This window comes from Patagioenas fasciata, chromosome 7, assembly GCF_037038585.1.
Source record: "Patagioenas fasciata isolate bPatFas1 chromosome 7, bPatFas1.hap1, whole genome shotgun sequence".
Taxonomy (NCBI): Eukaryota; Metazoa; Chordata; class Aves; order Columbiformes; family Columbidae; genus Patagioenas; species Patagioenas fasciata.
The window spans coordinates 5,132,278-5,276,456 of NC_092526.1; the positions used below are offsets into that span (position 1 = coordinate 5,132,278).

Genomic DNA, 144,179 nt, shown 5'->3' on the forward strand with positions numbered 1-144,179 from the left:
AGCAACTTTTTGAACACACACTTTAAATTCACAATTCGTTTCTTATTTTTTAAGCTGTTTTTTATCATTTGATTAATTGCTTAAAACTGTACATAAAGATAAAGGGAACTTTGAAATTCATACCTTGGAGTATTAACATGTACTCAGGACTAGATGTAAATGTCAGAGAGAAAAAAGATCTAATGAACTCTTTATTGGTGAAATACAGTATTGCAGCTGCCTAGAATTTTAAGCGGTTTTGTAGCCAGCTCCAAAGCAAAATAGCTACAGAAGTTTACTTACAGCATGGGCTCTCATTCAGCATCTCTAATGTCTTCTTCCATGGTAGATGGAAGCCATTTGTTTTGGTAGAAGTTGCACCTACTTCATTTCGTTGAAGTTTAGTGGATCCTTTTAACATCAGTAAAATGTCGGGCCGCGGAGTGGGGGGGAGTGTAACCGCAGTATTTTTCTGTCTAGAAAATTACATGACCATAAGTTTTCCTTTTCCCTGATGTCTTCTCTGCCATAATAATGGCTTCAGGATTTAAATCCTTTGCTGCTATTGTGACTTCAAAGCCTTTAAACTGCAATTGAACGAAGTAGTTCATCTGTCATTATTCAAATATGAAGCAATTATGATGAAATACAGATAGAATTCCATTGAGAAATACCCCAATCAATTCTCACTTATATTTAACTAAAAAACTAAAATGATGCTTAGAAGAGTAAGTTTAGGTAATAAAAACTTGGAATATAAAAAGTATGAATTACTGATCTGTAACTTATTCATTTCTGAATAAGCCTTCTAAATATATTTCATAAATATTGACAAAAGTTTAAGCTTACAATGCAAAACTATCTCCCAGCCAGTCATAAAGAGTGACTTGCATTTCAGAAACGTATTTTCATCAGTTTGGGTGCCCAGAGGTACAGATGGGAACCTGCTGAGATTTTTAAGGGTCTCTGAGCAGTTCAGCTCCCTTGGAAATATCTTAGATCATGACGTGTTCATCTCATCTGGGATTTAGAAGTGAGTATATGAAATAACACACCTACCTCGGCCACATCTTCATTAGATTGCTGCCAATGCTTCGATGTCTACACATCCTGTAAGGTCCCTCTGGGGATTTAGCCCTAGATGCTTATTTCCGAACACAGCCAAGGCCCATCCTTACACCAGGGTTAGAATTCCACCTGGAATTCCCACCTGTACCCACTTTATTTGGGAACCTGACCACAACATAGTGTGACATTGCTTAAAAAGTTTATTATTTTTTTTCTTATCTTCCATGCTCTTTTTTTCCAGAACCGAACGTGCTACAGGGCCAGAGTAGGTTGTAACGTTTTCTCCCTTTCTTTCTCTTTTCATCTTTTTTTTCTTAATCTAATAATGTATAATACTCTGCTGATAAAACAAGAGCAAGGTGGATCCTGCAATAGTCAGACCAAGGGCTCCCAAAGTTTTGTATCTTGAGTTATTCAAATGGGTCACGTCCTTCCCGTTCGCAATCAGACAATCAGCAAAGATGAGAAAATAACTGTAAGTCATACCTTTCTTTTTGTTTTTCCACTCAGAGTGTACTATTCTTTTGGAAAAGATAAGCATCCTTTTATGCTTATGGAAGAAGACTTCATCTTCTCTCTAGACTTTCCATGGCAAAACAGAATAAAAAAATGCACCAATAGATCCTATAGTGTTTTTCCCTCATGTTTCCAACAGTTGCAGTGAGGTTTAAGGGACCTGTACAGTATTAAATTGTCTTGTGCTGAGCAAGATCACATACAATCAAGGATCTACATATTCATATTTATAGCCCTTCATTTTATAGGCATTTTATTACTCCACCTGGGTATCAATTTTCTGTCATCTACAGACACTCATGTCTTGCAATTTAATTTGAAAAATGTAATTTCTTCAGACAATACAAGAACTAAATGTTATCACAATTAGAAAGCAGTAGTACTTAATACAGAATTTTAAATCAGAGATGTAACTAGCAAGAAGCATTCGGGGTATATACAATTAATTATTTCACACATAATTATTCCTGATATTACTCTAACTGTGATAACTTAGAGCATTTGAAAAAGCAGACTGTAATACTATCTTTTATTTTTTTCACAGAAGCTCTTTCACTTGATATTCTCTCCCTAAATAATATGTAAAATACTGACACCTAATGTTAACTTTCAGTATTATTCATTTTGCAAAACTTACTACAAATAGGGAAAGAGCACAAAAAACTGGTGCTTATGCTGCATTTTTTTCAGTAAAATACAGCAGAGACTTCCCTCACTTTTTAGAAATAGTTTTCTGACTTTATATATATTTCTATTAAAGCAAGGAGCTTTCATGTTTATCTTCACCCCTTGCAGGTAAAAGGTAGAGAGTAATACAGAAAAGTTGAAATAAGTGAAGTCTGACACACTGAATTTAATCAAATCCATCAAATGGAACACAAATGCTTATTTATAAAGTCAATACTTGTACCTGTAGCCTGAAGTGTTGCTGAACAACAAAATACTATTAAAGCTTTATTAATAATCTATTATCTTTTGAAACCTGGGCTGTATAGATTCAGTATCTACTTTACCTCCCCTATTTGGCTCACTTTCCCCAATCAGAGACACAAGGAATTGTTTTCACAATTTGTGAATTTAATGCAAATGTCAAACTGCGACCCCAAAATTCACTATTTACCTCCCTGTAACTTCCAAGACAGCTAATTCAAACCTGGTGTCCAGGAGCTATTTAATGAGAGATTTTGAGGTTTTTACTATTCCTGGGTTTGTCACATAACCAAGGTTCAGCTGATATCAAAATAAGGTATATTATAATATAAATCCAGATACGACACTAGGTTTTAATAAGCTTGCCTAACTTTATAGGCAAGACATAAGTGACTGTTAGTCAGAGCTGTACAGCAGCACAAGTGCTTCAAAGGCACTGACAGTGAATTAAAATCCTTTCCAGTTTTATATTCAGTGCCTTTTTCATCAACAGTCACTTTATAGAGAACGGTTCTTTTCTAAGACGGTGTCACTCGACAGATGAAAGTAGCTGCGCTGCAGACACAAGTATGAAAACAAAACCACAGCCACTGAAATACAGATACCTGGTCTGCAATACAATGATACAGACTCAGTTGAATTAAAGAGCGATGATACCAACATAATCGAAACCTCTCGAGCAAGCCAGAGCTTTCCAGCTGCTTAAGACTCCTGTGCTACTCTTTATGACAATATTCTAGTTTGAGAAGCTGTTCTTACTCTTTGCAGTTGTTAAAAATACCAACAAATGCTTTATTCGTGGTTCTTCCAGCTTTCCCTTATACATTACAACCAAAGAAATAGGTATTTCTGCAGAAGGCATTTTCAAACCACCCATTTGGGGAGAATTTTAGGGCACAACTAAAAACTACAAAGGCCCTTGGGGTTCCCTGTGCAGCGGGAGATGCTCAGAGAGTGTGAAAACTTCAACCAGCAAAAAATGCCCTTGAGCCAAAATGGAGTAGTCCTCACTTCTTCCCCCAAATCCTTTCTGACCCTTGAAGTGGAATAAAAAGAAGTACTACCAGAAGTAATTTTGTAAGTGTTTCACACACAAAAAAATCAGACACACTGAGTATTATCAGAGATAAAGTTTCAGCTGGTTCTTGAAAAAAGGTGCCACTGAATAGCTACAGCCTTCAGATCTTAGTTGTCATTTATGCCAAAGTGTTATTTATGTCTTAGAAGAACTCCAAGTAAAGTACTGGTTAAATGTAAGCAGTTTTTCTTCATTGATCTTAGCTGTCCAGGGCAAATCTCTGTAAAAATTTGGACCACACTAAGTTAACAATGAGATATTTTGCTGCTGCTTAAACAGTTCAGAGTTCATTTTGCCTAATCCAAAGCAAGTCTTGTTAAAACTACAGTAAGTGCTCATACAGCCCTTCGCATTGGCTTACACAAAATTAAAATTGTTCTCCGCTTTCTCAAGCGTATCGTCTTCAAGATGACTACCTAGAAATATAAAAAGTATATGTTTTGGTTTAGCCAATTCTATCACACCAAGGAAGGTAACTGCAATGTAAATTTATTCTTCAATTAAATCATTAATTAAAGCAGAATTTCAGAATGTTGGGCCCTTTGAAGAAATCAGTATGCAGCAGATAACAGTTTTTAAAGAATTGTTCAACTTCTACTTTTCAAGTATACCGTGTACTTTAAATAGAATTGATAAATTAAAAATGTAAATTCAACTGTATCTTTTAACTGTTGGTGACTTGTCTATTTTCCAATTTTCATTATGCATCGTTTTTATAATAAAGAAGGGTTTTTTTTTTTTTCATTCCTGTTCTGGTTGACAGCAATTCTTCCATGCTTCTGAAAGCTAATGCAATAAAACTACATAAAATGTTTAAGAAAAGCCCCATTAAAATATACAAAGCATACTAATTCGTGAAGTCAAAGTCAAAGCAGAGTGGAAATACGAGTTTTAATAAAACTATGTCTGTTGTAAATAACTATTCAAGCACAGTCATTTTTTTGCAAATTGCATGGGATATAGCTCAGTCTACTTGAAGCAAAGAATCGTTCGGCAGGATAAATGTATCTTAGTCAGGAATAGATTAAAAGATACAGCTGAGCCATCAATAAGAAGCAGATAGCGCAGTATTGTTTGCTGTTTGTTTTGAAGATGTAATTGCGGATCCCAGGATTTCAATAAATCTGTGCACATCACGGAAAGAATTGTAGAGAGGAACTGGGGCAACACGAAGAGCATTTGGTTCTCGCATGTCACACTGCAAAACAGAAAAAGGAACGCTTAGTAAATTCAGGTCACTTCATATTTATCTGTCAGGCTATATTTTTAACTTAATGTCATCCTTGTCTTCAAGGAAGAATGACCAGACCAACAAGGAGACATATGTAAAAACTTTGAGAGCCCCAATAAACTAATGTGAGGAGCATAGCAAGAAGAGTAGCATGTTGCCTAAAAAAGGATGCAAGCCTTGGGATGATCAGGACTCTAGCAATGCCACTGAGGGCCTCCAAACCAGCTACACATCCCCATAATTTACCTCAGTGCCTCTAGCAACCTATAGTTGAAAAGACATATAGGCGACCAAAAAAACACACCACAAAACAGAATCATGGCAGTATGAAAGAGTCTCTTGTACTACAGGTACAGGTAACATCATAAGGTTTGCAGTACTTTTCTTCCTCCACCTTGTGAATTTGAACTTTTTGCTGAGTAGAATAATCTCTCATATTTGAAGCATATTACTGCATCGGGAAGACAAGCCAACAGTGTGAGGCCCCGTGCCCTCTTAAAAGTAGCAGTTCCTGGAATTCCCTGGCAGCACCAAAACAGCAGCATATTTAGCCTAGAAGGGTTGCCCTTTGGGGACACAAACCAGCAGCAGAAATAAAACTCGTCTATCATTTATACGGCATTACGCTATCAGCCTCACCTCCCAGAACTTCTAAATCACCTAATGTACAGCCTTAATTTCAGCTTTTATTCTTTTTGAGACATATTCACTGGTAACCACGTCATTACATGGCACTGCCATTCAGTGCTTTTTGTGAGGGCTAAAACATATCTCTAAGGAAATGACAGCATTTAATTCCTCACAAAGAGCAAGGGTTTGGTCATTTGTAGGTCAAGAAAGGGACTGATGGAGGTTCAGGTTTCCTATTGTTCCTGTTCAGACCATCAGCTTAAAAACCCTAATGTCTCCCACCATAACGCAGCTCTAATCTCAGTGGGGACTCCTGGGTGCTACTCTCAGAACTACTGGAAATAAATCGATCAGAAAGACCAATATGCAGACTCACAATTAATTTATAAAATAACCCTACTTATTTAGTTATTTGCACAAGACTGGAGATGCTATGTAGACAATTTTCACCATTCTCAGTCTTTTTTGGCCCTATACTTGAATAAATGCAGAATTATTACTTTGTTATGGTATAGGTTAGCTAAACAGTGCATAAGATGATGAAGTTTGATTCACTCACAGCTACTCCTCTCTTCTCCAGCTCTTCAAACACAGATTTGATTGGAAGGGAAAAAGACAGCGTGAGTTGGCATCCTCTCTCCTCAACTCGAGATGGCGTGATTATTTTTACAAAGGGCTTCTCTGGATTTGTTTTATCCTCACTGAAGTAATGTTTTATCAGGTATTCCAAGTAACCAGTGAGCAGAACAGATTTCCTCCTCAATGCTTTCATTGTTGTTTGGCCAAAAACCTATAATGATTTTAAATCATTAGAAGGACAATGCATTACTATAGAAAATTAAAAGGAAGTAAAGAGAACTAAAAGGGTAGCGGATTACTCCACACATTATCAGTAGAATCAAGTAGTAATATCAGACAGACATTGAAAACACAGGTTAATGTTATTACTTCAGATAATGGAAGACATTTCTGTCTACTCTTAGGAAGTTTTACACACATCCATGTCTGCATAAATGAACTTGTGCACAAAAACAGTTTGCTAAGAGAGCATTAATTTGCATATCTGAAAAAGGATCCATAAATACTCCATATAGGCAACAGGGCTACATGAAACTCAAAATCCCATACATTTTTTTTCCTGGTATGTATATCACGTAAGAAAAAACAAAGGTCAAGACTGAAACATCATGCCCGATCTACAAATTCCTGTATTTGAAAACACAGAATTTATACTAGCATATTGACTTTACTGCTTCAAGTCCTGTACAGGCTCTGTCCCTGCATGAAGAAAACATATTCCCTTGATTCTGATTTAATAGATCTATGCTCTTACACAGCTACCAGGATTAATAAGCTGCAGAAACTCAAAACACGAGATGTGCAGAAGTGATTGTTTAAAAATGGCAGTGCTACTTTGCTGCACAAACAAGAACAAATAACATGGCAGAATAGTTTGGGAGCAGGGAGACACAACAGCTTCTGCTTGTGCTCCGGAAAGGCTCAGTTACAAGGAATCACGGAAAATGTGACCCTAGAAACAACTTACCCCTGCCTTCCTCAAACCCTCCCTTTTCTTCTTCTCATGTAAGTAGCTCCAGGGAAAAATGACAAGATATAGACATGCAAGTACCCAATATAGTCACTTCAAATCACATTCTGGCACATAAATGCAATATTGCTGCTCATGGACGATTATGCCTTCACCGACTGCAACTGCAAAATCAGAGGCAAGGTGGAGGTTCTGTATGAAAACCCATGATCTTTGCTCTCTAGAAATCACTGCTCCACACTGAAGGAATAACACCTCTATGATACTTATAACCTGGAAGAGTGTATAAAGAAGAAACAGAAATCCTACTCAAAATACAACAGTCTGGTTTCCAGCAGCACCTGGAAATCACTAATTTGTAGAATATCCCAAGTATTGCTCCGTGATGATATCACAACCACGAGATGCTGCACAAACCCGAAAGCCTCTACGTTGTTTTTTTCCTATGAAACAAAACACGGCTGCTGTAAGCACACCTTGCACAGAGACAGCGCAGTCACAGAAATGGATGTGACAGGGGCCACAGCTACCAGCACTCAGTACTTGCACAGGTCAACAAAAATCTGGAGGGGCTTCCCTCACCACACAAGCGGGCAGAGCATGCACACGACTATTTAGAACATGACTGGAGGTGAAATGGAGACCCACCTCCTGTTCCTCTGGGCTTTGCGGTAGCGTGAGGGATGGATCTCCTCAGGCTGCATGCAAAAATCTGTCTGCTCAGGCTTTACGCAAGGAATATTTGGCCTCCTGGGTGAAATTTTTGGAAAAGATCTTTTAAATGTGGCTATAGAGCGCTCTCCTTTTTTCCATAAAAGGGAGCAGCTACTGCCCTAACAGCCACTTTAAGCATTATTGAGGAATAACGTGCATTAACACTTGCAGTTTTCATTGTTTCCATTGGAAACACTGCCTTCTGCTTAATGTGTCCCAGTGAAGGTGGCATGCAATTTCACTAGCCATCTCTTGCCAGACATGAAAACTATTCCGTTTCCCACTGTATTAGAGCAATTAGCACTGGGAAATCCTGGCTGTGCCAAAAGGTAATGCAGGCGCAGAAAGGGGAGGCGATGGAAACTGCTCAGCCCTCATTGTTCGAGGCTCCCTGCAGCGGACTAAATGACATCAACCCACACAAACCGAAGCACTGACAATCTGGGTCATAGCAGAATAGCTTTCAGTTTATCTCGAAGGTCACATAAAGTTTAAAAAAATATATTGGATGTTTAAGGGCTAACAAAATAAATTGTCAGGCGGAACAAGAAGCATCGCTGTGCCCTTTGCAGTCCTCCAGTGTTACATGTAAGCTGGAGAGAGCACAAATGGCAATTTTCTGACTTTGTTTGCTTAACATACTGTTTTCTCAGTAAATAAAGAGGGACTTAGTGTATGGACATCGCTCTTTGTTCCGGCATCAGCTTTGCCATTACACTAACATTAACAGAATACTAGCAGAAATATATTTTTCCCATTTATGCTAATGGCAAAACCTTGCTAACCACGACTGGCTCGAAAATCAGCTTAGGAAAAGAAAGTAATATAGTAGCACATGTAGCACAAAGTAGGGAAATGTAAAATGACCCTTTTCAGCTGCAAAGGCCTAGAGTCTTGCGTTTGAGGAATGAACCATCTGCAAGAGAAATGGAGCTGAGTCTTTATATGAAAAGCAGTGTGATAAAAGGTGTTTGGAGAACAGCTGCACTCCTTCAGACAGGGTTGAACTCCTTCAGACAACACTGAACTGTGCTCTCCAAGGCTGACCAGAGGTCTTTCAGCACATGGGTCACACCTTCCTAGCCAGGAAGGGATGAGCTGTGTGTGGCAGGATGGCCCTTTCCACAGCAGTTCCTATAGAGATGGGGCTCTGCTCCTTTGCCCACCAGAAAACTGATGAAGAGATGAAACAAAACCCATTCCAGAGCCATACCACACTCACAAATTCCCTTATAAGAAAGGGACAAATACAACATTAGCAGTCAGGCTTGGAGGTGCAAACCTCATGGATATCGAGTCCAACGGCAAAGTTTGTGAGAATGGTGAAGGGAGGAGTGTATTTATTAAAAGCTTTGGTCTCTCAGGGCTGTAAGATTATTTTAGTTTTCATTCTTCCTCCCCTCCTTCACTTTTTAACTATTCCGTAATTTTTTTTAAGGGAGACAGCAATAATACACATAACATTCATTTAACATTTTTATACTCTTAAATTCAGGCTCAAAGTAAAGCAATTACTTACCTCTAAACCAGCTTGCAGAGCACAGACCAGTAAAATTGGAGGATTTGATAACCGAAATCCATTAATTCCTTTACTTAGTTGTAATTCTGGAAAATGAATGTTATATTAGTGTTTTTGATTTCTTCCTTTTAATGGATCAGACCTTATCTTGAAGTCCATCCTCACGCAATAAAATATTTCACTAATGTGGCCTGTAGGAATCAGTCATTAAAAAGCAATAGTAATCTACTCACAGCTAATACTTTTAACTTCGAGAGAAGCCCAATTTTATCCGGCAGAAGACCTCATTAGCAGCTTCATGGGAACTAGAGAACTGCAATTAATTTGTTTAAATGGCGTGTGTTAAAACCACCTTTACACTTGAATCCCTTTTAACACTGGCACAAACCAGAAGAAATTCCAAGTCAGCAGAGGAACCGTCGTGCGGAGCCGCGACGCTGCCATGAGCAGGGAATCATGTTCCTTAACTTTATTAAACTGACGAGACACGTGGGAGGCTGCATATGCAGCTAAGTGTAGCTTCAGGCCACGCAGAGAAGTTGCATAGACTTTAGGCTGTGAAATTTCGCAAAAATCTATCTAATAAATCTATAAAGCCTCGCTGTACGTTCTGTGTCACCATTTATATTTCATGCTCCAGCACCAGAACAAGAGGATGCTGTGGAGGAAAATGCTTTTCACGCACAGACTGGCTAATTTCGTAATGATTGTTGCCCAACTTCTCCCTTATCAACTGCTCATGGAAATGAATAAACCACGCTTTTCTTCTCCTAGCAGTATTTCAAGGCAATTTGTGTCTGCTTCTGGTTTGCCATAGTGCCATTCTTACATTTGATCGGAAAACAAAGAGCAGACCGAGGTTATTAGCGAGGCATCCTCCAGCCAAAGTCACATCGGTAGGGCTGCCACAGAGAATTAAAAATATATTAAAAACAAAACAAAAAGCTTCTTTCACCTCCTGATCCCTCAAAATACTCTCTCTGCCATACTTTAAAATGGAGCTGAACAGTTTAGCTGTCAGCTTTGGGAATGAGACCTCATTTAATATTGGGACAACGAATATTTAGTTATTTCAGAGCAGATTTGGTTTTGTCTTATAACCCGTCCTTCACTAGTACAAGGGATTTGGAAAGGCTGAAACATTAGTGGTATTTCACGACTTATGTCAGGTTGCTGTACCTTCATTTATATAATTTTTCATTAATTCCAAGGAAACTAATCCTAAAGTAAGATTTCACCCAAATGAATGATAACAGATCCTCAGAGACTTATGAGCTTAATTCACTGAGATACTTTGAAAGTTTCATCCATATTCTACATCGGCACTTTGAAGGTATTTCAGCAAAGCAGAGTCAGACTCATATACCCAGAGACCGAATTTATTCACGCATTTATTTTGTTAACTCTACTACCTTATATATTTGGGCTGAGTTTAGCTTAATACCTTTAACATAAGTAAGGAAATGCAAAGTTCTATCTTTTGTACTCAAACTACTGTAAAAGTGAAAGTGGTTATATATAAATACATCAAATAGGGTAACATTGAAAGTGTAAAAGTACGTACTGTTTTCCATGAGGAATCGTGTTTTGAATTCATGACCCCACCAGCCAATTAGCCTAAGATTTTGTAAAGAAAGTAAATTAACAGTAATCTTGGAATAATATCTTTTAATTTAGATTTGAGAGCTAAGAAATATATAAGATTAAGAAGTATATACATTTCTAATAACACTGTATTTCTTATAACGACATAAAAATGCAATAAATTCTATAAATAGCTAGCACTAAAAACTTATTATTAGAGAATTTCTTTTTAACTACTAATGATAAAATGTACCACATTTTTCCATCAACTAATGATTTCTAACAATACCTATACTGTCTGAATTCATTTCATAAAACGAAAAATAGAATAGAAATATTTCCTGTTTTTCTCCAAGGCATTAAATTCTACCCCCCCTAAACTTAGTTTAATGAATGTTGAAAGCTAAAAGATGTTATAAAATCTGACTTGGTTCCACCAAGCAAAGGAGTGGTGAAGGAAGGATTGCCTTTTCCTTACTGTGAGACAGCAATGTGAATATGGAGTAACTTTTCTTCTCCTGAATTGAGATTATTAAAATAAACTTCCTTTAAAAATAAAAACTAACCAGTTTAATGCAAAAATCCAGCTCTTTTAGATCTAAACTTATCTAAGGCTTTAAATTAAGATTATATTATTAACATTTTCATATTTGCTGAAAAAAATATGGTCAAAGACATAGCTATAAAGAGTTTTCCACAGGAGCTGGATGCACTGGGTCACCTATCGCCCAAAGCACTGCAAATAATGTCAATATTAAGAAATCAAGGACTCTCTCCCCATCTCCTTTGGGTTCTGTGCTTCTTAACTCAGTACATGGTAGTATCAGTGACTGACAACATCAGTACTACTTTAAATTTCACCTGTATCAATGCTATTACGATAGAATCATAGAATCATTTTGGTTGGAAGAGAACATTAAGATCAAGTCCAACCATAACCTAAATCTGGCACTAAACCATGTTCCTAAGAGCCTCATCTATACATCTTCTAGTAGGAACTCACCACCTTAGAAGGTCAAGAAGGAGCCTGTGGTTTCCAGGACTAGACATATTGAACACCATTTCTGCCAAGGCTTTGCTCAGCTTTCTCTATGCCAGGTAGCAGAGTTGTTAGGAGCGAATCCTAGCAAATATTTCAAGTTTGTAATAGCGAAAAAAAAAAACTATAAGTAAACCTCATAGTGAACCAGCCTTCCTGGAAGTAAACAAGGAAAAAGAAAGGCATTGCCCCTCTCTAAAGCAGGAGCACTACTTTGCAGTACACTTAAAATAGCTTAGCTCTGCAGAATTAAGACCATATTTGAGTTAAAGTCTTGTTATATTGATACTATTACACCATGGTGTAAAATACAGTACTTCATATTCTTGTATAACAACATTGGTTTTATGTTTACTTCTGTGAAAGGCTCTGAGCTGCATCCAAATAGAGTGTATACGGAAAAAGCATGTTTTTTTCTTTATTGCCGCATGATGTTTTTATTATTCTAAGACCTATGAAAATCAATAGTGCAATATATATGCATTTCAAATGAGATATTACATTGCTAAAATGAATATACCTCAAAGTATAATGCATCTTCTGGCCAAGTGACTCAGTTACTGATGCTTTGAACCATAAAAAAAAATTCCAGCTATTTAATATCCACTATATAATATATATAGAATGTTTTACTATAAACCCTGAATATTGTATGTTACTACTACAAAATACTAATATCAGTGGCGCACACAATCCATTAATTCCAAAAGTTTTAAATAGAAAAAGATTCCACAGGAAACATAACATTTGTATGATTATAGCAAGGAAAAAATACTATGTTTTATTTAGACCACAACTTAAAGGCAAAATAAACAACAACCAGAATATTACCCAGAAAGAGCCTGATGAAAGTTGCTCTGGTTGTATTTTGGATACTCAAAACTTGCTAATTCTGAAGCTGGCTGAAAACCAGGCCTCTGCTGCTGCGCCATGTTTGCAACTTGGAAACTGAAATTTCGGAACTTTTCCAAAATGACAGAATGGTGGATTTTTTTTTTTAAAGACACTTTCAGCTATCTTTCCCTTTCCTACTATAATTTTGACAATTTGCTTTTTCCTTTTTTTATTTTTTGGCTGTTCTAGAACTTCAGAGGTGTCACTACAGGATGTGCACTTTGAGGCAGCTCTGGTCTTACACTCTCATTGATCTAATGGTCCATATGGATGTCATATTATTTGACATTTAAGTTGACAGGCTTCAAAGTGTGGAAATTCAAAAAAAAAAAAAAAACAATCTTTACAAATTAGCAATTTGCTGTTTACAATTTTCTGTGAAAATTTTGAAGTGAGGGTTGCCACTGCTGTGCCAAATTTCAACCTGTTATGATGGGAAATAGCTACGGTGTTAAACCTCAAACATAAGGCTTTATAAATGCTCACTAAAAATAATAGGCAATAAAATTGCACATTAAGATATCACAGTAAAATTTCTTATTAAAGAGTTGTTACTCTGCATGCAAAATGAGTATTTTGAAATGCAGTCACCATTTTGACTGTTCCTGCTTCAAAAACTAAGGCACCAAGATCTAAATTGATTTTGAATTCCAAACCATAATCTTTGCAAAATGCAGAACAGGGAAGGCTCTGGAAAGCCTTATATGATGTGCTTGTGTTTAAAAGCACCTCAAACTTGTTAGTAACTGGACCCTGGATTTACATCCTTCTCAGTGCAAACAAAACCCATTTTGTGAAGCGTGTTAAAAAAAATCTGTCTTGGGAGAAAAGGGTCTAATTTCTCAAGTCCCACCGTAAATCTCTAAGAAGAATGTTTTACTGGTTGCTGTCCTTTACACAGCAATGTATCCAACCTGAGCACTCCCCTCGTTTCCACACAGCACTAATCGAGCTGGTTACCCTAGGGATGGCCAGCTCGCAATGTGTGCCCAGATGGCATCATAGAATCATTTTGGTTGGAAGAGACTCTCTTGATTATCAAGTCCAACTGTTAACCCAACACTAGCACTAGACCATGTCCCTAAGAACTTCATCTCCATGTGTGTTAAACCCCTCCAGGGATGGTGACTCCACCACTGCCCTGGGCAGCCTGTTCCAAAGCCCAGCAGCCCTTTCCAGGAAGAAATTGTTCCCAAGATCCAATCTGAACCTTCCCTGGTGCAACTTGAGGCCATTTCTTCTCATTCTATCACTTATTTCTTGGGAGAAGACACCAACCCCCTCCATGTTCCAACCTCCTTTCAGGCAGTTGCAGAGACTGATAAGGTCTCCCCTCAGCTCCCGTTCTCCAGGCTGAACCCCCCAGTTCCCTCAGCCGTTCCCATCACACTTGTGCTCCAGCCCCTTCACCAGCTCCATTCCCTCCTCTGAACTCACTCCAGCACCTCAAGGTCTTTCTTGTCATGAGGGGCCCAAAACTGACCCCAGGATTCAAGGTGTTGCCGGTCCCAGGGACCAGCAGCCTCCCAGGGCTGCTCAGCAGAGATGTTCTTGGACCATCTCTATAGCCAACATCTCCCCATCCAGCAGCAAAAACAAACACAAAACTCATTGCCATGATGCCAAAAAGGGAAAGTAAATTAGTGCCAAATCAGCTATGTTTTTTTTAATGTGAGATGTGCACGTTCTTACAAACCCACTTCTTATAGAATTTTTAAAATAGATAATGCATTGTTCTACTTCATACATCAAATAAAACACGTGTCCTCGTGGTTTGATAACACCAAGACTTTCCCAGGGAATTCTGCAACTTTACAGTCTATGCATAGACGTAATTTTTAAACATGTCCCGCAAAATTTAAAGCAAATTGTTACCAGCTCAGTTTCATGAAAAAAGTAGGCATATAATCAAATATTCCTGAAAAGTTTCCAAATTCCTTATTTTTACACCAAAATGTTCTCTTATTTTCTAAATCAATACACAAAGATTCACTGGGTTGGGAAGTGGTTTCGTAAAGACAGTCTCCTCTCATTTAGTCATACTCTCTTTAAGTGCATTTACACCAGGGAACAATCCCTTCAATAAGTATTTTTACTTAGCTCATTTTCCACCTTCATATCTGCCTGCACGAGACTGAAGCACCCATTGTTCATAACCTGAGTCATCTCGTTTGTAGTTACATTAACAATGCAAGAGTGTGGGATATAATGATCATGATGTATGTGCAGTGTAAACATCAAAGAAGATTCAGTAAAAGAACAGAGGAAAAAATAAAATAGAAAAAATATAAATCCTTTGACCTTTGCTTCGAAGTTACAGATGATCATGCTACTCGTTTATAATTTGCAGCCTGAAGCAACATGAGTCTCATTTCCCTTTTTGGCAAGAAAATAAAAATTAAAAATAAAAAATAACTCTTGAACAGTGACACAGAAAACGGGGAAATACTATTAATGTGGCCCAACTTTTACAATCCAAGGCAATGCCCTGGAAATATCCTGTCATCATATTGTGTGAGAAATCATTTTACGTCTGTGAGAAAGCGTGCTGAAAAGCTACAAGAAGAATGCAGTATGAAATCGGTAATATTTTCTATTACACTTGCCAGCTTCACTGGGCATGGAGCGGTTTGTCTTCTCTCGGTTATCAGGTCACAATGCTATCTAGAAATTCCATATTAATTGCTTAGATTATACCTATGTTAGGAGCATACACCAGCAACGTATGCTATGTTTACAAAACCATAGATAAAGCTAAATCATAAACAGGCAGTTTTGGGTCAGACTGTGCCTGCAAAGCAGCTGATATAGCTGCTGGGTGGCAGCTAAGATCTTAATTCACTCTTCACTTTATTTTTGCAAAAACTCCCAGATGTTGGCAAGGATTTGTTTGAGTTTTCATGCTATTGTTCTACCTATGAGGAAGAATCAGCTCTGAGGAATTAATGAGACTTCTCCCTGCTCCCAAAGTTTATTACACAGAACTGAGACAGATATCACACCATTTCTGCAAAGGCAGCCTGGCACAGGAAAAGGAATGAAAGCGCCAACAATAATCATTAGGTTCAGTTTCTTGCAGTTGCATACCTCCATGGCATGACTGGTTGCTTGAAGAACACGTCCATAGCACATCCATTCCCTGTGTTTATGTCTCACAAGAACTTTAAGACCTTCAACAGCCAACCAAAAAGCACAATACGATGTGACACAAGCCTAGAGATCAGAGTTCAACTGTGTCTGTAATATCACTCCATTAGCATGAAATGTGTTAAATGGACACACAAAGTTTTAGGAATTAGACTGCAAAAGAATACAGAAAGCCTGGAGGTTAGAGCCAGCCTGAAATTAGGGACAAACTACACCTGACCTTAGTGACGGTGATTTGATCATGTTTGATCATCATCCTGCTGCCTAGGAGAGCGTGGTGGTACCACATCACTGGTGCCACATCCAGAGTCCAGCTCCGCTCAGTTTTCAGGTTTCAAAGGGCAACTTAAAAAGATAATGACACAGCCAGGTCCCAAAGACCAAAACTATTCCTTAACATACCTTACATCCATCTCTGAATCTCCAGCTCAACTGAGAGTTCAGTTCCAAACCTGGAAATACACTTCTCAAGTGCCCTGAGCTCTACAAAGCACAACAGAGATAGAAACAGTGGCCAGGACTCAGGTCCTGAACAAGAATATCTCCGAATGCTGCACTCAAAGGTCATTCACAGAAATCAAACTCATGTGAACAGTTGTATCACCCCCTCAAAGCCACCTTATCCTGACCCACACTTGCTAACAGCTCCCCACAAACTGAGCAAGGGCTGCACAGCTGGGGCACAGTCTTTGCATTCTACTCCGCATTAATTTTATTGCAGTTTTCTAATCGCAATTTTTTTGTATGTTTTAATTTCATTTTTATTGCAAGCACATAAGCTGCTTTGGATTCCAAAATTCAGAATAAATATTAAAAATTGCAACATCCTCCACAGCAAGGAAACAGAAAAAAATTATTCATTGCTTTACATAGCATATTTTTGTCTCACTGACTAGAGTCCAAGAAGGAGTTTCAATTTTCTTTGCTATCAGAAACTTGTCTGATCATGGATGAATCATTTAGTCTTTCCATGCCTCAAGCCCTCATGTCTAGAAGTGCTGCTCAGTGCTGCCCTAACTCTCTGGTGAGTGGTGAGAATACATTTGTTAAAATATTTTCAGATACTTAGTAATGAGGACCATGTTAGAATGGAGAAAAAGATTTCCTTGGAGTATCTTATACTGGATTTTTTTGAAATACGGGAAGGGAAAGGGGATTTGAAGGTAAAGGCTGATGCCACTTGCTCCTCTGAGCCTTTCCCCAAATCATCCTGTCAGGCTTAAAAGTCATTTCCAGTGTCAAGTTTCTGTTGAGATCAGAATTTGATATTTTCTTGATCCATGTCACCTAACCAGCTCTTAAGTCAAGAAAAGAAAATTAAAAAAAAAAAAAAAGTATATATATATTCTTTAATTCCACACTGTGTTTATAGCTGTGCTGAAAGAAAACTGAAGCCCAAGTGGGTGGACAATGTTATTCCACTGCAACTCCATCCTCTCCATACTGGGCGCCACATCAAGGTCCTGCCTGACCCAGGGCTCCCCTGCTGACAGCTCACTGCAAGGGAGATTAAAACATGTATTTCAAACCATAGTCAGTGTGGTGATGAGGGGTCTGTCTAATCAAAACAAAGAATAATTGAAAAGTGACTCCCAGTTTCATCACTGAACTGCAGAATTCAAAGATTTCAACCCTCCTGTGTAGGTGAAATTCTTCATATACAATGAAGCTGTCAGTTATGAAGTGTACTTCATAGTGTATATATATACGGGCTAAGATTTACATGGGGGATTAAGGGTCTCAGCAGCCAGCTCCTGTTAGACTCTAGCAATATTTGAAAACCTAACTCTCAGTCTCCTTCAGAAAACCTTTCTAAGATTGTCAGAAGCTATATTTAAAGACATTTTTCCCCCCCTCCCTTATATCTTATTTAGATATCCTTTATCCCAAATGGTAAGACTGGGCTTCTTTCATTATTCTCTTCTGTGCAATGTCTGTTATTAACTTTAAGTAGGATCTGTTGTTAGAATTTGAAAAGCTTTTGAAGCCCAGGTAATTATTAGCCTCAGACTTCTGTAGTTTTGGACTCTCCTTACCCTTTTCAGCTCGTTACAAATGCTTCCTAATTATTAAGCATATGTGACTTGTGAGCGATGCCATACATTATTAATGGACCAGTCTCTTAGAACTCAGTGGAAAAAAATCAAAACTCCTTATGAAAAGTTGTTACTGTGAAAGTAGAAACTTTTCATATTTAATATCAATGAGGCTTTACTTTGTCAAAAGACCAAAGTAATATGATTGTATTAGAGACTAATAGCATGACATTTTTCTTCTGTTAAGTAGCTTGCATTTTCAGTGCCATCTAAAGGGAGACATTTTTCCTCCTCTATTTTGAGGAGAAAGAAATATCATTCACTTTCTGCCTAGCAGCAAATTTTAGATGCAAAGACCAACATTCTGAAAAACAGTTTCCTAGTCTAAACAATGACACGTACTGAACTATGTGGTGGGAGAAATTAAGAAATCTCTGTATTTGAGTCATCATCCTTTTTCCAAAGGTGGCCAGGCAACTCTCAGCTCCCTGAGCTTCACCGTTCTTCAAGGTGGGAAATTTAACGTAACTGTCGCCACAATTAGAGAGACTGTTGGGTGAAAAACTGAGGTTATTCGATCAATCAAGCACAAGGTGATTTACAGCTGGTAGGTATCTGAAGATGGAAGGGTAGACACGCTTTTCTCGAATTGATTTTTTCCTTGTTACTCTTTTAGACTCGACGCAAGTGGGAATACACCAATTTCAACATGTCCCTCCATATTACCCCTCCAGGTCAAAACAAAAGGAGATTGAGTTCACTTCTGTAGCAGGAAACAAGTCGCTGTGATCGGGGCTTGAGGAAGAGAAATGGCTGCGATGCTGTGAATCCAATCAGGGCCCCTTGGAGCCACGCAGAGCTCTCCAACAAAACTCTAAGGCGCTTGCAATGAGGAATGATAACTTTATTCGCCACGATCAGGCAAAAGCAAGGTATGATCAAGCGGCAGACAAAATTGGAGGCTAAATTAAATCCCGGGAAAAGATCTCGCAAAACAGCAATGCCTCTAAGGCTAATGAAGTTGAATTAAAAACTGTTAAATCAGCTTACAAACAGCTATTATCACAAAATGCTCATACATCACTTCCACTAGCCAAATATCAGCTATATGAAAAGGGGGAATATGGCCAACAGTATGTTAGCACATTTAGTAAAGGGAAATCAAATATGCTGCCTAGCACCAGAAATTAAAAATCAAGCAGGGAGCATATTTACTGAGAGATATTAATAAATTTCTCAGTGATTTTTATGAAGTATTGAATAGTTCCCAAGCATATTACATTCTTGAAGAATTCAGTATTTTTTCCTAGCCTCTTTCAAACAGATTAAATTAAACAAGAAGCAAAAGCAACAGTCCCTCCTAGAGTTACTTTTAAATGTGAATTCTGACTTAAAGGAGACTTGGATGGTTTTGATTATTATGATGCATTTACTGAACTGTACTGTCTCCTCAATGCCTTGAATTAAACTTTGAGGGGATGATATCTGGATAGATTTGTAAATAATACAATGAATGACTGAAATATAATATAAAAAATTTAAGATCTGGGAAGTTGTGCTTCCCCAGGTCTTTGTTGTTTTTGAATACAGAAATCATAATAGTAATGCAAGATCTTTATCATACTGGAATCCTCATTTAGCTAAAATGTAAGAGTTATCACCTCTGCTCTTTACCTGAAATAAGGAGTAAGCCACATAAGATGATTTTCTTTTTTAATGTCAGTGGCTGGAACTAATTGAATTAAAAGTTGTGTCAGCAGAGTTGCCACAGAACCTGGTAGCTGTGTTACAAAACATCTACTGAAATTAAGTGATACTCAACTGAGTTTGAGCTGAAGTCTAAGACATGAAATCATTAAGGGAGAGCACCAAATGGGTATCTTTAGAGTTATCTTAAAGCATCTCTCCTCAAAAAGCTGAAATTTCATGCATGACCAGAAAACATGAGGGAAATTTGACTTGGGGAACCTCTCTTTAAAGGGCTGTAGATGCCCTAATTTTCAGCTGCATATGAACTACCAGTATTTGGGGCCCTGAAATATGTTTGACACAAGGTCAAAATGTTTGACAAGAGGTCAAATGTAATTATGTCAAATGTTTGACACAAGGTCCCACACTCATTTTGGGAGGCCCCAAGCTCCTCTCACTGCAGAAGTAGCTGAGAAGCCATCAGGTAATGATGCTAATATGGGCAAGAAGAAATGTTATATGCCATGAAGGTCTCTTAAGAAGTTCCTGACTCAGAGATGTGTGGCGATGGGCAAGAAGGACAGCAGGTTGTGGACTTACTTAATTGGACTTGCCAAGAAAGGAGCTGGCATGGAGGCAAAATAAGTTATCTAGCTTGCCCACAAAATTGGTGAAGATAATGGAGCCCAAGGAAAAAGACAAATGTGAAGATGTATTCCCTGGTGAGACCATCTTTTCATGGCTGAACACTGGAGACATGAAGGTTCAGCCAGGAGAAAGAGGGACGATAAGGACCAGAAACCCCATGAAAAAGAGGAAACAAATAAGCATAAGTGGTATACCAAGCAAAAAGAAAAAAAAAAACATCAAATCCTCTCGGTGTACACACACAGAATACCAGCTTTGCAAGAAATGAAGAGGCTGAATTATTTCCTTAACCTGGGCAACGACCTTCCAATTACCTTTGAAAATGCTTATGGTTTGAATCAGGTGCCAGTTGTGATATGAATCATAATACGAGCTGTACGCGTCATCCCAGAGCTGTGGCTAAAGCCAGAGAGCTATTCAGCCAGGACAGGGACAGGAATAGCTCTGGGAGACATGCAGTGCAGGAGACCCCATCTGAACCAGTAACTGACAGTTACAGGAATACACTCCAGAGAACACCAATGGGAAAGAAAACAAAACAAAAGAAAAGGTAACTGTATTCATGGCTCAAAAGCATAATGGCTATTGCTGGTACTTTCAGCTTAGAGCAATTTCGAGGTATACCATGTTCTCGAAGTACATTCAGTAAAGAAGAATTAGAAAAAGTTCCCCACTGTGGGCTAATGAACTAATACAAAAAAGCATGAGCAACTCTCATTTTTAAAGGACGTGTAGACTACAGCTTGAAATGAGAATCTTCAGAGGAAAAGGTCATAGAAAGTAACAAAAGTGGGAATCTGAAAAGGGAAAAGTGAAAAACGATCAAATACCTAAAAGTGAGTCAACACCTCGTAGAAAATCCCAAATGCAAAATTGCATTAGTTCCAGCACATTTGTGCACAGATGTAGGAGAACCCTAGTGGAAACAGCAGATTCACTCGACGCTTTTTGTTGCAAATAGTTTTTCCTCCCTAAGAGAGAAAGATTCTGTGAGGTGGAAATGGAAATACACAAATTGAGGTAAGCATAAGAGGGGAGACAACCTCTCTGTGACTTATTAAAAAGGCAGGCAAAGAAGTTTTCCTTTCCATTTGGCTAGAGGTGTGTGACACCAGCTCAAATATCGCATCTCTGGAAGCTCGTTCAGCAGAAAAGAAACTAACTCACTGTGTTTTCTTATTGGGGAAAAAAACCAAGGCGCAACAGGAAAGTGCTTTCAGAACTACTTGTCTCAAAGTGGAGAACCGAGGCACAAAGAGCAGGCAGCTAACAACACACGTCCTTTGAAGTAGGGGGTAAAAAAAGAAATCACAGTAACCATACAGACTCAGAGAAGAGCCCCAGGTTCTCTTCCTTGCTAGTTAATAGGGATGCAAGAGTTGCCCCCAGGCTACGTTCACCTTTCCATCAGGCTAAGCCTGTTGGGTTCCTTTCATGTGTTCAAACACTTGTGTCTTACACCATCTGAAGAGAAAAGCTAGAGGCAGCAGATGGGAAACTGCATTCACGAGGAACACATCCACCTCCCTCTGCTTCCCAGTGTTGGGAGCAGGAAAGGGCTGCGGCCGAGCAGACTCACTGGTCTATGTCCCAACAGCATCGTCCGGAAGGTGAGATACATGAGAAATCGGAATCTACTCACATCTAACATGTAAACTCACTATTTTAGTGACTGATTCCTGAAGAACAAATACAATTTAAGACCTGTTGTATTAAAATAAAAATATTCTTTTAAAAAACAAGGCTGTGGCAAGCATCATGCTTTAAGTGACATTCCTTCATATTGATGATAGAGTTCTGGACAAAAGAAAGAGCAAGTTGTTAGGCAGAGATTGAAATGTACATAAAATCCCCAAATCTGCCCCCAAGATATCTGCAGCCAAACACATCTATGCTATAAATACTATTTTGGAAAATAAATGATTCATAGAAGTCAAGTGCTGTTGTTTATTTTTTTATCTCCACTTATCCCAGTATTTTGATGCCTTGATATCAAACACAAAAACTAGGAATCAGTCCAGCATGATGCTTTTTAAAAACACTACTTTATATATTTGAGACGCTTTATAGGGACCATGCATCTGATTTTCCACATGCTCCATTTTAAGGTTTGAGTTTTCAAAACTGAAAGTAGGTGCCTAGGTAGCATGGGAGTACACAAAGGGAATGAAAACAGCACATTACTTTCACACTCACTCCAACTATCCTATAAGGAATGCAGACTTGATATACAGCACATTTATTCATACATAGTCCCCTGAGTTTACAAGGAGGCATACAGCTCCTCTCCCAAACACCTTAAAATCTAGCAAGGGCAAAGACAACAAAACATAGGGGAGGACCTTCAGGGAGGAAAGAATGAGAAGATTATTTATAATGAGAAAAGAAGCAAGATTGCTTGAAGACATGGCTTAATTACAAGGGAGGATTTGAAGGAAGACAGAGTGAAAATGCTTGACAGAGAACAAGGAAACAATCATGGGAGCCACATAAAAGGACGTACAGACCTGAAGAAATGAGAATGGGAATAGATGATGTGAATGCATGTTAACCTCTCTCTTTTCTCTTTTTTCCTCTTTTTTTTTTTTTTTTTTTCTCCCAGAGACTCACTCCAAAGTTAAAAAATGCTCTTGGATATTTGCCATTTAGTTGGTGGACTGGAGAACACACCCCTGCAGGCCTATCATGGATCTAGATTGGCCTAATAAATCACTTGTCCCCAGACAACGCAATTAAGCCTAATTAGCCAACGCCTTTATTCCTAAACAGTCTCTTCCCAGGAGAGGTTTTAACTTTTGGTTTCTAAATTAGCCTAAGGAGCTAAATTGCTCTCATCTCCTTGGCAAAAATACAGTTCATCACCACCTTAGTATGAGATACTTCATGCACTTGGGGGAGCACATGTTGCACTCCATTAATAGTTTATCCATACATTAAGTCCACAATTTGAGTCCACTAGGACCAGTGACAAACCCTTCTGCACAGGGCAGTGTGCACACTTCCATCTGTGACCACGGACATCCCACCTTGGAAAGCTGGAAATATCCTCCTGGAAATGTCTATATTGCTTCTCATTTTTTGGCCCAGCCAGGCTGCTCTCTGCTGCTTAAACTTTCAGTAGTGCTTTGATGCTCAGAGCTGGTAGATTCCAAAGGTCAGTGAGAATCAGATCATCCTAGTCTATTATTCTTAGAAGCATTTTAAGCAAGAGCAGCTTTAGGTCTTTCCAATGCAGAAGACACAATACAGACTTCCCAACCTTTCTGCGACTCTCCTTTTCGCCCAACTCACATTGCTCCAAAGGTAGGTTATTTTTCAGCATTTTCACTGAAACTTCAGCTTCAGTTAGGGGTTATGTGGCTGTGATTCAAAAAGGAATAATGTGGTATCTCCCCACGTGTCAAGAAAATAACTAGAGAAAAACTCAGCTGGAGCTACCAACCCTGGAAGAGGCTGAGCAACCTCTTGCAAAACAGTTACTGTGCAGAGAGCATCTGCGCTGGAGCAGGATGGGGACACAGACCACCCAGGAAAAATGGGAAGGAGAAGGTATATGGAGCTGGAATAGCATATTTTTATTTATCTTGTGCCAGGGTAAAAGTTCACATACTAAATATCTGTGCAGGTCACCATAAAGAAGTAGTGAGAAGCCATTTATGCTCTCATATTTTAGTTGGAATCGAGACACCCAAAAGGAAAACAATCTAAGAGAAAAGGTTGATATCTCACCTCTGCATATGAAGAAGTTGTCTGAAGATACCTTGTGTTTCTCAAAGCTGCTATGAAATAGTTACTTTTTTGTTTCTTGTTCTTTGATACTTTTTTATCCTATGGTAACAGCTGACATGCTCTTTGGACATGGGCTGGTTCCTGCACATACAGCGTTTCTTCACATCACACAAACTTTTTATTTTGAAACTGTACCTGCTGTTAGTCTGTGCTAAAGCTAAGTCTTGATAAATCCTTTCATTTTAAACACCAGACTGTGTACAATTTTCATTTAATCCTCTGCCAAGGCTTATCTATTATTCTCCTTGCTGCTTTACATATATTTATTTCCCTTTCATCTTTTTAAATTGTGCCTTACTTTTTCTTACAGGGATTTGACTAGAACTTTTTTTTCTTCTCCTATCTTAGGACTCTGAATTTGTCTTCTCCTGTCCCTTATGTCAACTGACAACAGAGCTGAACTCACTGCACAATTACAGTTGCAAACACTCTGCTGTGAACATCTCACTTCTCCTGTACCCTCTACCCCAGGTGCTCACAAACATTCACATTTCCACATAGCTAACTTGCTTGGTAGATTTTAGTCATACTTCTTTAACTAAACAAAGAAATTTATGGGGAAAAAAAATTCTGAAGCCCAAAAAGCTAGTCAAGTAAAATCTCAGCATTAGTGGGTCACTCTGTATCTTGGAAACCTCCCCTCTGCAACGTAACTGCATTCATGTGGAAACCTGGTGGCACAGGATTACCTACACCAACCAAACATTTTTGGTAGCATTTCATAGCTCTACTCTGTCCAGGTCTTTGCTTTATTTGAAACCTTCCCATAGAGAAACCACTCTAGCACAATCGGCCAAGTGTATATTGCACTGTGATATATAGAGCAGGTATTAAAAAAGCTATTTAAGTATTAAGAGAGACTTCAAAGGAGGTGAGATAATGAAAGAAGAGAGATATATTGGACACATATATGTCAGACTGGTTCAGTTTTACTGCTCTGGGAAGAAAGGGGGCTAGCAAAGGACTACCCAACACACTTGGGTACAGGTGTTAATTAGGATGGTTACAATATGTAACTTTTTAGACCCATGGCCCTTGCAGTGAATTAGAGAATTATGCCTAGCTAAGCCAATGAATGCAGGACTGTGTTTTCGGTGACACAAAACAAGAAGGGGACATACAAGTCCATGCTGTCCATAGCCTCCACCTGCCAGTCATCAGACCTAAGGACCAAACCTTCCTCTTGGGCATAAACCCTTTGCCAAGCTAGTGAATTGCCAACCTTTAAAACTCTTGCATAAACATAAAGGAGTGGGATTGACGTTGCCTTTGTCTGCCAGGATATGATGCAGCATTACTGAGTATCCCCAGTTTGGGGTTATGTAGGTTTGTGGTTGGGCTGCCACAACTGGGTCTGCAGACTCCAAGCAGAAAGCAGCTTTGGCATGGCCCCAGCTACTGGTGGTAAGGCTGTTAAATAAATTAATAGCTCCTTCTCAAGTTGTATTTTAAAAGAAAGCAGCGGCAAATCAGTGTTTTGTTGTCCAGAGGGCAGGCTCTGAATGGGGCAGCACCCATGGGAAGCAGCTGGAGGGGAACCCAGATTCTGTAACTATACATTGCTACAACGCAAGCACCTATTTGCTTGTGCTGCTCTTATTAACAAGACTCCAGGCATGGGTAAATGCACAGTCATGAAACTAAGGGAAGTTAAAACAAAATACCTAAATGCCTTAAATGATGGGAAATACCTGGTCTTGGGGGTTTAAAATTAAAATTTTGGACTGAGCTGTTTCAATAAGTACCCAAAGTCCTTTTTGCCCCAGCCTCAGTCAGGTAAGAGCACTTGGTAAATGTTCTGGGTATGCCTCTCTGAATTACAGTCAGAACGTACTCTTTATATTAAAATACAATGCATGATTTCAATATAAAAATAACTACCCGGTCAATAGCTTGCAGAAAATATGAAGGATGTTAATTTAAGAAATCTATATAGGTGGTTAAAGTGACTTGCATAGTATTGACCAAGAGTGAAAAACAATATTTCAGGCAGTTTAAATGACAAAAGGATATCAGCTGGATTGGAATTTAATTACCCGCTTCTATGTGGGCTGAGGTGCCAAGTAACAAAAGTGTGTGGTGCTTCTGTTTTTGAAACAAGTTCTCTGGCCACTGGGTGTCATCCTTGATTCAGATGACAGCCAAAGACTTTTTGAATAGAACATAAAACCTGCAACTTCCAGAGCAGTTAAATTCCACTCTATTTGATTGTACAACATACAGCAAATTGCTCTGCATTTAAATCAGCTATAAAATTGAATACTTTGACATAGACAAATTCTCTTTTGTCTCACTGCCTTATTTAGAGACCAGAAATGGCTGGTTGATGTGGAAAAGAAAGAAAAGTAACGCAACCAGGGCATATTAACTACAAACAATTTGATGAGTGATTATCAAATCTCAGGAAATAAGAAATAACTATGATTGAATAATGCAAAGGGCCTATGCAGGAAGTTCGGAATTATATCCTTAATTGGGCCCCAGGCTGAAAAAGCCAATTTCATACAGGCAATTGTATTTAAGACATTCAGCATCCAGATTCAGTACACAAGTTAATGACTATGTATGAAGAAGCTGGTTCAGGAAAAACTAATTTAAGCTCTTACCTACAATATCAAGCTAGCACCCTCACAGAAGTTTCAAAATTTCATCAAGGAGGAAAAAAACCTCAAAGTCCTTGAGATTTTATTCATTCCTCCTGTTGCTATTCTGTGATGTTTAGCTGGCACACATTTTTTCACTGCTCAGCATCTTCCCAGCTCCCCATAACCAGGCTTGAGAGGTTTGGCCATGAGAGCACCTGGTAAACAGGGCAGTGGAAAAAAGAGCTTTCCGGAAGAAACACCCAGATATTTGGAATATTTTTGCCAATGTTCACATGTGAGGATCAAATCAGCTCACAACAGGTCATACGTCATCCTAATGAGTTTTCTGTTATGGGTGACTGAGAAGAACTTATCAGCATTATTTTGTTATCTCCTGAGAGTCTAGACAGTCTGAAACCAGCACATCGTGCAGTGAAGCTGCTTATTATAATATTATTTCTCTCCGAAACCTGATTTAGTTTGCCTTCTTCAAGCTGAAATAAAAATGCCGAAAATTTTTCCAAGCGTTATAGCCAGAAAGAAATGTTTACATTTGTCAGTGCATTGAAAGTATTAATCCTATTGTTCTTAGTATACATACACAGAGCACAGTCATATAACATTTTAAATAACAGGTATTTTTTTTTTTAATGCAGCTAACTTCAGTTGATAGCAGAGCTTTTCGTGGATTATACAGTCTTTGAGAACACAGATCTCCATGTAATGCTTCCTAGCTTTACCAGTGGATATAATTTTAATGAAAACATGCCAGCATTAAAGAGCTATTAGAAACAGAGTTGAAATTGCCTTTGATTTTGTTCACCAACCAAAGACTTCAATGATTTCAAGTCTCCATTTTAAAAGGAGTAAGTTAAATATTCTCTTTACATTAAAGAGTCTCATAGGCATGATTTACGTTACTTGTTTTTAATATCATAATCATTCTCTTTTAAGATAATACTTAGTTTAGAACTGAGAGCAGACTTCAAGGAGGAGATAAATATAAGATGCGCGTGTGTACATAAACAATTTCAAAATTTACTAAAATTAACATAAAACAACCCATCTGAGGTAAAAGACTCAGATAATCAAATTACATAAAGTTGTGCTACAACTTTGAACAATGCAATAAGTTAGTAACAAATATTAACCCGATGAGGTTTTTTTGAAGCAGGGAATCTCTTCTGCACCTATACAAATTTACACATGTCCATAGTCTACGACTAGAAATCTATACACTTTCTTTCAGATCTCAACTCAAAGGGAAGACATTTTCCCATTTAACCTTCACAGCATCTTTAACTTGGGTATAAAAATATACTTACGCTGGTTTAATACTCTGGGAATGCTTCTCATGAATGTAGGCAGCAGCGAGGCCTCCTGCTCCAGAATTTAAATACTGCAAAGGATAAATCAACATATACATGCCATGCTCATTATCTGTATAGCTTTTCTCCCCTCCTCACTCTGTCAAACAGACCAATTTTAGTATTTCTGGAAGTTTCTAATTGGGGATCTTAACATTTGTCTCAAAGTCCTGATGTAGGTAAAAGCAAATGTATTTTTTTCAGATTAGTTCTAAAAATGTATTTCTTGGCTCACATATGATATTTTAAGTCTAACAGACAAAAGGCTAGAAAATTGAAACACAGCTGAAACAGTCCCATGTCAAAATACATATGGCAAAGTCGTCAAACAATTTATCTGGCTGTGTCTGTCGATTCTTAATCTGAAGAGAAGTCAGAGAAACTAAAGATACCTTGTTCTATGATCTGAAATTACTTAAGTTAAGGCAAGAATATTCTCTTATTTAGGGACCACTTAATAAAATCCTATAACCGCATGACTTTCTTGGTGTGGGAAATATAAAAAACCCCATCACTAGGATCCACCTCACATCCACAAGACCTTGCAGGTTGTTGCCATTATGATATTTTGGAACCTCACATAACAAAGCCACCAAAGTCAGTGTCCATCTCCCTGTTGTGGCTGGTTCAAAGATAGGCCAAGTCTTGATCAACAGTTCAGGTGCAGTTCTTATTCATCTGACCTGTTTGCTGACCCATCATGTAAGTGGCATTATGGAAAATAGTCTCAACTAATGAATGTATTTTACCTTGTAGGAGCACCAGCAGGCAAAATCTACTCCCCAGTCATGCAAATGAAGCTCTATATTCCCAACAGCATGAGCCAAGTCAAATCCAACAAAGCAACCCTGCAAGAAAGAGATAATTAGTATACTACTCATCAAGATAATCATCTCTACAAAATTATTTTGAAAAAAACATCTTTAGAGCTTTATTTGCTCTCTGTATAGGAATGTTATCAAGTCCCATCTGTTTTGAGTTACAACTAGGAACAAGTTTTCTATACAATAGATACAAGTAGAAATCATTAATTGTTTCATGGGCTTGTCTTCAAGGACACTTGGATATGGTTCAGATTAAGTTTTTCTCATGTGGTAAAGTGGAATCACTTGAAATAAGTATTCAGAACAAATGCATCATTTCAAACTGTTGTATGGCATGACAAGCTCTAGGCATAGACAAAATAGCAATGCATATAATAATGTAACTCTCAAACAATTACATTCCAGTATATACTTAAGGTGTCCCTGATATTTAAACTCCGAGAATCTTGATCTTTGGGAATCCAAATGGGTGAGATAGCAGCCTATTCAACACATTGGCCTTTAAGAACTTTTATACTTGTCTTCAAAACTCACAAAAGCCCTCTGTCATTTCTCTGTGAAGCCCGATGTACTTGTCGTAACCACAATTTGCATAGGGCACTCAGGAAAAAGTAAAAGGCAGAAAGCAGCTTATAAAGGACCACAGATGTATAGATTGAAAAGGTAGCAGCTCTACACAAAATAACCACTGGATGGCAGCATTTTTAAACTAAAAAGTTCCACCAAGTTTTGCTATTTATTTAACCGCAAAGAAATAAAACTGCTTTTTGTGCCTAGACTACAAATTGAATGGTGTTTTGCATTTTGCTTTTAAAACACTAGCAGCCTGCTTGCAAGCAGCATGGTAGGAATGAGAGCGAGAGCACACGCTTCAGAAAAATCAACGTCCAATAATAAAACAAAGGATTTTTTTAGGAATCTCTTGCTGTTTCTTGCACGAAGGGAGCCTCAGTTAAATTATTTAAACAGTACTTTGGTATATTTAATCTTCTGTATAAACTAGCTAACAGTTTAAATGAAGCAGCATTTTAAGGAGACGTGGCACACTAATTCTAATGGAGGCACCAGTGAAGTTATCAGCTCGAGAAGTCGCTCCATAATGATGGGAAGGAAACTTACGGCTGTAGCATTTGCTCTTGAAGAGAAACAGAGTTCCAATAGATAGCTTAGCTTTCACACCCTTGGTGGTTTCTCTTCACAGGGACACTCAGAAGGGAGTTAAGACAAATAAGCTGAAATGGTGAAGGGAATGCAGAGGAGCTGCAGCGCTCGGAATGCCCATGGGAACGCGCTCACAAATAAAATGGCCTTGGTTCAGTGAAATAACCTACAGCAAACTAAAGCAAATCTGCTCTTGAATGAAAAGGGTTTTATAGGGGTTTAAAGGCATGGACTTCAAAACTTCAGCTGACTGGGTTTAAGCATTTACAGGTATCCCTTCGTACATACGTCCCACACAAACTTGTTTGAAGAACTGCTATGGGAGATTCATCAGTTGCAGTGGAAACCAGGAATAACGTGATACGCCGAGAGTCTTGCAGGATGTATGTGCCCAGTAGTAAATTAACAAAATTAAAACAAATGAAAGAATAGTAGTTTCTCATTTAAAAAGCCTGTAAAAAATTTAATTATATGGTAAGTCTTGTGTTAAACTCAGTTGTCTTTTCCCTATCAATAAGCAATAAAATCAATAAAAAAAATAGATATTCAAATGCGAGATGACAAATTATGAAGAGACAGTAGATGAGAGGTAGAACAAGACTCCTTAGGACACCATCAGATGGATGCCATCGCAGTCACAGTAGCATAACAAGGTTCCGTGGCCTTTCGGTACTTAAAACGAGCCTATAAGATGGATGGGATAGACTTTTTAGAAGGGCATGTTATTACAGGATATGGGGCAATGATTTTAAACTAGAAGATTGGAGATTCAGGTTCGACATGACAAAGAATTGTTTACAATGAGTGTGGTGAGAGCCTGGCCCCGGTTGGCCAGAGAGGTGGTGGATGAACCATCCCTGGAGACATCCCAGGCCAGGCTGGATGGGGCTCTGAGCAACCTGAGCTGGTGAAGATGTCCCTGCTCATGGCAGGGGTGGCACTGGATGAACATGGAAGGTCCCTTCAACCCAAACTATTCTATCAACATGCACAAACTTCCTTGGGCACTGACACTGAATAGAACAGGTCAGGTTGCACCCACGCCATGTGCTCATAGCCCTCAAACAGGACGGCCACTGACATGCCAACCATGGGCCATCTTAATGAACTGCTTTAATTGCTCCCCAATGCTTTGAAATTGGTTGATAAATCCTACCGTGCACTATTTAACTTTCTAATGAGTCACAGCCTGAAAATCTGGGTTTGATGCTGGCAGGTTTCTTGCATCATCTCGGAAACACCTACTCGTACCATTTTGTTCAAGTCGTCATCTGCGAGATGGGTGGTGCTGGTTTGCTTTCCCAGGGAGGTGTCTGGCACTCGAATCACACAAACAGCAAATGTTTAGCCACACAGATTTGCATAGGAAAAAAAATATAAAAGTAAAACAAACTGAAGCAGCTCTCCTTGCACAAGCCACACAGAATGAGGACTGCGTGGGAACGTCGCTTCCCCATGCTGGGGGGAAAACAGAGCTCTCCATCTGCTCTGGGAGACGAAGAGGACATGTGCTCTCCCCTGCCTCTTCCGCTTTATTCCGACATCTAAAAGTCATTTCTGCAAAGTGTCTGGGTAGCTGCTGATAACCAGCAGGTAACAACTCAGCATGGACAATGACATTTGGAGAGAGGGAGAGAAATGACAGCTTCACACCAGCAAAGCTGGGACATTTAGAAAGAGAGGCAGGAAAAGAAATTAAGATGAAGGATCTTAAAGCTCTTCCTACTGGGACTCAAGAGATTAAAAGACTTTACATATGGTACAGAGTCAGTGGAAAGTATGGTATAACTTATGAAATTAAAATTGTATTTGAAAGCTAGAGTCTCCTAAAGTCAGCCATTTCCTCACTTGTACAAGAATAAAACAACTCAACCTCCTCCATCCTCCAGAGCAAGCACAAAGTATGAAACAAGAAAAACTGTTACATCCTCTCCAGCCTGCTGATGAGTCTCTTGCACAATATGTAGTAATTTTGATTTATCTGAGAGACCTAAGATGGAAAAATAGCCTGAGGTAATTTTTCAAGCTTAATTTAGTTCATTTAATATTTAATGACTTAATGAAGCTGTCTATGTGCGGAGCTTTCACTCTGGGAGGAATCTTAACATACGTAGAGATCTTAGGAAATTGGCTTAAAAAATGTAGAAGGAAATCAGTAACTTAATTCATAAATGATTGACCTCAAGGATCCTAGGACGCTTTCCAGACCTCATGAGCTTGCAGCTCAAATCTCCAGCCAAGCCCTGATAAGCTACAACACTGCAGGATTTTATTTAAATTGTACATTAAAAGAATTATAAAGACCATTCGCGTAGGACTTTTCTCTCTGCTACGCTGGCTGACAAGTGATATTTTTTCCTCCTCTTCTGAAATGACACTTCCACCTTGCATTTTCCCTTTCTGGCTTTCTTGCTTGTCAGCTCTCCCCAACATATTTTCTATTCAAGAGCATGGGGTCATTCACCACCCTTCATCACCAGGACAAGAAGACTTAGATTTTTGCTATGAACATATCTCCTCATCCTTATCCTCTTTTAATGCACATTTTAAAGGACTTCCAACCTTTCTGTGATATAATAATATGTTATATATAAAACCAATCACTCTAACCACTGCTGGTTTCATCAGGTCCAGAAGCTCTTGAAGGAAATATGGCCTTTTAAGTCCACACACTGACTGTCCTGAAAGCTTCTCAGCCTGGGGACAGTGACTGGTCAGATGTCACTAAGCAGAAATTAAGCCTATACCCATCACATAGATGCTAATGACTGGTTCAGTAGTTGTGAGTTTTGTTTTTGGTGTTGGTTCTATTTTCCCCCCTCCTAGCCCAAGAGCAGTTCCTGACATCAGTTCTGACCTGGGAACAGAAGAGCGGAGCCAATCGCCCTTGAAGATCCAAAATTTGGGACCTTTTGGTAAGCAGACACCCTAAGACCAAGAGAAGCAGCAGGATGCAGGACTACCTCTTACCAATATTAAGACAGCAAACTCTTCACAAATTCGCTGATTTTGTAGCTGTTCAAGGAAATATTTGCCATATGCGGCTGTGTAAGTGTGGTATAACAGCACGTTACATCATGTTTTTGTATAAACAGATACATATCACTTCGCCCAGGGGGTGGAATCCATAAGGACATTGAGCTGAGTGTATCTGACAGCAGGGAAACAAAAAACAGGTCTGGCTCTTGCTCTTCAAAGCATTATGAGTACTCTAGCCCTTCTTCAGGCTGAATTACTTTTTCTTTTTGAATACTCTAACAACATTTTTGATCATGAATTTACCTGGATCCCAATCCTATGTGCTCTAACCACAAAGAGGCTGATTTTTTATTTATCTTTTTCTCTTTTTGAAAGTTTTCTGGAAGAAGATATTCCCTTCTGTGTTGTGGCATTTCTAACAAGCGCGCAGGTAGAAATGGGCCTTTGACATCTCTCTGTGCCTGCTGAAGGACTGAACTGCTGTCAGAAATTGCTCTCCTCTTCAGTGACAGGATACAGTCTCCGTGAAAGTGTGCAGTGGTTTTGTGTATATCCACCATATGGAAGCATACACACCCAAGATAATATTATTATTTGCACTGCTTTATAGAAATTTTAAGCTCTCTCCGCCAAGTCCTGATTTTCTCCTCATATAATACAAACATCAAATCCATTTTCACTCCGTATTATGAACTAGCAGTGAGTGCTTTTCCCCAGAACACACACAGGTTCTCAGCCACTTTGGGGTAGTTTACAGCTTTTCAGTGAAACTCCATCACTTCTACCCATCCCAGCACATGTCCCACAGATCAGAGAGCATCTTTAGAGAGGCAGTAAAGGGGTGAGTTTTTCCCAGGTTGTTCGTATTTACAGGAGAGAAGAAAGATTTCTCTCTCAGGCACCTTTCAAGCACACCACAAAGGAGCTTATGGGGAAGCAGCACTGTAGGCTTACGGGCATTGGCAGCTGAACAAAAGTTGTGCTGCCACCAAGAGTGAGAACAAACAGAGTAGTGGGTGGCATTGTCCTGTTAATAACCCTCTCAAACATTTCAACAGAGCCTTTTGATTATTTGTGGCCAGCAAAGTCCTGGAAGACCCTCAAGGAAGGCACCGTGAAGGTGTTGCTTTTAGAGCTGCATGGAGCCGATACACAGACCCATTTCCCTCCCGCAGCGGACTCTCCCCATTTCTATTTTTCCTTGTTTTTACACCTCCACGTGAGAAGTCAGTCTTGTTTTGTACTGTGTTCAGGACCAATTTTGTCGCCAGGTGCTGCTGTGTGAGAACATTCCCTTTTAATATCCCACGGGCCCTGCATGAGCTCTCACACCTGCTGTGCTCTCCCAGGGGAGACTTTACCATCACTTTCCAGCAACATAACTTACTCCCTGACCTCCCAAAAAAATTCCACTGCCAAACCTACAGCAACAGAAGATGTAGAGCCTGTTGTGAGCCAGGAACCTCTCCAGAGAGTAAAAACATCAAATACAAACAGTTAGCTGGTTTGCCAAAACCCAGTGATACGAAATGAGTTTATCCTTGAGTGGTTTAATCTTAAATGAGATAAGGTACATCCAGTAAAAAACTACCCCTACGGAAAAGTCTGGTGGCCTCCTGTTGATAAGAAGACTTAATTAAAAACTATTTTCTCCTGGATTCCTAAGGCAATTGAGATGGTTAAGGAAGTTTTGCAGCGATGTCCACACAGCACGCTGCCTGCAAGCTCTGAAAGGCTGACTCATCCCTAAAATACAGTCGTCTTGTGATCTTGATGTGCTCCATGTTGTGCCTGTCTCTGGAAAACTGATCAGCCGAGTCCGAATGCTGCTGGTTCCATGGGGAGCTCACCTCACTGGGGGTAAAATCTGCCACAGCGTGGCTGCGGGAAAGGAGGGAAATAATGAAAGTCTGCCCAAAAAACCCAGAAATCTAATGCAAACTGACTTTTAAAGAGAGATTAAAGCTGTGATTACCTCCTCCTCTTTCTCCACTGAACCTCTTGAAATTCTATCCTTCAAGACAAGCCCTGTAGAAGTTAATAGTTATGAATTATCTCACCATATAGTTTAAGTCACACCTGCAAGATTGCTCTCACAGGGCTATTTCTTCATGCAACACAAACCCCCAGAGGATATGGGCACAGAGCGCTTTCACTTTTTATCAGAGCCCCACACGTGCTCTGTTTTGTTCCACAAAAAGTAGAAATTAATAACATTCCACAAGGAAAGTTGATCTAAAATTGGTGTAAAAAAGATGAGTCTGCAGCAATCATACCTTTTCTTGGCCAGCCTTTGTTATTCTAGGGATGTCAAACAACTGTCCCGTGTAGTACTGCACCCCACTGAACAGAATGACAGCGATAGAGTCTCCTTCCTTCTCAATTACAGCAAGGATATCTTCAATCCTCAAGGTCTCCTCCCCCTAAAACAAAGTTAAAGCACACATTTTGTATCAACTCTGGCAGTAATGAAACTGTCATTTCTTATTTCATAATCTATACTTTACCATGAGCCGTGCTGCTTGCATAAGGAGATCAAAAGTAAATCCTTAGCACGGTAATGATATACAAAGGTAGTTCTATGAAGTAGCCTATAAGTAAGTTACTTCAAAAAAAAAGATCTGATCTTGAAGGTGCCAGTTACAAAAAGTCTATTCACTTCATATCCTAACATGCTTCATGCTCTTCAATATTTCAGACAGTTTTAATTTACAGCAAAAAAAGTCCTGGTGCAAACAGCATATTTTTTATTTTTATGCGGCATCTGAAATTTGTGACACCCACAAGACCTGAAAGTTGTCGATCAGTTGTGCTTTGTACTTTTCTAATAAACTCCATATCCCGCAGGAAGCTATTATAAACCTGCCATATTTATGTTTCAAAAACAATGAGTCTCACATCATCAAAAGTACAAAAATCCCCAAACCTGGGGTCATTAAATATAGACAAATTTCAACCACAAAGAAGGAAAAAAAAAACCACAACTCTTCTTGATTTTTTTATGGGAAAATTGCTGCCCCATCCTCCTCCCATCTTCCTAGCGAGGGATCATGTAAAACATACCACCACCTAGGGATCAATTAAGCAGTGAAAACCTAGAATTAAATTAGACTCGTTACTGAAAAGAGCTTGGGCAAGATTGTTGAATTGCAAGTAACTGTTATTATCTCCGCAATCTTTGCGAATCTATCAAGCGTTCAGAGGTGGGCTCTTCGCTCACAAGATGACTCAGATTTCAGAAGCAAAAGGTCACCATCAGTTTATAGTTAGGAGGCAAAGTCCTTAATACCACAAAAGTGAAGCAAGGCAGTCTTTCAAATTAATTTGAATTGTATATTACTGAAAGCAGACCTTTCCCTTGGTCTGTGCTGATACAGACACAGTGTTGTTTGTGTTATGGCGATCTTTTACCTTAGGACATTAGAAGGACATTGGGGTTTATCAATGAGTTACTATATTTTGCAGTTGTCTGAGGGTGCTCTCAGTTTTTTGCAAATAGGGAAAATAACATCACTCTGCTCTTCAAGGAAAATCAAATAATTGAATCAGACAATTATAAAATGGGTTCTAACACCAAAAAATATACACAGAAGCAGAACACATGATTAAAAATTTTTACCTAGAAGTGTTAGTAGGAACAGATCATAACTTCTGCAGGCAGACGCTACAATATTTGAGAATATATGACTGCTCTCATATGAAATATGCTTCTGCCCTTAGCGAAGGCAAGCAGAACTAATATATTTCTCACCAACCTCCCGTGGCTGTATCATGAGCATGGATTTCTCCACGTCTAGTCCGTGAAGTCGAAGTTGGGACTCAACTGCATACTGGAAGAGATTTCCATGCAGAACATATTAGTGCACTTGCACAATAAAAGAACTAAAAGAAAAACGGTCAAACACACCAGAACTCCAGAAAAGACATTCAGGTGCCTTGCCTTTCGCTAAAATTAACACTTGAAAGCCTAATCTAACTCCACTGAAAACTTCAGAGAATTCCTTTGATTTGAAAAAGATCGGAACTTAATTCACATCGTCAGACAGCAAGGACAAAGTCAAAGGCTAAATCCTACAGGATCAGTTCATGGAGCAGAATGAGGGTGAAAATGTGGTAGAGGATGGGTTTTAATAGATGTCAGCAAGCAAAACCTGCATGGATAGCAGCCAAGGAGAAGACTGGACATTGCCTCTCCAGGGGCCCTGGATACTTGATTTGCTTTATAGAACATGCTATTAATAAATCCCTGGCTATCTCATATGCACTGCTATCAATGCAAATGAGGTTTGGCCAGCACATACGTGATGTCACGTGTTATTCTCACATCTTTGATTTGGTGCAGAACTAGGAGAGTTTAGAGCTCTCATTTCCTCAGGATATTTTGAAACTCCCACCCATTAATTTTATCAATAATTGGTCCGGAGATAGCATAAAAATAATCAAATAATAGCACAAAATTGTTTAAAGTTGTACGACAGGAACTAAAGTGATGGCAGTTGCACAGATTATTACTCAAGGGCCATAGAAATTTAAGAAGATGGAGTCCAAATGCACCTGGAGCAAACATGGGATTAATATGAACATTAATTAGAATAAAGACAATTTGAGGTTTATACATCTGTGCCACCATCTTCATTACAAATAAACCTGTCAGCAGCTTGAGTCATTTTTATCACACCTTAGAGATCAAATTTGTTATCAATTTCCACAAGTTTGCAGCACTGATGATAAAGTAGCAGTGGGCCACAAACCCAAAGATTAATATGGTCTAAGCTGTGATGCATGGGCTATTGTCTCCTATTTTATAGCAGACAAATTATGTTTGAACTAGTAATCTAAAGCACTAAGAACAAACATTTCCATCTCTGTCTGGGGATATATAAGTGTTAATGTTGTGAGTTTGTATTGATTTGGTTTCATAAAGTAAAACAGCAACAAGAATTAATAAAACATTTACAGCTTCAGTTGATTTAGGCCAGTAGTTTGCTCAATGTCTTTAAAAAGACTAATAAATCAATGTACCCATTCAATCTTTTCCTCTTGTAACATTTTCTATTCGAACAAAAGGAATAAAGCTACGATCTGTAAAATATGCTGAGCTCAAAAGCTTCTGACAGATTTTTTTATTGTAACGTTACTTGGACAAGATGAGCTAATAAATATTCAAATCAGGCTAGTGATACTCTTTGGAAAAATATGATTAATAATACAAATACAGTGAAATATTAATTTCTTACATGGTCAGAGGGAAAGGCTCTGGCTTCTAGAAGAATTTTATAGCGTCTTGGAGTAGGCTTAAAGAAAGATAACTGTTAAGAACAAAATAAAAAAAAGTTGAAATGTAGCTAAGCAGAGATGAGAGAGATGCTCCCAGCATATAACTTAGTAAAGACTGTTTTACTTTCATGCAGACTACAGAGAATTCCCCAGAAATTACAAATATTTCTTTGTCCATATAACACTTATCAAAGTAAGAAAGCGTTACCACACTGTGTTTCATATATCCATAACAAAGGTCACAAAAATCCAGCAGTGAAAACTTGCAATTACAAGAATCAATGGCAAAGCTCTGACTGCAGCCAGGGGAGCCAGGATTTCACCCGGCTCCATCCCGCAAGCAAAAGCAGTGGTTGAAGAGCAAATAGCAAACAGTGCCAATCAACTGCATTTCCATTCCTGCCCTCAAACATTGATTATTAAGTCATCCCCACCTCTGAAACAAGCCTGACCAAAGGACTAAGCCTTCTGAAAAGACATCATCTCAGCACCTTTAGGTGAATGACCTCAGCTCCTTGGTTGGAGGCAAGTTGGGCTTTTCACCATGCTGAGAGGATTAGGAGAAAACTTACAAGTCCTCTTGTTCATGTTGCCCCCAACTGGCTTGTATTCAACCCCATCCTTCCCTGCCATAGGTTTCTTAATTTAACCAAGGTCAGAGACATGTTACAAAGGAGCGGATCCAAGTGATGAATCTTTTTGTGGGAACTACACAAAAGGAAGCTTTGCATCTTCATTCAGTTAAACCGAATCTTCAGAAATACTAGAGGACCAGAGGCAGGCTGTATGGAACCACAGAGAGACCTGTGCATGAGGAAACCACATTGATGGCCACTATGTCATAAGAATCAAATTTGGACACTTTTATTACATTTAAGGCCTATATAAAACAGCATAACTCAAAATGCTATCTCTTGTATGCAACTGCATTTTAACCTTGACTGAAATTACACCTTTGACTTCCTCGCAGTTTCTTAAACTTTGACATTTGCTGTGAAATTCAAATTTGAGAACTCATTTGTAAACATTTCTTAAATAATAATATCTCCTCTCTGAGGACAGACATGCAGCACGTGCAAGAACAGCTCAAGCTTCCCCTACGGAGTCCTTGAAAATATTTATCTGTCTGGATTTTCTGCTTAATAGTAAGTGGAGCCAGGCCTTGCACAAACCAAAGTACCATTCAAGATACAACTCCCAATGCCATCTTTGTGAGGTCCTCAGAAAGCACTTGCTTACATTTACAAAGAAAGGAAAACAAACATCATAAAGACCTACCATCTGGAGGTGCAAGTTAACAGTTAGCCCATTCATTAAGGCTACTTCATGCCTTTGAGCCCCTGGAATAATAAAGAAATAAAAATAAGTATTTTTAAAAAAAACCTGGTTAGCGGTTTTCTTTATAATTCCAGAGAAATCTAGTACAGTGTTAAGAAGCAAAAGCAGGCTTTCTGTCAAAATCTCTCTAAAGACTGGAAAGCAAACAAACATTTGAGGTGTCATCACAGTGAAGTAAAAAGATTTCTTGTCTGACTCACTACACCACAGTGGCAGGAAAATATTTATTTTTTCAGGTCAGCCACAGAAAACATCAACAATGAAGTATTTCTGTTTCCCGGCAAACCACCAGTGGATTTATTATCATTAATACCTCAGACAAAAATCAGGTCAGAAGACTGTATGTAAAGCAAGACTCATAGGCTTATTTTTGTCATAAGTTTCTAAGTAAAGACAGGCAGAAAACATACTGAGACAATCATCTATTTTAAGTGGTTACTGTAATGTCAAGCTAAATCTCATCCCTTTAAAAAAACCTAGCAAAAATGGACTATTGAATATAGTAGATTATTGTTAATGTAGCAATTTAGCAAGAAGCAGCTATACCAACATTGGTCCAAGGAGGCTTATAACAGATGCCTTTTGGCTACAGCTAATCACAGACCGAGCTAATGAGTAAGAACTATTTGTTCTTACAAAGTATTTAGTAAGAAATTCTCGAGTCCTTATCGACCACTGGTGAAAGGTTCTAGGCAGAATGAGAGGCTATGTATTGGGCAGGGTGCTACTGAGATATGGAAAATACCAATTCCTGTTTCTTTCCATTTTGCCTGATGTCTGCTGTCGAAAAGCAGTAATTCACCCTTGACACAAATCAGTGCTTTGAGTGTCTTCTTCAGTTAGAAGATGCACTCGTGCACCTTGCCCTGGGCATCATCTCAGCAGTGGAGTTCTCCAAAGGTGGAAAGAAGTTGAAGACAGGGAAGGATAAAGACAATTGTAAGCAGACATGGAGAGTAATGGCCACCCTTGAGATCAATCAAGAGGAAAGGAAAACAGGATGTTGGGGTAAAAAATATGAGCCACAAGAAACGAGAGAGGAGAATCCTGGGCTTCTCCTGTCCCTGTGTTGGAGGGAACACAAGGTCCCAACCAACACAGGGGAAAGGTAGCAAGAGTACTTTTAATAAGAGGGGTTTATTCACATATCCTGGCCAAGCAAGCCTCAGCTTCTGCCACCAAAGGAAAAGCCAAGAACCATTCTGACGGAGGCATCCAAGGGTCTTTCTTTGTGTTGCTGAAATCTCCCTGTATCGGACAGAAAGATCTGTCAGTAACTGTCAGTGACTCAGGAGGACCTGTCCCAGGGGGTGAGCTAGGAGGAAAAAGAGATGTCATGAATAAGTTCCATCCGTCAGACACCAGGAACATCATCAAGTTTGTGGGAAGAAATATAAACAGATCTAATTCTTCATAGTGGAAAATAAGCTCTTTTCCTCACTTAACACCCCTCCTTTGCTCCCTTTTCTTCCCTCTGATAGCATTGCATCTGCAGGCTCCATGCTGCTGTAAGGGGTCACCTTGTGGCTGTTCTATTGCAGATACAGAAGACAGCTAGAGAGAGTGATCGCGGCTCAAAACAACATTATTTGCAGTCTTAATATTTCTATGGAACTCTTGAGGCTGAAAAAAGGGATAACATCAAGAAATGGTACTGTTCTTATTTCTCCCTCCGCTCCTTCCGTGAAATCTGTGGCTTTCACAGTAAATTCTGCAGGAGCAATCCTCTGCCTGCTGTACCGATTCCGTATAGAACAAATGGTTAACCTGTAGATCACTTTAAGCTGCATGCTAGCATCCCAAATTAAATATGACACTACATTTGTCATGTAAGTCTTGGTCTTCCGTAAATTATATATTTATTAAAAGCATTCCATTATTGAATTTCATGCCCACAAAACAAACCTCATCCGTGTCATTGGAAAACTGTTATCCTTTATAACCTGCACTGCGTTTCAGAAAACAACCTTTCTGTGATCCAATTAACCTATTACAATATTCAAAGACCCGGCACACAGGAGACAAAATTATGTTTGCTTTCTTTATTTCCTAACTTTATACCATATCTCCAAGACAGGCTAAAACCTGTATGTTCTGCTTGATAAATCTCCTCTTTAATAAAAGGAAGCAGCATTTGCAAAGTAGAACTTCAGAGACAATTATGATTGCGTTAGGCAGACACTGCCATCCTTCTCCTCTCTGACTGCAATGGGAGCCTGATCCTCACCAGGGTAAGCAAAAAGCATTTTGTAAAATGATAGAAAAAAGGCTGAGGGCCTCGATTCTGAAAACAATTTCGTTATTTCAAATAATCCTTATCACTCAACGTCACTACAAATCTGCTCAGCGTTCGGTCTTCCCTCAACAGACACCTGCCTGAGCACATTGTACAGCAGCAGCCATATAGTTAATCTTGTTCCATCAGAAGGTGATCCTGCCAAGGTTGTAATGTTTTAATAAAGTCTGGTAGGAGAAGCCGAGGTTACCATCACCACATTATGCCCCTCAGTGTGAGCACAGTAAAAAAGGCTTTGGTCTTCACTGACCTTGACTTTGCATTTCACAATGTATTTACTACTGTAACTTTCATTGAACAAGAAAATGTGACAGCGTTTAATAAGTGAGGTGTTATAGCACTATAAACCATTAAACAGACAAAGATATTTTACAGTCTTTAGCCCACTCCTGAATAAATCTCACTAAATAACTTTAACTTGCTACTACTAATTAGAATGAGAAATGACAACTCTTCCTCCTTTTCCACAACATATTAAATATTGAATAAAAAACAGAGTAAAATTCTGTTGTGTTCTTACGTCAAAGTAACTAAAAAAAGGAAATTCAGAATGCACTCAACTCATGCATACTCAATATTACACCTTGCTGGAAAACAGTGCTTAATGATAAATACCACGCTGCAAGAGAGCATTTTAACATAACGTTTTCTCTGCCTTTATTTTCTCAGCATTTTCACTATTACCTACAATTTTAAAAATCAGAATTATGATACAGCCATTATTTTGGAAATATTAATTAATTTGCATTCCAAGAATCCCACACTTAGGGCTTGAAAAAAGCTATGAGGATACTATATAAATAAAACTCTGCTGGCATGCAAACCTGAGGGCCAGATTTGAGCCATTTTACAGTTCAATTAAATGAAGTCCAAAAAAATCTGGAGAACAAAACCCAAACTGATGATGTTGACATGCCCTTTACTGTTGAAGAAAACAGGGCTAAGAAACCCTTCCCAAAAAATCTTAAAACCATAAGTAAGTTAATGGTAGGGTGACCTCAGTCATCGTAATTTTTTTATAAAAAAGTTTAAAATATATGTTTAAAATTAACAAAGCAGTAAGTTCAGTGTAGTCTAGCCATTGTGATTAAGAAAGCACCAGAGTCATACAGAGATTGGAGAAGAAAAATAGAGAGACTAACAAGCAATTAGACGAAGTTTAAGCAAAGTTCTCATTTCCCTCTCCTTACAGCCAGAACACATCTTTTAGTTAAACAAATATTGTGATACACACGGAGCTGGCAGCCTCTACAAGACAGATGGTTAAGGGAAAAAAAGTCCCAGTCTGAGTCCTTGCTTTCTGCAATGAGTCTTAACGTAAGCCGAGACTAAACTAATCCTGACACTGGCAGGAGGTCAGTGCTCAGCTCGCCCCATCACCCTGAGGAGTGTTCATGGAGGCCCACGATTTGCAAACGTTCACGGAAGATGATGCAGAGAAGGATAATAATTCAGGTGCTTCAACCTATTCTTGCTTCTCTTTTATGATTATATGAAGAGCAATGGTCTTACCTTGTTACTCAATTTATGCGCCTTGAAGTCTGTAGTGTGACTACTCTCTCATTCCCATAAGGCAGAGGAGAAATTCTCCACCCTCCAGTTGATTAAATTCAAAGCTTCCAATTGAAAAGCCTTACTGGCCCACAGCTTCCCAGTTATACCCTCCAAGAACAAGAACAACCACTTGCCAGGAAAGATTGGCCAACCCCCAGTTCGGCTGCATTCAGCATTTCAACACCCTCCACCTCTTCATATTCTCAAATTTTTATATTACATGATAGTTAATGGATGGATGTACTGAACTTGCCCTTGGAGGTAATGAAAGCAAGAAAAGTAATTTCTTAACCTCCTGAGCAATACTGGGTACTACAGTATCAACTCTGAAAATCAGAACAACCAATCAGCATTTTGGTTTTTGTTTCATTCCGCAGATGGGATCGCTCCATCCAGCAATTCCCAGTGTACCCACACTCCTGTTAACCTAGTGCTTACATCATGGATAGACCAACTATAACAATATTTTCTTGTATTTGTTCTATGCTATTTGGAAACTTCGTGAAGAAATCAGGAAGTAACTTTATTTATAAATATATAGATTAGCATTCCTTAATGTCTGTTTCCAGTTGTTTGGTCTCCACTTGCTTCTCTTGAAGGAGAGAAAAAACAACTTTCTCACCGAACATTTGTCTATAGTTGGAGGAGAAATTACAAGACAATATCTAGCATACAGTAGGTCAACTTATCTGTAGCGTTTTTCCTTAGTGAAGGTACAAATGAATACGTGATAATTCAGTTCAGACAGGCAGTATCGACAGCTGCCTTCAACAGCTAATTTGAAATACTGGCCAAATCCCACTAGAATCTACAAACCTAGCCTTGACAACAGCTGTAGGGTAGAAAAGGGGTCTGTGAGAAACCCTGCCAAGATCATTTCTCTTCCCCCTTCTTGCAGCAAGAACTCTGAAGGAAATCCCAGTGAAAGATTATTTCAGCAACTACACACAGGTTAGAGTAAGAGGCAATAGAGGACATTTGCATTCAGACTCAGACAACTACTTTCATGGCTGGCAAACTCACCAGAAATCTCCAGGGCCCCTTTTTAATCTCCAGAATAACCAGATGCATTTAGTGCTGAGGTCCCACAGCACCGCAGGCTCCTCAAGGGGCACGGTAGGGTAATGGGAGCCTACAAATAGCAGGTCCTGCCCCAATTATCTGCTTCATTGACATAAGCAGTTCTCAAATATGAGGCTGGATTTAGCGGCAGGGAAAGGAGGAAAAGCAGAAAATGTCTTGGTAGAAATAGTTTTTCAAAGGGGAAAGTTCATTGGTTCGTTTCTAGGAGAGAGACTGAAAATCTGTAACGCCAAGTGCCCTTTAAAAGGGCTTCATGTGTTGGACCAAGTGGTTTATGATGCTTCAAGAAACCTTTGCTGCAATCAGTTTCATGATATGCGTATGCTTATACATTATTACATACATTCATATCTTAAATCACTTGCAGTCTTAAAATAAAGTATTAGTCCACGCACAGGGCATCCAGAAATCTACTATTGAAACAAAAGAATTCAAGAAACTAAATACCAGTTACAGAGTTGCGGGACTTTCAGTCTTTAAAGAAACCAAATTTGCTTTCATTTCTGGAGAAAGATTTTTTTCCTTGCAGCTCACACCTACCAACCAGCTCAGCCATCAGGTCCACGAGGCACTCGTCTGCCAAAGCCCATGGGCGCTGACCATTGAAATGGCCATGGACACCTCTGAAAAAAGAAGTACACAATTAAAACATACGCTGTTCTCTTTGGATCAGTCCTAGGAAACACGTGATTCGGAGATCCCACATCTGGAGGAGGAGAAGGAGAAAGGCACACCAGGAAAGGGCTCAATGGTGGTGTTTTGCTAACTCCAGTTCACAATAACTACACAGAAAGAAGAGGTCACCCTGTAGAGCTACTCTATTCCTAGCTGACCATCATACAGTGCAGAGGATGGTAGACTTGAATACTGCCTTGCTCCCTGAAAGAAATATTTATTGTCAGAAACAATTTCTATACTCCTGAATCTCCTGTCTGAACTCACCCTTCTGCATATACCAGCAGGTACTTAATGTATATGCAGGGAAGCACCTGCTCAAACATTGCTGCTTGCTAATTTTTATAGCTGCTCTTCTTCCTGCCAAATAGTTCTAGATCTGAGTGTTCATAAAGCTTTTTAGTTTGACTGAGGACATTTAAAAACTTTATTTTGCAAAACTGTTCCTGTCTGTGGTGGATCATAAAGGCACCTTAAACCTGAATGTGTTGCTACCCTGGAGTGACAGGTATGTACATTCAGTTCTGGATTAAGTGCTCTGAACTAATTTTTGCTTCAAATGTGGTATAGAAGCAGATTTCTGAAGTAGCCACTGTGCATACATAAAGTCGCAAAATTTCTCAAACATGCAAGATATAACATACAGATTTAAATGCAAATTAAAGCAGATTGAGCAAAGTCATAATGGTGCTAATCCAGGGATACATTGCCCTGGGCTTCCATCTCACACTGGATGATTTTCATATTTGCTGAGCACCACAGGGTACTTGTAGAGTCAGAAATGCCAGGCTGCATGTGGCTGAGGCAAATCAAGTATAAAACGGCTTCAAAACAGGGATAAAAACAATAGAATACTGGGTAGAGAAAAAAAAAAAAAAAATTAAAAAAGCCCTAAAGGCTGTGATGAGAGAAAAAAAAAAGAAAAAAAGAGGAAGTAATAAATCTTTCAAAGAAGAACAGGCACACAATGTCTACTCAAAATCATGAGAAGCCCTGTGGCAGATTAAGACATCAGAAAGGAGGGTGCATGAGACACTACCAGCTAGACCCCCATGCTTAAGGCCATTTAAAAGATTGGTTTTCCCTGTCCACCTCCTACCTTCTCAAGTAGAATTTTGTTCTGTCTCCCACACAAATTACCTGGATGTTTTACACTCAGATCCTTTCTGATCGACGTGGGTCTAATCCACGCCCCCTAGGAATATTTCCAAAAGAACTGTGGTCCTAAAGAAAAGAACTGATGCATAAAGCACAATTTGTATTAACTGTTTCAAGCCTCTTATCTCTACGAAATGCCATTTGCTTTTGAACTGGTTTAGGTCAACAGCTGAAAGAGGTCACGCTGGACTTCTCAAATAAAAATATCCTCCCTACGTTCAACAGGTCCAGCCCCACACAGACAACAAGAAGGACCCCAATCTTTAGTTTGCTTTAAGGTCATGGTAGCCTATCTGACCACTTTTCTCCTCTTTAGAACTGCTCTCTGATGAGACCTTGATAGCAGAAAAGCGGGCAGTGTGAAATAGCACTCATTTGCAGGAACATTTAATAGATGAGGAATAAAGGCAGTAGGTGGGTAGGGGAGAAGACGCAATAAGGGGCAGGATTAGTGCTAAAAGTTCCTTCCATCAGACCATAATGCAGCTGCTTTCCCTGAAGACAATGGTATGTGTTTCACAAACAGCAAGACATTTATTTCTAATTTCCCTTCTTATTCTTAACTGTAATATAGTCATCAAGAGACTTCTGGATAATACAGACTATTAAAATAAATTAAAGAAAAAAACCAAAGATTTTCAGTGGCTCCCAGCCTGAGGGGATCTGTATTTCTGAAAGAGGATAGTGAACGTAATAAGATGGGAAAAAGAAACCCTAACTACCTATGGGATTCTCTTTCATTAGCTTTTTCTGATTTTATAGCCATTAGTGTCCTTTCTAATGGGAATTTACTGATGAAAGCTCTCTCTACCAGCACACAGGACTAACAAAATTTCAGAATAAATTTCCAAGTTGTCATGAAAACAGATATGAGATTTTTGGGCATGAGAATATTTTATTTTCAAAAGAAAACAGAGAAATTTAAGCATATTGAAAGAGGAGAGAGACAGTATTAATTATTATTCATATTATTATTATTATGGCACAGCTTACAGCTTGCCTCCCTCTTGATGGCCAATATAAATGCCAAGCGACAAAAATTATTGCTGCTAAAATGGTAGTTAAAGGCATATTCTTGGACCCTTTTTTTTTTTAATTTTAATCACATGAAACTCTGTAGCCTTTGCTGATGGCACAATACATCCTATTACACTTAGGTTGTAAAATTCTATGCTCTGCCTCAGAGAATTTATGTCTCTGTATATTATGCCACCCCACTCTCAGCTCTGGTAGGCACTGGGGGTAATAATCTTTAAGGACACAACTGCAGTGCTTCTGGCATTCCCCTCAGACACAGAGAACCTACGTCTCATTTTGTTTCCACTGCACCCTAGGTAGCAAGAGAGACTTAAATCAAGGCACCCAAATTAATGAATACAAAACATAGCCCATCAAATCATAAAGCATCATACAAACAGAACTATTTCTTAAACTACTGTGAGGCTTTCCCATCACACCAGCTAATTTCTTAGCCGGTTACCATTTTATTTTCAATTTGGCAAGAAATCACAATGCCACATTTTATTCACTGAGGTCTGGTTGATTTAAAGCTCACTAGGGGAGCTAGAAACACATTTTCCAATGTGATCCCAGGGTTTCAAAGGCGGTAACAAAAGGGATTTAAATTAATTGCCAGTTTCAGGAATCTTCTGTGCTCATCCAAATCTTCTTCAAGTAGAAATTTCCTTCTTGTTTCTTTGCCAAAAATGACGCAAGTTACTTAATGAGCCAATACAGACTCTTCAGTTTGATGATGGTTTCGAGCACAGAAATAGCCAAAAGAAAGGGAGACATATCCAAAGAAAAAGAACTGTATGGAGTGGTAGATTGAAGGCAAAACTAAAAAACCCAGAGCATTAAACCAGACATTTACAGCTCTAACATACAACCTGCTGAAAGGCACAAATACTGAGATGACACCCGCCGAACGGCAGGAGAAGCGGGTCTGTCAAACAGAATATGACCCAGCCTGCCAAGCTGCACTCCTGCTTGCAGGACTGTTATGTCTTGCAGGATTAATTCAGCACATAGAACCAAAAGATACCTTTGGAATCTCTGAAAACAGTCCTTTGCTGCTGCAGGTGCCATATTGTAAAGCCTGCCACACAGACTTGGAATTTTTTATCTACCACATTCATGTCAGAAGCTTTTTGTCACACTGCTTCAATGCTTAGAAGTTTATATTTAGTTTCTAGGCTCAGTTTATTCACTCCTTGTTTATATTTGCTGTGCCAGCATGTTATTTCACGTAAGTGGCTCTTTTTTTTCTCCCCTTTATTTACCCCTTGATACACTCACAGAGAACAACCATTTTTCCTTTTTCTGTCTTCATTTTCCTCTACTCAACAACTCTCATCCTCAAAACTTCCATCCAGCAGGTTCTCCACTCCCCAGTCACCCCACCAGCCTTTCAGCATAACTGGCTACATTAGACTCTCTTATGTTTAAATAGTTCCATTTTAATGAGTTACTTGGATGTGAGAGACACCCCCCGCTGCAGCGAGTATGTTCACATGCAATAATGATTCTATAAAACACATTAATTGCTTAAATAGTTGAGAAAGGGAAAACAAGACACCGCAAAGCACCTATTGGCCTTTACCCAACCAAAAAAGTCACTTCAACCTTGGTCTTCTAGATTCAAAATAATGGATTATTGATTACTCTAGGCTAAGCATGGAAGATGCCACTCTTCATTCCTTTTGCCCCTTGTTCAATAAATCTTGGATTTAGCTGAAAACAGAAAGATGAAGTCTGAAAGGCTCTTTTTTAATCCATGCAAAGAATGCCAGTGGCTTGAATTTGTAATTTTTATACATCAGCACTAAAAAGAGGAACACGGAAAGAAAGAACACAAAGACAGAACAGGTATGTGGGAGGCAGATGTAAGAGCAGAAAACTGTAACCCACCATTTAAGTGCAGGAGGAGTAAAAAGGGACAGTGACACTGTAAGAAGGAACACAACAAGAAAGAAATGCATGAAAAGACTTCGTTCTCTCCAGGCCTTATAATGAGTTCCTGTCACCACACAGAGCTAAAGCTATGAGCTTCCCTGCCCTTGACAACAGACACTGTGTAATCGTCCTTTTCACTCTTGCCATCAGCTATATGCACTGAAAAACGTTTAAATAGACAAGTATAGCAGCTATTTGAGATGAGTCCCCAGACAGAGCAAAACAGAAAATGCGATAAACCAATTTATAAGAGAGTCAGAATCTATATCATTGCTGACTTGAAGGATGTACCTAGTTTGCATGCCATTTGTTAGATTCTCACTATTTATTTATCTAAGGCTTAGACACTGAATTCCAGATTGCCAACACACGACCCATTGAACAGGCTTTGGCTGGTCACAACTACTATCTTAGACAGGATTTTACTGAGCTGCCCTTGTTGACTGAAATAAAAGCACCTATTTGTGCATCTCCAACCATCTATTCCTTTGCAGCCACCAGCACCTTATCCATCAGCATCTTCAAACATGCATTGCTCTGTTGAAAATTAACCTGACCTTATCCTGACTCTCTCAGTTGCCTGAGGCACATCTGCAGCTAGCAGGATTTTGCAGTGAGTTTTCGTTTGGTTTAGTTTGGGGCTTGGGTTGTTTTGTTTTCAAACATTCTGATTTATTCTGGGTAAGGTGTATGGGCCTGTGCTGTATTTTTAACAAACAGCCTTTCTAGATTTGCTACCTGTCTCCTAATGTCTTAAAATCATGTTCAGCCATATTTCCCCCTTAGATACAGCTACTGAAGGCCTACTCTTTTCTTTTGGGTTTTTTATTATCATTGAGGAAAACAAACAAACAAAACAAACAAACAAACATCCTTCACTGTAGCAAAGACAAACATAAGAACGGAAGTGAACCAATGCAAAGGTACAGCGAAGGAGCTGAGATATGTTTGCACTCCCAGTGCATCACTCTAACAGATAAGAGCGCTATCTGACTTTTACCTTCTGAAAGAGCTCAGCTGTTTCCCTGATAAAGTACGATAATCAAACAGAAATGGACGGGGTTGCAATTTTTTCAAATGACTGGAGAAGCTGTAGTGCTGTGCTGAATGAATAACCGGGGGAACGAGTGCTTCCCAAAGTTCAGATTCATTCCCATTCATTCTCAACCTTCTCACTTTTAAGAATACAAGTAATAAATAGGAAACACTAAGCCACTTCTATTAACCCACAGCATCCATATATTAATAAGGGAATCAGCAGCTACAGAGTTTTCACATTTACATTGTGAAGCCTCCATCTAGACTGTTTCTACTGAAACAAGGCTGCCTGGTTAGCAGAATCAGTTTTGCCTCTTCTGCCTCCCTATATTTCCTCACAGCACAGATTATCACAGCTGGAAGTTTTCTGTTTGCTTTACTGCTCATACCTTTAAAGGAGATATAAATAGCAGTAGTGAAATACTGAACAGGTTTTACTCTGGGGTTGTGATGGTTTTAACACTCTATTCTTCTATTCCAGCATTTCCAAGACAGATCCCAAAATAAAATCAAAGCACAGGTTAACATCCTGCGTACCCTGCAGTGTACTCACGTTCGAGCCCATTTGTCCAGTTCTTCATCCAAGTAAGTTTTAACTTTTCTTGGCTGGAGCCCAAGAGAATTTCCAATGAAGTATATGCAGCTCTCCTCTCCATTTACCAGGCTCAGATCAGCTGTGGAGGGAATCAGGGAATCATTTTGGTTGGAAAAGGCCCTCAAGATAATTGAGACCAGTCATCAACCTAACACTGGCACTAACCCATGTCCTCAAAAAGGCATCTACGCATCTTTTGAATACCTCCAGGGATGGTGACTCCACTGCTGCCCTGGGCAGCCTGTTCCAATGCCCAACAGCCCTTCCTGGGAAGAAATTGTTCCCAAGATCCAACCTCAACCTCCCCTGATGCAACTTGAGGCCTCCTGTTCTCCAGGCTGAACCCCCCAGTTGCCTCAGTCTCTCCCCATCACACTTGTGCTCCAGCCCCTTCAGCAGCTCCGTTCCTTTCTCTGAACTCGCTCCAGTACATCAAGGTCTTTCTTGTGATGAGAGGTCCAAAACAGAACCCAGGATTTGAGGTGCAACCTCCCCAATGCCCAGTACAGCCTAAGGAGGAAGACAAGCAATTTGCAAGCAGGTATTTTCCCCTTGTCCTCCTGCACTTTTTGGCTTAGCTCATCGATACCTGTTCTGGAGCTAATGTGAGTTCAGGCAGCATTAAATCTCCAGGTCTCTGGGGCTGTGTGTGAAGTAGCAGCTGGCACTGATTTTTGTCAGGTTTGTAACCAACAGTGAGTGAAGAGGAAGCATTTTCCTGACCAGGCTATCCGCTTTTCTTCCATCATTAATACATTCCTACTCTGAGTCGTGAAACTATTTGCATCGCGCATTTAATAAAAGCTAAGAATAAGTAAATCTGTGTCTTTCATGTAAGGTCTTCCTGCATGGTTAAACCGCTATTTAGAAAAAAACGTAGTCATTGCAGTGAATATTTTAAAGCAGCCTCAAAAGTTCCTGTCTTGTCAGCATATATTGTGGGCTGCACTTCATGTCATCATCTGAGGAGGGGTAAATCTATGTTGACAAATCCTTTCAATGATTAGGAGAAAAGCAAGGCAGTAGAAATTTATAAATAATAGCTCTAGTGAGGTTCTGAACAACCTAATTACCCCATGTCATCATCTATCAATCCAAATATTGCCTTTTTCTATTATTCCTCATGTTAGAGATTCTTGGAGGGACAAGTGATGGTGACCTTCTAGAAGTAGTAAGTAATTTAAAGTCATCTGTACACATACTTACAATGCCCCAAAAGCTAACGCTACATATATTTTACTTAAATATAGACAATATACCTCAGAAGACAGATCAAATTAATGAATATGTTAAGATACATCCTAGAAATGAATTATTAGATTGCATTGCCATCTGTGAAAATTTTCTCTTAGGGCTGTAGAAAAACAGATTAGATGCCTGAAAAAGGTCTCTTACTACCTTTTGCACTAACAGTTGCCAACTTCATTAAACTTCACCAGAAACACATTTTTCAGACGTATAGACAACGTGGGTAATTTCTTAATTAAAGTTTTAGAAGCTTTTAAAAAGCATAAGTCAGAGAGCAATTTGAGCCTAATCTGTTTTACAGATACTATATCTGGTTTTCATCTCTATTCTAATATGAATGAAAACAGAGAGGCATAAATATTATCCATGCTCCTAAATTGGTTCTATTAACAGTTCTTTTCCTATCAAGAAACACAATAATACTGTCTCATTGGGAATAGAGAGTAGGACCTTTGCGCACAAATTTGAAAGCTCTAAATCTCGCTAATACTCTTTATGTTCCAATCAAGCATTCGTACAGGTAAGGAATTACAAGTTAGCTTTTCTTGCACCACAATCCTCTCTAAATAAAAATGCCTCTTGGGTCACTCTTGGAGAGAGTCACATTACCTATTCAATATTTTTTTTACCTTTACACCTGGTTTTTTGGATATTTTTTCTTTTTATTTTTGGCATGTTACCAACTCTGTATTGGACTGTACTCTTGCCCTATTCACAAAAAGCCTTTTACTTCCCCCTCTCTGACATCGTTAAGACTCATTATGAACCACTGCTGCTTCAGAAAACAGGTTTGTTTTTTGCAGCATCTTTATCATTTCACAACTCCTGACCAGCACAACACACCCTTGTGCTCCAACACTTTCTCAGTCACAGTGATGATCTTTACAGTAAAGCCTTTGTCTTCTTCAGCCTTACAATTGTCTTTCCCCAAATTACACCACCTTCACCTCTCACAGTATTGGCCCTTTTTGTTTCTGGAGGAGCTGCTGTTGACATTGAATGCATATTGAAATATTCTAATAGGAAATAAGCACAACTGATGAAATAATGACTGGTGCAAAACAGGAGATAATTATTGAAGCGTGTTCTTACAGTAGCCTGAATAAAAGCTTTAAAAAATATATTAAAAAAGGAACAACAATTTACATTAAGATTAATTAGATACATTATAAATTATTATCACACCTACTCAGATTAGTCAGATGTTATACATTAATTTGCATACTATATATAGCCATTCATCCACATTGAAGATGTATTTCTATACTTTTTAAACCTCAAAGAAAAAGCAAGTTAATTTTCAGAAATATTCAGTCCAAACAGAAGGGAAAAACACAAAGTTTCTATTAACCAGAAAGGTAGGACTAAATCTGTTTAGATGCTGAGTCCTGTCCCTTGTTGAAAGATAAAAGATCACTTCTTTGACACCTTCCTATGCCCCCTCACAAGCCCTCCAAACAAAGAGCCGGATTCATGATTAACCACTACCTTTAACCATCTCTTCAGGGAAATACAGCTCAACACATTCAGTCTGGGACACCTTTTTATTCCCGAGAAACCCAAATGATGTTCTCTTCCTTTACAAGATGACAAAGCACAAGCCATAGCCTTAATCAGATTGGTGATTTGGTGCCCAGCCGCAATCCAGTCATTTCTACTTCCCCCCAGTGCACCAAAAAGGCATTAAAGAAGCTTTGTTGTCAGCGAGGAGATGCAAACACCTATTTAAATCTTCTGCTGTCATCTTTTACTATTTGCTCACCTGAGCCTCGTCCCTCATGCTTGAACATGAAAATTCAAAGGTTTACCAGAGAGTTAGTCCGCTAGTGCTTTCCACTTGATTGATATAACAAATAAACCACTGTGACAGTTTATAAGTTGATAACTAAATTAAACTATTATAATGACTTTCTAAATATTTTTACGTACATCATCTTACAGTTGTCTCCTATGGATATTCTCGTCTGCTTCTTGTAAGGCTTCATTTTAGAACCTTATTGTAATGTTTTATGTAAATACATAAAGAATGTTTGATGGCTAATATCTGTAATGACATTTATCTTCAGAAGCACGTTATCTGGGATCCGCTCCTGTGCTCAGATAAATGTCATGGGAGATCTGTCTGTACGGTATAGACACAGAATGTAAATAAATATATATATTTACACCCCTGCTGTGTTTCAGTGGGTAAGCTGTTCCTGATGACAGCTGAAGCACAGAGAACAGAGACAAGGGAAAAAGAGGAGGCAAAAACCCCTCAATTTGGCAACACAGGATTGATGGGTTCTCTGTGTTATTCAACTGGTACAACTTTGTAGGCTGCTTATCTTCACTAAAACATATATATCCACAGTCTTGGGACTACATATTATAGTAACTGGGGGGGAAAAATAAATATCAGCAGTCTTTGGGTCTAAATAGTATAGTTATGGAAAAACAAACAATAATGGAGGTTGGAAGGGAAGCAATGGTAACTGCCACAGGGGTATTGCAACCTCTATATGCTTCTCAGAAGATAGATTCTTTAATCTGAAGCTGCTGGGACACCACACTGAAAAGTGACTTTTTGTATTCTTGAGGGACATTTGACACACTGGAACCACAGACACGGCTGGAGTCCAACATCTTCCCAGCTTCTGAGGGATGTTCTGCATCTCCTGTACCTACACTGCACTGGGGATTGTGCACCAGCAACATGGTGGCAGCAGAACTGGTTTTCAGGACAGAATAGTCATAAACAAACAGATGGGGTTTAAGAAACCCTTGTAAGCAACCAGGGAAAAACAGAGAAATAAAGACTTTTTTGGCAGACAGGCTGAGAAAACCTCCTCCATACAGAGGAAGCACTTCGTTTAAATATTTGTAAAGTGTCCAGTTCCGCTCTGAATAATATAAATAGCAAAACCCAAGAATTTAAATGCGAGGAAAGATAAGCCAATACCACTAGTCCATAGAGCACTAAGATTTATCACCCCCATGTCCTAGGGGCACGAGCAGGCTGCATTCGCAACATTCATCATTGCTAGGCAGAAACATACTGAAGACAAAGATACTTTCAAAAGATGTCCAGGAATTCAGACAATTGGTACCATTTTCTACCAGAGATCTTTACTGGATATAACTTGGTCAATGTACTTGTAATTTTTCACGTACTACCACTACTGTTCTTTTCAGAAAAATATCTGCAGAATATTGAATCTGCATTTATTAGAAGACGAAAACGTTTTGCAAGCAAGTTCTATGACTTTTTTTTTTCCCTTTAATTTTTAATTGATGCTTTCTGTCAAGGCAAATAAAAAAGGAGAAAGACTATACCTATATACATTCACCATCTAAGGCAATAATATGCCATTTCTTCAGCTTCCCATGTGCTATGACCAGGGACTGCAGAGCTGCACAGCTTTTGCTCCCCATGTACTTGACATGTGAGCAGAAAATAAACCCAGACAGGACTTGGGAAGCTTGAGAAGATCCCAGGACCTTGCTGGCTCCAGAGGTGCTCCCAGCAGGTTTCTCTGCATAATTCTGACCGGACACACCAGCAGGTGTAGGTATAGAAAAAAACTACATGGAAATGTTTTGTAGTTTTTCTGGGCTGGGAGCGCACACCAGGTCCTCTCTAAATAGATCAAAGGTATCCCTGCACCCATGGCCAGGTACGCCACCACATCCTCAAAACAACCTACAGACCCTGAATGAGGGGGCAAATTTTGAGAGCCATTTCGCACAACCACATTGAAGCCATGTGCAGTTATCTATTTGCAGACAATTCATGAGAAAATTAGGAAAGATCTTCAACTAAAAGGTTTCAGTATTAATTACTTGCTCAGATCAATTATTCATTCTAAGGCATAATCCTCTATTCAGCCTCCAGAAGAAAATAATCTCTACTACTAACATTTATGCCTTATTACTAACATAGTGCATGTACCATCTCTTTCATTAACTAAAATAATTGTGACTAGATAGATAATATCAAACTATATTACACTGAGGAAGCAACTAGTTTGAACTATTGTAAGCTACATTGCCGTTTCACACCATTAGATAGAAAAGCTTCTGCCTGTAATTTTCAATCAGTCACTATATTGTTCAAAGCAGCTGACTGACAGCATAAGCACTGTGTAAGTACTGTATCCTCACATTTAACTCAGGATGGGAATGAGAACATAAAGCTTCTGGTGCTAGAATAAGTTGATGGATTGATTTAGCAACATCAGGGACACACTGTGCTCAGATGCGACTGCAATTGCTCAATTATCTCATAAGCAACAACGATTTCCAAGGTTTTGTGATAAACACATGTGGAAGATGCAAAACCCCACCCTCTCCACCCATTTCCCCACTGTAATTACAATTCTTACTTGGAGGCAGATCCTTGACTTTTGGGATAAAGAAACATTCACGAAGATGCTTTAACTCATCTTCTTCATCTAAGTGAAAAGCAAGTTCCTTGTCTGTGGGACTGCATCCTAGCCGCAAGGCAGTTTGTTCTAAAATGTTTGCTGGTAACACAGGAGAAGACGGATCCATTTTCAGGTCGTTCAATTTCACCTTAAAAATGAAAAACGCCACAGTTTAGCTTCTGCAGTCTGCATATTCACCAGTGGCTGATAAGCAGCCACTAAAGCTGCATCATTCAAGACCCAAACTGACTTGATATAAAGCTTTTAAAAAGTGAAGCATTTGAATAGAATGGCAAAACTGATCAATTCAAGTATTTCCAAGGCACCTCTTTTTTTCCCCACCCTCTATAGATACAATGCTGTTCCCATTTTAAGCTACATCAGCAGCTTCTAAATTCTCCCACCAGACCAGCAGCAGTTACAAACCCTGAAGTGTCATTCACAGTTTTGAGATCTCAAAGCCAGAGGCAGCACGATTGTTTCTGCAGTCTGTGCTCCTAAAAATAGCAGGTGCACAGATACACTGAAGTCGCTTCCAGGCTGTACAAGGTTCAGCATCTTTCAGCTTTTCTTAGAAATAGGAAGGGTGTTTGTGTACAGCCACACTCACATACCAGAGCAGAGCAAACATACCATTAAAACGGAGCTTTCAAGACCAAAACCTTAAATTAATACTTCCTTCTAGTTACAATGAATACCCTGGTGTTACAGCTCCGTTTTTCTTGGGAAAAGAGAGAAGCCCAAGCCATGCAGCAAACATGACAGACCACAGTTTCTAACAGAATATTCGAAAATGTACCTGCAAAATCTACAAGCTCGTTGATCTTTTTAAGTAGAATAGTCCTGTAACTGCAATGCTCAGAGACACAGGTACGTTCAACACCGCATTTGTGCACCTGGCTTTACAGATCCATCGGCAAAGAAAATTTATGACACACACTCTGTACTTGAGGGCAACACTTGGCCGGCGCTGCCTGCTGTGATTTGTTGCAGGAGGCTCACCAGTCACTTGGTGGGAACCCTAATAGTTAGACCACATGATATCATCTGCCTTTTTAACATCCCCAAGAGTTTTGGTACAACAAAGAAACTTTAGGGCCATAGGTAGAAATAGCACAGTTTAGCACATAATACACGTAGAGTCACTAGAAAATATAGCGTTCTCCTTCTGTTTGAGAAAGAAAACTCTTAAAGTATGTACCCTCTATAAGTAACAGCTCTATTTTCTTATAACCAATAGCATATTATTGATAGTTGTCCAGAAACAAGCTGTGGAGAGAACAACACGTGATTATGTGGGTTGCAACCAGCTGAGCTTCACATTCATTCCCACTTAATCAAGCTTACGCTTTTGTGGAAGAGCGGTTCTGAGAGTCAGTGACAGGTTATGTTCCAAGTTATAGACATTGTTAAAAATTAAATCCCTTATGACACTTTTGTCTTTATGGTACAAATGCATAAATGTAGATTAGTCTTTTTTATAAAATTTTTATGCCAACGCCTGAAAACCATCCAGAAGAGCTTCGTCGACACATACGGGAAGGAAAAGTGATATTTAAACATAAGCCCCAAGATAGCACAACCTCATTACAGCCAATTAATCCAAACCTGTTTATACTTTAGCCAAATGGCCAGCATGATGCTAGTTACCTGGTTTAATAGGCTGTCCATTTAGTTTATGATAAGAACATATTCTTTTTCCCTTTCAGACTTGATAGCTCACACAGTAGCAATTTTTCCTCTCTCACCAGCATGTACAGTTTTAAAAATGAATAAAATAAATAAATAGCCAGTAGAGCTTTTTAAGATCATTGTTTTCAATAGCTAATGTTCACCGGCCCCTGGGAGGTACTGAAGATATCCTTGTCACACCTCCTCATTGTCACCAAGTTTATCATTCCCACATATTCATCCTAATCATCCCTTAGCTGGTAAAAAGGAAAATAAAAGGGCAAAAATGGTTGAAAAAATATACTTTAACACCTTGGTTCTCAGAGTGTTTTTCAAGGCTTCTAGAAGACAAAGGGCTTCACCTGGACAAGTAGTTGGGTGTGATGCTAAAGCAGCTGAGCTGGCTGGAATCATCACATCCAACTTAATCAATAAATCAGGATTTATTTTCAAGCAGTACTGGGATCAACACTTGAAAAGTGGAACACTTCTTGTTTCCAAAGGCTTATTTCTTTGATTTACAACACTAGCACTGGAGTCCCAATCCCAAAGGCGTTATCAAAGAATGTTCAGTACATACACACATAATCAAGATATAGTCCTCTATTGTTAGTAATCAGCATTTAAGGCAAATTATGGAAACAAGCCTTGGAAAAGGAATTAGAAATCAGGTCTTTATGACTGTCTCCTTCCAGATGTAAAGGTGACAGGGTCTATGCAATCTTTTCTACCCAGTCATTCTCCTTTCCTCTCACATTAATGCCTGGAATTTTTTTGCTTTCCAGTGACAAAGATCCTGACGTAAGTGAAAGGGCCTTTTAATCTCTGTAAACAGATGACTCACTTGAGTCAGGGATATTTGTTCAGTGACGCTCAGCTCCCCTGGTCCCTAGAAGGGGGACAGTGCAGCATTGCCGTTGCCATCACCTGTGTTCTCTCCTGGATGGAGCCTATGAGGAAGGTTTGGGAGTCTCCAGCCTTTGTCTCCTGTCACGCACACAGGCAACGCCAGTTAATTCCCTTGCAATTTATGATCAAGAGATGGATGACAAGGGTGCTTGAAGGACAGTTTGGTTTTATACACCAGATCCCTCTCACCTGGTCTGTAGCTTCTCTGCTTTATGCCAGATGAACAGAGTGCAGCATCTTCCCATTTGTCTTGCTAGTCACTATTTTTCAATAATGACACAGGGTTATTACAGTGGATTAATGGCTATGATATTCCAGGCCATTTTGTTTCCATTCAAGGCCTGACCCAAAACCCACTGAAGTCTATACTAGTCTCTATTACAGACAAAGATTTCTGGATAAGGCTTTTGGTTCCCTGTCATTGCTGTAGTTTGCTGCATATGATCAATGACTTACATTTATTGTGATTCTTATTTTTATTAAATTTTGAAAGCCAAATATAATATTAAATACAAAGATCTAGAAGCTAAAAATGATTAAGTGCTCAGAGGTATCTGATTTAATACGAACGTTATGAAATAAGATAAAACTACTAAAATAGAATCAATCAAAATCCTATTGAGGAACGAAATCCCAGAGATCCAATTCTGAGACCATAGTAAGAAAGTACTTTTGTCCTTTGAATGGGAATTAGACTTCATAGAGAGGGAACGCCAGAATTGCTTCACCTTTTTTTTAGTCGGTTGGTTGTCTTTGTGTGTTGTTTTTTGTTTGTTTGTGTGTTTGTTTTCTTTTTCTTTTCCATGCCAAGCAACACTATTAAATTTTTTAATTGCTGGAGAATAGAGTCCCATGCAATTACTTTACAATAATTTGTTACTTTCTATATGTATAAAAGAATACATTTGTATAAGAACAACACACATTTATCCCATTCAATTACCTTAATTTAATTCACAGCTATATTTTGTATCCTCTTCAAACTAAAATTCAGCCCCATCAATGCAAAACGTAGTTCCCACTCTGATAAGCATGATTCCATACCAGGATTTTTTCATACAACTTAAAGTAAAAATAATCAGCATACGTAATAAATACTCTCTATTTAGAGTAAAAATAATGAAGATTTTAAGATAAATAACTTCCCTTCACCACCTACTCTGAAAAAGCCTTTGGGTGTTTATTTCTACCTGTCATTGAAACTTCCTTGCACTATTTGATTTGCCCCTACTGCGTACTGATTCAGTGCAAAGAACTCACCATTGACTGCTGGCAATCTTTCATTTTCAAAAAGAGCATACGCAACTTAAATCAAGAAAACAGTCATTATTACATATTTTATCCACAGAGATATCAGCCCCACTACTTCATCTCCCATTTTAAAACTATAAAAGACAAAGAATGAGGATTAGACACAAGTGACGCAAATATCTTGGCAATTATTTCTATTTGTCCTTTATGCATATTTACTGGCTAAATAGAAAAAGTTTGAACATTAGCAAGCCATCTTATCAAACTTACACAGGAAGGTCCATTAGGCTTAATTATAGGAATGATAATTTATCCTATTTTTAGATCCACTTACAATATTTTTATATATCTACCCTGCATCTATAATTGTATCTTGATGTCTTTATTAAAAAAAAAAGTCCCCTCGCCCCCTTTAATCATTTTCTTAAAATATTCCAGGATGTTACTCACAAGTCTTTTTACCCAGCACAGTGCTGACAGGCACACAATGAATCGCTACTTAAAAAGCTGTATCAATATCTTCAGAAAAAAAGAGTGGAAGCATGGGAATAGCATGTGCTGCGCTTTCTGCCCTCCAATAGCTGTTTACCGGGTTGCTAAATGCTGTTCAACCCCTGGACCTTTGACGTTTCCAAGTTAGTGTCCACATGAAATCTTTGGAAGGAAAATTGAGTCAAAATACACCCACCCAAAGCACCAATAACACTGTGAATTGAAGTTGTTTTAAAAACAAACAAAGAAAAACTACAGAAATGCACAGCCTGTAAGGGCTGATTCTCCTTCTCGTCTTTACATGGATGAAATTGCTTTTGTGAATACATTTTTGCAGAAGGAAGTTCCTAAAAAAAGCACAGCCCAAAGCAACACACGTTCTAGATTACTTCAGGTTAAATACACTTCAGTGAATTTGTTGAAATTACAGAACTGCAGAGAAAGAAAAATCTAAATATTCATAGCATTCCTAGCTACAGACACGCAGCAGCAAGCACAAGTGTATAATTAAATAAGTTACACAGCACAGTGTCACAGCTGCAGCAAGGGGATGTGACAGAGAGGAATTATAATAAACCCAGTTACTTCAAGTAATTTAGGCACATAGTGACCTCCATGTCAAGAAATGTTTCGGCGTTAAAAGTAATTGTACATGTAAAACTCGTCTCTTCCCCTCCATAGTGAAACCACCACGTTACCCTGCGGTTGGCAGCCGCTCCTCAGGGGGGATGATGAAATTCTTGTGCAAATACTCGGTGTTGCATGAAGAAACAGCCACAGTCACGTGCTGGCTCCTCCAGACTCTGACCCGCAGTGACTGAGCAAATGACCTCCAAGAGTTAACCAAAACCAGGTAGGTGAGTGGGTGTATATGTATATATATATATATATATATATATATATATACACACACACATATTCCCCTCTTCATCACCACGGCAAAACTTAAAGCTCTGATTCAATTAAGAAGGCACCTTTCTCCCTTATAGGCAAAAAAAAAATACACACATGATTACAATGAAAATGCTTTTAAACCAAACTTTTTAGCAAAGGAGTAGATCAATATCATAACAGGTAGAAGTCAGCAAAGTCCACAGCCATATATATGGCAGAGGGAGTGGTGGGGATTTACACAGAGCATGAATTTGCCAGTGTGAAAAGCAGAAGAATTAGAAGTGAAATTAGGGAAGAAAAGAGCTGATATCTCTCTTTGCTCTCCATAAACATTATCTCAGACCAGCCACGTGTTAGCCCAGTCCTCTCCATTCAAGCTCGAGCACCACCTATTCCTACATATAGCTAGAATGTAGTCATCTGAAAGCAACAAAAATAGGTTCTTGCTGAAGTTTCAGGGGAAAAAAAAATGCAACACAACAACAAAACAGTGAGGAGAGACATAGGGACAGCAAAGGGTCAGAGCTGTGGACTAGCAATACAATTCAGAAGTAAAACCCCATCCCAATATTCTGTATGCACAGGCTCCTGCAGTAACGCATTTATTATCTAGATTTCCATTTTCAGTAAGCACCAATATATTTGACACTCTTGAACTGTAACATTTCATTTTCTTTCCTAGGAAAAGCAAACAAACAAAAAAACCCCACAACCACACAAAGCACTTAATATTGACCCAAAATAAAGCTAACCTCTATCCATCAGTTCTTACAGTATTTTTACCCTGTCAAATTATTTTTGGACTCCCCACTAAGCTGTCTCATTTACTCCACCAGCAAGACAACTGCACTGCTGTTCAAGAAATTTGCTCAGGAATTTGGGCCAAAAAGGAGAAGCAGGAGGTTGAGGCACTTCAGCTACTGAGGCAAGAGGGATCCCAGTGTTAAACTCACCCCCAAAAGTCACTTATTTCTGGTTTGGTTGGCCATTTATGCCAAATCAAGCTGAAATACACTGTAACTTTCCATCATGCTTTTGGAAATAAAACCATGCAAATGGTAGAGTGAAAATTTTCCCACTGCGTTTTCATTTGAGAAAAACATCTTTAGTTTTATCCTTGTCAATGGGGGCAGGAATGCAGCTGTGCTGGCAAAGGCCATGCATTTGTAGACTTTCATGAGAGTAGGAATATTGACCCCTTCCAATTCTTCAGGTGGAATGAAAAAATGTGGCGGTTGCAAATTCGACGAATCCAGACGCCGGCATAAGCTCTTTGATCGAACGGGCGGGCCGGGCGAGAGTAAGGAGTCTAATTCAATGTGAATTTACCATCCGTACTCTTTAATGAACTCTTAAACAACACTGAATATCAATGTCCCCGAGACCACGTTTTTCCAAGCCTTATATACTCTATACCAAAAGGCCATGCGGCAAGCGCAGGCTACAATTGGTTACACTCACAGTCACTCATTCCCCCCCCACTGTGGTGATTGGCTGCAGGGCACTGTTCACAGACTGTTCATGCGCAGCGGCAACGCCCCTCCTGCAGCCCGGGTCGAGAGCAGAGCGGCTCCTGTTTACTTTCCTTTTGTCTCTGGTGTCTCAGGGAAATCCTTCCGTGTAGCACAGCCGCATCAAGCCCTGGCTTGTTCACAGCACACAGCCAGAGACTCTCCACAATTCCTCCTTTTTTTTTTTTTCTTTTTGGACAAGCCAGGATTGATTAGCTGTGTGTTCTAATCCTTTTTTGATATGTGATAAAAAACAACTTATACATAACATATAAATAACAACAACAATCAACGTAAACAGTGCACTTTGCAATAAACCTGAGGTATTCCATTGCCGTTTAAATATCGCAATGGATTGATTAAACAAATTCCAAGAACTTTGGTTTAAAGATACTCAACTTATAACAAACGATGTGCTGGGTGTTGATAAACTTACTCAAGAGGTAGTGGTGTTTAAAGATCTACTTATATAACTATAGTACGCATACATGTCACAGCTAAATCAATGCGAAGGTTACACCTCACTCTGTGACCTCCGAGGGTTCTGCTGCAGGGAGTTGACTTGGTTGAGTTTGTTTCAACTCCGGCTTTACTGCTCGGCTTGGAACCCACAATGGACCTTGATCTGTGGAGAGACACATATACCCTCTACCATTAAAAATAACAGGTACTGGTCCCTTCCACAATCCAGTGGTGGGATCACGATATCTCACCATGAATTCCGGTAAAGTGTTTTTCCTTCCTAGTCTGATCTGATAATGATGAATGATCACAGGAGGCTCCTCATGATCTCCAGTTAGACATAAATAATTCAAGGTAAACAACACCTTTGCTAAACGCTGTTGACAATCTGACTCTTCCTGCTTCTGTTTGCTCAAATACCCTTTAATCATTTGATGTGCTCTCTCGATGATTCCTTGGCCTGTTGGGGAATGAGGTATACCTGTAACGTGTTTCACTCCCCATTTCATTAGAAAAGTTCTAACTTTCTGGCTAACATAGGCAGGGCCATTGTCTGTCTTAATCTTTTCTGGGACACCCATTACAGCAAAACAAGCTGTAAGATGTTTACATACATGTAGTGCTTTTTCCCCTGGTAAAGCAGTAGCCCATATCATTTTTGAAAAAGTATCAATTGTGACATGCACATATTTAAGTCTTCCAAATTCTGGCACATGTGTCACATCCATTTGCCATACTTCTAAGGCTTTTAAACCTCGAGGATTGACACCGATTCCTATACCTAACATCTGGCTTCCACACTGAGGACATGCCTGTACAATACTTCTTGCTTCATTTAAAGTTAAATCGAATTGTCTTTGGAGACCTCTGGCATTCTGATGAAGGCTCTCATGACTTTGTCTCGCTTGTTGGAATTTATCTGTTGGAGGCATGTGCTGTACTGAACTTACTAAACTATCTGCAATTTGATTTCCTTCACCTAGACCAAGATTCCATTGATGACTGCGGATGTGAATCACACAACAGGGTTCTTTTCTTTGATTTAAAATAGCTCTCAATTGTACAAACAATTTTCCTAATCGAGGATTATTCGATTGTCTTAACAGGGCATTTTCCATTCTGGGTATTACACCTGCTACATACAAAGAATCTGTGACAACATTTAAAGCAGATTTCAGCCAATTATTTAAGGCCCATATTACTGCTGTGAGCTCTAAAGTCTGCAATGAATCCTCTTTTGAACCTTCAATTAAATGCTGTTTCCATTGACTATTCTCTTGCCAGACACATGCTGCCTGGTGTTTTCGTTTTCCTGCATCTGTATATACTGTAAGGCCTTCAACAGGTTTTGCTTTTACTTTGCTTCTCTCTAACCACTGATTTGTTCTAAGGAATTGCCATAGTTTACCTTTTGGTTGTCGTGAATGTACCTTGCCTATAAATCCTAATAATGCATTCTGTATAGGCATCGAATGTCTCAGCCACCATTCTAAATCGGCTCCATTTATCGGAATACTGATGTCATCTGGTTCCTGACCGCTAATTTCTAATATTCGAGATCTTCCTTTTCGAATCAATTCTCCAATTGCTTCTGGTCTCGTTTGAATACTGAATTTTGGTTGGACACTGAGAAAAATCCACTCTAATAATCGCAAATCATTTTCTGTTTTCAATCTGACAGTGGCACAAAAGGAAGAATCTGTAGCAAAATCTATGGGGAATTCCCCGTTTTTGTTTTGCCACTGGCAGATGATTGCACACGGATGTTCTAGATTGCTAATAAGGAGGGAAATTGGTCGATCAGAAAGTCTTCGGCTAGACCAATTTGTCTGTACTTTTTGTGTAATATCAGAAAGACATTTGAGATGCACGGACTCTAAGCTTATTTTCTTAGCTGGATCACCTCCTTTTAGAAGTGAAGTAAGAGGTGCTATATCATTGTTAGTAATGCCTACGCAATTTCTAATCCATTGTATGTCCCCTAACAATTTTTGGACATCATTTAATGTTTGTAAATCAGTATGTAATTCAATTTTTTGTGGACGAATCTGTGCATCACAAATGGACCAACCAAGGTATTTCCAAGGTGCAGACTTTTGAACTTTCTCTGGAGCTATAACCAACCCCTTTTCTTTGAGTTTGATCGTAATTTGGACTATGGAACTTTCTGTGAACTCAGCGTGTTGACAGAACAGAATATCATCCATATAATGATAAATAATTGTTTGTTTCCATGATGCACGAATAGGTTGAAGTGCCCATACAATATACATTTGGCACAGTGTAGGAGAATTTTTCATACCTTGCGGTAGCACTACCCACTCATACCTTTTAGCTGGTTCCGCTTTGTTTACTGAAGGCAGTGTAAATGCAAAACGCTGTGTATCTTGCTCATGTAAAGGAATGGTAAAGAAACAATCCTTTAAATCTATAATTAGAATATGCCAATTTTCTGGTAACATTACAGGTGATGGTAATCCAGGTTGTAAAGCACCCATGGCTTGCATTTGATCATTTACCTTTCGCAAGTCATGTAATAATCGCCACTTTCCACTCTTTTTTGGTATTACAAAAATTGGGGTATTCCATGGACTAGTAGAAGGCTTGATATGGCCTGCAATTAATTGCTCTTCTACTAATTCACGTGCCTTTTGCAGTCGCTCTTCTGTTAATGGCCACTGGTCAACCCAAACTGGGCTATCTGTTAACCAGGTCAATGGAGGGTTGGGCAACTGCTTTCCAGTGACCACTAAGGAAAAGGTGAAGTAGTTAACACGGCACCAAGTTGCCCCAAGACATCACGGCCAATAAGCGCCTCAAGGCTGCTTGGCAATTCCATTACACACACCCTAAGGGTAACACATTGACCTTCAGGGAAACTAATGGAAATGGGATCAACACTTATATTTGGAGTAGTTTGACCCCCTACTCCAGCTACAGTGGAAGAGATTGATTTTTGAAGTTTCCAATTTCGTGGCCATTTGAATTGACTAATGATGGAGACATCAGCTCCAGTATCAAGCATTGCATTTACCTCTACAACAACAGTAGAATCAGATTGAAATAGTTGCACACGTAACATGGGACGCTGAGTCATTGATGAGGTGAAGCAAACTGCAGGACCTGTCGATCCAAATCCTTTATCACGCCTTTCTGTTGAGGATGCTGGAGGGACTCCTGGAAGCATTGGTAGGCAGTTTTCCAGTGCTACTACCTGAGCTATTCTACTCCCAGAAGGAATAAAAATTGGCGGATGCAGAGTGTAGGCCAGGATTTGAACAGTTCCTGTGAAATCTGCATCAATTATACCTGGTATTACTATAAGACCTTTGATACTAGCAGAAGAACGGCCAATCAATAGGCCTCCAATGAGACTATCTTGTCTAAATAAAGGTCCTTTAGCATTCGTTGGTATTCTATGAATTGCAGTATTGGTCAATGTTATATCTACTGCTGTCTCCACATCAACTCCGAGGCTTCCTGCGGTGCTTGGCTTGTTGAGGTGAAAGAAGCCTGGTTCACGGTTGGTCGCTGATTGTGATACAGGTTCGGAGATGTTCTTTGTGTCTGGTAGCTGCTGAACGTATACCATAGTTGGTGATTGTTTGTTTTGCTTGCTGCAAAATTTTCCAATCGTGTGGTTCCCATACCGCTGTCTGAGTGTTCATATTTTGAATTACCAGTAGGGCTAATTTTGCTGGAGACCAATCACCTTCTAGAATGGCATCTTTGATGACCCCTGACCATCTGCCACGTCGGAGCTGTGGTTGGTCAGTAGAATCTACAGGTACTTTTGATTGCATTGTTTGTGAAAGGCAAGCTGGTTTTTGAAACTCAATTTGTTCCTTATTTTTCTCTACATTTGACACTCTTAAGTTAAGTTGTTCAAGCTTGTTGGTAATGACTTGCAGTAACTGCTCTACTGCTTGGGGTGAGCCCAATGATGTAGGAGGAGGCTCACAAAAAACTTCCGCGGGTGCTTGCGGAGGCAAAGTTTGAGGCGGCCCCGGCCCGGCCGGTCCGGGCCCGGCCCCCATGCTTTTCTCGGAGGCAGGGGGGGCGTCCGGCTCGGGGCAGGGCAGAGGCGGAGCGGTAGGAGGAGGGCGGCACTCAGGGCCTCCCACGTCCGGACAGTCGACTAGTTGCACTTCCGCCTTCTTGGGACATTGCCCCAGAGACTCGGAGGGGGAAACTTCCGGTTCTTTGTTTACGAGCCGCGCGGTTTCTAATCCGCGTTGCAGATCGGATTGTGAAAGTATTGGCTGAGCCGGGACCCCGCGACCACCCCGAACGGCAGGCAGACCCCACAGAGTAGCCCACAGGCCCCTCTTTTCTTTTGGACGACAAGTTTTATCAGTCCAGGTTTGTTCTGGGACAAGCGCCTCCGCGGCTCTTAGGGCGGCACGTTGTTCCGATTTCAAAACTTCTAATGATTCTAATACGGTTTTCCACAATTCTCTCACAGCTTTAATTTCTTTCTCTTCTTCCCCTCTGATAGTTTTGTCCCACATAGTGTCCCCCACTGATCTCCATTCCGTTGGGGAAAACAAAAGTGGAACTTCCCCAAAGTGTCCCCACTTCTGAGCTAAAAAAATCAATGTGATTAGCTTTTCCTGTGACGATTCAATACCTCTCTTAGAGAGAATAGTCGTCAGCAGTGCCGCGGCTGTTTCAATATCCATTATCTTATCAGCGCGGTCTTAACGTAGGATGCGAGTGGCCAGCTCGACTGGTGCCCGTCTTTTGATACCGGACTAAGCACACTATCCCACACCCCGGCTTGGCTCCGTTTTTATGAACGCTGCTCACCGCAGTAATTTCGATCCGGAGCGATTATGCTTTGCTAACGATCCATCCATCTGCTACCATATGTAGATCCGAAGCGTTATGCTCTGCTAACGAACCATCCTCTGCTACCAAATGTGGCGGTAGCAAATTCGACGAATCCAGACGCCGGCATAAACTCTTTGATCGAACGGGCGGGCCGGGCGAGAGTAAGGAGTCTAATTCAATGTGAATTTACCATCCGTACTCTTTAATGAACTCTTAAACAACACTGAATATCAATGTCCCCGAGACCACGTTTTTCCAAGCCTTATATACTCTATACCAAAAGGCCATGCGGCAAGCGCAGGCTACAATTGGTTACACTCACAGTCACTCATTCCCCCCCCACTGTGGTGATTGGCTGCAGGGCACTGTTCACAGACTGTTCATGCGCAGCGGCAACGCCCCTCCTGCAGCCCGGGTCGAGAGCAGAGCGGCTCCTGTTTACTTTCCTTTTGTCTCTGGTGTCTCAGGGAAATCCTTCCGTGTAGCACAGCCGCATCAAGCCCTGGCTTGTTCACAGCACACAGCCAGAGACTCTCCACAAAAAAAAACCATACAAAAACCTTTGCCCTTAAATTTGAGGCTCAAAAATCAGCAAACATGTCTCCTTGGTACCTTTTTTAACTGTAGAACTAATCTAGTGGTCTGTATTTGTTTTTTTTTTTTTTTTTTATATAAAGGACATGTAGCTTTGTGGGAATACAAGCTCTGCCTGCCTGTAACTGAGCTATGGGGTACACAAGGCAGAGAAGAAATTAAGGGGTGGACAGGCAAACACATTTCTCATACCAGCAGCTTCTCTGGCTTGTTTGGAGGTGCTTAACCTTGTTAAGCCATGAGCTGCCAGACACATCTGTGAGCATGCTGATACTGCTTCGTCTCATCCTTCACCCTAACCATTTGCCATACCCATCTGCCGTCCATCACTGCCAGCCCCAGGCTCACCAAAGCACGTTCAAGCCCTTGTCATGGGAACCTTGTCCCTTGGCTGAAAGAAATCATGTAAGCTTTTCCACAGGAAGGCAAATAAAATGTGTAATAAACTCACAAAATGTGTGCCTTCTTCTCAAGACATATGACAACAACAAACAACCAAGGGTGCCTTGAAGCACACCAACCCCATGGCAGATGGGGTGCCAGGACACTTGGTCCATCAGGTCATTGCCTTGGTACTGCTAGCCCAGAGCAACCTCGATGTCAGGAGTGTAAAATGATCCAGCAAACAAAGGTTTCTGCCTAACAACAAAGAAAAGGCAGGTCTTACCCAGGATGATATGACCTAGAAGACCCTCGAGCAGGAAAACCCTGTGGTTTCTACATCCTGAAAAGGAGGAGCAAGGCCAAGCAGCACACACTGCACCTGCAGCAGAGCTCTGCTCAGCACACAGCTGCTTTGGAAAATCCAGCCTGGCTGTATTTACAAGGCTAGCCCCGCAGCTATTTTTTTAAAGCATGCCATCTGCACCTCACCATGGCATGATGCATTTCACCCCAGGCCCAACAGCAATGGCTTGGTAAACAACAGCATAAAACCTTCCTCTTTATTCTGCTGAGCTTGCTACACCAACTTTCTTATCAGTTTTGTTTTCTTTCCACCCCATCAACACTTTCAGGCTCTGCCTGAAAAGCTCATTTTTTACCTCAGGCCACATTTAAACCCTCCTTGATGAGGATGCCCTACACCTGCTCTTACCTTGATTTCCTCCCTCCCAGACCCTAGGGAGTGATATTTTGCTTCTGAAGTGACTTGAAGGGAAAATGTATATTTAGTCTATTTACAACAATGGATCGCTCTGGTTGTGCAATTCTGAATTTCATCTTCTGGTTAAGACTGAAAAAAAAACCTCATTCAGTCCATTAAGCATTACCTTACAGAGAGTTAACTCTCTGTAATTATGATCCAGTTTTGTTGTGGGGCTTTGTTTTGTTTGTGATTTTGTTTGTTTGTGGGTTTTTTGTTTGGTTTGGGTTTTGTTGGTTTGTTCGGGTTGTGCTTTTGGTTTTGGTTTGGTGGGGTTTTTTTGTTTCCTTTTTTGTTTCCTTTTTTTAATGAATGGAGCAGTTATTAATATTTCCTGTTCAATTGCTGGCTGCCTTTTGGGTGGACAAAGGAAGCTCCTGAAATCTTTTTGCTGATCTGAATCACTTTTCCCCCCACTTTCTTTTCAGTTCACCTGTTAGGTATGCCTGCTTAAATACACATGGCTTTTTCCCTGTTATGTGACCTGCTCCTAATACTGGTTTTCTTCAGGCTCTGTATCAGCTATCATTTTCATTTCTTTCTTAGTCTTTGAACATAGTATTTGTCCTTTGAGATCTATTCTTAAAATAGAGTGTTTGGGGGAAAAAAAATAAAAAGGTAAGAATAGAAATAAGAAATTGTTTACTTTTTTGCAGTTACATTTAGGGGGAAATATTCCACAGCACTAATAATAGTAATCCCAGAGAGGGACAACGAGGGAATCAGGGTCAAGTGGTCTCCATGTACAGAAAACCAAGAACAGTAACTGTCCCCAGCTTTGATAACTCTGTGGTAGCTGCAACAGCAAGAGAACATCTTTTGAATAGATGAAACTTCCTTGTATCTCTCCAAGTTAGTTCCTACTAAGAAAAATATTCTGATGCCCTTCCTCGTGTTTCCAAGCACATACAAGTATGTTTTAAAAGCCTCTTGCTATAAGGAATGGTTTATCACTGTTGTTTATCTTAATGTTTTCCAAAGGATAAGAGCTTTCCATCCCCCTGGTCAAATATTTGATGTTAACGTTTGCTTTGGACAGCGAGGACATTTTAAGCTGTTTCTACCAAATGCAGGGACAAAAGTGGGGGATGTGTGTGTCCCTATCCGAGGGATCATTAGTACAACAGCCAAGGGGGTATTTGAGAGACTGAAAGCAAAATGGGGGACCTGGCACCCACTTCTCTCATGGCAGCTGCCTGCTGCATTTTGCATAATCTTCTTAAAAATAAATGTGAGTGGTTTGGGGGTGGATTTATGGCAAATCACCCAACTACTCTTTCTCCAAGGTCCTCCCAAAGAAAGGTGAAGGTGCTGGTGTATCAGACACAACCTCTCTTCTCTACAGCCACTGTTTCATCTGCAGGTCCTCACCTACCAAACGACCAGCTCTGTGTCTGGACTCTCACAGTACAGAACACTTGCCAACTCCTCCATCTACTTGTAGCGTGTTTCCTGCCTGTGGTCAAAGAGCTTCTGAGAAAGGAGGAATCAGAAACCAGCTACAGGCCAGATGCAAAGGGATTATAACAACGAGACGTTATCAAGAGGCTTCCCACAATACCAGAGCTTGCTTTTTTTTCTTAAATATTTGTGTACTATGTCTCTTACGACACATTTCGTACCATCACACAGCATAGTATTGATTAATAAGAAGCACCACAATGATCCAGACCCTCCAATAGCTGAAATTGCAAAGAAGGGCTATGCCTGATTTAAATGTCATAGCTGTTCTGGGTGACCTGGAAGCAGCAGAGGAAGCAATAATACGTAAAGGATCATGCAAAACAGTGTGTGACACGCAGGGGAGGCCGCCATAAAGAACCAGTGGTGGCTTAGGAAGGGGATATACTCATGCACACTCTGTGATCACAAGCCCATTCTGCAGCTTTCTATCAGAGGGGGTTTAGCAGTACACATTCAAACAATGGTGGGTATTTTTGCAAAGCTGAAAATTCCTGAAAAATAGTTTAATGTCTAATAACACAAGAAAACCACCAAGCTCCTGCATTAAGGCCACTGGGGCACAGCATCACTCTTGCAAGAGGACAGGGGTGAGGACAAAATCTTGCCCTTTATTCATAAGCCCAGCGGGTTCTGTGGGAATGACAGAGAAGTACCAAACTCTTTCTAGAAGAACAAATACGGGTTCTTGTGCCACTCAGAGCTTTTTAATAACCATACACCCACCCCTTCCCTCCCTGGCCCCAGATTCGAAACTCCCAGCCCTTCCTAACTGAAGATTTTATCTTTCTTTGATTCACTAATAAACTGATTATGCTGCAAAACAGACCATGGACCAGACAGGCAAGATCTAAATGAAGCTTTTGCCAATACCCGACTTCCTACAGCTATTTATAATCCCCAAATCACCCTTTGCTTGAACCCCTGGTTCCAGGCAGTGACTCAGCAGTCACAGGGCTCCTATTAGTATTCTCAGAGCATTTCCAGAGCGTTTTAAACTGACTGTCTCACTTGTGCTGTGATCAGACCTATCAGTTTGTGGTGAATTGCTCTGAGGAAGGTTACAAGTCTCCACAGGGACTGCACATGAACTTTGAAAAGTGCATTTCCCTCCGGCAAGTCGTAAATGCTCAGGAGACTTGCTAAAGATCACTCAAAATATATTATTGCATACTTCGCTGCCGTACGCTCATTCTGTGTTATCATATACTTAAAGTATATTAGAAGGTTCCCTAAATACCAAGCGCATTTGCGTGGAATAGATTTGTGTTTTCCAAAGACAGAAGAAAATAGCTTGGTATCATTACAAGATATGTAACACTTTTTCTGCAATTCTGCAGAATGGATTATAAGTCTTTTACAGCGTCTTTTTTTTCTCCCAGCACCAATGACTGTTGTGATAGACTTGAGTTAACTTCTTTGGATTGTTTTTTTCCTCGCTAACAGTCCACAGTCAAAATGAAAAATAAGAACCTTCTGGATCCTGTCTTGATAAGGTCAGATTGTAGAATTTTTCTTTCCAGCAATTTAGCCAGGATCTTTCCTTCCAGAATACATTTACTCAGTAATAAACATCTCCAGACAGCCGGGCTGTACAGACTGGAAACAATTAAGCCAAAATTGGAGAAAACAACACATGAATAAGCATTCCACCTTAATGAAATTAGTCCGAAAAATTCAGGACTAAAGGGAAGAGAAAGCATTTTCAAACTGTATTAATTAGATGTATTTATAAATATCTGTGCTCAAGCAAGCACCTTATGCATTTTTTAATATCTAAATAGAAAATGTGCTGGGAAATTACAAGGCTTTGGTGCTGTAATTCTATGGTCAAGCACCAGGCACACACCAATATCTGGGGTACATGATTTCATGTCTAGTAGGAAAAATTGAGAAGTTCAGACAAGCCTGCCAAGCAACAGATTAGAAGGTTTTGTCTTACTGAAATAGAATAAGCTAAAATCAGCTTATTACAGGAATGACTTAACAATTTGCACTGTGAAGAAGCCTCATCTCTCAGGTAAGCAATTAAGTAAATATGTTTAGCTGTCCCAGCTTGTTAGAGATCCCAGTAAAATCCCTCTGAAACAAGCAGTTTTCTATCATCACGAGCATTTCACCAGATCCTAAATTCCATACTTTTCCAATTTTTGCATAAACGCATTTGCCACTTAGACAGCACACACTTAATTGCTAATCCATCAGCTGTTTACTTGCAGTAAGAGAACGAAAAGCACCTGTGCAATTATTTTTAATTAAATTATCCTCCTACACCTGCTCTGTCCAACATCCTCAAATAGTTTATACATTCTAAAATAGTTTAGAATCGAACAATTACACATCATTTTTGTGACATCTCTTGGTGTGTTTTTCTCCAGAGACTCAAAACTGGTACAAAACGAAACTTGGTTTTATAAAGCATTATTTCAAATTGGAAAGTTCACAGCATTTTCAAGAGGAATTAATGAACGTTGCTAATAGCTGTATCTGACTTATAAGGCATTAGGAGGACACAATCATGAGGAAAGGCAATATATAACCTTTAGATGGGACAATTAGAGATCAATTATTAGAGACAGAGAAGAGCAGTCGAAAGTAGCTCCTTCATTAATCAAAGATTATCTCAAATTAGAATGTTTAATTATTCGCCAAGGTTCTTTGTATATTCTCTTGCACCACGAAAAAAAAAAAAAGTGGTTTTAGAGCTAAAACAGCAAATATTTTAAAGAACAGGTAATACAGTGAAGGTAACTTAACTCAACAAATTACATCAAAGCTGCCACAGCTGCTGTTTTTTAATATACTAAGGCTGGTGGGCATTCTTAACCATTTGGATATCTATAGAAAAAATGTCATAATGGAAATAGCAAGAAAGAAAAACATGTGAATATCCTATGCACTGTAAGGATTTGGGGCAGGGTGCTAAACTCTGATGTTAGATTTGGATTGAACTTGTAGGCACCTGAGTTTTAGGTCCCCAAACAATTGAGCTTATCTAAAATCTGGAGTGGGAGGCAGCACCACAACAGGCTCAGGAAGGGCGATTAGACCAGCTGGTGGGTAGAAAACATTGGGCACCAGCACCTGCGCCCCTGTCACTGTATGGAGAGCATCACCTCCGGTGTCAGAGGCAGGTCTCCAAATGTGAGCTGAAAAACACACCGGAGGTTTGTTCAGCATTACCTTGTCTGGGCAAGAAGCCATCACTGACCAAATCACCACGTATATCCGTACATTCTGACAGTTTAGATGATAGTGGGAGGAGATACACCTGGATTGCAGGAAAGGTCTTTTGCAAATAGGAATTTTTGAGAAACGCAAGGGGAGGAGAGCTTTGCCAAAACCCATTTTGTGTAGGCAGGTGCAAAGTACGTGGCTTGGGAGGAATGATAACACCTGCTCATCCTTGTAAGAGCTGAAGTGCTTGTGCAAGTCCCCTCTAGAACCGTCCTAAAAGCCACCAGCTTTAGGGAGCACATCTTGAGCCGTGACAACATGGACACGAGCAGGAGCGGCCAAGCTGTCCTGTGAAGGCATCGTGACCATCCCAGAGCACAGTTCTCATGCTCTGAGGGAAACGCCATCTGTTCATGATGTAAAGCCTGTTAACCTGGGCTTGTACACTTGCCATTCGTCTCCTACAAAGGAGATAAATGTTCGGTGGGCACAACACAAGCTGTCCATGGGGCTGTGGGCATCTGAGTACCTGCTCATGGATCTTCTTAGGAAGTGTGTCCCAGCACAGTGCCTGGGCAGTTATTCTTTGGTGACAGCAGATACAGATATAGATGGACTCTGGGGAACCAAGCTGTTCCCATTGTGAGATACCTTTCTCACACAATAAAAGCCACAAGAAAACTCTTTTATGTCTTTATTCCTCAGTAAGGTGTATCCTGAAAGTGGATACAGACTTTCTTCTTCTCGTAGATGACATTCTCTCTTTGCAAGGCCCCATCCTTTGTGGGGTAGGTCAGGATGACCCCAGGCATGTTCAGAATCATTTGAACTAGATTTCTGCACAGGTTGCGGCCATAAACCTTTCAGTATAACTCTGCTTTAAACAGAAATGCCTCCTGAGTAATAACTAACTGTGAGATATTCTGATTAAAACCTATCACTGCTTGTGATAAAGTATACAGGCAACTCGAGACAAACAAACAGCTCTCAGTCTTTTTCACCAGCTCTGTCCCTTACCGTTCATCAGTTTACCTGCGGTTATAATGAAGATCTACCAAACACGCACACTTCGATGCAATGATCTACTTCATCACCACTAAAGAAGATGTCAGTGACAGCTGTGGCACATGACAACTCCTGCTGGTTAGTGGATCTTGTGTAGTATGGACATGAATTCAGGCAATGGACTCCTACAGAGTGCTTAGCAGGAGGATCAGAGAGGGGTTCCTCCACAGCTGGACATAAGACAAGGCAATATGGGGGACACCAGGGTGATCCTCGTTGATAAAAAGTGGGATGAATGCAAAAAAAATGTAGGAAAATCCATGCGAACACCTTGAACAGTCTAGAACTTGTGGAGACCAGAGCTTAGAGTCCTGCAACATGTGTTGGCACTGTCACCAGAACAAAACTTTTAACCCTTTCCACACAAAATTGTGATGGGGAAAGGATGTCAAGTGTGCCATCACCCTTATATTTAATTGTTACCTTTCCTCCACTTTGAATTTGTGACATTCTGCTGAATATAAATCAAAATGATGGATAACTAGTTATGCTGTGTGCTTTTTGCTGCAGTTAAAGTCAATTCTTGACATTACTTGGTCTGCTTTTTCTGCAACACCAGGGAAAAAGTTATTTTCGCACTTCCCACAGTTTTCTTAATGCTTTAATCCTTACTGGTGCGAGGACATAACCGAATAGGGTGCTATTTAGAATTACTCAAATGTTAAGCTAATAACAGTGCATGACATAATTACTATAGTGATTTTATCAGAAGCTGTAGCCAAAATAGCTGTCTATGGGAATATCATGCAGACACATGTGAGTAAGTAGAATATTCCCACTTTGTTGTCGGGAAGATTGTTTGTTTTGTCCCAGTTTTTCCCGCATTGTTCCTATTGTCTGCAGTAGGAAAAGCATTCAGGTCTGAGGAAATGGGACTGTGGCATGTCTTATACCTTATCAATTCCTGGCTGCTTTCTCTGCCCTTTGAATCAGCCACTAATTGCCTCGGTGAGAGCGGATTTCAGGATGCTCAAGGTCAGTGCCACTCAACCCAACTGCACCAGACTCGACTCCATTTGTTAATTATTTATGTCTCTTTGCAGCAAAGTCACACCCGCCACGGTGCCCTGCACTTCACTCACCATTCCATCAGGCTTTATAGGGAAGATGCATCTCTCAGGTTGAAGAAAGGAGCTAAAAGGTTGAGGTTCCACAGTCACTTCCAGTTGGTGCAAGACTTGGCTGCTGCTGACAGGTTTGATCTCTGTCTAAATGGCATGTTAATACTCACCCCTTTTTTTTGCTAGCACTGGCACTTCTATAACCAAATCACGAGCTGCAGCTATATATATTGAATTACTGGCTTAATTTTCAGCCATATATCTGCAGGGGTGCTAGAACTCGCATGGACAAAACAGCAAGAATGGATAGGTACTCCAAAGCAGGGTCATTCAGGTATCCGTTGTCTGTGGTATTGCAGCCTAAATTAACCGCTATACCACATATTTAAAAACTCTTAAAATAACCTCATTTTTTTCACATGGTAAATTCCTGTGTTTTTAGACTAGAGAAGCAAAATCTCAGGTTCCTTCATGGGTTGGTTCAGGGCTGTGGCAACTCAATGGAAGGAGTCTCAAGGGATAAGGCAAATTTAAGGCACACACTGTCCTTAGTGTTTTCTATGAGCAAACTTCATGTTGCTCCTTTCTCAGCATTCTGGATCTTAAAAAAAAACACCCTCTCACATATAATGCATAAAGACCTTAAAATTATTCTATAGACCAAATATTTACAGATGAAACCTTTGGTGTGCTAAGTATATCCTCAGTGGAAAAAAATATTGGTATAGATTGAGTTATACAGCAGTATCTCTGAAATTTGAAAGAGTTTCTGATAGTAGATATCATTCAATTCCCCAATACAGACTTAATTTTTGGCAGAAGAGCCAACTCTTAAAGCTGCCCTTTGACTTCAGACAGAATTTGAGCCAAAACAGCAAAATCCAGTTGAAAGTTTTTTTGTTCTTATATCAGTGTGGGAAAAATTACTCGTCCCACACTTTAAGAAAGCACACAATTTACTTGTAAATTACAAAAAAGTACACCAATTCTACCATCTATTGCATGAAAATTGCTTGTTAGCTTAAAGAAAATGCTAGAAATACTTTACATGAAATTACTGTGCTAAAACTAGAGTTTATAGCACTGAACTTTTGTGAAGAGTTATTAAAGGGGGGAGGTCAGTTTTATGATACAAAAGGATACAACAGGTTTTTAAAATGTTTTGCAAAAAAACAAAATGCAGAAGTTCGGGGGATTTTTTACAAACTATTTCTATTTAAGATATACAAATATAAAAAAAGCTATATCTATTGCTGCTTCTAGCTCATTTAATTCATATCAAACCAATGTTATCTGTATAGAAAAGCAGGTTTTTTTCTTCAGAAAACAGAATCACTCCTAACAACATAATACATCAAATAAAACCATTGTAACAAATAATTCAGAGGAAAGCGTAAGCGCAAGTATTGTGTCTATGCTGTTGTACCACAGCAGTAGATCTCAACTCGTTCAATCATTTCCATTCTCTGTGGCATAGAAATGTGTGAGAGGGGCCACAAGAGCCAGGAGGGAGCTGGTACTTGTGCCCGGCATCCCCTCATCAACACTGAATGGAAGCGAGAGGCCTACCTTGACTTCACAAAGTCATTCTTCAGGATTATTCACACACGTGAAAGACTCGCTTAAGCGTGGCTAGATCTGAGGCAGAGGTCCCACCAGTAACAAGCCTCTCCTGGTGGAAAATTTGTATTTCTGATTGAGCAAAGCACTTAAACATGCAGGCTGATCCACGTAAGTCCCTGTAAATCAACATAAATATACAAGTGCTTACAGTCAAGTACATGCACAATTGCTTTGCTGGAACTAGACCTGTATCAACATGGGAGCTTCTTGCCGCTCTGTTAATCCTGGTTTATCGTGTGTGAATCCTGCAGTGCCAAGACAGAGAGCAGGAGGGGAATTTGCAGATATTTGGGTTTTTAACAAAGCAAAGGCTTAACGTGCTTCCTGCTGGTGTAAGCTGAAGAATTTTACACCAGTCAGAGATGGAGAGACAGAGCCCTTAAAAGTTATGTTACCTGACAGTGGTACAGGCTGCACATTTCTGACAGAAAACAAGTTTCGCTTGACATTGGAGGAAACAGTTCCCAAAAATTTAGAACTAAGGACTCACCTACTTATGAGTTTCCACCAGCTTTATCTGCGAGCTCCCCACAATCCTTCTCCCATATAGTGTTGAAAAAATGGGGCCATGACTTCAGTCAGTTGCAAAACAAACTACCTTAAAGTTTTTGCACCTGGGTGCATCTTTTCATTATGGATGTTCAGAGTGTGATATAAAAGGAATCCAATACCCGCCAATAAATAAATAAATAGATAGATAGATAACTAAAACAAATATATAAAATAATAAAGATTGCATTAACACAGGTGCTGGCGCTCTGGTCAGCATTTCAAACTGCCCCAGTCTGTTAAACATATTAACCTACCTTTAAAAATAAAATACCTGCCCAGAGCAATTCTCAATGCATTTCCCATTAAAGAAAACAAACTTGCAGTTCAGCTGTTTAAAAATTGGTTGCATAGGTGATGAGGTATTTCTACTCTATGTCAGATTTCACCCCAAAACGTCCCTTTATTCCTCTACACTCTATTACAAATGCCTGGAAACAGGATTTAGTGCAGAAGAGCTTGATCACAGCTTTACAAAAGACAACGCCATGATTTTGATGTCTCAGAAGTCGATTGGAAAAGCACCTCCCTGCAGGTTATCACAATTTCTTTTAGTCAATATCTAATTTTGTTGTGTATCACACACAAAATATTACTATTTTCAAGTCTCTCAGAGCAATGCTAAGACACAGAATCTGCCAGGTAAGTGCCGGACCTCCCAGCCAAGCTCTCAGCCTCACTGCAGGTTTTTTCTATGGTTCCTATTGTGTAAAAGGTCTATAAATACCATCAATAAAACCTCTTATGTGTCTTCCCACTGCAAGGCTTAGGGATTTCACTGCTGGAGTAGCAACTTTCCTCCCCCAGAAGGTTATCTTTATGGAAAGAAAACAAAAACATATATATATATACAGCTTAAAAACCTCAGTGCCATAGCGAGCACTAGTCATGGAATTGGTCAGAAACTACAGAGAGCGATGGCAACACGGCTGGTGGTTGTGCTGGGGGTGAAGTGGCTGCTGAGCACAGAGCACAGCAGAGGAACAAAGCCAGGTGGCATCTCCTGCAGAAGATGGTGCCTTGCAGGGGGACTGGTTCCCATCAGGAGTCAGCAGCACATCCAAAGCAATTACAATCGTAACATGGGGTTCATTGGAAAATGAGTCCCCAAAAAGAATGCTAGTAATATCTAAGGAAATAGAAGAATTCTGGAAGGGTATTCATGGTGGGAACAGCCACATATATGTGCAGAGAAATAGAAGTTCTTGTTTCAAAATCAGTGTTTTAACATCATCACACTAACAAGTGGTGCTCAGTTTTAAAAATCTGATATCACGTGCTGGACTAATTAACAGCGTGTTGTAAAAAATGTCATTCCCTACTCCACTTTTTCCTCTGACTTTAGAAGGACAAATGTGATTACCAGAGAACACATCCACCTGCATAAGAACATTTTCTAATTATTCATGTGGTTATAAATGACCTCTGGCAGCTCATAACATGATGAAAACTGAAGATGAACAGTACATGCCATTGGGAAAATAGTGCAAATCCTTCCCCGTTTCCCTGAAAATGAATTTTTTGGCCTCGCTATGGCAAAGAAATAAAATTGAACACACAGTTTTATTAAGGGTTAAGATCCTCGGCTGTCTTGGCCACACACATTCAGCACCTCTTCCTGTGCCAGCACCAATAATCGTGTGGTTGAGAAATTATTTTCTTTCTTATCTTTTTAAAAAATGTATCTTAATTTTCAGCCATTGCAGCTCCTGATCCAGGTCACTATAAGGTCATTCAACAGTAGGACCACTGGCTTATGTGGGAGATGCCCATACGTTTTGCACAGAACAAAAAGGGTATGAAGGGATGATATATTCAATGCTAACACGAATTGGCCCTGTTCATACCAGTTGCAAACTTGCATCCTGATTCACCCTCATCTGAGGTAGCACAGATGTCCATATTACATTAAGACCTGTGCAATCTCTCATGTTGTGTTTGTAGCTGTTAAGCACAGCGCAAACACCGCACAACATAATAAAACAAATTGGTTCTGTCTGGAAACGGGAGAGGCAAACTTGTTAGAGAAAATGAAAGTCTCTGCATTTCACTCAGAAACAAGCTTTACAGCTTACTCATAAATATCTAAAAATCTTGTTTTCTAATAGAAATGTGATACAAGTTAATATATTTCATTTCTGGGTGGCACACATAGTATTAGAAAATCCAATGTGTCTCCATGGCAAACCTATGACGCAATGTTAGTTTTTAGTAGAGCTTACCTACAGCAACCAAGTTCAGCCTGGCCCCAGCAGAGAGTTAACTCACTCATAGTGTTTATTATAGCAGCTCAGAAAATAAATTATATCACACTTGTATTGCCATTAAATTCCAGCACACAGTTTTGAGGTAGCAATGCTAAATATTTATGAATTTCTTAGTGTACTGATCTTGAATAGTGCTTATTTCACAAGTTACTTTGACCAATAAGCAGATTAATTTGCAGATGGAAATATTAAACTTTTTTTCTATTATTTCTGTTTTCATAGAAGAATATCGTGATTGTCCTATTCTATTTCACAATAATTATGCTATAGTGGGATAGCTTTAACAATTCAGTAGCCATTTAGAAAAAAAATGCCAAAAATGTATGCAGTTATTAAAGTAACATTAAGTGCTTTAATAATCATTTTTGGTCAGGGCACACACGTTATAAATAAATTCAAATGCCATATTAACCTTAAATTAAAAAATAGAAAAATTGCAGTCAGCAAGAAAATTGGATGTCTTACCAAACTTTGTATTGCAACTTTTAAATTCCCTGAGAAGATTTTACTGGAAGTGATACTTAACCTTTATAAGTCATGATCTTGGAATGGCAAGGTCTACACTTCTATGGCCAGGCCAATTATCTTCAATTAAGCAATAAATGTGCAAGACTTGTTCAGCACCAGTATAAATTCCCTAGCTTTATACTATACCTTCAGAAATATACTAACAGTTAAAAAACAGAATCACCTTCCAGTAACATTTTAATGAAACGCACCTTTATATAACTTCACCATTTAGTACCTTTCATTTAGATAAGGTTTTACCGCAGCCTTAAAGAATAAAACTGCTTGGCTACCCTAATTTGAAATAGAAAGCATATTGCCCTAGTGTCTTATAGGGATCTCTTAACTATCCAACAGGTATATTTCTTCTGGACAACAACCATATAAAAGATTAACATGTTGAGTGTGTTCATTGTAAAACACGAAATTTATTGGAGCAGTTCATTTTTTAAAAATTTACTATAAAAGATTACAATCACCAACCCTGCAGGAACAATGGTAATGTATCTGCAACATAGCTTACTCACGCAGTCCTTCTGTTTTTTGGTATCGAAAAGGTATATCAAATATACCTATTGCAGACACACGCTGAGATGTTTTCTCAAGATGCATCAAAAATGTTATTAAATTTTTCTCAAAAGTAACATATTCTACTGAAGTGCTTTTATTAGACAAATTACATTACTTACAAAGCTATAAAATAGAGTCTGAACAGGCTATTCTGGCATTACCAGGGCACAATAGAAAAGATCCAAATGGTAGGAGAAAAGTGGGATGCAGTGTTCCCCTGACTTTCACTGGGTGTGTATGAGCCACTTATATCACGTTTTGCTTTATACCACAATCCCTGCTTGCACAGAAGTTTTAGAATTCACAGAAAGGCTGTTTTGCTTTCCCTGACCCCCAAAAATATTTATTGTGTAAGAAGAGAAAGCAACACAGTAAAAATAAACCACAAATGATTTTACAAAATGCAGCATGGCATTTACTACCATCTCATGTGCCTTTTAAGCACACTTATTCACTTATTCCTCCAATACGTGTTTCCCAAGGTGAGTCTTGCAAATCACACTGAAATAAAAGGTCACAGTAACCATGTCCTTTCCTTACTAACTGATGAGACCAATCACTTTTTATACCACTTCTTATGCATAGCCACTTTTTTTTTCCCATCAATGCATTTCTTTACAAAACTACAGGACCAGATAAGTCCTACTACATTAATATCACATTCACTGGGCTTCACCTGGGTGATGCTTTCCAGCCCAAAGACACCAAGATAAATTACTAACGGGTTTGAGAGAAGAAGACTTTGAGGCAGGACTGGGCACAACAGCGCTGAGAAGGACACCAAGGACCCTTAGAGAAGCACAAGGAAGCTATTGGCTGCTAAATGATAAATATCTCCAACAAGGAGGCTGAAAATATCCTTGAGAAAATAAAAAGAGATAAAAGGAGAAGCAAAGCCCCAAGCAGGTCCAACCTTCAAGAAATTTCATCGACTCTTGACAAGAGACAGAGAAGAAATGCAAAACCATGATGTGTGTACCTGTACTGCCGGGATTCACTTGGTCACACTTAGAGTAAACTCCTCATCTTTCCAAATTCACATTTCCAGTGCAATGGGTGGGTCTCACCAAAAGCATGCTGAGAACTCCAATCTGCCAAACCTGCAGGAACCAAGGTTAAAATATCCAAAATATTTGATGCTACTCCTGCATATAAGTCCTCTGCTGTTTCATACATTGTTTTCTGTGTTTTAAATTGCTATTTGTGTGTGAAATAAGTGCATGTTGGTTTACTGCACTGAGAAATCTGGGTTTAATCACGCAAAAAAGGCAGAATGGACTCCAAAGTGCCAGACAGCTGGGCAAGGGATAACACAGATTGCTGGATGGAGCCTCTAGCCACGTTTCCCTACCCTCCAATTTACTGGCACAAGCGAAATCACTGGGCTTAACATTAACCAAAAAAAAAGCAAACAATAGCACCAGCTGCCAGGCAGCCTCAGAGAAAGTACTGAAAGTATTTACTGCAGCAAAATAATATTCAATTTGTCCTTAAATATTTTCAAATGTTTTGGGATTCATTCTTCAAAATTTGTTAAATAAAGCTCCCAGGTTGTAAATCTTTGCTGTTCTGTATTTAAATAAAAACCTTTGCTGACATATATTTTCCTGCGAGGTTCCAAAGCGTATATGCATATTTCACATCTAGTACATTCACGGTGATTTATGATGATCATCCCACAGAACTGGGTTTTTAAATGACCCTAAAAGAGCCTATGTTTGTTAGCTGGATTCTCCATAACTCTTGTTTTCCCTCTGAGTCAGAATCCTATCAGCAAATATTGAGAAGATGCTGTCAGATCCCTCACTTGCAGTTGTCTCCCTGGTTTCCATGGGGAGAAGTGTTGTAATCCATACTCAAAGATACGCAGGGAGATGCACATATGAAGATGCAGCCTTCCCAGTGGATCATTGAAAAAGGCTAACATCTCTACAACAGCTTTGCTACACGGACTGTAACTCTCCTCCCACCCCCGCTTCTGGCCAGTTCAGACGAGGAACCTGTGAGGCCTCTCTCCTCCGTGGAAACTTCTTGCAGAGTTTCAAAAGCAACTATTGAACACTTCTAAGAACCATCCTCCTCTCAGTGCCTTTGAATCCTTCTGACAAATTGCTTTTCCTGGCGCTCAGTAGAGATGAAAAGGATTCTGCTAAAGATCTATGATGTCTCACACCTCCTCTTTCCTGTTGCTCTCCGTCTGCGGACTTCAAAAATGAAGTCAATGATGTAGCACGGGGATGATTCTGTGATAGAAACACAGTCCTTTACTTCCAAATGAAGGAAACGGAGGCACTTCCTTCAGCATAGCTTATGATCAATCACAATAGTTCAATAAGAAATCCCTTTCTCAGGTCTGCCCTTGTTTGGCTATAGCCAAATTAATATGATGATATTTTTTCTTTAACTTTATAATGAGACTAGGACAGACATGCAAAAGAACGAGGATAAAATTGTACGGACAATTACACACTTGGAATTTCTTAATTCTAAAGTGTTTAAATTCACAATTAAAATACTGCTTAGCCAAGAGTTATTTTGTATGTATTATATACTTTATGAATATATATGGAACTGTTGTACTAAAATCAATACAAGCATCTCAAAAATACTTTTTGTTTTTCATTAAATGAAGCCAGCGGATCTGAGAATCCCTATGTGTAAATCCATTAATTTCAATGCTTATTTTTTATTTCTGTGTCCTGCTTTGATCAGGCTCATGACTGATCCCAAATTGTGAAAAGTGATGCCTGTGATGCGATGTACCGAGCCTATGTGTCTGAGAGCAGTAATAAGGATTTGAAGTTTTTTGCACATATCCAAGGCAATGAAGTCAGGATTATTTTCAGCAACTTGAAAACGAATTTTTATTTCTGTGAGGAGTACCTATTTCTCTTTCAAGATGAAATTTCTTATAGAATACCCCAAAGCGTAGCAGTTTTTATAGGAATTTGCCATCAATAATAGTTATAAATTTCAAGGATATTTTAGAATTGTCAGCATGAGGCCACCAGTATTATGTCACTCAAACTGAAGTCCTCTTTGACAGCACAGCATTTTCCCCCAATATTACTGACAAACGTCTCAAGAGCAAGTCACCTGTTACCTTCAGCGCTCTGTAGCTGACACTTTTCTTATTTTACATGCTACAACATTACTGCACAATAATTTAAAATGACTTTTCTCCTCAATGGCTTTGAAATAGATAAAGCCATTCGTAACACAAGCCAGACAATTTTTACACCGCAGCAGCACATCGCGCATCCCACATTTTTCTCTTCTGCAAGGGTTTCACTCACAGTGGGAACAAGGCACCTATTTAATATCATCCAGGGTAAAACTCACAATTTTGTTGTGTTCAATTTACCAAGAAATGCAATGAGGTTCTAAATATTTAACGAAAAGGCACCCCATGTGGCTCCGTATCTTGCTGAACAGTTTGCCAATTCAAAGGGATGTCAGGAAAAAGCAACATTTAACCAGCTGAGATACGCATTGATTTTATGAAAGATTAAGTTTTGCCAAATTGCAAGAAGAAAAAATTAGGCTGCAGAAATTTGCTTGACATAAAGGAATGAATGGTAGAGGTTCATTAATCTAAGTCTGTAAGGACTCTATTAATAACTTTACCTATTAGTTATAAAGGAAAACAGTTATATTCTAAAACATTTAAAACACTTAGGGTACCTGCAGGAATTGCCTTTGTTAGAAACTATGTTCATACTTAAGCTTCACTAATAAGATGAAAATTGCTGATTTCAGTTTAAGGAAAATATAAAAGAGTAATTTGGGCAAAGATGTGCTTGCAAGAATGCATAGTTAATGAAAGCATCTGAGAGTAATTATTTGGAGCTTTCCCTGGGCTATAACTATTGACACAACAGCATCTCAACATACCAGACCACATTAAAAAGTTGTAAAAGCAAAAAAAGCAAAGAGCTAATATTCATCTTGTTTGCTGTCTTCAATGACTTGGGGTTTAGTACATGGGGTGCAAACCAATTCTTTAGATTTTCTGCAGCAAACCTGATAATTTTTGTAATAAGTCAATGAAATGCATGCAGTTAAGCCTGTCTCATCTGAACTAACCTTGACTCTGAACCCAATACATTTGGAAGAATGACAGTTTTTGTGGGTAATGATTTGTCCTGGTCTAATTCTTAATTTACCAAAATGTTACTTGAAAAGCATTTGATAAAGGGCATTCCCAGCTATAAAAGGATTCAAGGAGAAAAAGTCCAGAAGCAAGTATACAACATCAATAATTGATTAATTCAGTTCCCCAATAACCTAAAGTTTGCATAGTAGAAGCCTCATCCTGAACTTTGATGCATATAATCTAAAATTATTTTCACATTACATAGATAAAAAAAATAAACATAGACTTTTCATGAATGTTCAACACAACTGAAAAGATACACTTTTCCAGTTTACATAATCCTTATTTTTTAGTTGCAAGATTATTCTGCACAGCATTTGATGACCTCCGCAAAGCATATCATCTAAAAACAAATAATTCCCTTCATTTCAGTGCTTTTGTTCTGGTGACTTTTTGTAGGTACCATTAACAAAATCTTGACTCTTTTTGGAAAGACCTTGATGTAGAACCACTGAATTACCTTTACTGTACTATAACACACCTCTACAAGAGTATTCAATGAAAGCAATCAGGTCATATTTTCCGCTCCTGTTTATTTAAATAACAAATATATACTCATCTTTTGGCGTCATTTCTTCAGGATTTAAGCTAAAATTTCCAACCCTGAGCAGCTTCAAATACCTGATCCTCATTTCCACTGCATTTATCCCACCGTCTGTCTCAGAGATGCCCTTTACAGGCTGTCCCATGAATCAGCAGGGCTGAGACAAAAGCCACAAGACATCGTGCCACAGGGTTGAAGGGCAACATCAAAAAAAATCTTACATTTCTTGATGTCTTATTTATCTATTTGTAAAATATGGCAGTCACACTTTATCTGATATAAACTGCCTCTCCTCGTGGCTATTCTGAACACAACATATTACATGTCCAAGAAGAGACAAATAGACTGTCTGGGCTGGATAAGGGTAGAGTTTGTAGAGTTTTCCTACTCGGTGACAGTTAAATACACATTCATCCTTGTGCAGAGTGCATGCAAGCATCAAAATCAAATTTAGTTTGCTTTCTATCAAATAAGACAGACCATACTGTATTCTTCAAGCAATTAGTATTATCTACTCAAGCACTGATATTTCTGATCTCCTAAACTCTGTTAGCTTGGCCTCTGGAAGATCTTGCTCTGTGATTAGATAGTGGATATAATGTGGTCAAATGAGCGGGTGTATCAGTTCACATACACAACCACCGATGTCTGGGGATTGATACTGGGAAAACCAGATCCCTTCTGGTCTGCATCCCAAAAATTTAGGGAGAAGGCAGTGGGCTGTTAAATAAAGGAGCATCAAATTAGAGGGAACAGGCTTTACTTTACCCACTCTACTAAAATTTATCTAAAATTACTCAGTACAAAAAGACATACAATATTGAATCTCACACATAAAATATTCCCCCAGAATCTGCTGAATCACAGATTAATAGAGTTATAGATGGAACTAAATTAAGGCATGTTTCTTTTTTTTCCTGTAGTATGGAACTTTCTGTGGAATAAAACACAATAGTTGTTTTAAAAATGCATCTTCCAAAACTAATATTTCCTTTTAATAAAGCAGACACATTAAAGGAACCAAGGGCTTATTCAATCTAAGCAATTAAATTACTTAATGGAATGTAAAACAGATGTAAGAAGATAAACGGATGGCTATCAGCAGTCCTGAGTCACCACAGGCTTAATCAGGTACTTTCTGGACACCGTTCATCAGTCAAACCCAGCTTGCAGGGCTCTACACCTGAACTGCTGATGATAAATCCAGTGCCCTGTGCAGAGCTGAGGTTCAGATCTAATGGTCCCACGTAGCCTTCAGACCTCAGTCCCTGTACATTTAAGCATTTTATACGTTGCCCAGTGTAATTCCACCCACCATCACTGGTTTTGTGCTCCCTGCGCTGGATTCTGGTTTCCACAGATCACCTGTAAGCACATGGGACCATTTCGCCAGACCTCATGCAAAGCCAGGGCTTGACTGTCACTTCCACAACTATCAGTCTTTTCCTTTTACAAGTCTGGCATAATTTAAAAGCCACTTCTTAGGGTCTACTGTCTGCCTTTATGATCAGATATAGCATATGCTTGTTTTTTGTTATTAGAGAATAGTATCTTCCAGAAAACAAACACAAACAAACAGAAACGACACCAAAAAACCAAAACTTTTCTAGGTTTCTTTATACGATTAATTATATTTTTAAACAGATATAGCAGAGGCAAACAATAGTGAGAGTTCATCTATTCTTGAGTCCTAGAATCAGGAATCATTCAAGCAAGTAAACACAAAACAGCTGCAGTAATTGGCTGAAATTGCCACTTTTAATGACACAAATTATACCAGAGTGATGTTTAATGAAAGCTACAATTCCCAGCTTCTATATGCAAAATTTAAAACATTCTCCTAAATTGCATTGACCTCTCTTGTTTAATACCCTGCTAATCTTTGAAAATTGGAAACAAATGCTTCAATTAAGAGACAATTAATTGACAATTAATTCAACAATAAGCAGATGGCCAGAAAGAGCATCCTGCTATTAAATGAATCAAATGTGAGAGGGAGCATTTGACCTTTCTTATGTAAAGCCTCCCCTGAAAAAACAAAACAAAACAACACCTTTCTTAAAAAAAATTAAACTGTGTAGATTTTTTGTGTGTCACTCTGTGCAGAGATATAACATTGAAAAATGAAAATAAAAAGCTTATTTACATCAGTATTTTGGTCTAGGGGATAGGAAATGTGAATTAGGATATGACTAAAGAGAAATAGCATGCAAAAGTGCAAGAGGATTTACAATAGCTCTTGCACCCTAAGGCCTAATAGAAGAAAATAAAGCCGCCATTATCATCAAAACTGCAGATGATCTCATAAAGGGCTCGTCTACACAGGGAGGTCAGCGCAGAACAAGCTCTGTTATGAATTTAAAATGCGGTTGCAAGTTCGCCTCACTCCCCGCACAGCTTTTCCATGGTTACAATGGATGAAGAGCACAAAGAAGCCCGGGGTAGATGTGCCCGCTCTGGTCCCCTTGCATTAACCAGAACCGGAGTTAAGGCACTGAAAGTACAAAGCCAAGGTCAAACATGTCCCTCCTGCAGGGTGTAGCCAGGGAGGAAGAAGACTCTTTATATTCATGTTTCAACTCCTCCTCCAAATACATCACCATGCAGGCTAACCTAAGATTTTATTTTCCTATTGTATAGACTCATAGAATAGTTCAGGTTGGAAGGGACCCTCGAAACTCATCCAGTTCAACCACCCAACATCTTCACCAGCTCAGGTTGCTCAGAGCCCCATCCAGCCTGGCCTGGGATGTCTCCAGGGGTGGTTCATCCACCACCTCTCTGGGCAACCTGGGCCAGGCTTTCACCACTCTCAGCATAAAAAGTTTCTTCTTCGTGTCTAACCTGAATCACCCCATTTGAGTTTACAACCATGACCCCTTGTCCTGTCGCAAGAGGCCCTGCTAAAAAGTCTGTCCCCACCTTTCTTGTAGGCCCCTTTTCAGTACTGAAAGGCTGCAATAAGGTCTTAGTACAAACCTAACCATTTTGCAGGATGTATGAAGAAAAGTCTTCAATTCCATGGCAAACCTATCTCAGCCAAGTCAGATCTCAAAAGACCAAAGCCAAATTGATTCTCAGTGACACTGGGGATATTTTCAGACAAGCTCAGAAAATGGTTCTTCTTCAGCACTTTGCTTCTTGGAGAAGATAAGTAAAATTCTAATTTTTCTCAGAGAACCGTCATATGTGCAAATATAAGATTAGGTTGAATTTATAATGCAGTGCATAAGACAAAGACACTCATCTCATGCAAAATAGAATTATGTTTACAGAACACTAAGAAATTAAATTTATTAGGAAAAAAAAAAACATATTTTGCCTCAAATAAATTACAAAAGATAAATAAGTGAATAAAAGATGGACTTGACCAAGGTGAGAGTTCCTGGCAAAGAACTTGACCTACAGATCAATCAGTGTTGCTGTTCTCCAAATTTTTATTTAACCTCTATGAAAAAAATAATATGATTAATGATTGAGACACATAAATATAACATTTCAGTCATCCTACACATACCACCACAGGAGCTCTTAATATGTTTCATTTCTTAGTGTGTTTTACGTAGTCTGGCTGTGGTTCATGGGTAATTTATACTGCATAAACCTTGACATCTTGCGTGGCAGAAGCAGTAAGCCTGGCTTTCTAGGGCTTTGACATAGGGAAAGCAATTGGTGCTATCTGAATTATGTTAATATTCATCTGATACTCCTGCCCTTTTTTTCAATGCATGTCTCTTAATCCCACCATGAGAGCAACCTAATCCAAAAGGCGGAACAGCAAGACCATTAAGCAAATTCATGAATACTTTCTCCATAATACTCATCTTTCCTATGTCAACATAATACTGATTTTTTTTTTCTTTAATATTAATAATACATTCGTACGTAAAAAAAAAAAATATATATATATTGGATATTCTAGAAGTTAAACAACCAAATAGAGGTTGCTGTATAAAATCAGACGTATTCTGTGATTTGTGCTTGGGCACAGTGGTGTCTCCTGAAAAGTATGAAAAGTACCTCCTGAACTTGTGAGACTGTAGATAAAAGTTTGTGTGCTTTAGGCAAGAAACGTGTAGACAAAAATCATTAAGTTGTATTTCTCCAGGTAGTTCCTGAAAAGTACAAGAGATCAATGGAAACGTAAATGCATTTGAACAGAATCAGGGCAAATATGTTTGTATCTGTCGGAGATCTAGGGACTCCAAGTGCGTAATAACACAAGTGCAATTTAGCACAGGTCAGACAGAAGCTTTGTTGACTACTATTGTAGTGAGAGAATATTCCAACAGCATCTCCCCCTCTGTGGCCCTGGTGTCTCCCAAGTGATTGCAGAGACCCAGCTAACATATTGTTTCAGGAAATAGAAAGAGGTGAGTAAAAGCAATCATTTCAATGTAAAAAGAAAAACACACCAAAAAAAACCAGACTCCTTAAGTATCTTGCTAACTGCCACAATTCTGAGAAGGAACCAGACAGTCAAAAATGATACCAAGAACTGACTCTTGGTGGAGCCCACAGGAGTGGGAATCAAGAAGTCAAGTTGGAAACAATTACAGTTTTTAGTTGAAAGGAATGTTCTTTTAGTTATGATAAACTCCTTAACCAGACCTCTCCGGTCTTGAATATTAATGATTTTTAACCACCATAGATCTTTGATTCTAGTTCAGTTTCATCCTGTTCAAGCTTAGGACTTGAGAATGTGAAATAACAATGACAAATTGTAAAAACAATTATGGTGTTCAGAGCCATAGAGGAATATATTTTTTATATTTCTGTCTCACAGACTTTTTTTTTTAATACATGAATAGTGAAGATTTCGTTAACCCAGTCATTACCTCAGTTGTTTTCTTTTTCAGAAAGAAAGGTCTTGTTACTGATTACTGAATTATCTTGACTTTTGCCAAACCTAGCCACAAGCATTTAGCCAAAATTTGCGTTAGTTACCTCTACAAACTGGTTTAAAACGGCTTTAAAATTGTAGCATGGTTTCAGTTTCGTTCCTCAACTAAACTTTTAAGTTGCCCAGCAGTTTTGCACCTGGGTTTCATTTGAAATATTTCCGTCAGTTCCCAGTCAGAATGCTGCAAAGTGCTGAGTCTGCACACTCATTAGCAAATGCCGAATGGGAGGAGGAGGAGGAGAAAAGGCTAAACAAACCCTACAGAATATGATTCAGGAAAATTCATACAGAAGAATGCACTGAGTTTGTCTTCACAGCTCATTAGAATTAATAAATATTTTAATTTTTTCTCCAATGTGAGACACATCAAGGGGAAAACACTTACTGGAAATGAGTAAATTTTGATCAATTTCTTGATACAATTTACCGTTAAACTTAAAATAAGGAAAATAGTATGTTTTTCCTCCTTAGATTTTCAGTTTGATATTTTCAAATGACTTGTCAAAATTTGTGTTGTAACATGGGAATGTAAAAAAAAAATCCCAACTCACCCTCTCCCCAAAAAATCCCAAATAAATACATCAGAAGCATAACAGTAAAAAGTTTAGTTTAGTAAGTAGTAAGTTTTCTTGGCTATTTTTAATTTTCATCTCAGTGAGAAATGTGAAAAAATTATAGGTCAGCAAGAAAGAACAACCACTCATTAGTCATGCTGTATAACATGAATTTTAGGTAAACATTTAAAAGAAAAAATAGTCCCATTTTCTGAAGTTCATGAAAATAACTTTTCTACTGAGAGCTATTATTTTGTCTGATATTGCTAGGATAAAGATGTCCTTTAATTTCTTGAAAATTACACAGCAATTGTTTCATTTCTGTAGTAATCAAGATAATGAGAAAAAGAGGTGTTTTTATTAGTTCCACACCGGAATTTTTAAATGTCTGGCAAAGCAACTGTCATAACCATTATGATATTAGTATAACATAGTATTAGAATAATCCAGAGATATTCCAAATGACCATAAGAATTCTGAAGAAAAAACCATCTCGTCTATATTTTAGCGGAGTGCACAAGAGCATCTGTGTAATTCTGCTCCTTAGCCTTTGCTTCCAGGCTCAATCTACTTATCTAATACACCAAAACTGAGGTTTTAACTAATACAATACACCATCACTCTATAACAACCATTACTATGGGCAAAGAGTGCTCCTCAACACTACCCTGGTATCAAATAATTAGACTCATTAGATACTTAAACTGGGAAATTCAAGTATGTTTGATTTCCTTTGTCAGTGAGAGTATGTGAAATAATAAAATACAGCGATAAAGGGTTTTGTTTAATATTACATTAGTATCTAAAGGTGACTTATTTCACTACAGCTATTTTAAGAATTCACATAAAACTGATACAATCCAAGGGTTGGACATGGGACCAGAGATCAAAAGGGACCCACACTCTGTGACGAGCTGTGCTCAGTTTTGCAAGTTTAAAAAACAATAAAAGAAACAAATCAATAATCTTCTAGTCTTCTGCCCTCATTTTCCTTTGTTGCTACTGGAACATAGGCTTAATGGGTTTTTGTAGCCCTTCATCAAGTCTTGGCAGCTTATCGCCAGCTCCAAGGCAGGATGCAAGTTAGCGGGGTATTAGCTCTGTGTAGTCTTCACTTGAGACCAAAAAAACCATCCAGTCAGCTAATGAAAGATGTGGTAGACCTGGCAGTTTATTATACAAGCTGTGCACTCATAAATGGTCCCAACAAGCAGGTACCCTCCCGCAGCGCTCTGATCCTCAGTCAGGCATTTCAGGATAATGCTCCCTTTAGATCCAACCCTGTCCTGTGCTAATCTCCTGTCAGACAAATTCTCCTTGCTCCTTTCCATTTTGCATCGTCTTTCATTTTAGAAATCCTTAATTAGACGCCAAGGCAGGTTACAAAGGCCTGACATCACTGCTGAGTCAGCATTTCAGCTAACAATTGACAAAGTTTTTGGCTATTTTTTTTTTTTTAAGTCCCAAACTCAAGAAGTGTTTGGCTCTGCAGCTCACTATCTGGGCCTTTGAAATGCAAATAAGTAAGGCCAATAGACTGAAACTCCATCTGAATTACTCAGAAATGTCAGAACAAGAAAGGCTTTGCAAGTGCAATGCCCTATTTAACAAACCCTTTTAAAAAGATCATGGGGCAAATCATGGTGTTTGTCAGCTGAAAGCCTTTAAAGAGAGGTCTAATCACAGTTAACAGACCTTTCTGAGCAAGATTTTGAACATACAGGTATAAAATTGTCTTTAACCAAAGTACACGGTTTACATCAAGTTCAAAGACCTTTTTATTGGTTTCATATACGGTGTGGTGTAAGTGTGGTGGTGCAAAGGGTGATGAACCCAACAAGCTAAGGGTGAAATGCTCAAAAAGAGCTTTATCCAGCCCTAATTTCTGCAACTCACATTATGCTTCAGCAGTACCCCAGTTAAGTCCCACTTCTATGAGTGAATAAATGCCGAAGAATTCCCTTGACTGGATGCTTCTCTGACAGACTGCTTCCTCCCATGCAATAATTATTAGGAGTTAATTCAACATAAGAATTTGTTCCTATAAGATTTTTTAGAAACATGGGCCTTCAAAGCCCACACCAACCAGAATTATCCTACACGGTCATTAACTGTATGATTCACCAGATTTAAATGTTATACAAAAATATCGATGTGGACACTCTTTCCCAGACATGTGGCATCTGATCTCCTCCTCTTCCAGAGTGTTTAAGCAGTAGAATACCCTTATTTGCCATGCGGTTGCCTTGTTCCCTTGCAGATACGAGGCCACCAGCCCTTCTCCTGACTGCTCCTGCTCATTCTCCCTCTCCAGCTCCCATACTCCTGAGCCTTCATGCAAGTTTGGTCTACAAATAAAACACATCACAAGACAGACACCTTTCCTCAAGTGAACAGACTAAAGGGGCAGAAAAGATGCACTGGTAACTGCATATAATTTACTCTTCTTTTACAAGGAAAATAGCCCAGATTGTGTTACGAAAGCTTTTCAGAGCAGACACTGAGATTAACCTCAAGGTGAATGCCTTGTAATACAACTGTAAAAGTCTGTATTTTAACTCACCAAATACTCCTGAAGAGCCAGGATATCAAACACGGTGGTGAGTACCTTCAGGACTTGGAAGCTGCTTGCCAAAACTCCGGATGACAAAGATGCCCTCCACCTGGAGAACACTACTCAGACAAAGAACAGTTTGCTTTTCTAACTGGGCCCTTCTATATTTCCATGTGGATTCACTCAATAACTCTCTATAAGAACCACCTGAAGGAGAACAGATGCAACACAAGCCCTGCAGTAGTTTCCTGCAGAGCCGAGTTGGTGTTGCCCACCAGGTTCTTCAACCTTACATGCCACAAATCAATAAAAGCTGCTGGGTACCACCTAGTTTCCTACCTGATTATACCCACTTGGGTTCTCTAAACACAAGAATTTTCCTACTGACACAGCCAGGAACCCATTTTCAGATGATGAGACCGACTCCCTGCTTTATGCTGAGGTGAAGTCTTAGGTCAGTGTTTTGTTGCTACAATACACAGATGAGCTCAGCAAAGGTCTTTAAGAAAACAGACCTTTCTGGGCCTAATTTCAACCACCAGTGAGCAGTTTTGTGTCATCATTCTTTCTCACCAGTCAACACCTGTGATCTCAGCTATTTCACCTCACCCAGTAAGTTACTTCAGATCAGTGCTGTCAAGAATATAAATAACTCTTTTATTTCACTCCGTTGGGGTTCCTCCTTCTCCAGCAGATTCAGAGACTGAGCATCCCACTGGAACAGCAGACAAGAAATTCATCCCCTTGAGTCCACACACCTGTGCACCATCTCACTTGCATTATGATTGCTGCGCTACTGCATTTTCTGTGTTATCTGACATCTATAAACATAGCTGAGAAATTAATGCATGTATGCTGTATGGCTGCCTGTTTACCTCCAGCTTCTCTTTGGCATCTCCCATACATTTGAAGGGGAAAAAAACACAAAACAAATTATAGGAATAATGAAAGACTATACAGTGAGATACCTGCCCAGAATAGAGTGATTAATTCAAATTAGCATAGGGACTTCAGAGGGCCACAGGGACACAATGATTAATGTGAAAAATACTTCATGCTAGAATAACGAAGTAGACTTACTCAGTTACATATATTACAGCAATTAGGGGGAAAAAAAATAGACTGTGCAATATTTCCACAGAGGTTAAGCTAAAGATACATCTATATCAGTCCTTAATGTGCATGTCTTTAGCCCAAAAGCTTACCCTCAGTGCTTCCCAGCTCTTCCCAGTGGGGTCCTGTCGAACCCCCCAGTGCCTCATCCCTGCAGACACCAGCCAGCCTCCCCTCCCTCCAGCAGTTACACTTGGCTCTGTCTCACCTTTGTAAAGGAATGTAAAACAGCAGAGAAAATGCAAACAAACAGGAGCTGCCACATACATGTTCTGGAAGAGCTTATTCCTCTGTGGGAAGTGCTAGCGTGCGCTAAAGAACTTTTGTATCCATGCAAGCGTATCACCTTGGGATGGTGTCAGCAGTGCCAAAGGACAATTTCACATGCCTGGTTAATCTGACTATGAAAACTTTGGGCAGGGCAAAATTAGATTTTTTAAACATTGTTATTTGCTTACAGAGCATGCCTATGCATAACACTGAAATGGGAAGAAGAGTGTCCTATTCCCATTGCTTGAACTGATGAACAACTGAAATAGTAGTCTGCATGTGTGAATTTTCAGTTATACCCTTCATGTGATCCATGAGAGTACCATGACCTGAGGTCTGGGGCTCCTTTATATCTGTAAAATGAATAAATACTCCATAAAAACTTCCACCTGCCCTGTATTTGGAAAGACTCTGATTAGAAGTACCATGGGCAATCTGTGTTTTTTTTCCATCCATTTTTAATCAATGGGGAAATGTTCTGACTAAAACCTATAAATTTATATTAGCAAGGACCAATCGGTAAATAAAAGCATTCAAATGCAATGTTGTCCCCTATGATGAAAGACAATACCTTTTATTTGCCTTAATGTCATGAAGTCACTGAATCGATAAATAAAGGATAACAGCCACACTGAAGCCACCAATGATGTTATACACCAAAAGAAAAAACACACTACATTTGCCAGGAACAAAGACATAAACAACACCTTACATAATATGGTTTGCAAAGTAAAATTTAACTATGCTCTGAAGCAATTAGCAAATGTACGAAACATGTAAATGGAGAAAAAGGAACATCTCAGGCTGTCAGCTACGGATGGGGAGTGTGGACCTGTTTGACAGTGACAAGGCAGCATCAGAAAGTGTGGCAGCGTTTGGCTGGCATGATTTCCTAAAACCACAGCTCTTTCAGAAGGGCAAATTAGCTGTTCTTGTTCTTCTTTCTGCCCCTCCTAAAATCTCCTGTCTGCGTCCAAATAGAGACATGGGGACTTCAAGACAGCCGGGCTGCCAGGGATCCTGCTAACCCAGATCTGTCAAGGTGAACATGTGAAAGATGTCAATTTTCTGTAGACTGCTTGGAGGAGGGAAATGATGTGCTGTTTGTCTTAAGCTGCTGCCATCGGGGAGTCAGTACAGCTTTCAGCAACACTCCGTGGTGTTTGAATATATGAGATACTCTACTTTTTATGTGTGGCATGAGGATGCAGCCGTTCAGTGTCCACATGGAGGGGGTGCTGCTAACACAAGACATGGGGAAAAAATCATGGCTTGGTTTATTTTGCTGAGGGAAGAGCCAGGGTTGTTTTGGAGTTCACAGGTTTTCTTTACCTGTGGTTCAGGCACCCACCTTGATAGCAGCAGATTCCCCGAACTGAAAAGTTAAATATTGCAGCAGTACTGACTCATTTTTTCACCTTTCTGTTACAGAAATAACTTTAAGGCTGTGTGCTCTAAGTGCTGATGTCCTTTGGAGTGAAATGTTAAAATGGGGAACCACATCTGCTCCATCTGGATGTCAAAAACCTGATGGCATTTTGGTTACAAGCTGGAGGTCACCACAACCTTCCTGGTCTCTCCCATATATGACTTCAAATTCTGCCAAAATTTTCTATGATAAAACATTGAAGTTAATTTTTTGCATAGTTTTCTAAGAATCAGGCACAGACAGAAGCACAGTGGTACATGCACCACCTTAGAAAATGTAATAATTTTACTAAATTAAGAATTACAGAACATCACTTGAAGAAAAGGCTACACTGGTAAAGCGGTATCCTGACAGCAGGCTCAGCAGATATCTTTTCCGGATAAACCTAGTCAATGCTAGCATGAGTTAAGAGAATACTTAGAGAAAGCAATAGGTGTTTTAAAAATGGATGGGCCATTAACAGCAGATAATTGAATCCTTGTGGTTAAGAATTGCCACTGAATTCAATGGGAGCTGCACATACATCTGCAGCCAACACATGCTTTTGACAGACATCAGATAAGGTGACAGGGAAACAGCTCAATTCTGAGCAACAAAAAAGAGCATTAGGTTATAATAAAAATTGAAAATACAAATTGAGGCTCAAATACTTTTAGCATGGCCAAACTTTTCTCAAAGTAATAAAAAAACTGGGGTGGAAATATGTGGTGCTGCTTCATAAATAAACAAGGTCTTCCTGCCCTCAGGTCTGGCCTGGGAAAAAACAAAACACTAAGCTGTTTCTCCAGAGGTCTGCGATGGGGGAGTTGAAGTTGTGTGGGTCTGCCATACATTTTTCTTTGCCATCTACCACTTGCACTGAGGAATACATATACACAAAAACATATATAAGCACACATATATATATATATACTCGCAAAGACTTCAGCATCCTTTAGGTCACTCAACTTCGCTATCCTACAGCAAGATATTCCTGCTTGTTCAAGAATTTTTACATTCTCCAGACCAATAAATGAGATGTGTCAAGAGTTTTAAACCCATTAATAATATTCCATAGGGAAATACAATAATTCACATGATAACCTGACTAAGTAGTGGCTGGAAGACACACACCTCAGGCACATGCTGGCAGACAGATGGAAAAGATTACCTTCCAGCTGAATTTAAATCCAGCCAGGGTTATATGTCCTTTTTTTATGCCTTGAGAGCATCTTATTGCATGTGAGCAACCTCCAGATAATGTCTTGATGGTATCTAAACACAGTAATTATCCATCTAGCTCTAATGAACCAGTACAATGATGCATCACAGTAAACACAGAGCTTACATCAGACTCCCATTGATTTACAGGAAAACACTCAATCTGGTGGGTGCATGTTTGTTCCTGTAAGATCACAGCAGCAGATAAAGTCAAAAACAAGACTTCATGGACTTCCTTAATATTTTGAGCCTTCACATCCCTACAACAGAGGTTCCAGAGCTGACCTGAACTATTTGTCTACTTCTCTTTGACCTTACCCTATCTGTTAGCGCTTTGCTACATTGCTAAATGTACTTTAGCATTTTCTTATTCTAGTTTGTTTTTTTTTTTTTTCTCTTGGGCTTCAGCTGCCATATATTTGAGTATCTCCCTGCTTAATTGTCCTGGAGGCAACCCCAAAGTCAACTTAGGCCAACTATATGCTCCAAACAAACTTTAATCAGAACTGTTTAGCAGAAAACCAACTAGAAACGAGGTTTATCCAGAATTACTCAGCACTCCAACAACATTACAAAACACAGTTTCGGATACTGGTTAGGAGATAATTACTACACAGCCGATCCAAACCCAAGGGATCAGATCCCAAAACTCCAGAGTCGATTCAAAATGTGCAAAGTGAGGACTCTCAAGGGTGCTCAGATCATGTACCAATTTGGTGAGGTGCCTCAGTCCTTGAGGATGAGATGGTCAGTCTAAAGAGGAGAATCTTAAACTGCAGACCCACAACTCCATGAAGACCAACTCCATGGGGGTCTCTGGCAGCTCCATTTATACCCTGGTTGAATCTGAGCTGTGGTCATTTATGGTAATGGTCTAAAAACCTCTCTCAACTGAGGCATTTCATTGGTTAAGAGTCCTGTCTGTCAACCAAGGGGCATGTACATGAGCATAGTGTTCCATTGATCTAGAAGCTTTGGTTGCATTTGGGGGTAGGAAGGGCTGAGTGTCTCTTCCATATCAATTAAAAATGGCACTCCAAATACTCCTGGTGCCTCCGCTTTCACTTTGGAATTAATTATGCCCTGTTTTCATCTTTAGTTTGGATTATGGCTGTACATTTGCAAAAATGCTTTGCTGGGAATGCATACAGCAAATATTCCCAGCAACATTTCCCAAAATATGCCTGAAGAAGCTTCTATGCCAGAAAAACCAAAAATTCAGAGATCAAAAGAGTTGCACAGAACTTATAAGACTTTCTCCTAACTAAAACTTTACTATTTGTATTAAGAATTTGAAATATGAGGTGAATTTATGCAGCCTCAGAATATTATTTTCCTGTAAATTTTGTCAATCTGCAAAAGTGTTTCTGTGCTACTTTGCAATATGTCTCCAGTATTTCCACTTATCTTTGTAGGCCTCTGTTGACTACAGTTGTAAAATACAAATTGGCTCACAATTCTCTTGAAGACAGTGTTAGGACTAAATCTATAATGTTCTTCCCCATACATTCGAAAAAGACAGAAATGAGGATATCAGAGACATAATGCATACTAATGCCTTCCTATGTGATCCTTCACAGACAGTTTTCCTGAAATAAAAGTGATTTAGTCAAATGTTGGATTTTGAATCTGGAATCACTTATGGGTGGATGTTCCCCTGATACAAAACTGCACTGTTCTATTGACATTGATGTAGAAGAAGCAAAAAGCTTTCTATTTCTTATCTTTGATTTTGCTTAAGCTATTTTGGTTTAAATAACTGCTTTCAAGAGCTAAAAAATCATAGATTGAGGCTGATTTTCAGTACATTTTTTAGATGAATCAGAAATCTGATATTTTTGCCAATTCCACTGGTTATGCATCTGGGACAGAAGAGGGGGAATTTATAGCTGGGCTCAATTGTACAAACTGTCACAGCAATCTTAACAATTAAATATTTTGAGGCAATGTCGGAATGATGCATTGGTCTCTCAAAGTTGACTTAAGGTCGTACTTTTATTTACAGATTATTCTTCTATAATTTATATTTTTTTATTACTAGTACTGTACCCTAAAACTGGATATATGATATTTTATCACTTGATAGATGTTGAATATAAAATTGCAACCTGCATGGTTCTGCTTTTTGAGCAGTCTACCAGCACCACGTATCTGTGGAAGGCTCTATTTTTATCTGGTATTAAACGGGCAACAAGGAATGTGGTAACTTGAAAATAATTTGTGTCTCCCCGTCCCAGTCCTTTATTTAGTCTTTTCCTAAAAAATCTTTAGCTATTGTGAAAAAATGCTCACAGAAATTCTGCACATTTTATAAAAAGAGAGAAAAGCACAGATTTTTATCTTTGCAGCTGACAAAGAAGAAATTACTGTGAGCCATTATGTTTTGGAGAATTGGGAATACCTTGTGCAAGGGTAATGGTGCCAGTGATGCTGCTGATCCTTTTGGGAGCAGTGACCTTTACGAAGAGCAGCAGCATACGACACCTTCCTCCCTCACCCAAAAGCACTAATCTGCAAAGCCAGAGGAGAGATGCACAGAGTCCATAAGCACCTGGGACTCATGGCTAAGAAAGAAGCCCATGAATATGAAAATCCAGCACACAGACCTCCGGGCCACTCTCTGGCAGGCAATGTCACCAAGAGCTATGCCCTTCCAGTACAGAGCATATATATATATACATTATTTTTTATTATTATTTTTCAGTCCATCAGAACTTGTGCTTGTGCTCTGGGAATTCAGCAGCCAGCTATAAAGGCATAACAATAGCTGGTCAAGGACAGAGCGTACAGTGCCTTTTCACACGGGGCAAAGGCAATCAAGAGATTTCACACATATTTGTGCTGCCTGAGAGACATCCTTAATGTGTGGGGACACAGGCAAGGGTAAGAGCAAGAAAGATAAATTATCTTGCTCCTAGCTACAGTCAGCCTGTGGATAGAAGCAGATTGACACAGTTGAGTACAAGCAGCACGAGCCAGAGACTGTAAATACCTGTTAGAGCGCAAGCTGGGCTGAGCAAGGAAAAATGCCTTTCTCCTTCTTCCTAACCCTTCTGCTCATCTTTATCTGTCTCTCCTGGTAATTTTTAGCATCCTTCTCAGAGAGCAGAGAGGAGATGGAAAGGGTAAGTGGCATTTCTAACCCCGACTCTGGATATTAAGGGTGAGGTATTTAAATCTGAAAGATAGATTTAAGAGTCATCAGACCTTGGAGACGAGCTCTTAGATTAGCAGCTCTAAAAACTCCTTGGGAATTACAGCTAAAGCAACTCATACAAAGCCTCCCAGTAATCCCATTTTTGCACATATGCAAAAATGGATTGAGGAGGCTGAGAAATACTCAGTCTTTTTGAAACCTGGTAGCTTAAGTGGCTATTGCTGCAGACTTCAACTAATTACGCTACTGGGTGCAGATCCTACAGAAAGATTAAGACCTGAGGAGAAATACGTAAGAAAATGTTAGCAATTTCTTTGAAATATTCCTATCTGCCCTATTCCTAAATCCTTCCATATTCTGCATGTGTTTTAAAACTGCTTTGTGATGGTAGAGACCTTTAAAGAGAATATTACATACTGGGACAACATCTCATCTGGTAGATTCAGGTATGGCACTGCAGACATCATTCCTGAGAAGATTAAGACACCAGGAACTGGCCAGATACAGCCCAGAAGATAAGGGCCAACCTTTAGGCTTTGTTTTATCCTTAGCACGCCTGCGTAGCATAAGCCTCTATTTTGGACCTAAACTAGGACACAGCCCACCATGCTGCTTTCAAATGATGGTCCCTGCAGATCACACCCCTTTATAGAGCACAGACAGCTTTAGTACTGGCTTGTGGGACCTCAGAACTAACAAAAGTCACTACCAAGGTGAGAGTGCTGCTGTGCCCTGGCATACCAGAAGATCTATCTTTTAAACTATATCATTTAAACTATAGAGCAGGACACTCTTCCAAACTGTGTGTGCAGGTTTCCCTCCATGGAAACTGAGTCAGGAGAAGGAAAGCTGCTGAGTGTCTGAACCTTGTCCTACCGTTTGCAGGACACAACTGGAAACTTGTTCGCATTTCCACTGATACATATGTCACTAGAGGTAGGTATAGCTATAGCTATACCTAACCTAATCAGGGACTGTGCCTGGGAACATCCCAGGGGACTGATCAGGAGAGAGTCTCGGCTCCACAAGAAGACATGGTCCAGAGCTCACCATAAATGTGTGTAATGGACAGGGAAAGTGGGAATCTTGCTGTAAGTCTTGCCTGTCACTTTGTCTTCTTTACCTTCCTGCACTGGAAAAGATATAGGAGAGCAGTTTGCACTGGGAAACTGACATCCTGAAATCCTGACTGTGTCCATGCACAGCACAGAGATCATCTGGACATATAACCATATGGCAGGTCATATGTGCCAGGTGAAGGTCCCAAGAGAGGAGTTTCCACATTCAGAAGATGACTGTTAATAACTCTCCTCCAGATTGTGACAGGTGAAATGCACTGGACCCCATCAGACTCATACAGAGATCTGTAAAAGAACTAACATGTTCTGTGCATAGCAAATTTAGTACAATATTGGAATATGAATAAAAATAGAATGCATTGGAATATTATCAATGGTTTGGGTTTTCTTTTAAAATACAGCGGTAATACTGTTTGACAGTCTCCAATGTTTCTTGTTTCACTTCAACTTTTGCGTTTGTTTTTCCACTTTGATTTGGAGCTTATTTCATGTACAAAGAATTTACCACAAAACAGGAAAAAAATGTTGCTCATCAGTCAAAGGCAAACACTTTGCATTTAACATGGAAACACAGCTCCTTAGAAGAGCATGAATCCCTGATCAAAAGAGAAACTTCATTGTTTTTCAAAATCAAATATTAGTGATTACTGTAAGGATCACTGTAAATACCATCTACATGAGTGCTCAAGGAGCCCATTAAACTCAGGATCTATTCACAAAAGCAGCTATGCTAATAAGCATAAATTAGCCTAGAGTTTACTGAATGTTAAATTGCTGAATATTAAACAAGAAACTTGTAAATTCCAACACAGCTGATCATCCTCCAGACGAGCCAGTGAATAAAATCATCCCTGAAGTGTTCAAATTCATGTACTGTTGAATCACATTTTTCATCTCTGATTGAAAAGCAGAATGACTTCATGTTATCTTAGTTTTATCTCCATGGAGAGCTAAAGACAGCTACTGTCATCCTGTATGCCAGGTTTGTCACACTTGGGACATCTCGCATTGGGAGCCGAAGAGTATTGCAATTTTGACGTACAGTCTTCTCAAAAGCCAGCTACAAGCTCTAAAAAATTCTTAGCGAAAGAAGAAAGAATAAAATCATTCCTTAAGTTGCAAGTCAGATGGAAAGGCACGCTTCTTTGCCTCTTCGTTTCCAGAGAGAAGAAAAACAAAAACCCTAATCAAGTGCAACAGTTCATGATTAAAAACACAATTCAACCAAAACATCACAAATAACGTCTGCTTTCTGCAACTAAAACTTAAGGCACAGGACTGATTGCCTTTGAGGCAGTTCTCATTGTCTGCTAGAATCCATATGCTTGCTTACATACTGTGTTGATAACTGCCTAAGAAACACCGATAGACGTATATAGCTGAAATATTGGTGGGCTAACTGTAAAATAGCAATGTAAACATTTTACATATGAAAACAGATAAGTTAATGAATATGTATATGTACACATGTGTGTGTATATACATATATATATACAGCTTTCATTATTTCAGTGAACTGCCACCTGGAGTCAAGGCCCATAAATGAGACAAAAGAGAAATTTGTGGTTTCACAATCGCCAGTCATCCCACCCTTCCTCTTCTTTTGTTGTTCTTTGTGAAGAGCAGAGCCCCCACAATCACCCTTAGGCTTTGAGAGAACAATTGCGTCACTTTGGGTGTAATCCCCCAGTAACCAGAATCTTCAGGATTTTCCCCAGCAGCCAGGGACAGAGTTCAGCGTAGCTGGAGATGGCCCATAAGGTGCCTTTTGTTTGTATGATGCCCCAAAATACCAAAACCAACAAAAAAAATAAAATAAAGAGCTAGCAGCCTAACACAGGGCAAGCTTGGGGGTACTGAACAAACCCATAAGCAAAAGGATTAGACCACTGAGATCTTCATTTTTATGCTGGAGGAAGTGTGAAAAAAACAATGCTTTTGCTATTAAAAATTAATTGCCTTAAGCAGTATATGATATTAAAATGTAAATTTAAAGCTCAGTCTTTTAAGGTGCTGAACCATATGGCTTTGATCCACAGAGGCATTAACGCATGTACTTAAACTTAGTACGTGTGTAGTCTTATTGATGTAAGAACTTTGCTAAAAGGGACCAGATTACAAAGCCTCTTTGAGGATCTAGCCCTCGACAGTGAAAAGAAGCAGTTTAGGCCAAAGACACCAGAGTGGGCTAGAGCCCACTTGGGTTATTTGCATTTTGAATTAAAGCGTTTTAATAATTTAATCACATTTGAAAACCTTTGTACAGAGACGATCCTTAGTCATTTTGAGGAACTAAGTCCTCTTAAATTCTAATTCTTCCCCTTCTGCTTATTCACAAAATAGCTTTAAGAAATATCTTGCCGTGTCTCAGCTTTTCCATCTCTACAATACTTACCTCAAAGGGCTATTGTGCATGTCATTAAATAATGCTGGTAAAGCACTCCGAGGATCTGCACTGGTATATATATTCTAAGAGAAATCATTATTGTAGTGTTAGTACCATATGAAGTTTGATACAAATCCATGAACTATACCATTGGTTACAATTCTTTAAACACAATCTTCAGCATAAAGACATTAAGTGTAAGAAATAGTTGACTACTTCAGAACACAGTTCTGTAAAACCTTTATTCTTACAGCTATATTATATTCAAATGTCAGAATATATCCAAACCCTTCTTTTTATTTTAAGCTTGGCTGATTTATTGATGGCTGTGCTTAATTTTTAAAACATTTTCTCCTTTAGAAATTAGTCTTCTGTCAACCTTTCTAATGTACACACAGTCTGGAGTCACAGCATTCATCTTAAGCAGCTTAGCATTAATGTTTAATTCTGCAGTCTTTACCCTGGCTGTGTAGAACAGCTTGATAGTTTATGTCTTTTGCAATCAGTAGCTAACACATATTCCTGTATTCTTGACTGTACTGATAGTAAGTTGCCCTTTTCTCCCACTCTATTTTGCCCACTTTTTTGAAAGCCAGCAGTGGAAATGCTCTCTGCCTCCGCTTTGGATGCTGGAGTTCACAAGATGCTTTTGAATCAGATTGTCCAACACCTGTGGACATGTTCTGCTTATTTGCATCCAAGGGCTTTAGTCCAATCAGTCCTGGGTGTTCTGAGTAGCTCCTTTCCCACAGAGCAGACCTTCACACAGGTATTGTTCTTGTTTTAACAAGCAGAAGCAATACATTTACCCTTTCTCACGCTTCTTATAGGACAAAATAAAACACGGGTTGCCATTTCCCAGGAGAATTTAATTTAGTTTAAATGTACCTCTCTTCCTCATATTTCATATCCTCTAACTACATTTATACGTCACACACATACTTTTCTTATACACCCCAGGTTTTCCTGTCTGCTGGAGTCTGTACCCAAGCAAAAACCCTTTTTACTTGAGAAGAGTTTCAAGTCTGCTGCTCTGAAGTATATGGAGACTGGGCAGGCCCTGATTCAGCAAAGTGTGTGCTTAACATTAGCCCCTGCTTACCTTCTATTAAATCTAATAGGACTAGGCACTTGTTTAATGTTAATTATACACTTATGTGTTTTATGGATTGGGGCCTGGATTACTTATTTGATTACAATTAGGCCTGTGATTGCATGTTCACTGAGCTGAGACTATTCAGCAGAGAGCCTGAGTGCTTGCCCACTCCCCACCTACCCTCATTTTGAGTAACAGAACTTGCTATGTCTGCAGTGCTGAGGCTTTTCTATTAGGTTTATGGCAATGATGGATTCTGTTCTTTTCACGGATTCAACTAAAAATAAATATAGATATAACTAAAAAATAAAAATACCATTACTTTTCTCAGAGCCTTGTGATGATGCACAGAGACCAAGCCTTCTCAACAAGAGGGTTAGCAAACTATCCTCAATATCCAAACTTTTCCCACCTTTAGTACGTGAATATATACATACATTACTTTTATCCAGAGAAGCTGTAAACAAGATGAACTCTTCTAACCTTGCTCAAAGCTGTTGAAGTAACACCAAGAAAAAAAATGCTCTAGGGGAAAAAGAAGAGAGAAAGCAACCTTTAGCAAAACAACAAGGAGAACTCACCCCTTCCACTGTAAAAGCAGAAACTTCGTGGGGGAGAAGCTCCTGCCCTGTGAAACACTAACAGGCTTAGAGCTTGGTGTGACTGCAGCGATTTAACAGCTGACCTTGCAGAGCCAAAAATGACCGTCAGCTGGAAACAATATTAATTACAGTGATACAAGAACGATGCATTTTAAAATCATTTTATAGAGGGTAATGATTATAAAGTTTTTTAAATAGTTCATTTCTTTATGCAAAGTGTCTTCTCTAGACAAACACATTAAGAAGAGCTGATGTCCTCGTCAGCATGGTCTTGCGGTTGAGGTAACATATTGGGAGTCATTTCCAAGGTCTATGTCCTTTTCGTGTCTTATCTTGGAGAGACAGATTGTGAACCAGTTATTTTCATTGATGAGTAGCGCTCGCACTAGTTGTTCCATAGAAAATAATGATCCAGCTTGTGCAGGCAGTCATCCATCACTGCAAAAAAGAAATTCTCAATGTAACCTTTAGATTGCGTGAGATGTTCAGGGAAGTTACTATCTCCTCCTGCATTTAGAACAAACGTCTCCCTGCAGCTGGTGTGTCCAACTATCTGAAATATAAGTAAAGACAGCCTCAACTGCAGGGAAAACATATCTTTCTAGAATATTTAAGTAAAGATTATTACGGGCAAAATATTAAATTTTCAGTGTTTTCCTCTGTAAAATCATTATAGTCCACATCTCTACATCTATTTGAGGCCTCAAACCAAGTTTGAGCCTGATGCTATAAAAGAAAAGGAATGGTTAAAGACGGATTCATGTATAAAAGCTTGGTTTGTTTTTTTCATAAATGACAATCATTCAAACTATCAATCATCTGGAGAGGAAGAATCAGCAGGCAATCTAATTCAAGGAATTAGATTGTAATGCCTGATGTAGATCTTCCAGTTAATTTAAATAATGAGTCACCTGGTAGGCAATCAAATCTAGGTCAGGACATTTAGCAGGCTGAAAATAATGAGTCTAATAGCAACAGAGCTAACAAAACAATCCAGATAATAATGACAGCACAGAATGACAGCCCTAACATAATCAGACAGTGTGCACAAACTGTAAATAGACAGAGTAAAGAGAATGAACTTGCATGGGGAAGCAAAACATCTTCTCCAATGAAACTATTATAGAAGAATTATGTTTGGTTAAAGGGAAGCATAGTGACAATCACAGTGAGGACATACAATATTTATGCACTCTTACTGCATCTATGATATCTGTGAAAGCATTCTTTTCCAGCTATTTTTTATTTGGTTTGTTTGTTTGTTTTTACATAAAGCAAATATAGTTAAATTTGATTGTTGTTGGTTTTAGAAAGTGAAGCAGAGAGACAAAACTTTTCCTAGTGTCTTTTCCCGACTTTTGCTTGCATTGATTGATGATCTTGATTTTAGAGATTGCTTCTTGGTTCAAGAGACTAGTGGGCGAAAAGGAAGTAAATGTTCAAATGCAGGTCCCCCTGCAGTCCTCTTTGCCTAGGTGTGCAAATGGGTAGGAATATTAGAAACTCAGCTAATATAGACAGGCACCAGAAACAGGGAATTTCATGCCTGCATCCTCTGCTACCCCCTCACTAAACTGATGTCATGGAGCCTCCACTCTGCTCTCTGAGCAACCCAGAGGCTGTAACCAAATACAGACACTTCTGCTCCTTAATAGTATAAGCAGACAATTTGTTTAAGCAGAAAACACTAGATGTCAGCAGCCCTCCTCGCTCTCCAAAGTGTGCTCCCCGCTCAAGAACACAGCACTCATTTCAAGCTAAAACAACGGTTCCTGGCCAGGGGCACAGTTACCATTTTATAGGGGTGTTTTCAATCTCCATATAGTTCTACATGTGTCTGGCTGCCACAAGGCGTCATATTATTTTGTTTTATTTCAATCATGTTCATTCGCAGGGACAGAGCGCAACTCATTTGGGGTTGGTGTGTCAGGATGCTGAGGTCTGAAAATTCTCTTCCACTGTTCTTCCCAGTTCTTCCTTCCTTCCTTCCTTCCTTCCTTCCTTCCTTCCTCCCTCCCTCCCTCCCTCCCTCCCTCCCTTCCTTCCTTCCTTCCTTCCTTCCTTCCTTCCTTCCTTCCTTCCTTCCTTCCTTCCTTCCTTCCTTCCTTCCTTCCTTCCTTCCTTCCTTCCCCAGAAGCCTGGTGCAGCATTTTAAAATGCTTTTATTTTGTATTTAAGAACAGTTTTGCCTTACCAATAGCATTACAAACTTAGATAAAATGTGGAATGGTAACAGATTCACTTATTGAGAGGCATTTTATAATCCATTACCCATATGATGCTCCAAGCACCCAACGCTCTGTTGGCTTGTTACTAATGCTGGTCTGTTGAGTTTATTCAGCTTAAACTAATAGGGAAGCATATAGGAGATGACTACCAAATAAATATTCTTCAACTTTGGCATCTCATTATGCCTTCAACTTCAGCATCTCATTATGTCTTAGAATGAGCGATGGCACTTCTTTTCATGACTCCAGGTAGCTAGCTAATGTGGAACTGCACATTTCCTCCCCTTTGTGAGCTGGATTTTTTTAGTTTATAATTATAATTTCAAGTTTAAAAGCATTGTTGAGCTACATCCACAGATTTTAAAAAAGGACCGGGCTTTGTAGCTCAGCATCCTGTTTCCAAAGTCGTCTCTGACTTCTTTATTCCTTCAAGAGAACCTGTGGGAGCTCTGGTGATGCCTTACATTGTACGTTTTTTCTTTGCAAATTCGAAAGGGAATGATCAGACTTTATTATATCAGTGTGAATTATATTTGCCTATGGAGTGGATCTACTGTGGTGATAAAGCAATATCTAGTACTTCATCAGGCTCCAGTAATGCAAAATGGGAAGCACAGAGCCTAAACTGGATTTTATAAAGATGTAAAAATTTCATCTTCTAAGGCAATCATTAGCTTAAGAGTTAGCTTTAATATTTCAGTTTTGTTTACCTTTTCACTTCATTTTTACACACACAAAAAACAATGAAAGCAATTTCTAAAGCATTCAGGATCAAAGGAGCAATAGCTCCGCATTCCTGCAGCAGCATAAGCTGAATCACATCTGGGTCATAATCTCCATGACCATGGGTGCCTGACAGGGCAACAGATGCTGAATCAAGAGGTCCCAGCTATTCCTCCAGTTCTGCTAATGATCTATCCTTGCTGAAATAATTTTATGTTCTTGAGTTAATTCCTCTCTCACCCTCCATTTATATTTCAGATTTCCTTCAGGACTTCTGAGCTCTACTGCCATGCAAGCAGTAACGGGAGCAAGAGGTTGCAGAAACATATTAGTCCATCTTCTGACTCTGTGATAAAGTAATCTATTCACAGTATTACAAACTCAGATGTCTTTGTAGTTGTTATTTAACTCTGTTTTACATTAATCAGTTTTATGTGTTCTCGAAGTTAACAAGAACTTCCTAATATATCAGAGAAGTAAGATTCATTGAACAAAGTGGATTGTGGAGGGTTTTAAGGTCCACTTAAATGAAGGGAGCCTTGTAAATGAGGAATGATAACCGAAGAACAGGCTGAACATTTTAGAATACACAAGAAGACACCAGCCTGTCCACGGGCAAAAATGGAAATTACAACCTTATACGTAGTCCCTCTGATTGATTTGTATGATTCTTGATTCACAAATACTGGAGCCTGTCGCAACTAGAATGTTATCCACAGTGTAGGAGAAGCACATTTAAGTTGTCTGTAATAAAAACATTTGTCTTGCTGACCTGCTAAAATGATAATCCTTGAAATACTGATTTTCCTCTTTTCCCTCGTATTTAACAGTTTATAGATGCCTGAAATAGTAATGCCATATGTAATTCTCTTTCTAGCCAAGCCTACTTAAAATGCTAGTTCAAAAGTAATATGTGCAATATTTTTTCTAATCAGGTCCCCTTGGAATGAAATCATGGAAAAAACGTTCCTGCCAGTTCATGCTGATTACCTGTGTGTCTCATTATTCTAAACCCTATCTGACAGCCACACAGTCATAACTGCCTTTCAACAAGAACTGCCACTGAATCTTTTAAAAATACTTTTATTTCAATTTCTAGCTAGTCCTAGCTTAAACAGCACATATAATTGCCTAATAAGCAGTTCATAAGAAGAACATAATTTCAAAGTAAAATGTTGGACCTATCCGGTCTTTGACAGTAACAGAAATTAGAGATGCCTTTTAAGTTCTCCACTGCAAGTTATTCTGTAACAGAGGAATCAGTAACCTGGAAACTCATTAGAATACTGATTCAGCTTTCAAAATATGTACAGAACTTCAAAAACCAAAACCAAAACAAAAAAAAACCAAGTTAATATTAAGTAACTACTGAACTTAAAATGTAAAATCTATTAACTGTTTCAGAAGTAGTAGTAGGGTCTAAAAAATATTAAAAAACACAACAGGTTTTCTACATGGACAAGGAAAACATTCCACGCCACTGGAAACCATTGTTATTTCATTGTGGCATACGAGATCTGTACAAATGCACAACAGACCACATACAGGGTTTAATTTTGTCTGATCTCCTATGTAATAAAGGTCACATTGCTTAATCCATGTATTTTTAAATTTAGCTCGATTATGTGTGCCTGACTAACTCCCAGTTTCAAAAAGCCACATTATCTTGAAGACTCCAAGGAGATGATGGTCCAGACAAAGTCGTGTGAGGCCTTTGAGGTTCTTTGGGATATCACAGGTTGACTTGAGTCACCAGTGTCAGAATATCCCACCTCCGTTGCTTTGTCTAAATGTGTGTCTGACTCTGTACGTAGGGAACAGGAATCCTCCTGATCCTTCACTCCCCTCTGGACTTCTGCCATGTGTGGATTCCTCAAATAATTAAATGTTGAAGTCCAAAGCCTGAAATGGAGATAATGGCTAAGGAAGCCTCCCCTTACTTTTCCTTTGTGAATGGTGGAGGTGCTGAGTAGTCGAGGTAATGCGTTTCTTGCCAGTGTGAATCATTCTAGGATGAATAAAAAATTTTGGCAGGCATCAAGAGACTCAAAGTGGTTAGAAGATCAGGTAAACTACCAACATGAGCATTTCTTTAACATCCAGGAGTGTCTTCTGTGTCTGGAATACAGTAAAGCAGGTTAATATAGGAGATACACTATAAGAAGACAGTGGAATCAATCAAGATTTTTAATGAGAATGCTTTTGTGTTGAAAAAAGTTCAATTCTGGAAATTGTTACATTTTGTCAGAATGCCCTGACTGTGATGAAAATGTACAAACATAAAAAGAAAGAAAATAATTAAACCCCAGTGACGTTCATAAGGTCAAATGCACTGAAATATCTCTATCCATTATCTTATATAAGTTTTTTTTTTTTGATGATACCATTACAAATTGCATTCTAAGATTTCTTTTACATGAATCGAATGGAAGACTCTTGGCCTCATTTTAAAAGAATTGTGATGTTAAGATGCTGTAGATGTTTCATGAGATTACTCTTACTCTTAGTAAAATAAAAAAATCAAGAAACTGTAGCTGTAAAGAACACGTGTCATACAAATTGAAATGAAATTGCATAATCAAAAAATGGAAGACTAGAAGACATTAGTTACTACAGGAAATACTTCCAAAGCAGAAATTTCCTTCTCCCATCAGCTCCAGATAGAATTTCTTGTAGTTTTACTGTCAGAAAATGAGAAAGTTATTTTGTCTATGAGAATGAAGATTTTTTTCAAAAACCCTAATAAACTAAAATTGTAAACTATAAAGTCATAAATCAAATATAAGAAAAGTTTCAAAAATGATCAAATAATAATCTGTTTTCTTCTATAGATCTGTCTGTAGCTATGTCCGTGAAATATTTCTTTGACTTGCTTTTTCCCATGATTTTGTGAAAGCATGGTATTTTCAGTTCCTCAACAAAATTCTTATTAGTTAAATCATTAATCATTGGTTAATTGTAATTACTTAGCCTGTGGAAAATTTGGGAATGGAATTAGACTGTGACTACAAGTCAAATAAAGTTTGCTTTTACTATTGATTTAAACATTTTTGAGACAGATGTTCAATATGGTTTGCTTAACATTTTTTTTTTGTAATGCTTAGTCAATGTGCTGAATAATAATTGAACTCAGTCTTTACACAAATATTTGCATCACATGTAAGTTACCTTGTAATCATCAATATTCTTAATAGTAGAGGACACATATATTGCTTTTCCAATATACCTGCACAAAATTACAAACCAAGATATTTTTGAACTTCTATACATTTTATTTTTCAGTTCCATGTGCCTGATGATGTTAAAAACTATTTAAAGCCTTCAGTATACACTTTGAGCACTTTCAAATATTTTCAGTGTCACCCTCCAATGTAGTTTTCTTAATCTCACAAAGTTTTAGTTATTCTCAGAGGACCATATCCTCAAGAGGCTTTCAGTGTGGCAAAGCACCAGCTGAGGATGTGGCTGTGTCTGCATCTGACGTTGGATCTTTAGTCATTCAGGGCAAGACTCTGAAAGTTAAGATCCAGGGCTTAAATTTTCCATCCTTGAAGTCAGTGTCTTCTTTTTTTCCTCCTCGTTTTCTTACCATCGTTAGCGTTGATGACTTCAGCATTGAGTTTTTCACTAAATTTGTTGGGAACTGGATGAGCTTACTTTCAGAGTGAGTCAACCTCCTCCCCTGTGTCCCTCCTTCTACACCACAGAGCTCCTGTTCAACAAGGGGCTCCCAAGGTTTCCTCTACCTCTGGTAGATCATCAGTAGTGCAAGAAGGTCATGAGCACCAGATTTGTGTCTTGCAAGGCATTGGCTTTTTAACTGAATTACATCAGTGGTTCACCTCTTGCTGTGCCAGTGTCTGCAAGGGGAAAGACATCAGGCTGCCTTACTGACAGACACAAATCAGTGCAAGTCACCAGGAAATGGAGGTGGGAAGAAATTGTAACTGAATGGTGGAGATGGTGTCTAAGAAGGTGTTTCAATATGTCTTTCTCCCTCATCCACCAGCCTATTTCACAAAACCTGTGGGAAGTACTTATTACTCAACACCTCTGTTGACATGGGATGAAATTACCCCAGTGGGTCTAAAAGTCAGTCCACTTGGAAAAATAAAGCAGCAAATGCGGATGTATATTTACTAAATGTATCGTGATTTGAGCTGGCAAAGTTACACACACTTTCCAGGGGAAACTGGAATTATCAAAAAGATTAATTGTCTTTTACATGTAACAGAAAACTGAAATGTGTTACTTTCAAAAAGTGAGAAGTTTGATATATTGGTTCTTCCATTTTCTCCTTTTTTGTTGTTGCTGGTTTTTTTGAATATATTTATAAAAGGAGGAGGGAGAGAAATCAAGCTGAGGAAGGGAGAAATTGAAAAAGAAGAATTACATCATCGATCGAAAGACTTCAGCCATCATGGTAAAACTTTACCAAAGAAAATATTTTTTTGCAAATCTTAAAAATGGCCCTTTCCTGTCATATCATATGGTAATTATATATATATATATATTTACAGCAAATAAGTAATTCATTAGTATTTAAAGTTACTATGACAATTTTTCATGGGCTTCTGAACCAATTACACATTTTCATTTCCAGTGGTAGATTATTTCACTTTCCTAAATTTTATTTTTCTAAACTTAAGTCTGAATAATAACAGCATTAGTTTCTCTTTTCCATTCAGATTTCAAATATAAAGTTAATGACATTTTATTATGACATATTACTTATTCATGCAGTTTGAATCTCTTGTAAAATACTTACCTTGAAAGGAGTATGTGAAAATATTCCCAAATGGGGGAAAAACATATTTATTTAGAATAATTTGTTTTATTTTAAATCCAATACTGAATTGATGCTGCTTCTTCAGTTCTCACCATGACCGACCATGACAATACTTATCTAAGATAGCTACATCTATTATTATGCAGCAAAAAGGTAGGAGGTGTTATTTTTCTCCAACACTTTTAGCTAACTTTTTCCGCATTTCCAGTGAAAGCTAAGGTAATAATGTATTGCTTAGTAGAAAATTGCAAGACTTCCACAGTGTGTCATCTGTGTTGGTTGGGTTGCATGTGAAAACTGACATACAGCTCATCTTTTTCCCACTCTTTTTAACCCACTTTCTTCTCAGGTTTAAGATTTGGATACTTTTCGAATAACAAGACAGGTAACAAAATCAAAAGATTTTGACACATTAAAATGTTTAGGCTCCTCATCTCTGAGTTGTGACAGCAAGAGCAGGCAAACAAAATGGGCAGAATTCCTGGCTTCACCCTGACTCCAACTTCTCCAGAAACCTCTGCTGGCCATCGAGCTCAAGTCATATTTCTATTCCTTACACCGAAGAACCAGCATTTACAGCAACACCAAAAGACTGCTTGCTTTTTCTTATCTTTCCTCCTTTTTTTAATACAACGATAATACAGTGATAATAACAGAATAATAATAATAATGATAGTACAGCGATACAATAAAACTCATTAACAAGTATGCAAAGTCCTTCTGATACAAAATTGTCTATATTATCTGAATCCCCAAGGAGGGGCTCAAATTCAAGTCGTGGGCCAAAACTCATCAAGCCATTCAGGCTTTTACATGTGAAGAAACTCTCTTGTCATAGATAATACATAAATAAATAAAAATGTGTTGCCTTTCTCATAACTCTTTCCTACAAAAAGGGTAGTAATCATGAGTGAGTTCTTACTTACACACATTTTTATATACACAAACTAAGACAAAAATTCAAAGTAAAAACTTGAAGAGAGCATGAACAGAGAGCAGCAGAAGTCAAGAGTTATAATATAATTATAAAGGGCAATATCAGCAAAACATTGCATTGACCTCTCTACATTTGGTCATGATATAATTAATCCGGTACAAATCCTTTTGTAAAAGAAATAACTAGTCAGATAATTTTAATGAGTTTTAAATTGCATGTTATACTTCACATTCTCTCTAAATTTAAATATTGGCAATAATTCCTCCACCAAAATATTTTCTTCTATTATAATTTCAATAACTATAGTGTGTGTAAGCCAAGATATGTCTTACTAGAAGCAAAGCAACTTTGGATAATATATCATTAACCTTAGACCATATTTTAATCTTCATTTCTAAAGGTTTCCCTTTCTGTACAGCTTATTCATTACACATTGCCTGTTTACAACAAGAACATTCAGCAAACATTATTTATCAGAATTCCTTTGTAGGCTAATGGCTGCCTGGGTTTCCTGTTGTTTTGTGAAGGACAAATCAAGGAGGCAGATTCCACTGAAAATAAATGGTCGATGCCCAGGTTTGCACTCTATTTCTTTAAACATAGTGGGAACATCCTTCAGAGCTGCAAGGACACGAGGTAAAGTGTCCCAAAAGGAGACTAATTCATTCTCTGACCTTTTATACCACTTTGGTTGTAACATGTGTTCAATTACCCAACTTAAAAAAAATAATTAAGAAAACAAGTATAATCCATAGCAATATCTTGATGCCTCTGATTCTTGATTTTTTTTCTGTTATATAATATCTGAATTTTCTGCCCACTCCTTACTTCCCCATCTTCATAATCCTGGAAATAAAAAATACCTCCTTATTTGAAAGAAGGAGGAGATTCTTTACATCAAAGGGCAAACAGAAAACAGTACATTTCTATCTTGGTAAATGAGGTCATCTTGTTATTACTTCACTGCTTTATTCTTTCTTTCCCTGGATACTTAAGTCTGAACCCATATTATCTGTACTTCCTTTTCTGAGGAACTATAAAGGCACCTTTTGTGTACATCATAATGTTTTTAATAACCATAGGGGTTTACACTTTTTAGTTTCTAGGCAAATGTAGCACTTCCTTTTCATTAAAATAATATATTGTTCTTTTTCCAGTATTTCCTTGTGTTATTTAATTGCATTGTACATTCCATTTCTCAGATGTGTGAAAGTGGCAAAGCCACATGAATCATAACAAAATTTAATGAGTTTTTTCATTATACCCAAGGGACGTTGTCATAAACATTGGCTATATACTAAGAACAATATTTTTAAAATATCTATTTATTTTGGTTTATTTGGTCATTGAATGATTACTATAGATGCTGGATCTGTGGAGGACATCCACAGGTCTTATTTAAAATTCAAAGTATTCATCAATTTTCAGAATCCAAACTGCTATAACAGGTTTTTTCTTGATGTCACTGATGTCAGTCTGAGTTCTGCTGATGAGTCAATGGTACCACATTCAAGTCTGTAAATTCGTGTGACATTGGGAAAGTTTAAGTTTCATCAATACCATCAATCGTCAATGCCGTGCAGTAACAGAAAGACTTTTCAAGGAGTTTTTTTCCTGCAAGATTTTGTTGCAAAAGAAACACAAAATCTTCATCAAATCCAAGACCAATGAGATATCTTCTCAAGAATTATTCATGTGACCAAAAAAAGTACAAAGAAGTGGCAGTAATATTTGTTACAATAATACCATTTCCTCCATAACTAAGAAAACATGGATCATTTTTATTTATAAAATAAATTATTGTATTTTTTCCAAAATTCCATCGTTAGTCTTTTTAAAGAATGGCTGAAGACTGAATAGAATTACAATACTCTTCTGTCAGGAAAAGAAAAATCAGATTACACCTCATATTTTATGTGAAGAAAATTGTGGCTATTTTGGCCATAAATATAGGCTGTAAGAAAACAAAAATAAAATACTGAATTTGGATTACCAGTGCAATGCGATTATGCCAGAGTAATATAATATCCACACAGATATGATATGTGCTTTCAAAGTAGTAGAGATATGTAACGTGATGCAGTACACTCTGTAGATGAAACATTCTCTCCTAATATATATCCTGCATAACAATTTCAGTATTATAAAAGGTGGGTGAGTTTTTTATTACTGATTTCACTGTCTCAGATGGCTGGAGGTCAGCAGACATTTACATTGGACGAACTACAAATCCCAGTAGTCATAAGTACACTGTCTCAGCCTTTTCTTTTTCTTCATATAGTTGGTACACCAGTAAACATAGAGAATAGTAATCCTTGGTGCTTAGCAATTTCTTTTATTGTCCTTTATATTACATACAATCTTTTGGTGTGAAAGCCCTTAAGAGAAACAAAATCAATAGGACACTATGAAACTGTAATAGGAGTCCACAGAAATCACTCTAAGAACCATCAGATATAATAGAAAGTGTTAATTTCTCCTTGGGTTTTTCTTTCTAGGGCACAGAATCTAATAATTATTTTTAAAAAGGTAAAAAGCTTGTTTGCTCTTTCCTAGTAGATTGTCTTATATCCTACAAGGGCTGATGGAGGAAAGGAATCGCTGCAGCTCTGAATGGAGCCTTGAAGTGTAAGTGCAGAGGAAAAGCTCAGCCCTCAGAGGAGGAATTCCTTCCTGAAGGACTCGTTGAAGATGACTCTTCCAGAGTGTCCATCATGCTTCAAAAGGGGAAATGATATCAAAATGATGGGAAAGACTAGAATGTTGAGGGGTTTATTTCTCCAGGTAGTTTGAGATCGTTGGGTGCTGTATTTCCAAAGCAATTTCTGAAGGTGCTATGCTGCCTCAAGCCCTTTCAGAGAATAAGCAGATGATACAGCTTCTTCATGGGGCCACCAGTGCTTCTCTAACTATTCCTTGGAAGGAAATCCCAGAGCAAAGTGGTTTAGGTTTTTCCACAACTTTTTTTTTCAGGTTTTCGGTATCAGACTGTACAATTCTATCACCATTTGAGAGCTTTAGCTGTGTGAGGTTCCTTCTGTAATGGCACATTCTGATGAGCTGATGACTCACGAAATATATAACACTAACAACACTAAGAGCACCACAAAGTTATTCTTATTTGATTCCTATGTTTAGTGATATTCTTAAAACCTTTCAAGAAATGTGAGTGATGACGACAGTGTAGGTCCTGATCCACCCTTACCTACAATCAGTAAGAACCTAGACTTTGATTCATTTAATCCTGATTTAGCTAGATAATAAAGCCAGTGCTGAATTTTAAGTGTACAAATAGTTCTATTAAATCTGATGAGCTTAACATTATGTACACAAATCCCTTTCCAGATTGGGGTATATGTTAATCTATAAAACACAGATATAACTTCTCCAATAAGCTTCCTGTTCACTACTAATAAATTCACAATGGGAAGACTTGGAATGAGTACTTAGAAAATTATATTCAAAGATAAGTAAAAGCTTCAGTGATCTGCTGGGTTAGAGACTGGAATATTCACTGTCAGCTATCATACTTTCAAAACCTGTAACTACAGGCTTCTTCATACGGTTTAACTTCTGGTATCTCGTGGAGGTATTTTGAATCACTATCTGCAGATAACTGTCTGTCTTTCACTGTGGCTCCCAGCTTTGGATTGCTAAAATATCTGAGTTCAATGCCTAGAGAATCTGAAATACATGGTGAATCCATTCTCAGTCATCAAAACATCATGTCAAACCCCACACTCTTTCACATTGGTACAAATGTATTTAACTGAGCGGAGTTAAGACCCGTTTGCACTACATCTCTATTTGGTTCTGTATTAATCCTCAAATCACTTGTGGAGCTATACAGTAACAGTAGAACCTTTTGTGTGTGTGTGTGTGTGGCATTATAGCTCTTTTTTTGTTGCTAAATACCTAAACTGATCCAGACCGAAGGCTGAATTGATTCATAGCAAAGGTAATACCAAGCACATTAGGGTTCTATTTTTCCTCAGAAACACGAGTCAGCCCATATATTCATCAGAGTGTTTTAGTGTACCTTTTAAATTTTCATCATTCTCTTTGCTTCATTAATAGAACTATTTGCATGAAAGAAAGAACAAATTGTCTTCTAACTGGTCTATTACAAGGTACATTAATGAATATAGGGGAACTTTATTAGTACTTTTATGGTGTACTTGTTCACTTGAGATTGTCATTGCTGTTATTGTTATAATGGGTTGCTTCACAGACATCTTAAAATGCTTGTAGGTACAACAGTCTATTAGAAAACAACATTTCATTGTAAAACAAGTGTTTTCAAAGCAGCATTTACAACCAGTCATTTGATGGCAACTGATGCTTGGGCATCTGAAATGTATTTACCAAGATAGGCACTTCAAGTTTCTTATGACTTTGTCCCTGCAAAGTGACTTTAAAAACAAAACAAAACCATTTGTATAATAAATTTTGAAGAGCAGAGTATTAACTTAATGTTTTAACACATTAACTAAATGATGTCCTGTAAAACAACTTCACTATAAAACACTGCATTAAAGTAAATGCAAGACTGAATATTATACATGGACATATTCAACTTAGATCCTCACTACGAGTAAGCTTCCATGGACACCTTTGAGAAATTGACTAAACATGGGAAAATTAAACCTTACATTAAGGAGGAAAATTACCTTCTAGCACATGAGTCATCATTTTTTTTAAGGTGGGCCATCACCATTGAATATTTGAAATGAAAAGGTAAATTCAAATGCATTGTTACTTGTTACAGTTGTTATCCACAGATAGCAAAGGCTATGGGCCACCATGGGATGAGCTGGATGTAAATGTTATATACAGAACATAAAAATGTGTTAATTCCATAGCAATTTATCACGGTGTCCCAAAACATCATCATAATAATTTATTTTATTAGAATATTTTTAGCCATTTCCTGATAAGGACAGTAAACTCCTTGTGCTTCAATAAAGTACTACATAGAAGGTAACTATTATAAAAACACAATATTTACTTTGCAAATATAAAGAGAAATGTGTTGTTGCTTACATGACTATTCTTTACATTTCCATGTTATAAATGTCATTTATATCTAAATTATACCTATAGGTACATACTACATACTGGATAAAGTTGCAGTAATTTCATAAACAGTCCAAAATAAAGGGAACTGAAGTCAAATCTTAAACTGATACTAAAGAGAGATAGTTTAAGGGGATTATATATATATATATTTATATATATGTGTGTGTATATATATATATATAAGTACATATATATAAAACAATGTATTAATCACAGTTCACATGTGACCTTTCTGTCGTTTAAAATGGCACAATATCGCTTTCCAATGACTTATGTTACACTTGTCACTACCAAAGTAATCTGAATATATATTTTTCATACATCACCACCTAAAACTCTACGTACTTTGTCCTCTTCTTCGTATCTGGAAGAAATACAGAAAGCCTCATCTGTTGAAAAGGTGAAAAGACTTAACAAGATTATGTCCTGCACTTTATCTTGTTTAAAACAATGAACTGCAAGTGGAGGCAGGAAGATCTGGAGCCACTTTGTTCAATGGGAGCTACCAGTGACAGTGCTGGCATTGTGATAAATATTTACAAATGTGCTTGGTACAAATATCTTTGACATGACCTAATTTCACTCCATATTCGTTTTCTGTTTGTTCATAATCATTTATCAAATTGTGTGGTTTTGATTAAGTACTGTTTGTGAAAAAGGTTTGAAGAAAACAATCTGGTAAAAGGGTTTAAACATCTCAGAAGAAGTACAATGAGGTTGAAGTTAGCATTAATGTTTATGTTCATGAAAATCATTATTGTCTTAGCATTTTTATACTGCTTTTTTTCCAAGTTGGTAACATAGGCTGACATACCACGATGCATTTTTTATTAAGTGTTTGATTATTCAGTTTGATTTCTTGAAGGCTTCAGTATCCAATTTACCGAGGAGGGAGGGGATCATCTTAAACTTTGTGCAGAAAAATGGGAATGACACATTTTATGCAAACCTGTTGTGGTTTGGCATGACTATACGAGACCAGTCTTGGGGATGCTATGGAAATAATCTCACTTCATGGTAAGTGCCAGTGTGGCAAAGCATGTCAGGTTACAAGGAATATTTTAAAAATAATGAAACTTTATGTAAAATCCTCAAAATTCAAAAAGTAGGAAAGAAGATATACTGCCACTAGATTTAGCCTCCCTTTTGGTGTTATTTTGCAACAACTACATTGCAAAGAGTGAAATGTCTCCTAGTTGTAATGATGTAATTTTCTATTGCAGGGCTCAGCACCATTCTACTGACATTTTCCAAGCTGAACAGAGGACTATGAACTAGTTCAATTTTACAACAGGTGAAAATGATCTAACTAACCCTTCTCTGATGCTGTTTAATATTTTTTAAAGGATTTTCCACCTTCTCAGGATTTATGAAGAGAAAATCTAGTCTAAGTGCTAGTGCCTAATGTTTCGCACTCTACTGCACCATACAGCACTGTAGACTGAATACAATTTAAATGTTGCTTAACATCATATTAAAATCTAAATGCAAAAACTATAACAATGAAGTGCCTAACTGCCATTGAAAGATTCCTCCAGAAGTTAAGGGAAGTTAAGTTATATAAAACCAACAGAAGAACCAAACGTTTAGATGCTTTGACTAAATTTTGAATAATGTTCGCAAATTATGATATTCACCATCAGAAATGCAGAGACATCTTCCACTCAATTATTTTCTATCATTCACAGCATGGGTAAAATTCAACTTATCCAATTGTGTGTTTGAGGCAAGTAGCCCATACACTGGAGGAGATGCAGCTAACTGCAGTGTCCGTTCTTTATATTATTATTTTAACTATCAGGTATACTTGTTTTGATAGATACACTGCTTTTGTTAGAGCTACTTAGAATATCAAAGTGAAATGTACATTTGAAGAAGTGTATGTGTAAGAAAAAAACAATACAATAGGAAAGCAAACCTATCTGTATTCCAGTAGAAGGGGTTTTGAGTTGGAGTAACTTCTGTGCAAAGTAGCCAGAAATGAAGGCAAATTACATCAACATAGATTGCTCTCTGTATTTAGCTCAATGTTTTATAATACTGATAGAAATACTCTCACAGGTTATTTTAAAACACAAAGCACCGCAAACACAGACAGCAAGATAGAAAGACCCAAGCAATTTTTTTTTTTTTTCAGTTATTAAGCCTCTAACATTCATAAATCAGCAGGAAAGCTGGCCAGATATTCTGAAGCCCATCCAATTTATCACCGAACTGATAGGTTATACTTTCTAAACTTCTTATTCACTCTGATCATTATACTAATTTGAAGTGGCAAGATAAATGCCTATATTGATTTCATTAAGACAGTATTTTTTGCCATTAGAAGCACCGTTGAATTTTTTCTCCCTTCAGGTTTAGGCACCAGCTCAGCAAAGCATCTGTGCATAAGAGTTAAACACATACTTTACTCTGAGTTTGAGCATCTACTGAAAGCATGAAAGCATTTAAACAATGCACTTAAATGCCTTCTGCTTAGAAACCCCAATATCAGCATTTTTTATAGAAAGCTATCGATTGCTGCTGGCCTTGTTGTCACCCAGGGCTCCTGGCTGAGGTCGGTTCCCTCTTGCCTCGTGAAAACACACATAATTTATTAAAAATGTATTTTTATTAGCTTCAATATTTTTCTTCATGCTGTAGGCTGAGTCTAAGATGCACTTGTAAAACAGAAGCTATATTTTGCAAAACAAAAAAATAATTGGAAAAATCCTAAACCTGATGTCAATTAAATGAACAGAATTTGTTGCTTTTGTGAAATCCACTGGTTTGTTGCATTTCACAAACACAGCAGAGCCTCTCCCCTAGGCTTAATGGATGGCATATGCCAGAAGCTATACATTAGAATAAATGGTGCTCCAAATGTTCTTTGTCTTAATTATACAGCTGTTCAAAGAATATATGGCATTTATAGAGATGTGACTTGTCAAAAGTTAGAAATGATGGCTCTTGGCAGGCCGGCACGCTCAGATGCCACGTCAACCTACAACGTACACCCATCTAAACATCACCATAAATAGCTGAGGGAAAGGGGAAAACTTTGCTGTTTACCAAGGGGTAAAGTTCATTTAAATAATATTCTTGATTCGCACTGCTCGCTGTTCTCCTTTCTGAGCTCTGCATTCTCTTTTTTTACACTGTTCCTCTGGGATTCACAGAGCTAACTGCTCCCAGTAAAATTCCTTAGCTAAGGAAAGGACTGCTCCAACAGTTCACCACTGAATGGGTGATAGCCCTCATGTTGATGTAACACTCTCTCCGCTTTTCTTGACTGAGTTCTTGAGTCAAAGTCATCACCATATCTTCACAGGTTTTTTTTTCATAGTTGACTACAACTCCTGTCATTAAAATATTAAGGATGAATGCTCAGCATCCATCCAGTAGTGTTTCTAAGAGCCCTCTTGCCTTCCATTAGTAATGAACAGATTGGAGCAAGTCTGACTAGGCTTTTGAAGAAGAAACTACAGGAAAACATGTCACAAGAGGGTTTAAATTGCTTATTTATAACCCAGGACTATCAGCCAAGAACCTGATTTTCATTGTGCTAGGACTTACACTGACACAAAATTAAGGATAGTTTTCCTACACAAAACTTTAAAGGTGGTTGGAAAAAATGAGTGGAATGTCTTTAAATAGTATTTAAGCATTTTTTCTGTGAGCTGATAGTTCGTTAATCATTCCGCTTTCCTAGGAAAATTCTTCAGCAAAAGTTTAATTTTAATATATTTGACTTGATTGGAATTAAGCTTGTACTTAATTACTTGAATCAGGTCCTATTAAATAGCTCTACAAATATTGATAAACTGTGTAATCTTGCTATGCAAGAAGTGTGATCATGGAAAACACACCAACAAATGAGAGTCAACGTTACACTGAAGCAAATACATTGGTTGTCCAGGTATCAGCTGTTCTCTAAACAGTGGTCCATCTAAAATAGTCAGTATTTGAAAGACAGTGTCATTTATTAAGTAAAGAGACAGTCCAAATACATTAATCTCAAAGGACTACAACCAGTGCAAAGGGAAACAAACTTTCTACCTCTTTTCTAAATTAAACAATTAACTCTAATATTCATATCCTCAGAGACATTCCAGTTGAGCTAGCATGTCTAATTTATAATCAATGATTAGCAGAAGATGCAAGTAATTTGTCTTTGTTATTTGATTTTGTCACAGTCAAATTTACTCAGTAAAATGGATTAAAACAATGTTCTTAAGACCAGTAAGCATTGAATTAGAAATCTGGTAGGTGTCTTCCTTGTAGACTAGCATTAAACAGATGTAATACAGGACAGTATCTCTTGCTTGAAGTAGTTTTAACAAATTAATTTTGACCCATGAGCTTAATAAGGTCTGTTAAGTAGGCCCAGCATTTCTGTTAAGTTAAACGGAGGCTTAATATTTAATTATTTTAATTGTCTGATAAATTTGAAATTGAGAAAGTAACAGCCCTGCAAATCTTAAAATATATTTTCAGCCCTGTGTGTCATTAAGCATTACTCTAGTGATTTTACTGCATTCAAGAGGTTACGAAGTCAAGCCCAGCCATCCCTGATTGAATGAGAATTGCACATTAGTTCAAGAAAAATAGTTTCCCAGAGGTTAAAGTAGCACTCCAAGCAAGCCAAGACACATTTGCAGGAATATTTAGAGTATCAATTAGGCAGTAGAAGAACTAACAAAGACGGGCAGCCTTAATTATGACAAAATACATTGCGCTGAAGTCAGTTGCAGTCATTCCTATAGTAAAGGACAGGAAATTTTAGTAGAGTATGTGTGAAGAACTATCACTTTCATAGTCATCTTCTATGCTAAATATAGAGATGTAAACATTAAAAGAGGAGGCAGCTGCAGCAGAATTGCCGTCAACCACAGCAAAGCTCCATGTACCCTCTCAGCTCTTGCAATTCCCACTGACACACCATCTCTGCAGCAAGCTCCAGTCTGCTCCCCCTTCTTTTTTGGGTTTAAGAGCTTTTTTTTAAGCAAATTGACCCCGATGTACATCAGTAAGTCATGCTTTCACTATGTCTTGCATCCCACATCCTTTGGTACCCGATTTGTGGCACCCACCCCCAAGGGGTCCTGCTGAGCGGCGCCAGCAAATACCTGTATTGCCACAAAGCAAGAAGGTGCAAAGAACGGGGAAATATTGGGAGACAGAAGTAAAGATGCACCTAAATCTTCAGATAGCAGTATCTGAGTATTTAACTACAGCTCAAATATTAAGTTCTTTAACAATCTGATTTCTGAGCAGCACCACTGAAATCAGTAAGTCAGTGATAACTGAGACTCTGATATTTCCTAGAAAGAGCTCTGAGAGAACAAAAAACAAGCAAACAAACAAGTCTTAACAAGGATCAGGAATGAACAGAAAAATGACTTTGCTATGGAATGTTGTATGGGATTTTGTATGGAATTTTCAGAATGTAATAGTTTGGAAGGCATTACTTTAGGAAGAAAAGTATTCCTTTCATGGGAAATAGCCTGTGCAAAGATGTGGTTGTAGAGAGGAAGATTAACAGGACACCAAAGAGGAGAAATGTTGTGATGTGCTGGGATACACCATACATGCTGTACATGTACATCTGCATATTTCCAGAAATTATATGTCCAAATAGTCTTACTGTGGAACATGCTAATCACAAAGAATGATTTATTCAGTTCACTGGCTCAACATATTAGTTCCTCCTTAGATCAGTTGGTATGTTGCTTTTCTCAAGCAGTTTTCTCACTTCTGTGAAGTATCTATCCTACAACTGGATATTTTCCAGTGAGATTTTTTTCAAAGTGGTTTGAATTGAAATAATGTATAATTTATGGTCTCCTAGCAAAATCAGTAGATATATAATATTTTAATTTTCCATAACAATCCAGTAAGAACATAAGATGACTCAACTACAGTTATTATGTCCAATCTCTTCAAGTAATTATTTTATTAAAGAAAAAAGTAAAGTATTTCTGAAAGTGCTGTCTTCAAAGGATGGTTCTGCGCTGGACATATAAGGACAGATACTAATCAGCAGCAGTAAAATAGAAAGGACAAAAAGCAATACAGTCAGTATGCTGAGAAGTCATCCACGTTAAAATCAATACTGTAATTAATGCTGAAACACAGGAGATCAGAATCCATCATGTAATATTTTTCCTGTCTGTACTGTTATTTTTATTGCTTTAACTTTGCTGTACTGATCTGCTTTACCTCTGAATAATTGCTGGAAACCAGCTCCAGCCCTTTCATGAGAAACAAAGTGATACTGAGGTTCATGCTTAGCGGAGAAGAAATAGGAGGAAAAGGAAAAACAAAGTGAAAGCAAATCTGTGCTATTTTTTATTTCAGATGAACTTCGTAGAATAAACTAAATCATGCAATATGGTAGATAATTCCTGCTGAAATTGCTGCAAAAGTCTGTGGAGGGTTTCTGGGGGGAATTTAATCCCTCCCTGCTGCAGACACCATCACTCCAGTGACCCTGGACCTCCCTGGTGAAGCGGCCGCAGTATTTCTGCCCCTTTCCTTGCACTGGTCTTTTCTGGATTTATTTTCCACTGCAGGAAGAATCACATCCTCAATGTCTATCCCATGAAAAGCAAATACTGCAAAGTAACTATGATAAATTCGTATAGAATTTTAACAGAAACAATCAGGTTCATATAATTAAAAAGTATCTGTTCAGAATATTCCAGTCTTACAATTCTTTTTATTTGAAGTCTGATCGCCTCAATAAAGAATGACCTTGATACATAATAAATGTGTTGGTTGCCTGGTAGTTTAACAGGTAAGTTGCAATGTGGAGTAGAGTGCTTTAAAGAAAAGGTATAAAATTATATTTGCTTGGATTCTTGACATAAAATAACCAGCAAAGTTTGTCTGGTTACATACCGATATTTACTGTGTGAAAACACACGACTGAGCATATAATGAAATAACACAACTTTTTCTACCAATAAAGCTGCAGTTTAGAAAGTAGTCATTAATTCCAGGTATTCCCTTGTCCCCATACGCCTACAGAGCCTTAGCATGTCCTGGAATATCTCGACAGCACAATGCTGGGGAGCACACGGGTGAGTAACAGCAACCTCATAAAGAAGAAAAATTAACATTGGAGCATCTTAGTTATCAACTTCAGAAATTCTGCCCAATAAACAGATTACTCAAGAGTCTAACAAGTACTAACATCCATTATCTATTAAAAAAATACCACGGATCTTTTCTACTCAAAACAAGCAATCTCACTGAAATCTACAGAATTACACTGATATCGGCTGACTAGAATGAGACTCCTTGGCCGGGCACTCTATTTATAAATAGGCCCTAGAACATGGCAGACTAATGCATTGTGCCCTTACGATAGCCCCTTTTCCACAATAGCCTATGATATGATTGGTTTCTAAACAATTAATCTGCATTTGCCTTATAACTAACATGGGCTGAACATGTTTTTAAAACCTGTCTGGAACTTTTGGTTTCATAACACTAATATATGAAAACTGCAGAAGAGTTGTAAGTAAGTATTTCACAATTTTGCGGAAGATCATTATTCAACCATTTCTAATTATAACAATAAATGATTTAACATAATTATAAAGTCATATTGTAAAGGTACATATATTTTATACACCTAGCAGATTTTATTAGACAGTTATATTGGGCTTTGCTTTTCATCATCTCGCACAAGTTCTTACATCAAAGATTTTAGTTTGACACTTACCTTTTTTTCCCCTTCCATTTTATAATATTATTGATGTATAATTTAATGATGGAAGATTCTGAATGTGTCTGTTGATAAATAGATGCAAAGCTTTGTTCTCCATAGGATCATTGCTTTTTATCTTTTCTTCATCGAATTGTCAAGACTGCATACTTAATCACAGGTAGGTGTTGGGCCTCATCTTGAGCGCCAGAAAGTCAACGAGAGTCTTGCAACTGATTTTTATTGGAATGGGACTGAGCACACTGTTGGTAATGTGCAACTTATAAATGCCATTTGCACACATATCAATTTTATTAACTCCCTGAGTATGGAATTTTCAGAATGTAATAGTTTGAAAGGCATTACTTTAGATTTATAGTGCTCCAAGATGACACTATTAAGCCACATTGACACCTCTGAAAATTGCTATAGCAACAGGCTAGGGCCAGTTCTTCCTCCACACTGGTGAGTGAGAATCATCTCAACAACTGAGGCTTCTTGCCATGTTTTGGGGATAGTCACTTAAGGAAAAGGTGCCTGTGTGCGATACATTCACAAACATATGTGCACACAAGTAAATATAGACACATAGTACAAGCAGATGGTCACAAACTCAAAGGTAAATCAGAGATAACATGGGAAGGCATGGGATGTGTGCAACTATATAACTTCTAGCTGAACTAATACAATGGAGTTCCCCTCTTTGGGTAGATGCCTTCTGAATCCTTTTGTCTTATACAGACTTGCGGGGCAACACCTAGAAAGAAATTTTGAGCATTTATTGAAAATATCAGGAATTCCTTCAAAAAGAGAGATGACTGATTAGCCTGGTTCCCAGCACTGTCTCCAAAACTCCCTGCAAAAAGCACAGTTGACCCACTCTTTCTACCTTTGCACTACCCACTTCATCCCTGTGAGGTTCCTGAGGGAAAAAGCAGTGAAAACATCAGGTTTCTGGGCACCCTCCAAGTCACTAACCATTGTATAGAGCATGCAGAAGGGCTGAACAGGCAAGGAAAAGGCCAAGTCAGGCTTCACTGAGGAGACTGCTGGAAAGAAACCTCATGCCTGAAAACCCACGTAGAAGAAGAGCCAAGCCATCAGACTGATTTCTCTAGCAGAAGAATGGGGATTCTCCCTTTATCTGAAAGAGCAGCTAACAAAACCAAACCAAACCAACAACAACAAAATCAGGAGGAAAGCCCACCTCCTGTTCGTATTTCCTACACTTTGAGTTTAGCCTTCATCCTAGCTATGAAAACAGTATCTTAAAATGTGAACTACTAAGGGACTACTATTTGTCTGTAAGGATGCTTTTAACTATATCTTCATATTGCTAGCTAAATCTTTACATTTTTATTTGACTGGGGAACAAAAAGTGGCTTTGACTCCAATGCCAGGTGAGGTTATTACACATTTAAATGGTAATTCAGAGTTAGCATATGGGTCCATCTCCTCTGTGACTGGAATGCATGGTAGAGCCTGACTCATATATTTTGGCAATGTTGACACTCCTGACTAATGCTGATTCATGCTGGCAATGCTATTTAATAATTTTCTAGCAGAATAGCTACGAGCAGTCCCTTCACAAAACCACGAACTAAGATTAATTTTCTACAAAAAAATTAAACTCATTATATACTTGTGAGTTTGAGATGTTCTCTAAAGACTTACCTAATTCTGCATTAATGCCTTCTAAAGCATTTCTGAACAATGGCTTTTTGATAAGATTATAGAGATATAGGTAGTTAGCAGATAATCTTTTGAAATAAAGAGATTTAAAAGCCAGAAGAGTAATCTTCTCAGTGCCTGGAGATGGAGTATAACCATTGCAAAAATCTCTTCACTTTTTGTTCCTTGAAAGATAAAAAGAACAAAACTGAGAAGCAAATTAATGCAATGGGGAAATGTCAGCAGAAAGCAGAGCAAGGAGGCTGTGGCTACTTCACAGGTCCAGCATTGGTGGGCAGGGAAACAGTAGGAGATTCCCTCTTCTACAACAGCTCATTGGAGGGCAGATGTCTGATTGCTTCAAACCAGATGCTTGAACATGGGTGGCCTGTATTCCCCCTGTTTTCTAATCACTGGGCAACAGATTCTTTATCTGCAGTAATATTAATTAAACAATACTCCAGCAGAAGACTCTTGTCCTCCAAGACATACCGAGATAAGAGCAGATGAAGGCATAAATCACATTATCTTAAATCAGCTGGGCTGAATCTGGCCCAAAACTCTTATGATTGATTGTGCTTAAAGGTTTTTGCTAAAATGTCAAACCATTGCCATGGTCACTACCATTAGCTAAGTCACCATTCTGGCTCTAGTGTGTTCCCTAGTCACTGTGTCATGAGCACAGGATGGTGCCAGCAGACACCTCTTGAAGAGGACTTAAGAAGAAAAATAAAAGTAAAAAATGATTTCCCAATTAGCAAGCAAAACACTATTGTCCTTGCAAAACACCTGCTGCATCAAACCTGAGGATGCAGCTGTTTCATCCCTACTTCACCGCATGTTTGCTTGTGCCTACACATCATTTGGATTCTCCCCCATGCACTAAGCTGTTGATACGTGGCTGTGCTTTCAATGGATGAATTTTGAAAAGGTGGCTTAGCTCATCAGCTAGGGAACTTATTCTTTCCTTTCTTATTAAACTGAGCACTTTCTTATAGAGAATGTAGACACCACACAACTTACATATACTTACATCTTCCTGAAAAATACCTTATATTGATAATATGATATAATTAGTTCTTATTTGTTAACAGGTCATTTGTGGTCCTGGAGGAGTAAAAGACCCCACACAGTAGAAAAAGAAAAAAAAAATCAGCCATTTTTAATGACAGGGAAGCAACTTTTGAGGAGTATTTGAAAGAACTGAAAGCCTATGGGTAAAAATAGGAGCCTACCAACACTTTGTCTGTGAAAATAACTTTAAAATGCTTGCCAATTGGGGCAATAATTATCCATGCCAGTGGTAAATAATACACACATTTCCAATGACCTTCAGCTCCTGCCAGCTCAGTTCTGCCTACCCATCTTCAACTTGCTTTGACTTGCCTATGGATCACGGTCACAAGCTTTACGTGCCAGCTGTGCAAACGACATACTACAATCTGAGAAAACTCTGTCAGTGTGTTTTCTCATTTACCATTTCCTTTTCTTCTCTGATACGTTGTTCAGACACACTTTCCCAAATTTGCTCACTGTTTTAGCTGGTCTCTTAAATCTTCTCTCTGTTTCCTGCAGAATGATCTCCTACAAAGCTCTTTCCTCTGACAAAGCCATTCCAAGGACTACTAAACTGCAAATTCGTATTGAAGGGAAACCAAGGTATTTCACATATAAAACTCGAAGTGTGCCAAACATGATTTATCTTTAAAAACTCAAAAAAAACAGTCTTAAGATAGACACAGAAAACATTCAGCAAAAAGTGCAATAATTCATTCAGAGGAAAGATAAATCTCTATTCAGATATTTACACTTGTGTTTTCCCAGGCTGTATTGTTGGTGTTATTCATCTCATGCCTAAACTTAAGTCCCAACTCTTCAATGTGCAGACAGACTTGTAAAAATAGGTGTTGTTAAATGCGACTGTCTTTATAAAGACCTCTACAAAAACATAAAGTAATACAAGTGCAAAATGTATTTATCTTTTCTGTTTTTCTTCTAATGTATATCATCTGCTTTTCTCTCTTAGCAAACAGATTGCTTACTCAACGGAAGGCTGAATATAAGCTATACTATTTCACTCTGAAGTCAGAACCTGTTTCCTCATTTCTTTTAATCTATCTGTAAACTGTGAAGTCTGCCATGAAGCAGCTACGTATTAGTTGTGGGAGTTGTAGCCTTTCAATCACAGAAGATTATTTAAATTCGTAGGCTTCCTAGACAGTGATTTTCTCCCCGATATCAAGTTCTTTCTTTCTTAAAATGATACAATAACTTCAAACACCCATGTGAAAAAGTCACATGACACTCACTGAACTTGCAGATTTGCTCCCATGTATCATTTTGTGTCATTCTAAAATTCCACATAAAGTTTTTATAAGAGTGATTTTCATCTTTGGTGATTAAAACTTCAGGACTACAGTTGCAGATTTTCTAGCAGAGAGAAAAGAAAAAAGAGGTGCATAAACCACTCTGTAATAAATTCTCTTCAACATGTGGAGTATGATCTCTGTTAATGGTAAAAAGAAGTTCCCTGCTCGGTGAGGTCCTTGGTCTGTCTACCCCAGCTGGGAGAGCCTGAATGACTTGCCATGATCCACAGCCTTCTCCAAGACCCACATTTCTCAGATTACAGATATTAGTGTAGATATCTCTGCCTGACCCCTTCCTTCATCATATTTTCATGGGCTTGTTATCCATGGATTTATCTAATCCTTTTTTTGAACAGGCTGATGCTGTCTGTCTCCACAACCTCCTGAGACAGACAGTTCCAGAACTTCACTTCTACAGCAGAAGGAAAAAAAAAGCACTTTTCTCTGCTGGGTTTTGAACAGATTCTTCTATTTCCAATGAGTTTCAGAACGTGGCGGAGTTTGATATTAAAAAGCTCCTTTGGTCTATCCAAAGCTCAGACCTCAGAGAGCATGGAACGGCACATTTCTCTCTTTTCCCGTGGTTTTCCAGCACGCGACCGTGCCTGCAAAATCCACCGTCCTGTGTCAGCGAGCACAGAGGTTCTTCCAGTCTTTTCAGCACTACCACATCACAGCTGACTGAATCCACAGATCTTTCCCTTTCAGTTAGTCGCTCCACTTCATTTACTTTCAGCCGCAGGGCAAAGAGTGTCCCTGTTGCACACTCTGCCCTCACTCCTTGCAGGGACATCAATGGCAGAGACCCGCGAAGCCACACGTGGTGCGGATCAGAGGTTGGCACTTTGCCCTTGCTCAGATGCCAACTGAGAGAATGGGACCCCCCCCACAAAAGCAAAAGAAAACACAATTTCTGTAAATAGAGCAAACTTGGATTGTGCTGTGTCAATAAGCTTAATTTAGTCATAAAAATCAATCCAATGACCATTGCAAAGGTAAGAAGTAAAGACATTTCTCTAAGAACACTGATTTAGATTAAATACTCTTGTGGTTTCTTAATAACACGTAGCAAGTCCCATTAATTAGCAGACAAGAAAATGTGTATAATGGCATAAGGAATGAAATGGGCGAAGAGGAAAAAAAATGGTAGGATTTGTTTAGCTTATTTTTGCAAACTAATTCTGTAAGCATATTTCAACTTTTTAATCTAAGTGGAATTTAGATGGGTGCCACTTGGAGGCACTCTTATACTATTATCACCCAAAGTTTGTTATAAGCATTTCAGGCAGGGAAACAGCTTAAAAAAAAAAAAAAAAAAAAAAAACACAACCTTTTTTTTTTCTCCTAATAATCACCTAGAAATGGGTAATTAACAACAGTTTGGATTGTTAAACTTGGACATTACTCGTATTTATTACCTTGTAATTTTGTCCGAGGTAAACAGTCCCTATGCTTTCAATAAAAGTGACTTGATTCCCTTGTGCAATGGATGATAAAACATTGTCTGTGATGCAATACTGTTTCAAAGAACTGGTTAGAAAGGATTGCAAACTCACACAAATTATTCACTTTAAAACTGTGTGGGGCTTCAGATTTGAAATTAAACACCAAGCTTATAATTATATTCTATATATGTTAAATTATATGTAATTATCTTTGAGAAGCAGAGAAAAGTATTTCTGTTTTATAGGCACATATAATCTCTTCATTTTGATTGCAAGTTAGATATGGAACTTTGGAATACATTTCATTGTATTTGGAGCACTATATTTCCTACACATATGCAAAACTCAATAATTACTCTCAGACTAAGCAGAGATGACATTTTGCAAAGCATTTGTGCACCATAACAGTACCTTTAAATTTTAAATGTGATGCGTTAATTCTCCATAGACCACCAAAGAAAAAATTGAGCTAAAAGAAAGTTTGTCCATCACTTGGAAGACAACACGTTGCACACCCGTGAAAGCCAAAAAAAGGTGAAAAAAAGGGACTTGGACCATGGTGTTGTCCTTAGTAAAGTGTAAACTGGTCTTATAACAGGGGGAAAAAAAACCCCACATGATTCAGACCATCACAGGTTGGGTCCTTTTCACTCTAACCACTTTTGATCAACGCATATAATTCAGAGAGATGTACCTCATGTTCATCTTTCCAAAGAAAACCTTGCATATGCTCCAGATATATATATTAGGAACTCCTCAGAGTGCAGGAGATTAGCACGAACTATACTTGAGCACAGTATAAGTCTAAATACTGAGTGGTGAGAAATAATACCTGCCTAGGGAGCCATAAGGACAAAAGTGTACTTAAGGAGAGTGATGGGTTTCAGCAATGTCATAAAGGAGGTGACAAGTGGAAGCCACCTCACCAGGAGGAAGGGAAGGAGCTGAAAGCCAGAGAAGTCACATACCACAAGAAAAGAAAAGGGAACATATATATTAACCCTTTGGAAGTATTCTGGCTCTGCTTGCACCCTTTTTTTAGTCTGAACACATTTCCTCACAGCATGCACTGATTGTCCCTTTCTGCCAGCAATGTTTTCTTTCCCCGCAGGGCCAGAGCAGCAGTGCCAGACCCCATGTCCCGCCTCCAACAGCAGGAAAAAGCCAAAGCCTGTACCTGCCCATCCCACCACCCGCAGCTCAGCACCCACCAGACATGCTTTCCAAATAGCAACTTACCCACTGGGGATTGTTTTTCTTCAATGAATGTGTCTAGCTTCTATTCGAACATAAAGTCTCTTTACTATGCCTTTCTATTCTCTCCGCTAAAGACATCTAAGCTAAACACGTGCAGCATATTGAAGTAATATTGACTGCAAAAGCCATAGAGACAGAGTACAAATTTTCCCAACATCCTTTGGCAGGAGTTTCAGAGCTTACCGCCACACTTTATAGCTTGTTTGTTTTGAACTTGCCACCTCCTACTCATCCCTCTCTATCTTCAACCATTTGAAATACTTCTCTTTTTTGCCCTTTTCCCCCTCCCTCGTTATTTATTTACTGTTTCTCTATTTTACTTTATCCTTGCTCTTCCCTTCTTGTTCTTCTCCCCAACTTTATTTTTCCCTCCAGTTTCTACAGCTCTTTCTTGTGTCAGTCACGTATTATTGGCATAAAAGTATTCTCTGCAAAATTAAGCAGGAATTGGAAAACCACAACCCCTAAGAGGCAGAATTTCTTATAGGTCTTATTCTGTTCAAAGAAGTCTTCTGCCACTATTCGCAAAGCAGAATTGTACTGAGTAAACAAGCAAATATATCTTTTTTTGCAGTGAACTGAAGTAGTTGGTTCGCCACATCTTCCCTCACCACCCTCTCTGCTAAAGACTTTCTACACACAAAAAAAAGGAGACCTAAACAGAACATCACCTAGGCCAAGCATTTTTTTTACATGGAAGTCAAATTTCCTGAGAACAAAGTGATGGAGGCAGCACAAAGGATCTCATGTTTGTTAGACTTAATTAACTTATTCATACTTGACTATAAGATGTTATATCACTAGTCATGTCAGTTTAACATGGCTTTCAGAACAGCCCTCCATTAAGGAGAGTCTGGACTCAAAACCCCAGCAGTAGTTGAATCATGGTGTCATCAGACCCTGGCATTAAGGACTCACAAATATCCTTTCTTAGCCCAGCCACTACTTCATGGTAAGAGCAGTAGGTGCCTCCATGACTTCAGCGCAGAAGGACACAAGAGAGGTCAGCCCCAACTGATCAATCTCTGCTTGATGATGTTATCAGAGCAGAGCAAAGGCTTTTCTTCAAGTTAAAAGTTTCCTTTTAGCTAATACTTCATCCACCCTCAGGTCACCCGATGATTTATGCTTGTGATTTTACACCTAAACTGGTCCCTGATGCTAATTTGACAAGCCAACTGGTGAATCCTTAAAACACTTTCCTGTTAAAGTGACTAGACAGAGTTGAAACTGTGCATTAGGGCGTCAATCACAGAAACCATCTGTTCTGACAGGATTTTTTGTGCTTTCCAAATTCAAGCTTTCTGAATGAGATACTGACTGTTTTATAAAATACTGACAAGAATCAGTATACAAGAAATTACCTATTCAGCATCTCTTAAAGATGATAATTGACAGTAGTCACCTAACAAGTTAAGATGTTTTGAATGATTAGCATTAGGGAGGATGAGTTATAGAGTCTCTTCATTAATTCTCTGTTAAATTAACCTTCCTAACACTCAGAGTTTGAGAGTCGCTTTGCAAAACATTGCATACAAGCTTGAAGTGCAAGGCATTGTTTCCCATGACTAGTCACAACTGCCATAAAATAAATCTGTGATCTGGATGAGCTTTGTTGTCTTTCTTCAAGACAATATCTTAAGGTAATTTTATTTTTGGTCATGAATGACTCACTCTATCACCATTGTCTTTTCATTTATCACATGAATCTTTAAAAACTAAAGAAGAGTGATTCAGAGCAGATATGAAGAAAACCTTTTTCCCCATGAGGGCAGTCAAGCAGGGCAGCAGCTTGCCAAGATTTGTCACAACATGTCCAGCCTCAGAGGTTTGCAGGACTCGAGTGGATCAGTCCCTGAGCAAGTGGATCAGACCTCAGAGCTGACCCTGCTGGGACAGGAGGTCTGATCAGAAACCTCCTGGGGGCCCTTCTCACCTGCAACACTTGGATGCAAAAATAGTCCACTTGCACCCAATATTTCACCTTTTAGTTTTATAGATGTCGGGCTGACCCTGCCTTGTCTTAGTTAGCTCAAGGCTCCCTGATCCTCAACAAGTTTAAGGCAGAGTCATTGTATTCTTCGCATTCTCACCAAACTAACTACAACCCTGGCCTCTGCTCTGTCCCCCTCAGCACATCTTCTGACGACCTATCACACCAAGCGTTTCTAGAGAGAGAAAATATAAATTTCCTAGAATTCCTTCTTTCCAGACATTCTACAAGTAGTTTGATTGATAGCAGAATATCAGATGTGGAAATACAAATATTTTAGATACAATTATTTCCAAATTGTATGCCCTTCTGCAGCAACATGGCCTTGCCATCCTGAACCTCTTACAACAAACTGTAACCCGTCTCTTTGTGAATATCTGCAGGTGGTTGGGGAGATACTTTAATATTCTAAGGACACGATTTATAGAGAAACAGGTAATACTGAGAATTCAAAAAGGAAAGAACATTGTAACAGCAGGCTTGTGTCAACCTATAATAAAATTATGCTTCAGTTCATTTTGAAAGTAGAAGGCAAACTTCCTACAGATCTTTATCAAGACTCAATACAAATATATCCATTTTGATATATTCCTTTTATTCTTCATGATTCCAGAACACTCTACAAACAATATAGCAATTCACCTGTTGATATGCAGCTACAGGAAGCACAATTCCTTGACAAGAAAAAAAACACGAGGGTCAAAGTGAGTCTAAGAGAAAGCAATATATAAACTTTAGAAATGTCCACAAAGAGTGGGAAGAACCTCTTCATTAAAGTCTTCCTTTTATGTGCTGATAATACAAACCAAGAAAATGGGAGAGTGAACATGACGCTACATTTTTCTAAATTAAAGGAAAAAAAAAGGCCCGATATATATATATTGCATTACAGCACAGCATTCCTTTCTGTCAGCAGCCTGTGAAGCTCACGATGCCCTAGGTGTTCTCGGTAGGGTTGCTGAACAGACTGCGGTGGTAGAACAGACCTTCGCTCTGTGAAATCCTGCTGACAGCTCGGAGCTGAACGCCGCAGTCTCTTGTACCCTTAAGATAACACAATCACTTGGATGCAGCAACATCTTACGCAGTTTATGAGGCAGTGATCAATCTCTGATTGACAATTCTAATTAGCAGCTCTGTTATGTGCAACATTATGGCATTTTATAGCAACTTTCTGTTGCCTATTAAATCTCCGCAGCCATCTTATATGAAATAGAGTACTTTATAGATCATTTGATACCCAACACTGTCAATTATGTTTGTTTATACTGAAAGGCTTTATTGGTATTGCAACATGCTGGTTTCCATATAAAAATTCATGTGTATAGTACCTAGTGATATCTTCCAAGACTTCAGCATTTTTTCTCTAAAGAGCTACCAGCATTTGAGGCCAACCCAGGAGGACTACACTGTCCTATTATTACAGTTTCCAGAACAGAGTGTATTTCAGGTACCAGGTTTTGAACATTTAGAGATGGATATTTTTTCCCCCTCCAACAGAGGTGATTCATAACGGAATACAGTAATCATAAGAAAAATGACATCTGTTTAAAAATATGGTTCTCTGTTACAGTCACGATGACATATCACATTTTGCTTGGTTGAAAACACGCTAGAAAATGGTGTTCATTTGAGATGTGTTATGAAATGTCTAAACAGATTTTTCAGGGAATAACATCTTTCCCCAAAACTCACTGCAAACTAGGCAACAATTACACAGCAGGGTCATACCTTAGCATCCCCATTATAATTTGTAACTAGTAGACCGAGTTCCATCAGAAACACAGGAAATAATCTTGTCTCGGCCATGGAGTTTCTCACCTGTATTGAATATGAGTTTGTTTCAGGGTATTTTTTCTCCCTCATATTTCTTTGGGAAAACTAGGCTTTCCATCATACAGAAGGTGATAAATTACTGAGAAAAAACAGTATCTTTTCTTGTCATGTGTGTTCTTGGAGGAAAAGGCAGTATATAAAATAAAGTTTTCCTCCCCACTGCCCAGAAATCCCAGAACAGCAATTTGAGCTTAAATGTTACCTTAAGCATACTCTAAATTAACCACTGAAGACTTCCAAAACTAAATTTAAAGATGAGTGATCAGCAAAAATTTTGTAACAACACTAAAAGAGAAAAAAATAGATTGTAAAGTACAGATAAGGAGGTTGATGATATATGCACTTGAAATGCTAGATATCAGCCGACAGAATGCAAAGCACAGCAGGGCAGTTACAACTCGATGTGATTAATCTTTTAAATGATAAGGCTTTTCTAATTTTATGAAGTATGTGTCATATCAAATGCTTCCTAGTCGCATGAAAAATTTCTTTGTTTTCTATCCCTTAGGATTTTGGTGTACATTAGACTGCTGCTTTCATATAAGGATTAATGCTGGAATTATAAATAAACCACTCAATATTTAGGACTATTGATGGTGGTGACACCCTGAAAGTTGAATTCCCTCACTTCACAGGAACTTTACAGTAACACACAAAACTAGCTGTATAGGGAGGACATCTTCCATTTAGTTCAGAAGGGAGAGAGCCTGAAGATGCATCGATTTCAAACTTATTTTGCAAGTTCCCTTTTAAAAATACTATAAATCCCCCCTGTAAACTGAGAATTTTTTTTTTCCTTGGGAAATTAGTCAGGAGGCAATATATATGCATACATCTAATACACAGGTACACATACACGTAAGAAACGTTAGAGAGTAAAGATTGTATTGCATTGCATTAATAAAAGTGGGAGTTAAACCATCCAAGATACCCTTTGGCTTTCCCTGCCAGGTCACCCTTCTCCTGTGCCCCAGGAACCTCCCATTTTCTGGCACAGGGATTTTTTCCTTCAGCTGCCAGCCACAATCACTATTTGCACTGCCAGGTGCTCTGCATATCCTCTGCTAACGAGTCATTTCTTCTGCTCTGCTGAAAAACTTGGTCTTTTGTTATTTTGGCAGGATTCCTTCTCTTCAAGCTCTCACTTTGCACCCTCATCGCCCTCCTCTCCTGCCAAAAACCACCTTCCTTGGACACTCTTTCTCCAATTCACATCCATCGCCCAGTTGGGTCAATATAGGGCAATTCCCTGAATGAGTCATCTAAATAACCCCAGTCCCCAAACATCAAAGAGGATCTTCTCTGTGGTGCAAACTCAGGGGTGATATGTTTTTGCTTTAAATTGAGTCTTCCCAAGACAGGAAATAATTTGTGTCGAATGTTTTCATGCAACCTATTAAAGAATGAGAGACCTTGTTCAAATTTAAACAGGACCCTCTCTCCTACACATTAAAAAAAAACCTCCCCAAATTTGCATTTCAAACAGCAATAATCAGAAGTGGTAAAGAATGTTAATACCAAATACCACTTGTACTTGGAGAGAGGGAGGAATCAGCATCACCCATCCCAAAACAACTGTTAGATTTGCCGTCACTAACCATTCCATAGACAAGGATAAATCTTCCTTCTCATCCATGTTCAAGTGCAATTTGGATCTCTGCTATATGTTCTGCACCTCCGCTATTCTCTACAGATTTTTGGTAGAGAGATGCATAAAATATGCAACACAGACCTGTGGTGCAAGCTGGAGGATGTAAGTTTATTCCTGCTTTGATGAAGGGAAAATACACTTCTCTCGTCTATTCCCCTTGCACCACATAGGCAGGAAAACACAGTTCCATGGAACATCTTTGGAAAGCCCAAATAACTAAATCAAGTGATAAAGTAAAGCCACAAAAAAACTGCTCAAAAAAAACCCCCAAAAAACAACCAAACAAAAACAACCACAGTTCTAATAGTTGACTAAACTGTGTGATATGCCCAATGTAGCAGAAATACATCTTCAATTTTTAAGGTGTTGAACTTGTGGAGTTAGAGTTTACATTTTAACTGTATAATATTATAGCTAAGATCTCACCTAAGAATCAAATTTAATAAAAATGTATTGGAAAGCCTCAGGTATATTTTAAACAACATTCACTGTTTTTTTATCCAGTATCTTGAGATCTATATCCAAAATGGAACTTCAATAATGTAGCATCTAAGCAACACTCATGCTGAAGATCTTTTACTTTCTTATAACTACCTTTTTTTTGTACAGATTTTTCACACACACACACACACCATGAATCAACTTTTCTGGTATATCTCAATATTTTTCAACTTCTGCTCTTTGTTTTTTATTTTTTTCTGTGGTTACCCAAAATAAAAGCATTTAGATATAATAAGCCATTAAGTATAAAATAATTTTGCAGTTTAATATTAATTTTGTCTCAGATGCTTTATGCCACCTACTCCAGCTACTCCATTTTAATTTAAAAGCTTAATTTATATTAAATTTTAGAGCTAGCCTTATTTAAAATCAACATTCTGTACAGTGGACTTTGCCATTTAAAATGATAAAGTATACAGACAAAGCAACTTGTGATACGCATGTCTCCTCTACCAGGTCAGTTCACTGACATGCTCTCAAAAATTGGTTTGCAAGGAAATTATTTTAAATGCTCCTTTATTTTCCTTTATCATTGTATTAGTGGGAAATAGGTTAACAAAAAATTAACTTCGAAGATAGTCTAGACAACTATCTAGGTAAAGATGAGGTTTGAATATGCCTCTTTCAGCTCTTCTAATACCAATGACTTCCCAACAGACCAAGTTATCTCCTATATCATATGCTTAAAAAAAATATCTAGAAGATAAATAGTAGCCAGGTCATACCACAACCTGCCTGCTACTTTCCCTAGTTAGAAATGCAAACAATAATTGACCTGTACCACTTCTCCTGATGTCAAACCAGATATCAGAGTGCATCTCCTCCAGAAGCCAGGCCAAGGGAACTCAAGTCAATGACCGTGGATAAAAGCTTTTCCGATAAACTCTCAAGACATTATATCAAATGGAGACTTTAAATTGATGAAGATTATAATAAATTATTTCTTAATCCTGCTGTATCAATCTATCATACATGGTAGTACAATGCAATGAGCAGTAACACTAAAAGCTTTATGAAAGTCATCTCATCTTTGCTCAGAGCCCAGTGGTAGCTGAGGGCGGGAGAGGAATTACAGTGGAGGATGTAGGGGAGTGACAGGTCACAACTTCTGTGCAAGTGAGAAGGGAAGACCTCATGTGCGCATTCCACTGTGAAAACTGCCACCCACAAACCAATGTCAGTATTCCTACAATCACAGAATAGAATCATGGGATGGTTTGGGTTGAAGGAACCTTCCCAGTTCCCTCAGCGCCACCCCTGCCATGAGCAGGGACATCTTCACCAGCTCAGGTTGCTCAGAGCCCCGTCCAGCCTGGCCTGGGATGTCTCCAGGGATGGTTCAGCCACCACCTCTCTGGGCAGCCTGGGCCAGTGTTTTATTACCCTCATTGTAAAAAAATCTATTCCTCACGTCCAGCCTCAGTCTCCTCTCCTTTAGTTTAAAACCATCAGCCCTTGTCCTAATAGGCCCTGTTAAAAAGTCTGTCCTCATCTTTCTCATAGTCCCCATTCAAGTACTAAAAGACCACAATAAGGTCTCCATGGAGACTTCTTCAGGTTGAAGTGGCTTGCAAACCAGGCATTTGTAGTGGCTTAAACGCCTTTAATAATTACCAAAAGCTTCTCCCAAACTCTTCCCCACTCCCCAGACAGGTTTCCAAGCCCTGTGTTCATAAAGACAACTCAGTGGCAATATCTAAATATGCAGCAAGTAGACCAGCTAGTCCAGTTAGTCTAGATGGAGTCCAACAAAGCCAAGTGAAGAATATCAGATTCACATGATGGTACAGAGGTTGACAGTGCCAGAGATCAGGCCAATCCATTCTGCTTGCTTTGAGGAGTGTAAGGAACAGGATGTTTCCTCAAATAGGGAATATTTAGAGTTATTAGCTATCCCTATACTATTATTATTATTAAGATTGTGAAGCACAAAGCCCCGTTAGTCTGCTGCTGACATGCTAGTTGTTTTGAACTCTGCTTATGATGAACATATTAACGTAGGAAGCTGCAATATTGTTAACTCATTTTTGATCATGCTAACAGATTTCTTTTTTTAAACAACAACAAAAAAATCCAAGTAGCAGCTGTTTTCAAAGCTCTTGGTACTAGTAAAATGAGGAAGCAGTAACTCTAAGGAAATTTTATTTGTTTATGTTTCGACAAAAACAGCTTGATCAAAGTCATATACCTTGAAAACACTCAGATATGGGCTGTACTAATTGACTAGCTCTGAACCTGGCTATTTTATTACTATTATACATTTCTGTCTCACGTATTTCTCACTTGGTACTTCTGGATTCAGAAGCTTACCTCAACATCAACTGGTAAAATTCCATGTTTGCTT

General features: G+C 38.7%; 1 protein-coding gene across 7 annotated transcripts; it reads right to left on the bottom strand.

Moving 5' to 3' along the window:
- Window positions 1-1,732: 1,732 nt before the first annotated feature.
- KYNU (kynureninase) lies at window positions 1,733-96,734 on the bottom strand. Of its 7 annotated transcripts, XM_071810726.1 has the most exons (15): window positions 96,653-96,727; window positions 83,600-83,720; window positions 56,538-56,727; window positions 50,884-51,004; window positions 45,045-45,127; window positions 39,512-39,573; window positions 38,194-38,265; window positions 36,712-36,786; window positions 35,233-35,379; window positions 28,742-28,840; window positions 27,951-28,024; window positions 10,779-10,831; window positions 9,215-9,300; window positions 5,992-6,222; window positions 1,735-4,769 (listed from the first exon to the last, which is right to left on the bottom strand). In XM_071810726.1, the coding sequence occupies exons 3-15, from the start codon at window positions 56,704-56,706 to the stop codon at window positions 4,617-4,619; spliced, it is 1,425 nt and encodes a 474-aa protein (XP_071666827.1). In that variant the 5' UTR covers window positions 56,707-56,727; window positions 83,600-83,720; window positions 96,653-96,727; the 3' UTR covers window positions 1,735-4,616. The 7 variants fall into 7 exon arrangements, with proteins under 7 accessions (XP_071666829.1, XP_071666824.1, XP_071666827.1 ...); XM_071810723.1 differs by lacking the exon at window positions 83,600-83,720 and having other exon boundaries at window positions 1,734-4,769; window positions 38,194-38,250; window positions 96,653-96,734; XM_071810722.1 differs by lacking the exon at window positions 83,600-83,720 and having other exon boundaries at window positions 96,653-96,734.
- Between the last annotated feature and the right edge of the window lie 47,445 nt (window positions 96,735-144,179).

Bases quoted from the DNA above. Each gene is read 5' to 3' on its own strand.
- KYNU (XM_071810722.1), bottom strand. From the start codon at position 96,709: ATGTGGCAGCTCCTGTTTGTTTGCATTTTCTCTGCTGTTTTACATTCC. The intron at 38,266-39,511 runs GTAGGTCTTTAT...TGTTCTTAACAG, and splicing joins TTAACTTGCACCTCCAGATG to TTATCTTTCTTTAAGCCTAC. The intron at 28,841-35,232 runs GTATGATTGCTG...TCTTTCTTGCAG, and splicing joins CAAAGGCTGGCCAAGAAAAG to GGTTGCTTTGTTGGATTTGA.